This window comes from Manis javanica, chromosome 5, assembly GCF_040802235.1.
Source record: "Manis javanica isolate MJ-LG chromosome 5, MJ_LKY, whole genome shotgun sequence".
In the NCBI taxonomy this organism is placed as follows: domain Eukaryota; kingdom Metazoa; phylum Chordata; class Mammalia; order Pholidota; family Manidae; genus Manis; species Manis javanica.
In genome coordinates this window covers 927,191-1,048,952 of record NC_133160.1, presented here as the reverse complement: position 1 = coordinate 1,048,952, position 121,762 = coordinate 927,191, and the positions used below count along the sequence as shown (strand labels likewise).

Genomic DNA, 121,762 nt, shown 5'->3' with positions numbered 1-121,762 from the left:
TGCAAAGGACCACACCTGGTATTCAGGAGTTCACCCAAGAACAGCGGGACGTGGGTGCCCTCAAGTACCGGCCAATGAATTATATTTTTAACAGCTTTCCTGAGATGTATGCCATATACCACAGGTTCTCCCCTTAAAGTGTCCTGTCGGATGTTGCTATTGTGTCACACGGCAGCACAGCCAATTTTAGAACGTTCCATCACCCTGAAAGAGGGTCCCCAGAGTTATTAGCACTCCCCAGCCCCCCACCCTCAGGCAACCCCTCATCTCCTTTCTGTCTCCATGGGTCTGCCTGTTCTGGGCATTTCATATAAATTGTATCATGCAATATATGGTCTTTGAAAGAAATATTTTTGCAGGCTCAAAATAATTATTGTACCCGCCTCTCAACCCTTTTCCCATCTCAGCCCGCAGGATGCCCAGGAACCAGGACATTCATATTCGGGATGCTATTCATTTCTCCTGCAGGGCCTTTTCTTTGAACAAATATAAGATCATATTATGCATGCGATTTCATAATTTGCCTTTCTTTTTCCCCCCTTAATGTGTTCCCCATAGGGAAAAGATGGAGTACTCAGCAAAAGATAACAGGAGAGCTCATCAATCATTAAGAAAAAATTCACTTAGAACACTTCTTTTTACGCACCAAACACAAAAATTAGTTACAGATGTCTGAAATACCTAAACTTAAAAAGCAAAGTTATAGAAGCACTAAATATATAGAATCACATCAATAAAAATCTTAGACGATTCTAAGCACGGCACTAACACAGACCGTGATGTGCACAGATTCACTGGGGTCTCGTTACAAAGCAGGTTGTAATTCAGCAGGGTGGGGTGGGCCCTGGAATCCTGCCTTTGAGGAGCCCAGCTGACATGTGCGCTGCCAGGCAGAGGATCCCACTCGGAAGAGCAATATCACAGAAGATGATGCCATTTATGGTGTTTAAAAGAGAAAATAAAATCAAGATTATATTCAATTTGGCATTTCACTTATTGGAAATGAAGACCATTGGCAGCTACAATGTTTTTGTTTCTTAGTTGAGGTGAATTTCTTGCAGAGAGCCCTCTGCTATTTAGACGTGAAGGAAAGGGGAGTCTGGCTTTCCTGGGCTTATGTTCTAAACAAAATGCTTTTCCAAGCTCGCAGCACAGCTCCAGGTGGCCCTTATCCCCCCCTCAGAGGCCTTCAGCTGAGGACCCTCGCTGAGGATTCAAGCCAGTCCAAGCGAGCAGGTAAGCAGTGAGAAGGCCCCCGCTGTGCCAATCTGCTCAGAAGCTGGGCTCCTCGGCAGGATGCCCCGTCGCCAGGGCTGGGGGCCCTCAGGGAGGGCCATCTGTGCTCCTGGCTTCCTGCTGGGCCTCTCTGCCCCCTTCCCTCCGCCCATCCTGCTCCAGCAGACTCCGAGCTCCTGCCTCACAGCCCCCACCTGTCTGATCTCCTCGCGGTCCTGGACCCAGATAAGGGCAGATGGTGGGGAAGCAGGTGTGGCTGCAGTGGCCGGGGCCAGCGGTTAGGAAGCCCCGAGATGTGCACCTTGCATTCGCTGCGAGTTGTGTCCTTCGCCCTCCAGAGGGAACAAATATTGGGAGAATCTGATGAACCTGTGTCATAGATGTGATTTCAGTTAGCTGCTTTGGGGAATTTGATTAAATACTCTGTAACTGATACCTAAATATTTGGAGATTTTAACTTTGTTAAATATTTAATTTGGTATGTGTCTGGTTTGCGGTAACACACACACACACACACACACACACACACACACACACACACACACACACACACACACACACACACACACACACACACACACACACACACACACACACACACACACACACACACACACACACACGAAAACCAGCCAAACGATAGTTCTGGCCACACACACACACACACACACACACACACACACACACACACACACACACACACACACACACACACGAAAACCAGCCAAACGATAGTTCTGGCCAACTTCTTTGAGCTTCCAGGTAAATTAAAGTGCGCGTGCGCGTGAGCTCGTAGACGGGTGGGCAGGCTCTGCAGTGAACGCTCACCAAGTGGCGACGGGAGGAAGCCGGCAGGTGGCAGGGCCAGCGCGGAAGGAAATCCCGAGGGGAGGCCGGCAGCTTGGCCCTCACTGGATCTGGGGCCAAGGCCAGAGCTCGACAGCCTCATCTGCTGCGTCCTGCACCCACTTTGGCTTCTTAAACCAAAGGGAAGTGTTCAATTATTACTGTGTAATGACAGGTGTGCATGAGGACCTTTTCTGAAATTAAAGAACCAGCCTCCACAGAGCAAAGGATTTGTCCTATCCTAGGAGAATAAAGATGACTCTGTGGACCCTACTGGAAGGTGAATTTTCCTTTTTCCTCCTGCCATGTGGGTGCCAGTGTATACGTGCTGGCACGGGGTAGGACTCGCGTCTGGTAGCTGCCAGCCAACACCCCGCTTGTGTCTGGATTGCTGGGATGTCGCATGCCAGCACACTCCCTGCCTGGGTGTCATGCTAATGGCCGCACAGCCACTGCTGCCACACTCAGATGGCTCCCTGGGGTGTCCCCTGGAGGCTACCTGCCCTTCACGCTGGCACCCAGCCTGCTGTCCATCTGAGCCTTACCCAGCAGGCACTGGTGGGGGCCTCCAGCTGGTGGCCTTGGGTCCGGCCTCTCCCCCTCCACGGAGCTGCCACTATGGGCAGGGCCTCAGGGTCCCTGCATTGACTGAAGGGCATGTAGGTAGTTCCTGGTTTGGGCAGTTATGAGTAAGTCACCATGTTTGATTACAGATTTTTGTGTGAGCACAAGCCTTTATTTGTTCAGGGCCATTTCTCAACCTTTTTAAAAAAGTTTTCCCCAAGAAGCCTCTTTAGACTTCCTTTCCTTAACTGGCCTCCTCCACTACAAGGTCTTAGTGCCACAGATATGCAGCGTGCCTGCCCCTTAGGGGTGTTAGGTCCCCATTGGTAATGCGCACTGTGGGGTAAATGTCCCCAGGGGCCTGCTGGGCTGTGTGGGATGTACCTGGAGAAGGCCGAGGGGACTGACCCCGGCCCTCAGGGGCACCTCCTCTCCCACTGCAGCCTGGCTACATCAGTGCTGCAACAGGCGGCTTTCTGATGTGCAGCACATCACACACACTGGTGGGATCTGCCATGGCTGCACCCCTCTTCTTTTACTAGCAGACCCTGACTGACACCTTGTGTGACACAGCCTGGCCAGTAAAGAGTAATGTTTTAAAAGGAGACACGAATGTGGAGACATAAGCCCTGAGCAACGTGAAAACATGACTTGACATGCCCTGCCAAGCGGTCTCCTCCACGGGCAGCCTCCTAGAACAGCAAAGGGATAACGTGATGCCCTGGCAAGGGAGCCTTCTTGCAACCATGAGAGCAAGAATTACAAGTTGAGGACAGCAGAGCAGAGGACCCTCAGTGACACGGCCAGCCACATGGGGGCTGCTGGCCCCAGGCTTCTGTGAAGCATGCCTACCCAGAACAGTTCATGCCTGATCACTGCACTTTACAGTCTGCACAGGGAAACGCATTTCCTTGGTGACGCACTGGAAAAGGGGGCCAGGAACACCCTCAACAGTACCTGCTTCTGGAGGCACCACTTGGCAGCCTGGAATCTTGGAGCACCTACATTCACCCTATGTTCTCCACGGCGGCACCTCACAGAGCTACAGGGGGGTTGGCTTCTCTCAGGAGACATAAGCCCTCTGAGTAACATGAAAATGTGACTCACGCGTTTGATGGACACTTGGTGCTTTGGGATGTGTCCAGGATAGAGCGAGTGAAAAATACACGAGTGGTATAGAATCCTGATTTGGTAAAAGAACAGAAGAGAGAGCAGAGTAAGGGGAAATGTTTGAAGCTGCAGTTACCGCCGGGTGTCCTCATGGGGACCACACGGGACAGCCATTCACAGCCTGAGGCCAGCAGCTTCTAGTGCCCAGGTGGCTGACTAGGCGCACACATGGGCGCTGCCTGTCTCCAGTCCTTCCCAGGCCCCAGCACAGTCCCCACAGCTGGCCCCACCCTGGGCACTGCCTCTCCACCTGTGCCCACACTGGTGTGGGGCAGAGGCACCCATGCCTTGGAGCATTCTGGGCAAAGGCTCCGTCTGTCTTCCCTCATAGCTGCCTCTGCGAAGAGACACTGAGGGGAGGAAGTCCCCACGGAGCAGTCGCAGCTGGGCACTGGGCTCTCTTGTCCAGGGACCTCTCCAAGGGGCAAGCTGGCTGCTGGCCGGCCATTCAAGTTGGACGGCTCCCTAGTCAGGTTTCTGGAGAGCCAGTCCCAGCACAGTGCACCCTGTATTGTGGTGACATTGGCTAAATGGGGCCAGGGACTGGAGCCCCCAAGGCAGGCACTGGAGGGAAGGTGGAGCCGGGAGGTGACAGGGGCATGAGGGTGATGGGTGATGGGATTGATGCAAGGGACATAGGGGACTGGGGTGGGACATGGATGAGACGGACAACTCTGGTGCCCTGGGAGGGTTTGGAGGAGCACAGAAGGCCAGGCTCTGGGGTGGATGCAGAGGAGGCCCGGTGAACCCGAAGACTGGGTGTTAGCACAGTGGTCCCCTCCTTTAGGGTGCTGTTCTGACCACAGCTGTGGGCAGGAACCCTGTGCTCTGGAGCCGCCCTGCCAGTGCACCCAGGCACCTGTCCTGCAGAATCCAGACTTCTCTATTTGGCTGACTTGCTAGGCGCCTATCTGCACTCGCAGTGGAGCCCCCCAGCTTTCTATGGCCCAGCTGGGAACCGGGCTCACATCGTAGAGGGCGGCTGTGGGGGCACATGTGGTTGCGAAGCTCAATTCTGGCACCTGGGTCAGGAGATCCAGGCCAAATTGAGCAGCCAGCAACTACTGCCCCCGGTGCCTGCATCCACACTACCAGCCCCACTCCTGCAGCTCCCTAGCCAGCCCACTCACACCGGATGCTCCTCTAAGCCCCAAGGCAGCAGCGGGGACCGAGGTGGAAGCTGGGGAGGCCTCTTGCCGCTTGTGCTGCCCGCCCTGCTCGGGACTCGCACTGCCTGCCTGCCCCACGGCACCTGTCACCTTCTAAGCCCGCAATCTCCATCACTTTCTGTGGCAGCCTCAGGCTTCGGCTTCTCATGATCCCAGGTCCCCAGGTGCAGCCGTAGGTGAGGGCCCCCGACTCAAGGGTGGGGGCTAGATGCACCAGCAGTGAGCTTGGGGAGGGGCACTGGGCCAAAGGGCACCCTTGCCCATGCCATGTCACCTGGCTGAGGGTGTGGATGCCAGATGTGGGTGACCCACTTCAACTTCCCAACAGGAAAGAGGCAAGTGATGACTCAGCAGAGAGAAAACCTTCTGTAGTTGTTTATTCTACTTCAAGTAACAAAATCTATGAAGTTCCATGTGTTAATGTACAGTGATATAATACTTTGCAATATAAAATACAATTTACAGAAATTTCTATCAAGTAAACCTAAAGAAACACACTTGATTTTTACATTTGTGTATTTAAATTAGAAAAATTTGTTTTACATGTAAAAAAACCCTCACATCGTATTAGACTTTGGAACTTGACACCACGAATGTAATGTAACCCGCTGACGCCTGGTTTGTAATCCCAATCACCCCACCCAGATCGCTAAACTCTCAAGGTTTTCCGAACTTGAATGTTTGTGCTAGAAAGTGAACAACATGTAGTGATGCGCCATGGAATAAGACTCCAAAGAACAAATGAAATTCTCTAATTTTATACTTGCAAAAGTAAATTTATGAAAATATAAAAAAATTATCAAAGTGTATTTGTACAATTAAATAAATTAGCCAGGCTCTATTTCACACTTCAGAAGTACTTGGAAAAACACATGACTGAGCAGTTACTGTGTTTCACAGTGTAAGCTTTCTAGTCTGTAGTTCTTGAACTTCTAGTATCACTATTCCCCATCTCAGACTTTATACAAATATTGTTCCATTTTCAATGACAAACTCTAAAATACATCACCCCACAAATGGAAATCTGGGGCTGCTGCACTTTTCGTGGGATGCGGTGATGACTGATAAAGTCACGGTTCCTGGTTGCTTGACTTGCAGATGCTGCCCCCCTTTAGGTACACCTGCTGGGTTTATTTTCTCCATCTCTGTAGGATGGTAAAATATAAACATTTTTCAATGAATTGTTATTTAAAATGCAACGGTTTATACTCAGATGTTGTCTTTAATCGTCTTTGGAAAAAAACGTATTGAGGTGACATATAAAAACTGAGCAAAACTAAGAAATATTTCCTGGTTGAAATTTGCAATTCAAATGTATGACAAAAGAACGCATTGTGAGCTTCGGTTTCTGGGTGAATACTGCCCGTGGCCCTCGCGGGGAGCCCGCTGAGCCTGTGGGAACGGCTCTCGGGAGCGGGAACACAGATGAGATGTCCGTAGAATTATGGCTCTAAGGTCCACTGAGATTCCCTTAAAACTTGCTACGGTCAAGTTACTGGAAAAGATAAACTTTATAATCTGAAAAAGCAATATGCTTTTGTAGACATTTTCCCATTTCAGTAATTTCAAATGGAAATGCTGAGTTCTTAGTTTTTCTTTAAAAAAGTATCAGAGTTGTAGAGATGTGAAATTCTGTAAGAAACCGTTATACACAAAATTACAGTAACGTTTGAGGCCCCGCGCATTCCACTGGGCATCTGCGTCCGGCCAGCGCGGGCTCCCCGGTGCGCATGCCTGACCTGGTTCCGCAGCGCCGTCTGGGCCGCTAGGTCTGGGCGGCGGGGTCCGCCCGCGGGGCCTCGGCCTTCGGGTCTCGGGCGCTCTCCCTGCTCCTGCTGCGGTCCCTGCGGTCCCTGCGCTCGCGGGCCTTGTCGCGGTCCCGGTCTCGGCTCCGAGACCGCTCCCGCCGTCGCTCCCGGTTCCGGCTGCGCTCCCGGCTCCGGCCCCACTCCGCGCCGCGCTCGGGCTCCCGGCCCCGCTCCCTATCCGCGGTGCGCTCCCGTCCCCGCTCCCACTCGCGTCCGGCGTCCCGCTCCCGGTGCCGGCCGCGCTCCCAGTCCCGCTCCCGGCTCCACTGCCGGCCGCGTTCCCGCTCCCGCCGCCGGTCCTCCAGCGCCCGGCCCTGCCGGTTCTCCGGCGGCGCGGCCTCGGGCTCGTCCAGCGGCTTGTCCTTGGGCCCGGCCTCGAAGCGCTCGCGCGGCCTGCCCTCGAAGGTCTGGCCCCTGTGCTCGTGGCCTCTGCCCTCGCGGAAGTCGGCCTCGGGGCCCTGCGCGGGCGCGCCGGCCTCGTCCCAGCGGTCCTGCCTGTGCTGCGGCGGGTGGCTGGGCAGCTCAAGCAGGGGACGGGGCCCGGGCTTCAGCACCGGGGTGGCCTGGCCCTGGAAGTGGAACCGGGGTGGGGCCGGCTCACTTTTCTCAGGGAAAGGCGCAGACCCCCGGGGTCCACCAAACTGCAGGGGGGCAGGCGCCCTTTGGTTTGCAAATCTCGGTGGAGAATTTACCCTTTGCTCTTCGAACTGCTGAGGCTGGATTCCCCTGGGTCCTTGCATGAAACCAGGTGCTTGGCCTCTGGGCCCTTCAAACTGACCAGGATGGGGACCCCGGGCAGTTTCAAACTGACCGGGATGCGGCCCCCTTGGGCCCCCAAAATGGCCAGGGGGTGGGCCTCTCTGACCTCCAAACTGGGAGGGAGGAGGGCCTCCCCGGGGTCCTTTAAACTGAGACAGCAGAGGCCTCCTTTGGCCTCCAAACTGGAAAGGTGCAGTGCCTCTATTTCCCATGAACTGGGCTTGTTCTGGTCCTTCAAACTGGGCGGCCGAGCCAGCCAGCTCGCTATACGGAGCATCCTGGGACTCTCTCTTCTCCCCATGCGGGTCCTTGCGCTCTTCAAACTGGGGCAGGGTTGCTGCCCTGGGCCCAGAAAGGTGAGAGGGGGAGGGCCCCCTGCTGTCCCCATAGGGAGTTGGCCCATGTGGCCCTGAGAATAGGGAAGGGATGGGCCCCTTCTGTGCCCCAAATCTGGCCGGTGGAGGCCCGCGTGGCCCGTCGTTATTGGAAACGATATTCTCTTCTGAAAATGAGGGGACTGGCCCCCTTGGTCCTGGGAAACTGGGGCCATGAGGCCCGGACAACCCAAAAGTGCGCGGTGCAGGCTCGCGCTGGCCTTGACATGGGGGTGGAGGGCCCCCTCCTTTCTGTCCAGGCAGGGGGAGCACGGCGGCCCCCTCACAAGGCCTACACTGTGGCTCTCTGTCTCCCTCGGTTTCAATGGCTGGATGGTCACTATTTTCAGCAAACTGGGCATTTCGTGGGTCCTCATACTGGGAGGAGCTGAGAGACTTTTCCTGAGGTGTGAAGACTGGACTCGAGAGAGGACCTCTTCCTCCAGCATTAAAATTCTGCCCCTCCTTCTGCAGAGGGAAATCTGGCTGGAAGGAGGTGCTGGGGGGCGTGGGCAGCAGGACTTTACGGGCAGGCCTGCAGGCGCTGTCCCTGCTGGCCAAGGGGGCGGTGCTGTCCGGGAGCTGCTGGCCATCCTGTGAGTGCTCACACCGAGGGCCATCCTGTTGGGCCGGCAGGGGGGCCTCCTCCCCAGCCGCCCACAGCCGAGGAGCTGACTCCTCCTCCTTGGCCGGCGCAGGTGCCTCTCTGGTTGGCGGGGCGCTGCGCGGGCTGCTGCCAGGGGGCTGGGGGCCCGCCTCACTCTCACTCTCTGCAGCCAGACGCCGGGCCTGCCGCGGGTCGCGGCTCTGGCGTAGGTCAGGGCTTGGGCCGGCCCCCTGGCTAGCGGTGGGGAGCACGGCGGGCTGGCTGGCTCCCGGCTGCTCCTGCAGGAACAGCTCAGCCTTAGGCCCTGATGACTTTGGCGGGGGTGACATGAGGGCGTCTGACACAGAGAAGTGGGCCATGGAGGCCCCAGCAGCGGCTCGCTGTTGCCGCAAGGCTGCTTCCTGCTCCTCCACTTGTCTCCTCTGCTCCTCGATCTGTTTGTTGAGCTCCTCTATCATTTTCTGCTGCTCCGCCAGTGAGGTGGGGGTTACGGCAGCGGCATACTCGGGCCTCTCCGCGGAGCTGCCTCGGACATCTGCACACATTCTGTTGGGCAGGTCATCAACCGTCACCTTGGCTTCCTCTAAGATGGTCTCGTCCTCGGGGTCATAGGCCACCTCCTCCCGCTCAGCTGACTCTGAGGCCTGTTCTGAGTCGCGGTCCTTCCCTCCCTCGCCGAGCTGAGTGTCAAAGGCTCGCTCAGGACCATACTCCTCCTCGGGGTCATACGGCCTGTCATCCTCCTCGTCCTCCAAGGCTCTGTCCTTTGCAAACTGGCCAAACTGCTGGACGATCGGGTCCAGTAACGGCGCTGCAGGCAGTGCGTTGTCAGCCTCAGGGTCTCGGGCGGCTGGGGCAACTCCCACAGGCTCTTTGGTGGGGGGATCAAACGACTTCTTCTTCCCAAAGAGAGTCTGCAGGATGTGCTCCAGGGGCGAAGCTGTTTTTGAACTGGAGGAAGTGATGGAGGAAGCGGCTGCAGTAACTGTGGCTGACGTGGTTGATGCTGTGACGGTGTTCGTGGCTCCTGGTTTGAGGGATGACAGTATTTTTAACACTGATGAAGCAGCTGGTGCCACTGGAGGCTCTGGAAGAGGGGGCGGTGGTGGTGGAGACCCGGGGGGTGTGGCACCCACAGCTGTGTCCCCGGCACAGGGCTGGTATTTGGGGGGCTTCCTCTCGGGCTGTGGGGCTGTGGGCATTTTGGGGTGTGCCAAGACATCTGCCTCTTCTTGGGTCTGCAGGCGGGCCCGCTTCTCCTCCACCTTGTCTAGCTCTCCAGCATTTGAGGGGCGCTTTATTTTCTGACAGATGACTAGCCCAAGGATTATGTTTGGACGTGGTGATTCAAGACCTGAAAAACAAAATCGTTGTGCAAATTTCAGAATTGATTCAGCCTTTGTCCTTCAGAGGCAAACCTTATTAAGAATGGTAGTGGATAATTTAATAGGCGTAAGGAGAGATTCTGTAGCAAAATAAAACAGGTGTTTGAAGAGCTTGCAAAGACTGAACATATCGCACCCGACTGGACTGTTAACAGAGAGCAATGAACTGCTGAGTCACAAACCACAGAACCAGACTCTCGATTCATGAGGGAATTCATACCAGTTGTCAGAATTTGTGTTACAGATTTAAAATTGTAAAATGCCAAAGCAATAGTGGGTAGAGGTGGAGCAGGGCCACTGCAAATACCCAACACAGGCTACCTGCAGGGACCAAAGCACGTGGCACTAGGATGTTTTTACACAAAATCTCAGCCAGGCTCTTTCATCTGGCTCTTGCTACACACATCAGGAAGGTAACACTCCTTTCTGTCTTTAACTTATGAATTGCAGCACAAAAATTAAGCCAAATACACTAATATTAAAGGTGGATTAGGGACCATTGTGCAGTCAATTATAAATGATCAATACACACACGCCATGAGGTAAGCTCATTAGTTGCTGGTATCAAAATTACAATGAATATAAAAAAATCATGCTGACTGAAATGGCTAAAATAAATGTTCTTTTAGGTTGAGAAAGAAATCCAGTGAGTATTAACTTATCACAAGCTACAATGCTCGAGTCTTTGTCAATATAAGACGCGGTGCTGATGTAAAGCACTGGGGCATTCAGAAAACTGGTAGTGAGAACAGATCACATGGGAAACACAGTGGGACTGCAGGGCACAGCACAGTTCTTAGATGATTCCTTTAAAAACTGTTATTTCAAACATTCTTAGACTGCAGTACATTATTTCAGGAACACTAATATGTCACTAATGATCTCCCACTCCCTCCCTCACCAAAGGGGGAACAAAACAACCCGTCACCAAACAGTAGTTGAGGGAGAAACAATATACAAAGACAGAGAGCTGGTTTCAATAGAAGGTATTTAAATTAATCAAACTGTGTGAATTCACCTTATAGATAATTCAACATTATTGTGGTATATGAAGATATACATGCCATATACTGTTTTTAAGTTACAGAGAAAAGCAAGCCAGGACTGTTTTCCCCATTCTTGCTCTGGTTTTAAAAACGATCACAAATCACTCCAGTTTTTGGACACCGTTATGTAGCTGTAGGATGTCTGCTCATCCTCCTGAACTCTTAGCAGACATGGGTGGACAGCCTGAGCACGAGGGCAGCAGAACCCCATTTCCCACCCGAGGACAATGACAAGGACGCGTGCCAAAGGTAGCCAGAGACCCAGCACTGTGGATCGCTGAGTCCGCTACCCGCCCTCCAATGGCATCCGAAGGCCTCTGGCTTCACAGGCTTAAGACACTCCCGCTCAGGACACCCAGGACTTCACTACCACCTTCACTGAGAACAGCTTCCAGGACGTCCTGTCCCTGCCCTTCTGACCAGTTGTGCACCAGGGAAGGAAGAGCTGGGCGAGAGAGGGAACGGACAGAAGGCCGGCCAGGCAGCACAAAGGATCACGCCCAAGTATCCAACTGGGCATATGTGAAGGGTCTTCTATCAGGACAACTTTCTAATTAATATGAATTAAGGATATTTTAGTTTGAAATAATACTTCTCTCACTGTAACAACTGAATATAGCTTATTCAAATCCAGTTTCTGGGTATCATCTGTTAAAGCGACTACCACAGCCTCTCTGGCCCCAGTGTCAGTTGAGAATGGTCACAAAGCTTGCAGAACAGGCTGTGGGAGCGGCACCGGTCAAGCACAGAGCCGTGAGCTGGAACTCTATGGGGCAGTCTGCAAGCCTCTCTCCCTACAGAACCCGGTGACCTGGGCAGAAGTGGGTAGGTGTGCTAGGCCACGTGGGGAGCAGCTGTGAGCAAGGGCCAGAGAGCCTTGGTGTGGGCAAGCCCCCCCCACAGCCCGGCTCCTAAGGCCTGTTCTCAGAGCAGAAGGGCTGTGTGCTTCAAGGTGAACGGCTGGTTCTAAAGGGCGGACATTAGGGCTGGTGGCGAGAATCGAGTCCCAGTGTGTGATGGGGGGATTCCAGTCCTTGTGAAGCAAAGCACTCCAACTACAACTGTCAACGGCCTAATATGCTTCCTAAGAAAATGACTGATACAGCCCGGCCTTGGCAAAACTCTTCAGATTTGAACCTTTGTTGTCTTATCCACCAGAGGTAAGCAGCCAGTACTTCTAAATGCTTTCAATTCTCGCTGACTCGCTCTGCACACATCCTTAAGTGATGTAATAAGGCTCCAGAGCTGGAGACATTCGTTTTGAATTTCCCCACAATTTCAACTTTAAACTGGGCTGTCTCAACACACGTATCCCTACTTAGGAGTAGTCAGATCTTATCTGGCTCATATGTTCATGCTGTGGGTGCGTTGATGTCTGAAATCGAGCACCTTGGGAGTAAGCTACATTCATGGAAGAAACAATTCACTGATCTGTCTTGGGCCTCAGAAGCCTGTTTTACTGAGATGAGGCATGTCCCCAGATTCAGTCAGGCGCTACACTGCCATGCAGCAGGTATCTGGCAAGGCGATACTGGATGTGGTGATCAGAAGGCCACCTGGGTGTGGGCAGGTGGTGGAGGGCTGGCCCTCCTTCAGCGTGTCCACTCCCGGCCCAGGCCCTCTGCTGGCCCGCCCACTGTCAAGTGTTACCCCAAGGAGCGGGTACCTCAAGGTGCAGAAGCGATGAGCACAGAGCTGCTGTGCAGAGACCGAGGGCTCCAGCCCAGGACACAGGGTGCTGCCCCGAGTCTGCAAGATTCCCCTCCCCAGTTAGAAGCAGAGGCCCTTGCCTGCCTGCCTCCCTTCTAAGGGCATGTGAGGGTACGGCCCACGTAGATGGAGAGCAGCGACTCGGCGGGTGGATACTGGAACACCGCTGCAGCTAAGGGTGCCAGCCTCCATTTCCAGACAGGGAGTGTGGGCCAGATGCAGAGCGCTGTGTCATTACTGCCCACTCCCCAGCACCCTGCTGCCCAGTATGGCATCCTCAGGATTTCCTGTGTGGATCAAACAGGCCTGTCTAGCTGCATGCCAGCACCCCGTGAGTTTTCACAGTAGAAGGTGCTAGCCTCAGTCTCTCTCAGTGGTGAGAACCAGACTGCCCGTACAGAAAGCAAGTGGATACCCAGGGACAAGAGAACATCTTAACAGTCATGTGCCAACAGACCTCCTGAGCCAAGACTGAACCCGAGATCTACCTCCAGGGGCATGCACAGCAGGGTGGAAGGAAGGTGAGGTGGTCCTCCGGGCCTCCCCATGCACCTGAGGCCACAAGTCTGTGTGTGTGACAGAGATTAGTTTAATAAACTATCAAAAAGTTGACTTCTTAACCCCTGAACTATCCAAATAATGCTTTCACCCCTAAATCTACCTGGTGTGCTCCACTATGCATTATTGAAAATGAAAACCCTTTTATGGTCTGAATCCATCACAACAGAATTTTTATATTTGCTCCCCAAAAACTATGGGAGCCAACAGGCAAATGGCTGTCTGTGTGACTTGGAGAAAGAGATGTGGCAAATAAAGGGGAAAAATGCACACCGCCCCCATCCCACCGCATGCACACGTGCACACCTCTTCCTCTTTCCAATCCTGGGCCCCCAAGACCTGTGCGAGCCCCCAGGCTCAGTGCGAGCTTCCTGTAGGGGAGAGCGCTGTCTTCATCCAGGCACCCAGGGTGGCGCCGGCCTGTGTGCCCTCCCTCTGCTGGGTGGCACTGCCGGAGGTGTGTCACGATGGCTAATGAAAGCGAAGGTGGACACCACAGTTCACCGCAGGGAACCTGTGACAGGGGCCAAGAGCTACCAAATGGTTCAATTCAAGCAAACAGTGGCCAGTTTCCATGAAATATTTTTATTGATTTCAAAGGAAAAAGAGTGGTACATTCCATTCAGTAGTGTATTTGACGGTGGTTACAATGTCTGTGCACAGCTAGTGACACACACATGCGCGCACACACACACACACACACACACACTCAAAGACGGGGCACTGCCCTGACAAGTGTTTCGACTCAGAGGACTGTTCAGCTAATTCAGAAGGCTGTTAAAAGTGAATACAGAAAAAGACGCTGTGGATTTAGGAAACTGGCTCCCCTGTCACAACTCCTAAGGCACCTGCCCTCCATGTGGGGCATGCCTACATCTTAGAAACATGCTTTGCTGATGCACTTGGGAGTGCCAGGGAAGCCCTGCTCAGGGCCAGTCCTGTTGGGCTCATACAGGGGACTGCACAGGTCGAGTGTCCGGTCTTCCTTTCTCAAGCAAGGTCCCAAGCCATGCAGATGCCAGGGAAGCCCTGTCAGTTTAGTGGGCATCGAGCTAATACCCAAAGTGGTAGACAGTCAGTGGGTCAGAGCAACAGGCTTTCCAGCTGTCTTGTGAAATCATGCTGCCAGGTTGTTCAAACACATCACTGCATGACAGAACAGGCAACCTGGCATGTCTGTGGGCAAGGCTTAAGCAAAGGCACAAAGGCCCCTGGGGACACTGAGCTGCCGCATGGGAGGCCGGGGCGGTGCAAGCACAGGGGACATAGCCCGGCACTGGCAAGGGCGGCCCAGGTGGGCTTCCCCAGGCGAGCATCAGGAACTGGGGAGAACCCCATGCTGCCAGAACCTCCCGAGCTCAGGCTGGAGGGGCATCCACAGTTCCCCGCAGCACCTGCCCAACGCAGACCACCTGTGGGACTGTGCCTTAGGCGAGCGACCACGAAGTGCATGGGCTGCTGCCAGGGAGAAGGGGACAAAGGCTCCCTGGTTCAGGGCTGCAGTGGGAGGCAAGGCGCTTGGTCAGTCTGTGGGTGGTGCTGGCCACGCAGCTGCTCTGCTCAGGGGCAGCCACTGCCCTCCCGTGGGGCCTGCGCCTTTGAGGGTGCCATGCAGACAGCCTCGTGAGGATGGGAACAGCATCCCCATGAGCAGCCTTCCAAATACGTGCACACACGAGATGTGTGTACACACACATGCCCCACAAAGTCAGGACACAAGCATTTGTATCCAGAAAGTGCCAAGTCATATTATAAGTATGAGAAGGTCAGGTAGATAACCTGGCCTGGGGTCAAGGCTGTGTGGCTGATGTCAAGGGTAAAAAAATATTGCAATAGATATTCATGTCAACAAGATAATAGACTAAATTAAATAGGCTTTCATTTAGAAGCAGCCCTTAAATTAAAACAAATCTTTAAATGCTTGTGACAAAATTTCATCACTTACTATGCCTCCATAAGCCTCCCTACTGTTAACAACGCGTCCGTCCTTTACTGCAGGTCAAAGTCTGTGGCTCCTGGGGCATCCCCTTCAGAAGTGTCAGCCTCAGAACGCAGGTGGACAAGTGATGTCTGCTCGCCATCACTGAGTGCGTCCGGGCAGCCGGCACCCATCATGCTGGCAGTCGAGCTGAGAGCCCCCGCAGGCCCGCCCTCCTTGTCCCCACGTCACTCTGGAAGTGCTTAGGGTGGCCCTCCCTCCTCTCTCTCTGCCAGCCGACCCTGGCTCCCACCATGGGTCCTATGGGGGGTTTCCTCTGGTGGCCTCCTGACTGCTCCTGTCCACAGTAGGGAACTGACCCCTGCCTGAGGGCTGAGTCTAACTCCATCCACTGCTGCTCACAGCAGCCCCTCATGAGGCCCTGCACCTGGCAGATACTGTGGGGTTCGCTCAACATATCCGACAACCCTGCTCATTGGACCGGATGTGACCAAAAGGTCTCAGGGCCCATGCGCCGCTGAGTTGCAGGAAGTCACAACACGAAGGAGAGGGCAGAGTGCTCTCTTTACAGGGGCAGGCTTGGCATTCCCAGACTCATACCCCTGCCCACGCGCTGTCCCTGAGAGCGGCGTGCCTGCCTTACCCTACTTATACCAGCCCTGCACAGCAGCTGTGCACTGGGCACTGACTGGGTCCTCATGGGGTCTGAGGTCAGCTTCATCTTCACTTCAGGAGCACGGGGCGCTTCCCTTCGCGTCGTCTGGGGAACCCAGTCAGCACTCCCCAGAGTTGCTCACCCAGAGCCCCCCACAGGGCTCTTCCTGCCGCCTGTCAGATGGCCTTTCCCCCCAGGAGTACAAGATGACACCCTCAAGCACTTAGGCCTTCAAGATGCATCCACCATTAAGAATACTGAATGTATCATGCCAGTAAACGTTTAACCCTTGATCACTGACACCAATCCATACCCTTGTGGGCAGAACCCTAGAAGGCCTACCTGAGCCTGAGCACTGCACCACTGGGGCCTGAGGCCTGTGGCAGTGGTAGCCAGCGGCACTGCCGCGGGGCCAGGCACTGGGGCAGCTGTGCGGGTGTGGCTGGGGCAGGAGCACTTGCCAAGGACTGGTGGCAGGGGTCACGGGCACAGAGGTACCAGGGTCTAGGCAGCACCAGAGACAGCTCAGAGTGCCCAGTCACCATACAAAGATAGTAAAGCACTGTGTGCTGGACACGCCATCCTGTAGGAATTACCGGCCCTTTGGGGATTCCGTGCCAGGGAGACACTTCAATTTAGGTATTTTTTGCCAGTGGCACAGCCTGAGTCACATCAGCTTCTCACGGTTAAGGAAGGGCTAGACCTTGCAGACCCCGCCCCTGTCAATCACTGCAACCCAACAAGTCTAAACCTGGTTAATGGGGCAAGTAATCCTCAGGGGGCAGCACTTTCTACGAAATGAGCTAACACCAAGCAGCCTTCTTGTATCCCCTGGAAATTAAGCCGCAGAGAAGGAAAGAAGCCGTGCTGGCACTGTTCCCCTTGGAGCTGCATGTCATGAAGTGAGCTCAGTGGCCTGGACAGGCCAGCATCAGGGGCTGCCCCTCAGGCTAACCTGGCCACTCCACAGACCCAAGGCCACGTATGTTGGTCGGATCCTGCGGGGTCTTCCCCTTTTCCTAAAGCCTTTCTAAGCCAATTAATGCTATAATAAGGGTACCTGCAGTGCCCCCTCCAAAGTCCCAGAGGTCAAGCCCCACAGCTAGAGCTGCTTCGCCCACACCCCAACTCCCGCTCCTGGGGGGTCACGGGCTGGGTGGGCAGTGGATGCACCTCCTTGTGACAACCTCAGCAGGACTTGGTGTTGGTGGGAGGGGCTGTGTGGGGTGAGAGGTGCCTGATCATCACCTACAAAGTTGGTGCTTACCTGGTCCCTCGAAGGGCAGGAGTCTGGAGGGAATGGGGTCCTTTCCACTCAGCGGGATCAAATATAGGTCCTTGACGTGCCTGCTATTATTGGCAACGACGCCGAAGCGGCCACGGCTGCTAAAATAGGAGTAGAGAGAGATATAGGCCACCTCCTCCTCCTCCGTCGCGGGGTGGAAGCGGATCAGACACAGCTCCTGTGGCACAAACAAAGCAGAGGGGAAGGCGTGACCTGTGGCTGCGGAGCAGACCCCGCTTCCGTTCCACAGCGAAACCTCAAGGGCAGTCGCAAAGGAGAAGTGAGCAACTTCCTGACTGGCTGCCGGAGTCCTGTTGTCCCACAGGTGGAAGTAAGAGGCAGCGAGGAGCACAGGCCAGCGTCAGGCTGCCATTTCGCCCTGGAGTCGGCAGGACACCCTCGTTACTGCCGCACGCAGGCCAGGTCCTCCCGGGGCTCTCACACCGAGGCGGCACAGGCCCAGGGTGCCCTCACTAAGCAGGTGGTGTCTGCAATCACCATCAACTGGCCATACGATCTCTGAGATGCCTGCAGCTCTAGGATGGGACCGTCTAAACCCTTCTGCAAACCTGACAAACTGCAGCCCTTTCCCATGAGCACTGCACATGGGCCACTCAGCTGCATGAAATCTCAGCCCTTCACAGATCCCAAGCCTGCCCAGCGCCCAGGTCACCTCCCAGGCACCATCTCTGCAGCTGGGGTCACAGAAACAAGGGGGCAAAGTGCCTAATGCTGAGCCACATAAATAACGACTCAATCAGATGGTGGATGAAACCACTATTCATTTCTCAAACACACTCTCACATAGTTATCCAGCTACAGACTTAAATGTTCCACATTCTTTTGGAAACACACAATCGACTACAGGCTGACATTTCAGGTATTAATCCATCAAGACGAGGAGGGAAAAGCGCTTCTTCCATGGGCGCTGAGATTAGACTGTGAGCAGGTACCTTAGACACAGAAGATTTGAGTTTGCCAACGTAATCCCAAACTGTCCTCGGCGCAATCCGTCCACCAATGTGAATCGTGTCGGGCAGGTCCTAAACAAAATGCACTTTGAGTAAATAACCAGAAGCATTCAGATATGATGCAGCGATTTCAAAGCAGCAAGCTCCCTGAGATCCAAGAAGTCACAACTACTCCCAAGCAAACCATCACAGGAATGGCTGCTCAATGCCCTAGCATGTGCCTGAGTTACTACCCCAGCAGCTCTGCCACACTGGACCCACATAACATGCACGTGTGCTCGTGGCTCAGATGCCACCCACACTGGCTGACTCATGCCCCCTGGCTAAAGGCTAGGGCTGTTCTCAGTAGTTCCAGAAAGCGAGAGCTATCAAGTCACTCTAGACCAAGGCAGGCCACATGCCTGGCCATGTGTATGGCAGGTGCCCACACACACTGGGTCAACACCTCACCCAGTGGAGGGGGAAAACGCGCTTCTGCTTTCTCACGTGAATCAGGAGGCCCAGTGCCCAGGCTGCTGTACTGGCCGGTTTAGGGCAGCAAGCTCTACCAGCCACCGAGTGCCCGTGAACCCAGACGCTCAGCAAGGACTACGCATCAGACTCAGGGACGGGACCAGAGCTCCCAGGAAGCCCGCGTGTGCACACTCACACACACACTTGATTCTGACCTCACTGAGATAATCAAAGCATCCAGAGACGGGATATGCCTTAGTGACAAATTTGGCTACACTCTGCATGTTAATAAATCCTTTCCAAATGGTGTTGAGTCGAGACAGAAAGAGGGTTGTATCTCCTTCTGGAGAGGATCGTGACTCTGAGACGCTGTAAAACAAAACCACAGAAAACAAGTAAATCTCTCTGAACGAGGAATTTCCAAAGTATGAAGATTTTATACATTTACAAAACAAAAGTAAATTCCTGCCAGTTTTGGGAGCTCTCTCTCTCAAGTTAACTACTTTAGTCATAATGATACCCTTAGATATTCTGGTTAAAAAAGAATGAACCTAAATAGGCAACAAAACCGGATGGCTGTAAATTTAAATTTCAGTTTTTAAGATCTGTACTTCCAAAATAATAATTAGGCATCCTAAAACCGGGCCTTTAAAAATGCCCTATGAGACACTGAAGCTGTGTTTCACTGCTGGGTAGATTACCGAGCTGAACTGCTGAATCACTCATTCCTACGCCATGCATTAATCTAATGGCAGAGAACGTGTGTGGTTTGTTCCGACTGTAAGTGGGGACCGCACCTGATGCTTGGAGATGGCGGCACTGACAGGAGGTATCTAGGCTCAGGGGACAAGGATGGCTTAGCTAGTATGGACTTGGGTGTGGTCACAGAAGTGGCAGCAGGCTTCACGACGTCTTGCCGGGGTTCTGCTTGCTGGGAGTCGTCCAGGCGGGCTGCAGCAGGGGCCACAACTGTGCATGACCCACTTGATGCGGTCCGTGGGTCTCGGCCAGACACCGTGACTGTGGTGAGCAACCCGCCCCCACAGGAGGCCGGGCAAGAGGGGCCTTCCAGGGGGGAGGGCTCAGGGTGGCCATCTCCTGGAGGCACGGGGAAAAACTTTCTTTCCAAGTGTGCGTGAGAAGCACTTTCCAAGTCTGGCTCGGAGGCATTTTCGGGCAGTGTTTCTAGTATGACTTCGTCAGCTGAGCTAAGAACTGGCTCAGAGGCAGACGCATCGTACTTGGGTTTTGACTCTTCCTTCTTAGCGTAAGCTGACAACTTTTGTTTTTTTGGAGCTGCCTCATCTTCTGATGAAGGAACCTGACCTGAAGAGCAAGAAGGCCACCGTGAGAAATCGGTGCGTTCACAGCACGGCTCGCCCTGCAGGCCATTTCTTAAAAGAATTAAAGAAAGCAATGCTACCAAGGTAGGGGCCAACTTCAAAACCTTCAGAAAGCCACTCCAGCCTTCTCATCTTTAAGCTGGGTCACACACAGCTACCATTACAAGGGCCGGTGCCTTTACACAGAAGCGAGCCTCACCCCCCAAGTTTGGCTCACCTGTACAAATTTTACAGTTTAGGTCGAAAAGATGCGCCCGGTGCTGACTCGTCGTGTCCTTCAACATACTGCTGAAGACGTCGAGGAGGGGCGCTGTGCTCTCCGGGACAGCTCGCGCCGACTCCTGCTGCTCCTGGGGGCAAGAGACACAGGCCGCATCAGTCCTCTTCCAGCCCATCCACAGAAGAGCAGCGCAAGCGATCAGCGCCCCTGGGGGCAGGGAAGGGCCTTGGGGCGCCCGCACTAGACGACCTGCACGTGCACTTGTCCTGAGCTCAGTGTGCCGCCAGCAGCTCAGGCCCCTGAGAACGATGGGAGGGGCCTGCCCCCAGCCTTCGTGGCCCTGGAGGCCCCAGTGCTTACGTCTGAGTCGGACACTGGTGGGGAGTCTTCCAAGTCGGGAATGGCTTCCTGTTTCACGGCCGTCTTCCTGTTCTCGCTGTGCAGTTTAGTCCTGACCTCCATCACCTGCCATGAGACAGACCCGTGGCCGAGGAGCACCAGCTGGCGCCACGTCCGCCCCTCGGCTCGGGGAAGGGCTGAGCACCTAGGGCCCTGGGAGCCCGCCCTACACTCACTGGCTTGGCTGGCCTCTCCCTCCATGTGGACAGCTCACGGGACACGAGTTCTTCTGGCTTCATTCTCACCAGCTTTGCCAAAGAGATTTCTTCCCGCAGAACACGATGGAAGAGCCCCTATAAACAAACACATTTGAATGTCTGTTTCCAAGATGCTACAGAGGACACAGAAAACAAGGTGGTACAAGAAGCCCCTGCCCAGAGGCTGGGGGGTGTGGGATTAAGGCCTGAGCACTGGACCAGGCAGCAGGGCCCGAATCTCACCAGAGGGCAACAGCCAGGCCACCCCAGGGTAGAGCAAAGGGGCCCAGAAGACAACTGCAGAGGTTGAAGGGCAAACCTCAAGGCCCAAGCTGCACTGATGCTGCTAAAAAGATCTCAGAGGAAAAAAACCCATTCAAAAAGGCACAATGCTAGGAGTGAAGGAAGGGGTCAACACGTGAGGTGGGGTGTCAGAGCACTTGACTGCTTCTAAACACAGGGGGAGCTCGAGGCCAGAGGATGGGAGAGCAGCGGCAGGCCAGCACCTTCGCTCCTGTGGGGTTCTGCGGCAACAGCAGTGTCCGCCCACGGCTGCAGAGGACTGAATGCCCCGTGCCCCCAGTGGGAACAGCACAGTGTCATTGGGAGCATGGTGTGTTCACCACTGGCTATTCCCTAAAGAAACCCCAACTCAGCTGATGGGCAATAAGGCAGAACAGGGTTTCTGGGGCCCAAATACGAGGATAAGAAGTACTCTAGTCAATGAAATGGGGGCAATGTGACTTCACAGCCTTGTTTGGGTTAGGCGGTTAAACTCTCTGTCAGTAGCATGTGGCCTGGGGCAAGTGTCAAAGGGACAGACACCTGTCCAGCATTTGCTGAAAGGATGCAAGCATTCAAGATGCAGGTCCGGCGTGTCACTACAAGGCAGCAAGCCTCCTTCCACACCAGGCACACACCTGATTCTTGGGGTCTTTGAGGTTGAACATGATGCTGCGGTATTTACTCTTGTAGCGATTGTCCGTCACTTGGAACAAGTTAAACATCTCCTTCTCAATATGGAGCGCAACTTTCCCCACCTCATTTTCTGTCATGATCAAGTCATCACTGTCACTGACCCTGGAAGGAGTAAGAGCTGTGTGAACCAGGCAGCCACACATCTTTTAAGACCCTAGGCACTTGTAAAACGACCACTGTAACAGCTAAGACTAAAGTACATGACCCACCTTTTCCACAAAATCTCCTTTAAGGAGCGCCTTATATTTTGCCGGATTTGTGAATTTGGCTGTGATGGGGTGGGGCCCGATGCTCCCAAATGCCCTGAGGCTGGAGAGGCCAAGGGGCCAGAGGCTGCTGCTGGCTTCCGGATGGCCCCCACAGAGGCAGTGGAGCCCAGTGACCTCTTGGGGGCAGACGTGGCAGTGACAGGCGCTAGCCCTGCCCGCTTGGCAGTGGAAACACTACCCGAGGGGGTGGCTGAGAGCCATGGCCTCCTGGGTATGGTGCCCTTGAAGCCTGAGGGTGACATTTTGATGGCCGGTTTCACTGCAGGTACATTTGAGAAAGGAGGAGATTTCTTTGGGACGAGATTTCTGGGCAAAGGGTGTTTGCTGCCTAAGGAGCCTGGAGGAGCCGCTTTCTTCGGTGCAGCCACCGCCACCTTCTCCTCGGCACGTCTGTCCTCCTTCAGGGCTGCAAAGAAGACAGGATGCTTAGCAGGCCAGGTCCCTTGAAAAGCACACTTACCTACATGCTGGACAAAGCTCAGCAGGCATGACTGTGCGATATAGAATTAGAGAAAAGGGCTTTAAAAGTCATTATTACACTCAGAAAAAAGAGTGCAGATAAGGGCTGTCCGCAGTTATTTGCTAGTGGCCGTCCCACAGATAAATGCTTTATTGTATTAGACCTCTTATTTCAGCCAACAGACTCTAGTTATGACACTGATCTAAATTTTACATTATCAGAAAAAGGCAGATTTACAAGAGCATGCTAAAAATTCAAGTACAGTTGTTTTATAAGTATGAATTTAAAAAATCTTTTCAGAATGCCTCAAATTCTCTGTAAACATATTCAACTGCGCCTCTAACCTGGTACCCTTGGGGCTTTGGAAGGACTAGTGACAGTCCACTCTCGGGGCGCTGGGGTGGGGCACCCACAGATGATCACTATTCTTTTGGACAATAAAATATGCTGACAGAAATCTTCAACATGGCAACATTGATCATTTTCATACACAGTGTTAGATGACAAGCATATATATGCTATTCCATAAATGTTCTCACAGCCCCTCTAGTTGTGTTCGATTCTTGGTAAGATGATAAATTAGCACTTTATCCAATGATTTTGGTCAAAGCTAAAAATAATGGCCTCAATTTGCACAAAAATCTTTGTATGATGTCAGTGTTTTTAAGGAAGAACACTAAAGGACGGATACCCGGACTCCTGTATCCCAGGGTCAGAGTGAAGGTCTCAGGTAAGCAAGGAAGATGGTGCCAGGGACGTAAGGCCGCCAGAGCCCCTGCTCGACCGCACTGAACGGCAGCAATTCAGAGCAGCAAAATCCTGAATAGACGGGCCCGGCGAGTGAGCCGGGATACCATGTGGGTATTGCCTAGAGCAAGTGGTCAAGCCACGCAAGGGACCAATGTAGAAACCACCTCTCCAGGTGCCTGCTTTTCTCAAGACAGCCAGGCAGCAGTGAGCCTCAAAAACTCTTCAATCTTCCCATCTTACACTTTTACAAAGGGATTAAAAATCAACCAATCAGCCACCAATGCTTTAACCATCCCCGTGAGCTGCAGTCTAGAGGAAAAGGCGAGACCCTACCCACCAGTAAGGCCCGGCTCCACAAACAGCCCTCCTGTGGTGCTCACAGCCCCCGGACCCCAGCATAGCCGCCTGCCCGACCATCTGGGCACAGGGCCAGAACCAATCCCCTTCCTGCAGTTCAGCAACTGGACATCACCAACTACTCTGTCCAGTTCAGAAACAAGTGCTAACAGCCCAAGGACTTTGAGCCTTTTCTGCTTTTTAAGTGAAATGACCTAACTCAACAAAATCTGGAGCAGCCCTGCACGAATTCAGACTTAGCAGTGTGCTGCAAGTGCTTCATTACTGAGCATCCATTCCGACTTTAAATCCAGTGTGCTCGTTCCACAGAGCCTCCAGCCTCCAGCCCTGCCCACGGTGGCCCAGCCAGAGTCCCTGTGCTCGCCGGCTCCCCAAGCAGGCCCAAGCGGCTGCGTTTCCCAAGGCCACTGCACAATGTGAGTGGTCAGCTTGCAGGTCAAAACCCACACCACCCCATCAACAGCCACACCTCCAAAGGCTCATTCCCTGGGGGCCAGGTTTCTGAACACTACAGGGTAATGACCACGTCTAACAGTCAAGAACAGAAATGTCATAGAGACAAAGCTAAGAGGCACATTTCTACACGTTATTTCACTGGATCCAATTTATATATGGAGTCACCATACCTCAGTACTTAGACATTTATTTTTACCGACTCAGATTTGGCTAATGAGGGCTGAAGCATCTAACCTGTGGGGCTGCTAGAGTTTAGGTTAAATAAAATGGACAGAGGCCCCCTTTCTTGGGCACAGAGGACAGGCAAGGGAAGGGGGGGAAAGAGGTCTGGAGTATGGCAAGAATTCTCAACATGGCACTGATGACAAGGCCTAAGGCTCCTGGCCCTAGGCAGGAGGTGGTGGGCTGTTACGGAGGGAGAAACCAGCCAGGACCTGAAATCAAGATCTGGAGCCATCCATCCATAAGATACCTAATTTTAAAAGACAGGAAATGTGTGATGGGGCCTGACTACAGGTTCATGTTGACTTTAAGAATGTCGGATCCAGGTCCCCACATCAGCACCGAAGACCATCATGCCCGACCAGTGCTCCCACTTGTCCAGGGAAAACCCAAGGTATTATTTTTAGGACATGCCCCATACATGTGATTAAGACGGTCTATTCTCCAAGAGTAGTAACAATAAATGAATGTAATCTATCAAATAGGCGGGTGTTGGCTTTACTTAATCACTATGCTATAAAATTAGTTGCTTTTTTTAAAAAAGTCAACTTCCGTTGTTCCTTACCTGTGCCTCAGAGTATATAAACAGGTATAATTAGGTGAATAAACTACCGGTAAGATGCTCTGAAACTGGAAACAAGTTGGCTATGCCTATTTTCCCCTTTGAAAGGAAGTGTTTAAAACATGCAAAAAATTCTACCCAGCAACTGCTTACAGATGTTGGCACCTTTGACCCCACCGTCAGATGGACCCGACAGCTGCTGTGGGTGCCAGGGCTGGTGCTGTTGGTGAGAAACACCTTTTTGATTACAGCTAAAATCAAACTTGCAAATTCCTTATCCAAATGCACTGTTGTGTATAAATTTACAGAAGGGCAAGGAATAACTGTAGCCACCCAGAAAAAACCTACTCTGGAAAACAGAAGCATCCTCCCCCCTCCCCCACCTCAAGGGTGGCTGCAGGGGACAGCAGATCCTCCCAGGGCCCTGAGGGCTGCCAAATTCCTGGAGGCCGTCACAGCACTGCCCCTGGGGAGGGTGCCCTAGGTCACACAACACCTCCACTACCTTCCCCATGCTGGGAGCCTGCTTGTGGGCCTCAAGCTCCAGGCTGGGTGGGTGCTGGACTCAGGGAGCTAGCTGAAGCCTTAGTAACTCTAAGAGGGAAAGCTGCCCATTGCTTCAGATGAAGTTTTCTGTGGAGTCCAGCCAGATCTGTGCAATGACAGTGAGGTGTCTGGGGTGAAGCCTTGGTGAACTGGGCAGGACAGCGTGCAGAGACTGGTAGCTCACTCTAATTGGCTACTTTCCCAGTAAGCCTGAAAAATGGGGCTTTGTCACACTGCAGGGTGGCACTGACGTTACAGCACCATTGGCCACTAGGGGGCACTGGCAAGCCTCAGCAGAGGCCAGGAAGATGCAGGTCTCCACCAGAGCAGCATGTGGGCATGTGGTTGCTTGCCTCTGGGCAAAAGCTGTGCACCTGCCCATACGGAGGCACAGCAGGGCAGGGAGTAAACATGGGACCCACACCTCGCCAGCACAGCCTGATACCCAGTCCAGTGTCAGCCCTCGCAGGCCAGCTCCTCACAGGTACCAGGGGGCTGAAGCGCCCTCAGCGCAACTGCAAATCGCTTTCTTTTGTCCTGCCCAAGCCACGTACCTAACCCCCCCCAGAGGTGGGGCTTTCAGTCACACTGATGTCTGGGGTGGGCCCACTGTTGAAGGATCACTGACTGTGCAGACTGAGAAATCAAATGAGAAGTGAGCTTCCAGGGCACTGGCGAGTCCCAAGCCACTGCCCCAGGGATGCACTGCAGGCAGGTGGGTCCCCACTGACCCAGGAACCGGGCCCCAAGTTCGTTCTGCAGCAAAGCCATGTCAGCTCCTGCTGTGAGGGCTCTACCAGCTGAGCCGTGGGCTCAGGCCACAAGGGAGCAGCATGGCATTGATTCTTCACTGACATTGGTTGTATTTCCTGCTCAGCATGACATGTGTAAAATGAAGTTTCCCTGGATTTCAACTTTTGTTTCTTGACATCTTTCCTAGTGTGAAAAACCAACGGTAGCAAAAGAAAACCACCGAACGCTTGGGAGCTTCTGTGTACTTGATTAAACCCTCTGAAGTGAATTAACTCCAGACGTACAAGGTACTGATTTGCTTTTACCAGCAAACTAACGCTCAAAGAACACTCGGGAAGGTACGAGCTACGTCCCCAGAGGTGCTCTTCATACAGGCTCCCAGCTGCGCCCTCCTGGCTGGGCCACGCTAAGCTCTTCCAGTGGGCGCTGCACCTGAGCTACTCCAGACACACCTGTGGAAAACCAACCGTGCCTGGAGGCTGGCTAACTGCTGTTCTGTTTCCCATGGCAGAAAATTAACTCAAAACCTGACTCACGCTGGGGTGGTAACAGAGAAATGGAGTGGTCAGATTTATCACACAGCCCGAACCACGAGAATGAACCACGGTCAGACTTCATCTACTCAAAGGGAACCCCAAGTCTGGCCCCACTGGGGCCTCACTGATGCTCCTTTCCCAAGAGGGCCCCCCAACCCAGCTAACAGGCATGAGTCACTTGAACGAGTCGACACTTAGCCAACATCGTTTGTGCCCCAGATGTTACTGCATGTGAGGAGCTGGGGAGTATGTTGAATCCGTCTACCCCTCTCTGCAAGCCGCAGGCCGGCGCTGAGTAGGCCACAGGCAGGCTTTCCAGGGGTGCCTTTATACGCTCTTCTCCTGAGCTCCTCCAGGCTTGTGGCAATCAGTCGCCCCAACCTTCATTTAAGTGAAAGCAGCCAAGTTTCTTATCTTCCAATTTCACGTCTTTAATTTTTAGGAGCTAAGAATGTAACTATGTGCACGGTGATGTGTAACAGGACACCAACAGAAGGCATTCTACAGCTTCACACACACCCCTGAACTTGGGCACCAGGGGAGCTACAGCTCCGACCGCAGGGCCCCCCGCAGGACTCAGAGCAGCGGACTCTGGCTATCAGAGTAGATGCGTGGCTCCAGAGGGTCGTGACGCGGGGCCGGCCCTGCCGGGACACCCAGCAGCCTCCTCCTCCAGGGGCGCCCAAGACTGAGACCCAGGGGCGGGTAGGTGCCATGGGCTTCATCTCGGTGTTAAAGTTTATGCACACGTGAAACCTTTCCCTGACCCAATTTTAACTGTATTTTTTAAGCTTATAAAAAGTAAAATTTTTACTTTTTATAACCCAAAAACACCCAAAGGATGTTACTGAAATCCAAGAAAATTTCAGCTATATGGATAATATTAGAAACAGCTGTCAAGCTAAGTCCTTTTATCAGTACAAGTTCTGGATTTTCCTCTTAACAGGGGAGGAAATTGGCTCAGATGTAGTCTCATTTGTCCCCAACCACATTTTATGGCCACCGGCAATTCTGGAAGAGACAGATACGAAGTGGCTCACACAACTGGTAAAGCACATGAGCCTCCCTCCCCGTGCCAACCCCCTGCCACGGCTTTCAACTTGTGCCACCTGTTCTTGGGTTCTAGTTCCCTGTATGTCTGCATTACGGGAGACTTGTTTCACCTCTTAGAATTTGTGAGATGTGCTTCTGGAGCCCATGCCACTAGTTATCCTTCCGAAAACCCGTGTTCTCCTTCATTTCACCACAGGATGTGGACGATTTGTGGTATGGACCCGAGTTATGGGGGAAATGCCTATGTGTGGGTGAGATGCTTAACAAGCCATCCAGACTTGGGTGTAGAGGCTGTTAGGTTTCCCATTTTCTCAAAGCTAGATAAAATCGTATAAAAACCTCATTTTCCAGACAAAATTTGTTCAAATCCCCAATGCTTTAAGTCACCTAATGAACCATTTAGGAAGTCCAAGATACGAAGACTTGTGCCTATGAATATGACTATCAGAATTCTACCAGGGACATTTTAGAAAAAAATTTCAGCCCTCTTCACACCTTGACAATAAGAAGGTGAACCAGCAGTGGAAGTGGAACACACAAGAATAAAGCTATAAAAACACAAAGAAATATTATTTTGGGGAGATGTAAATAAAATGGCAATTGTTGCCTTAAGATAAAGAAACTGTACAGAAATCCTCAAAAACAGTTTAAAAATTAACCAGAGGAACAAGTGCGTGTTGATCACATCAGCCTGAGAACACCAAGGGCCTGCTGGGTACCTCACAGGGAGGAGCAGGAGCCAGCTTCCGTGCACAGCAAGGTGTCCCCCATGTTCAGAAGCCACCCTGGCATCCACAACCCAAGTCAGCCCTCCAGGACCAGCTGAGCATTGGTTCTCTAAACGACGGGCACCGTGGGCCAGGCTGGGTTTACCCAGGCTCCACATGACCCAGACTGGCATGGAAAATGCCTCCTAAGGACTTCCCACTGTCAGCTGCCCTGGAATCTCACCACCCCACCTGAAAACACTCTCGGCAGGCAGCCTGGGAGGCAGGATGTGTGGGGTCCTCGTGGGAACGCAGGATTCTGCCGCTTTTGTGTGCTGTCCCTGCTCCCACCACTGCGAAGGGATTGTGTGGCAGAGGCAGAAAGAGCTGCTACTCACCAAGGTGACGTCAGGCATTTTACCGACGACCTTTTTTATTCTCCTCCCAATCATCTTTTGGGAAGATGACATTTTTGGGATAGCAAAAAATGATCAGAAGCAACTAGCTCAAAACCACGTCCCTTAGGCAAGCTATAAAAATTTTGGATACCTGTTAATTTTAACTGAGATGTAGTGTGTTGGGATGCGTGGTCACCACCCATCAGCACCACGCTTCTACCAGGAGCTGGGGTGGAGGAGGGCAAGGTGGAAAGGGGACCCGACCTGTGAGAAGAGAAACCTCCCCGCCTCTCTGCACGGGGCCTCTCCCCACAAACCCAGAGCGAGGAGGGAGGCCTATCCTCTCCCCACCTTCCCGCCAATTCCCCTGTCCCTGCTGTGTACCCTCCGGCTCCCCCCTGGGTCTCACGGCAGTTCTGCAGTTCTGGCCAAGAGCCCGAGCAGTGTAGTTAACTGCAGCAACCACCCAGGCTCATGTCCCCAGCCTGTCCCCACTCCCTACTATCCTACGTGCCCACGGCCAACACAGAGCTTCCAGTGCACTTTTTCCAAAGCAACTGCCCCTTCCCCACTCACACACGGGAGATGCTTCTTTTTAGGCATGTTCATAGCTTCTGTAAAAGTGCTGCCCTGTAGAGGCGCCATCATGATGAAAATCTGAGACAAGCTGTTATATGGAATTCTTAGCCCCAACCACCTAAGGTGTATTGAGACTCATTTAATATAGCAACTGGGTAACTGCATTTAATGACTCCCTCCTAATCTCACCCTGCCCCTCCCTCTATGCCTTTGCGATTTACTTTCCACTCCATGTCTTGGGTCTCTGGCTGTTTACACTCTCATAATAAGCAATCGGTGACACGTGTTCTAGGCACTCTAGGCCCAGCACTCACCTACACGAGTACCCCCTCTGGCGAGTGGATAAAAGGCCGGCTGAAAGGAGAATGCAGCACCCCTCTGCCACCTGGGCAGTTATGGTCATTTAACCTTGCGGTGCTTTTAAAAAAGGCATAAATGCTGTATAAAAAATAAGGTACTGTATAAAAAGTATAAAAGCATTAAATACTGACTAAAAATTAACTTTAGAAGAATGTGTCCCATTGATCAATTTAAATTTCCAAAATCTACTTCTGGAAAGTAGGCTGAGAAACATGAACAAATAGGAAAGATTCAAGTCACATGATCCCATCTGGAAATTCAGATCTATTTGAAATATTTTGCTTTCATTCATCTGCATATGGGGCAGGGATGACCAAACTGCCCAAACGTTCAGAGAAAGGTTGGGAAGCCAGTCCCTCCGGGCCTGGTAAGGGCGCCGATCAGAGCAAGCACATCACACACACTTACCTTGGAGCACAGGAAGCGGTGGTTAAGTGGCCTTCAAGACTGGAGTGTGTGCTTGTGTGGTGTGTAGTATGTGAATTTGGTATGAAAAAATTCCTGTGTGGTCAAAAATAACTTCTGAAAATCACACCTAAATTAAATGATCAGATGAACAGTAAATATGCAGGAACAGATTCCCGCAACACACGAGAAGCAAGGTCAGGAGCCGAAAGCCGAACGGTGGAAACTCCTGAAGCTAACGGGCTATCACCAAGCCTCGCGGGCGTGTGGACAGTGATGGCCTCCACTCCTCAGGCAGCCCTACTCACCCAGACTGTTGAAAGAACACAGATACTTACCACAGCCTGGCAATGAAAACAGAGGTTAAGAGACATCAACTGTCAGAGCAAACATTCAGCAATGAGGATTGTACAGCTTTCTGGAAAACACTGAAAGAAGTCCCAACAAACTAAGGGTGAGGACTCGGGCTTGGCAGGCATGTCCGGCCTCGGGCCTTGGCTTCCATCTCTGGAGGTGCAGCGTAAGCAGGGCTACAGCTCCCAGCTCTGGACAGGCCCAAGTGGACGGCCATGCAGAAAGCCCAGATGGGTCCAGAGCCCCAGGTGATACATACATTTATACAACAGTGGCGGCCAGGGGGCAGCTGTCCTTTCTGGCTTTACTGCATTGTAATTGTGGTCACTAGCCCAGGACGGTGTGCTCTCACAGGCCGCTTCCTTGGTGAGGGCCTCATTTCGGCAGGCGGCCACCACCACCTTCTTCACGGGGTTCTCCTTCTTGTCTGGAGCTGGTCTCTTGTGCACAGAGGAGATTCTAATGCCTGCCTGGACAATCAGTAAGACCCCAATCATTAAGCAGGTCAGAAACTAACCTTCATTCACCTCACTTCGCAATGAAGGTCACAATACACTCCACTGCTGGGCTCACTTGGAGCCCCTGGGCTCAGGTGCCACCTCTGCTCAGCAGGTCTGGCTATGCTGCACACCCAGCAGACCCTCAGCCTTTGCAGGTGCCGCCCACGGGGACAGTAAGTGAGCAGTCGGAGGTCCCTGACAGAACAGCCTGTCATCCCTGAGGCTGCCAGGAGCGCAGAACAGCCCCATGAGCCAGCACTGAAACAAGGCAAGAGCCGTGTGGAAGGGCTGCAGTGTGAGAATGTGCGGGTAGCCACTGCAGGATGAGGGGGTGGTGCCTGCAGAAGGCAGGACACAACCACAAATCCGCACATCCCTGCAGCCAGGCTCATCCCATGTTCCTGCGGCGCAGAGCAGCCCCTGCTTCTGTGGCAGTTCTGATTCAAAGTCACCAGCCTTAGTGATGAAGCCATCTGAAGGGTAAGCAGGCATTTCTGTACCAAGGAAACTCACAGGAGAGCACAAATAATGCTGTGCTTGTCACAGGTGTAATAGAGGCCATGTCAACCTGAGCTAAAACTGCAGGAAGGGTCTGAGTGTAAAACAAGTGCCTGTGATTTCCAAACACCCTGGAGTCCTGCCACATCACACACAGAAACATCCAAATGTGAGCTTATTTGTACCCGACACCACCAGCCCCACACACCGTTCGCCACACCTGCGGATCAATCCCACAGACTGCTTGCATTCGTCTGCATTTTGATTCATCAGCTCCAATAGTGGTCTCACTTGACTTACCTGAACGCTACATTTTGGAAGAATGAGCTTTTCTGGCTTCATCTTGGTCTTTTCCTTAGGTTTTGGTTTTTGTTCTTTACCTGAACTTAGAAATTTCATAGTAGCTGCAGCATGTTTTAGAATACAGTCATTGCTGCAGTAAACTGAGTCAGGCTGAGCCACATTAGTGCACCCAGGACCAATACATCTGGAGGCACCAGGAGCTTCTACAACCTGCAGAATAAAATATGTGACTTCAAACAACATAGTTACCAATTTTAGCAGTTACTATACTTTGTAAAAATCTCTATAGGTCATGTTTTAATTGAGACTGATAAAATCAATTAAAAGGGTATCTGTTTATTCAAAGCACACGAATCTATTTCCCCTGTTCAGATTCTTAACTGCCCTTCATGCTACCCATGGTGGGCAGAACTCTAAAGGGATGCTAGGACTCTGCCCCTGGTACACAGGCTCTGCGCACCTGACACAGTGGGATCTCGTGCCCACGAGTTGGCTGTTACAGGGCAAACAGGCAGATGTCATTCAGGTCCCAGTCTGGGGTGATTCTGAGTTAATTAAACGGGTCTGGCTTAATAAGAAAACCCTTAGAAGAGGGAGGGCTGTCCTTTCTGGACAGAGAAGACACACTGCCCATTCTGAAGAGCCAGCTGCCTCGTGGGAGGCCCTGCTAGCCTCTGATGGATGGTAAGGCTGACAGGTAAAGTCCGGGACACCTGATTAAATGTGAATCTCAGATGAACATGCACCACCTTAGTCTAAGTATGCCACAAAAACTGCACAGGACAGACTTACATATAAGCTGTGGGACCTTCTGGAGTGGGTTTTTCCCCAACCAACCCTCTAATGAGACTCCAGACCTCACCAACACACGGGATACAGTCCTAAAAGACCCTGACAGGGCTCCGCTAAGCCAGGCCCAGTTCCTGACCCACACAAACTGGTTTCATAAACCATGTTTTAATTGAGGTCATAAGTGCTGCTCTAAGCTGCGAAGTATGTGGTGAAGAGTCGTGCAGCAATAGGAATCCGGCACAATACAAGAGCTAAACCTGGCTGCTGCTGTTTGTAATTACTCAAGTATGTTTTGACCCCTCAAATGTACCTGAACAAAATCTCACATTTAAAATTAAGTATCGCTTTTCCTCCACAGAATTGAAGTTAAACTCAGAATAAAATTTAAGCTTTTGTAGGCTCAAGTGCATTGACAATAAAGACACAAAGGTGATTTTTCCCATTATTTTACATTTCTGATAGTACTTCTTAGTGACTAAACACGGTTGTTTAGCAGGCTAGCCCCCGCTGAGGCTGCCTACCACCTACCACCCTCAGCGTCTCCTGGTGAGGTGGGTGCCAGAGCACTGACTCAGGGTGGTGTCAGGTGACACAGGTGGACATTTACTTCAATTAAAAAATAATTTTGTTAATATATGCACATCCAGCTCAAGATTCCATTACTAAGAACACTTATGACTAACTTTACAAAGCAAGTCTGGGTAGGAAAATGTTACATGAGTGATAATGATCTAGGAGGTCCCCAAAGGTCCTGCAGGAGCATGGAGGGCTCTCCTGGCAAAGTGTGGGACTGTTCCCGCCAGAGCTCAGTCCATACCAGCCCCAGCCTGGCTGCAGGAGAACCTAACTTCCTCCAAAGACAGACACACTCTTGTCGCCAGAAGTCCGAGGCCCCTCAACCCCATCCCATCACCAGCCTCAGGTGGGTACTTACCGGCTGGAATATCTTGAGCTTTTTCTTGCCGCTCGGGTTTGCTGCTTTCTCAATTCTGCCCTTTATTCCTTGGTCCTCACTAGATCTTTGCTCTATCGTCCCTATACTGGTGAAGTCTGTGCCATCGGCGTCCGCGGGCCTAGCCCTCGGGTCGCGCTGGCCTGTGGTGTCCGCGTCAGTCTCGTCCTGCCCTTGCAGAATGGTGCAGTTCGGGCAGATATAATCCTCCCCGTTTCTCTCCAAGAGCCTCCCCCGAGCCTCAGAAATGCCCACGCAATCACCATGAAACCATTCTTCACAGCGGTCACAGCAAATCATGAACCTGGAATTGTAAGACAGTGGTTTTAGGAAATGAAAAACAAGACACACACTCAGCATTACATGTACTAGTAAGCCAAGCCAGGTCCAGCATTCCATTAGGAAAAGAATGCAGACATACAGAAAAGCAGGGAGAACGATACATAAGGTGCTCTCACACGCCCTTCTCTCAGCTTTGTGAGCGTGCAGCCACACTTGTTCACCATTTCTCAAGTGGAGCGTGTCCAGATTGAGCTACAGGATTCCCACCCCCCACCCCCCGCCACCAACTCAGCACCTCTCCACACAGCAGCAGCGAGCCTGGGAGCCATCTAGCAAGCCCAGCAGGGTGCCCCAGGACCACCCAGAACCCAACCACAGCCGGAGGGCTGAGCTACCCCAGTGTCCCAACTGCCACCCTTTTTCTTTTTGACCATGACTTGTTCATCTTTCAACTGAACAAGTTTGTCAGCCCAGCTCTGGAACTCTTAACAGAACGGCGAACCTGCCGCTCTCAGTCACTGGGACTTCTCCGAAAGCAGGGAGCCAACGTTCACCTCTCCTGCGCCCTACCTGTTGTTGTGAGGCTGACGACATATGCAGTACAGGGCGTTGGGGTCGTACACTTCACACTCGGGCTTGTGTCTGCCCGAGTCTCCAGGCTCCAGTCCTTTGGGTCCCTGAGCCACTGGCCCTTCCAGCTTGCTGTCTCCATCATCGCTCGTGGCCTGGGACCCAGCTTCCTGGCCAGCCTCAGGCTCCTGCCTGCCAGGCGGTGGGCCCTCTGCAGCACTGCCCGCCTCCACATCCGCAGCCTCCGTGGGGTCCTGCTCCCGGCGTGCTCTCCTCAGGCGGCTCTGGAGGCCTTTCGGGGGCCTGCTGGCTGCTTCCTGCTCCCGCTTCCTGCGCAGGCGATTCTGGAGTTCCTTCAATGTCAACCCATCGCTATCGCTGTCCGAGGTGCCATCCTCGTCCCCTCCTCTGGCCTCTGTGGAGGGAGCTGGCCGCCCCTCACCGCGCGGGGAGCCGGCCTTGGAGCCACTCTTCGCCTCAGAGGCGCTCTCCACACTCCCTTCAGAGGCGCTCTCCACATCCGTCGCAGGACCAGACGCCAGCTCACTGGGGTCCTCAAGGGAGACAGGGGCACTCTTCCGTCCTCGGCGGCGGACTGTTGTGAGAAATTCCTCCACTCTCTCCGTGCGCTTCGGCTGCCTCCCACTGCGCCGCAAGGACAGGCTCTGGGGCTGTGGCTGTGGTTCCAGGGAGTCTGACTCAGTGTCCCCAGCGCCCTCTCGCTTGGCAATGGTGGTTCTTCGAAAACCCCACGTTTTCCTGAACTCTTTACTGGTGGGCTTGATGGCCTTGGGCACTTCCTCATTGCTTGGGTCACCTTTCTCATCCATCCTGACGGTGAAATGCAACCAAAGCACAGCCAGTGTTAGCGAGGGCACATTCGTGGCAAATGACCAGTAACCATGGAGCTAGAAGAGAACCACCTTTAATCACACACAAGAGGGAGCAGCACCCATGGACGGAAGCTCGGACACTATCAAAGACAACGACTTTCACCTACGAAGAGCGAAGGCATCCACTAAAACTAAAGTGTGGTGAGTGAGACGATTCCAGGTGGTTCTTGAAAATCTTAATACTTAAGTATCTAAGACTTAGTAGAAAAATGCAGCAAACAAATCGAATCCATAATTTCATCATTTACCTGCTCCGGACAAGGCTTTTACAAAGCAGCAGTAGGGAAAACAGCAGACACATAACGGTGCCCGTGGTGCAAGGATAGGGCCAGAGTGCCATGGGCCATGTCGCCCAGCGGTGGCTGCAGGTGTCCGGCACTCCCACGTGGAGACGTGGGCTTCTCACATAGGCCACGGTCAGAAGCTGTGCCAGGTCTGGGCCTAGTATGCAGGAGGACTGGCTGCCCCAACCTGGGTTCTGTGGCTCTGAATGTCCTTTAAATAGTCCTGCCACCCTGCGGGGGACCCTGTGGAGAGGGTACTGTCCTGGACCTTGCACCCAGTCCTGTTTTGGGCCTCGTGCAGACAAGGATCACCCAGCTGAGCCCTGCTCAAGCTCCTGAGCCACAACTCCAGACACAAAGTGAGCGCTGCTGGAGTCTGTTGAGTTTTGGGGCTCAGCTGTTATGCAGCCACAGATAATTGGGACACTTTGCAAATATTGACCAAGGCCATAGCTTTATTGTGTATTTCTTTTCTCTGTTCTTTCTCACTTTCTACTATTAAAAGACCATATTTATGAAAACCTTACTCTTGTTTAAAATGATAAAACCTGAAAGAGACAGAATATACCTTGAGAATTTTCCCCCAGCTGTTCAGGCTTCAATCACATGTAAATGGCTAATGACGACTCAGATATTATGCCATGTTCCATCCCAGGGAAGAACTGGTATAGAATGAAAACCTTCAAAACATAAAATACACAGAATTCAAATATCATACACAACCCAATTATCTTTTTGCTCCCACTGAGTGCTGTCATTACCCATTTCCTGTCCAGCCCATAGGCCTGCCACCCCATTGCCTGGCCTGATGCTTGCAGGCCACTCAGGTATGGCGGTGACACAAGCACATGCACCACCAGGGTCTACAACACTTTCCTGGGCTCCTGAGGTTTTCTGCAGGGAGAACTGCTGCACAGGTAACAGTTCTCATCAAAGAGGAAATTATACAGTATCAATGTGGAGGCACTAACAAAATAATGAACCGAATTATAAAGGAATGCTCTGAATTAAATAACTGAAACATCATTTCAACATTCATCTAAAAACCATGGGCTAAAATTCAGACTATTTCAAATGCAAATGTTACATTTTATCAGTTTCTGTACATTTAATGCCACTTTAGAAACAAAAAAAAATTTTCAGACCTATTTAGTTAAAATGTTGTTACTGACATTTAACACTACTGATACTTTACCTGCCCCAACACCAAAGCATGGACACCTTTTCCAGATGTCCTAAACAGAAGAAACCTGGTGGATGCAAGTGGCGGTCCAAGTAATCGCCTGGTCTCAAAACACTGCTACCGTCAGTAGCTGTTCAATGATAACGCAGATTATCTCAAGACTGCTCTCACAGAGTAAGCTCCTAAAAGAAAGTAAGAAAACAGTTTAACCATAGATCTTAAGTAACTGCTAAATAATCTACTGAGTGGGTATTATGTGACAAAGATATTCAGGGAACGTGCCCCCCAAAAAACAGCACAAAACTGGGTCCCCTTCCTTAAGGACTTGTAAAGAAGGGCAGACACTTGACAAGGCTCTGAAAGAGGGGCCCTGCCAGGCTGCAGAGGCCACATCCCTGCATAAACACTGAGGAGGCAGGGAGGCTGTGGTAAGATGTGGAGGCCTCAGGGGATGATGGCTTCAACAGCAGCAATTGGGGTATCGGCTATTTCCAATTAACCATCCCAGTTTTGAGATAGGCCCAGCTCAATAAAACCCAACACAGAGAAACATGAGAAGGCCGAACAACAAAATTATATGTGAATGAACTTATTTAAAAGTTCCTGGTACTATAGCTGTGCCATCATTTTAAAAACCTAAAAAGACCATAGAAGACGAATGTTTGCCCTAACCGCATGCACATCAGCAGAGAAGCTCCAAGAGCCACACCCAGTTTACACCTCAAACCAGCCTCTGCTCCCCGATAAGCCTCCCCTGGACCTTGTCACTACCTCCCTGCCAGCCCCTGCCCTGCTTTGCCCTGCCCCTCACCTCTCCCAGCCTCACTCCAACTGCCTTTTGGTCACTGTGGTCTTCTCAGTGACCACAGAACAAAGGCCTACATTCCGCCGCACCGCCTTTTAAAGAGATAGGCCATTTCACTCTGATTAGCCGAATCCGTCATCATGGACAACAAGTCTTTCTAAGGTGGAAATCAATCTCCAAATGAAGTTTCAATGGTTCAGAGTGACTTTCCAGAAACTGAAAATAAAGTTTTATATTTCACAACACCGAGAATTTATAAAAGCCAAGAAATCAAGATGTTCTCAGGAATGAAAAGAAAACTTTAATTTGTTAATCTGAAAAATAAACATGTTTCTAGATCTGAGTTCTCAGTAATCAGAAAAAGAAAATCTAATTGTTTCTGTGAGGTGGAATGAGATTAAGTACATATTCAGAATAGATCATATCATCTAGATAATTTGGTTCATTTATCCTGACTTCATATTTGCAAAATTGCTTTTCATAATTTCAACAAATTCTAATATAAAATTTCAATTTGTGAAACAAAATCATATATATCAAGACAAAAGAAAAAACATCCACAAAAAAAGAAGAAAAATTGTGTTTAGGTCCTAATGCAACTTAGATTTAGTGTGTAATTTTCCATATGACAGCACTTTACATGAGGACTATGGTCAGAAACTGCAATGATATCATCCTAATTTTTCCCCAGAAAGGAAACAGAAGGTGGCATCTCTGGAACAAGAAAGCAAAAGATCCATAGGTGAACAACGAATGTGCTGAAATAATCTGTTATCTTTCTACATTTCTAAGTGCAAATTTGTTCTCAGCTGAGAGCCGCTCCATTTCCTCCCAAGGGAAGTAGGAGTAATGCTATGAAATTCCAAGGTTAAAAAAATATGTATGTATATATACACAATAATACATTAAATGCGTCAACATTTCTCAACTGCTGTTAATGGAGTCTGGGAGGTGACCAACACAGGACCAACTGGGGGCCAAGAGATCCCAGAGCAGGACACACAGCCCCCCTCCAAGGTTCTTGAAAGGCAGCAGCTCTCCAACCTGGTCTCAGGCTCCCTTTATGCTCCTAAAAAAATCAAGGACCCCAAAGAGCTTGTGTTTATGTGGAATATACTGGTATTTCCAAAATTTAAACTAAGAAAGATTTTCAGATACTTGTGGATGTTATCTGGTACCATGCCAAACCTTGCCAAAGTGGTAAATATAAAAACTGGTTGCAACAAGGAACCAGAAACCTGACCAATGGCTTTGCCTACATCCTACACCCACTGGCTGGTCTTACACTCTGAATGTATCTCTGACCTGTGCATGTGCTGGTCAGGTAGACACATTTCTTTAGGCCACGCTGAAGACACACATTTGTCAACACTCAACTCCTCCAATGTCTTTAGTTATTGGGAAGCCATCAAGCTCACAATGACAGACACAATCTTTTCAAATTTCTAGTTTTTACTTGAACATTCAAAATTTATCATTACCAATAAATACTGTCAGTTGCTTTCCTTGAGATTCACAAGCACCTTTAAGAAAATGCCTGCCAAACACTGAGTCTGAAAAGCCAACCTATCAGTCCTTTCAAGAAGAACAGCGCCCTTGAAGAGGTGGCTGGTGTGGCTCCTGGCTAAGGCCATGGGGGCTCTCTCCCTGGGGATGGCACCATTTCAGGGTGCATGAGCGCTTTGTGCACACTTGCCATTTCAACTCGGGATGCTGAGAAGGTGCATTCTGGGGGGCTGAGCTCTAATAAGAGAGTCTTCACTGCATCACCAGGGCCAGGCTGCAGGGTCACTATTGGTGGTGGACAGCACACCACACAGTGTGATGCCTGTTCACCACTCATGCAAAGGCTGACTCAGCGGAGGAGGCTCTCCGGGCCAACTACCACTGTGCAAAGAGTTCTGACCTCTTAGCCCCCAAAAGAGTTTGAGGGCCCCCAAGGACCATAAAAGACAAATGAGAACTTCAGGTCGTTTCTACCTATTTAAGCCCACACTGGAGATGAGCAATAACCCCTGTATGCCTCAGTGTCAGAGGAGACTAAACACTTCCTTGAGCAAAACTGTTCTCAACCAACTGCTAATTTCCCTGCAGATGCTCCAACTCTTCATCAGTGTTAAGCTGCCAAAAGTGAACTTGTCAAAAACGCCAAAACGCCTTTCCAAAATGTTCTATGTTAAATAAGTTTAAAAAAAAACACCATGAATGTTAGCAATGTCTCCTCTGCCAGCACTGTGACGGGTGGCTTGACCACTACACGACACTCGGCTTTAGAGACCTAGAGACCCACTTCTCTAAGGATTTTAATCATGACAATCACAATGCCCTTCCTATTCTCAGGGCAGGGCAATGCTGAGAAGACAGGCAGGCTCCACACAGCAGTGCCCACCTGCTGGTCCTGGGGCACAAGGGCCTCCCTGCAAGCCTCACAGCCCCCAAAAGAATATCCAAACTAACAGTTTTAATTCTGAAGTAGAAATTATATCCAAGGCTACAGCACAGCCTCATTATTTTGGACTCTGCTAACTCAGAATTTTGAATTCTGATAGGTTAGGCCGATGTTTCAGGTATTGTATTTTGTGTTAAGGATCATCATCTCACAACTAATCCCTTGCTGTGGATGAGGAATAATGAGAAGATGCTAGTGGAAAGTTCTTTAACCACTAAAAAGGAGAGAAAAAAAGAAAGGGGGGAGAGGGAAGGAAAGGTTTCTCAGTGAAAGACTCTTTCACCACTGTTTTTACTGAGAACATGCCAGAAATGCCAAATGACTCGGTATATTCCCAAAGCAGACACTCCAGCTGAGGGCAGGTAGGCAGGTAGCTCCCAGGGCTTGCCCACTGAACATCAGAACAAGAGGTTTGGCATACAACTAAACTAGAAAATTTGCTATTCGATCATCTCCGTAGAACCTCACTAAGTTGTAAAAATTACCTTTAAGTCTTCTAAATCATTGATTCAGAGGTCTCCCACTTACCAAATAAAAGTTATTGTAATGAAGTGAAGGTACCCAAAGAGTTTCTCAAGAGGTTAAGTAGAGAAATTTAGAAACAAACCTGTTGAAAGGTCCTTATGTATTTTTGCTTTACGGATATGCAGAGATATTAAGCACCTGTTGGCTGGGCTCCGGTGTAAAGCCAGGCCTCCAGCTCCCTCCTTATGGGTGTGCAAATGGCATTCTGATTTCTCCCTATCCAAAACCACAAGCAAAGCACTGGCTTGTGTCCTCTGTCCGCAACTCTAAATGAGTACCAGGAACCTGCACAGCCACACTGAATGTATCAAGGTGAAGGTGAAGGAAGAGAGGCCTTCCCTGCTCTCTACTGTAGGGGCGGCCACGCTCTCCTCAACTACAGCTGTAGAGGGGCGCCTTTAAACTGTGCACATTTGTGTTCCCCCAGAATTCAGTGTCCAAGGGGATGGAGCTAGGTGGAGCCTCTGGGAGGTAGCTTAGGGCATGAGGTCAGAGCCATTGCAAATGTGATCAGGGCTCTTAAAAAGAGGCCCCCAAGAGCTCCCTTGCCCCGTGAATGGGCCTCCCCAGGACGGGCCATGATAGCACCTTGACCCCAGGCCTCCAGGGCTGTAAGAAGCATACATCTGTTTGGAGGAGCCCCCAAATCTGTGGTCTTTTGTTACTGCAGCCCAAGCCACCTCCCTTCTTTTCTTGTCTCTCAGTGGACAAAAAGATGGTTTCAAACACTGCACAAGGGACCATCTGAACGCTACATCCTGGGGATTGGTGCTCTGAAGACAAGGCCACTGCCTGGGTCTTAGCAATTCTTTTAACTATACAGGTTCTTGTCCTCATTAAGAAATCCATCACATGGGACAAGTATGGCTATGGCTCTATGCCCAAGGACAACAGTGGGATGGGCTCCAGAAGGGGAGCCTCCCCGCCGTTCCATGACAGAGGAAGAGAACAGTATGGACAAGTGCACTTGTGTGTCCTCAGAGGGGCCAGGTGCTTTGAGTCACTTCCCAGGACAGTACTTCAGAGGTCGCTGCCCCTCAGAGCCTCCGGGTCCTGTAGCTGTTGGTCAGGAATCCTGATCTTCCAGGGAGCCTCTGCCCAGCTGGCTACCCTGCTGCCTTTATATCCACATGGGTCTGTTTGGGTTCTGGTGTATCTGTGTGGGCCACTCAACCTGGCACCTCCAGGGGCACTGCTGCAAGATCCCTGAGCCCTACACCATCCACAGCCCCCACGCTACTCTCAACCTGCTTCACTCTGGCAAGAGTTGTTAGCACCCAGTGAGAGGCGGTACAGGGAAAGCCTACACCCTACCTCAAAACGCCACTTGTGCACAGAATGGCCTGCCTACCTCAGGTGCCTGAGTCAGAAGGCTGACACCCTGTAGCCTAAAGGAGCCCTGGGGCAGCACCCTTGCAGGTGCTCCACCCCCTGTGGGCCTCATTTCTGGCAGTCCATTTTGAGCGGGAGGTGTGCAGTGAACCATCTTCACCTGCAAGGACAAACCACCTTATACCATGCTTGTCCCAAAAGGCAAGTATTTGGTTAAGCCCATTAAAAGGTTCAAAGCTATTGCATATATTCCTAAAGTAACCCATTTTCCCAGGTGTTAAAGTTTAGAGTCAACTGTTTTTGAAAATTCTCATTTCTCAACAAAGGAGCATCTCTAATCACCAGCTAGAGCAAGGTTCTCAGTGGGGTCCTCAGGTGTGCTCAGGAGGTCCCCAAGGGCAGGTTAACTGCACCGAGGTGTCTTTCCCATGGGCCACTCTCTTGCAAGTCCTGGCTGTTTCAAAGCCGGATGCCAGGGATAGTGAAACAGCATCTGCAGAAGCAGAAGTGAGAACCCAGCTGTTGTCAGCTAAGCCAGATGGTAAAGAGATTTGCAAAAATGTAAAACAATGCCAACCTTTCTCATTACGTGTTTTTGCAGTGGAAGATGGTTTCCATAAGGTGTTTTCATGGTAACTGGCAAGGGCTTATTACTATTTAAAAATGAGTAAGTAAATTTAAATGTTTCGTTTTAAATGCCAAACAACAGATATAATATGAATAAACAAAAGTTCTTCAGGGTCTTCATAACTGCAGTGTGGAGGACAGTCAGTTTGAGAACTGTTGACCTGGCACAGGCGTCACGGCAGGGGAACCCCTTAAAGGGCTGCTCTCCTGGGACACCACCCGGGACGCACCCCCAAGCCAGGGCTCCAGCACGGCCCCTCCTCCATCCCAGACCCACGTGCTTACTGGGAAGCGCTGACTTCCAGTTCCAAATTTGCAGCCCTCATATTGACTGCCACCTGCGTTCAAAGAGAACATGCTTGGAGAAGAAACAAAGGCCTTTCCTCACAAGCATCTGCTTCCTGATAAGGAACCTGGGAACTCAAAAAAGACCTAACTGTGTGCTTTAGCCAGAAATCTCCTTCCCCGAGACTGGCACCAGCCAATGCCCCATTTGTTTTGGGGATAGTGAGAAAGGTCTGAGCTTAAATAAAGGAGTTACAAAATAAATGACAGGACTTTGCATAGCTGAATTTGACAGACAAGCCTGAGTACAATATAGGCTCACACTGCTACATGGGGAGGGAGGAGCACAGAGATGTCACTGCTGAATACATGCTGTGAAAGGGAAAATACTTTATGATCTAACAAACCCAGAGTCCACAGCTTGCATTCACCTAGCTCTGTATCCCCTCAGGGCCCAGTGGCATCTCAGGGGGACGACTCCTCTTTGAGTGGGCTCAGCACTCCCGATCCTGACCAAGGCAGCCAGCAGTGCCCTCCCCAGTGACATCCCCAACCCCCATTACAAGTGGGTTAAGTCCTCTGATAAGGAGGCTGGGGGTTGGGAGGCTCAGGGGCAATACCACTTAAGATTGCAGGCTCTGTGTCAGGCGTCCCTGCCTCTACTCCAGGGGCAAACCTAAGAGCTGGGCATGTTGAGGAAGTGCATCTCCCTCTGGGCTGTACTTTTCCTGCATGGGAAATGGGGACAACTGTGACTTCACAGTTTCCTAAAAGGACATATATCTGAAATTACAGTGTCATGGGCTGGGCAGTGCTGGCACACAGCAAGCGTGCAGTAAGCAGCAGATACCATCTATTAAAGTGACAACGTGCCCGTGAATAGGGAAGGAGGCCCTCTTAGAATCTATTTTACGAATATTTACCTGGAGTCCCTTCTGTGCTCAGTAGGGGGACAGTGCAGGCAACATTCCTGTTCCCATGGACCAGTGGGCATGTTTCCCTCTGACCTGGCAGAGGTAACTGGGTATGGGCAGGTGCATTTATGAAGGTGCTCCCAGGAACACATTTTCACAAAGGGACACAAACCAATGCCCATCTCCAGGACACTGGTGTGAAAAAAAAAAAATCAATGAACACCCACAAGGGAATCTTTAAGGCTGCAATTAAAGGGTGATGAACCCCATGGCCACTGCCATGGAAAGGGCTCCAGTCATGTAAGGGACAGGCAGTTACAAGCCAGCCTTGCACAGTGAGAGTATTTTCCACAAACAGCCCACCACACCCACCCAAGGGAACAACTGTAATGTAGGCTTCTGATTTCTGCTTTCTTCTTCGTATTTTTAATACTGTCTTAATTTCCTATATATGCATGTATCATTATAACTCAAAACACAGTAAAGCTATCATCTATTGGGGGGAAAAAACTCATTTACCTTCTTATAAAGGTGTACTAAGGGCCATCTACACATCTGCATGAGTATATGAAGAACAGAAGCACAGCATCTATGTCTGAAACGCAAAGAGAAACACCTCCGCAAACTATAAGATAATCACCACTACAGATTATGTTTTATGATCACAAGAATTATTAAAATACGTACACAACTACCTATTAAACTTCACATAACAACTTATCCTCAAAACTACTGCTCAAAAAATATAATGAAGCCTAAGCAAGAGAGACTGCTCCCAGTAAGTGTGGGTACTCACACCATGTGAGCTCCATTCAGACTGCTTCTGAACCTCTTTCCTGATGAGTATGTTTCCATTAGTTGCTAATCACAGACCTTTTATGATGAAATTAACACACATCATTGCTACTGGTCATAAGGGTACTATCAGACATACACTGTAAGGGACCCTACTACTTACAAAGGAAGAAATGCAAAAGGGAGTCTCAGTTTACAGAAACCTTTCTTACTGGATTTCCTGAGGCCACCAGGCATATGAGAAATAAGGCTTCTATCGGACAGTGCCACACTGCAGGGACCCAAGGACAACAGTGAGCTGGCCCATAAATATATCCAATCTTTGCTCTCCAAGAGCCAAATGGAAATCACTTGGTATCATCAGATTAAAAGGTGTATTAGAAAAGGTAAAATGCATCACTTTAATGGAAAGAAAACACTCAGGACCTGGAAACCTGGCAAACACACACTAAAAAGGAACCAGCCCCTGGGCTTCTCCGAATGGTCCCTAGTTAACAGAGGCACCCTATGATTCTAAAAAGACTTACAGTGTCAACAGCAGGACCCACATACTCCATCCACCGCCAGAAGAAAAACGGGCGCCAATGTCCCCACTCCAACTCCTCCCCTTCCCACATGAAAAAGCAAACTCCATCCAGCTCAAGACCGACCTGCAGCATGTGACCATGTGACCCCTGAGCCCCAGTGACCATTTCTTCAACAAACCGTTGTGATGCTCATACATACACACCCTGAGCATCACTGTGTGGAGGACAGCAACTGGTAGCCATGGGTACTGACAATAAGGAGCAGGGGAGCAGCCAATCACACTACCTTGGATTTGTGCTCTTCTCATCAGAAGAAAACTCACTCTTCTTGAAGTAGCCTGGATTTAATCGAACATTAATCATAAGCAAATTAAAGATACACATTATTTCTAAACTCATTTTTAAAATAAGTCTCCAAGAACACAGGCAAGTAGGGAACAGAGAGTGTCTCAAAGTGCTTTAGGCAAAAGTCTCACAACAGTGCGGGGGCTTTCCAGGTGCCACTTCTGAGATGTCTCCACTGTTTAAAATGGGCAGAGCAGACAAGTCAGAGCCACATAAACATATCAACCCCAAGTGCCCTAGGAGTTCTAAGCTCCAAGTGCATGGCTGGCAACCTGGATTTCACAGAAGGAACCGGGATGTCCCAACAACTAACACGAGGACTGGGAAGGCCACCTTTCTGGTCTGAGACAACCAGGTTGTTTTAACACATAGGTTGCAATACATATTTGCCAAATAAATTAAGGAATCGTTCTAAAGATCATGAAATTTATCTTTAAAATGCATGGCTTATGCACCCTTCTTGCGAGCAGAGCTTATGTGGATTTGGGGGAAATCACAGAACATTTGTGGGTGGGGGTGCCTACAGCTCAGTTAGAAGCCGGCTCGAAAATCTTGGGCAAGTTCCTTCCCTGTACTTCAGTTTCCTGCGGTTGGAATGCAAACAAAAGCGCCCTCCTTCACTGAGGTAGCGCTGGAGGCCTGCTCCGAGCGGGGCCACGTGGAGCAGTGCCCGCTGTGAGCTGTTAGTGGTGCTGAACAGAGGCTCAGCTTCCCCGGTACAAAGTTACGTGACTATACGGAAAAGATCTTAAAATCTGTTTCTCCTGCAAGATGTTCCCGTACATTAGGCTCAAATCTCATTCTCCCAGTGTGCAAATGATGTGGATACTGGAACCTACGGCCAGGGCACGAATTAGTGTCTCCAACTTAACTCACGTGCTTAATTAACTCCCGTGCTCATTTCTAAGCCCCACCCAATTCTAACTCATTTACTGAGGTGCTAGATTCAGCAGAAAACCTGACCCCAACCTTTTGGGTCTCACAACCTAGCTGGGGAGCAAGACACGGGAACAGAGGGAAGAGAGAGCAAACGAGGATCTGAGCGTCAGGTGAGGAAGGACCAGAAGGCACGGCTCCCGCGGAAGGCCAAAGCCGCCCCCTTCTACTTGCAGGATGACCGGAGCGTGGAATGGGACAGAAATACAGCCAGTGTACATCAAATTGACAAGTCCGCAATAAAAACTGAAAATCAGTATTTTAGGCTAGATACATACTTTACGAAAGTGAAACCGATTTTCTGAAAGCCTCTGCTTCCTACTTCCCCAAATATCACACAACTGTCCCTAAAGCTGTCCTTCACAACAGCAGCCGCCTGGAAGTCTGTCCAACCAGTTACAGGTAAGCGCCTACCATGAACTTCCAATCCCTCCAGGGTCTAGAGGAACTAACCGGGTTAAAAACCGGCCCCAGCCAGTCAGTCAGTCACCTGACGAGGAATTTCGGCCGCCAGCCGGCCGGCCGGGAACTTCCGGGAAAAGCGCTTCCCCGCCCCTCGCCCCGCAGGGCTGGGCCCGCCCGCCGCCAGCCGCCAGCCGCCAGCCACCGCGGCGTCCGCCACCGCCCCTCGGGAGCCCTCAGACCGGCCGCCCGGACGCCAGCGCCCCCGGGCTGCTCCGGGGCGACCCGGGCCGCGCCGCGCGGCGGAGGGGCCGCCGGCCAGAAGCCCCCGCCCCTCCCCCGTCGTCCCCGCGGCCGCCATCTTCTCCGCCCGGCGGAGCGCGACTCGCGCTGACCTCGCGGCTCCTGGCTGCCAGGCTAGGGCGCTGCCGCCACCGCCTCACCCCCGAGCGCTGCTCGCGACGCCGTCTCCCGCATGGCGGCCCGGACGCCACTTACCGCGGGCCGAGGCCTCTGGGCTCTTGCAGCCATTTCCTCCGAGCGCCGCGAAGCGTGCAGGGCGGGCAGGCGGGGTCGGCGCCACCACCGAGACGCGGGGCTAGAGAGGCTGCCCACGCTCGGACCAGCGCCCCCGCACGGCTGGCGGAGGGAGGAGGCCGAGTCTCGCCCCGGCTGAGCGCATGCGCCCCTGGGAACGGGCCGCTCGGGGAGCGCGCTGCGGCAGGAGGGCCAGGACGAGCACCAAGAACCGGGCGCGGCGCTACGTATCTCGTGGACTCGAGCCCGCGCCGCCGGTCCGGGGAGCGCCCCAAGCCAGCGCGTCCGCACAACCGCTCGGGCACATCTGTCCACAGGGGCTACAGGGAAAGGTGAGACAACTCCTGTCCATAAAGGGAAAGGGGGTCTGGCAGACGCCCACCGCCCACCTGGATTTTCTTCGCTCCAACTCTAACCTAGATACTCCGCCAAGCGGACTTCACAGGAAAAACACTTGCCTCCCTGGCGCACCGTGGACGTTAGACGCTTGCCCTGAGCGCAGTAACGCCTTGGCTGAGGGCCCTTGCCTCCAGAGAGCGCTGCTCCAACGTTCCTTAGAAGCAGGGACCTCTTGGCCCGTTTTGACCCTCGACAGAAACGGAAAGGTACCCTGCGTGCAGCAGAACTGCACCTGTGACCCCACAGAAGCATCCCTAATAAACCAGGGGCCTCACGTGCCCCCCGTGGGGGCAGCGTGTGTTTTAACGAACATCTCCAAAGCTTGCAAGGCCTGCCGGTTTCTGAGAGAGAGAGAGAGAGACTCAGTTTTCCTCCAGGGAATACAAGGAAGCTTGTTTCTGCCGGTGCGACTCCACCAGGGCAACCTCGAATCTCTCAGGGATGGGCCCCACACACGTCCACCGTAATTGTGTCTTAAGGTTTGCCCCCAGACAGGTGTGCTGGAGTTTATAGACGAGACTGTTAACCGGGCCTGAACCTGAACAGCTGTGTCATCCTGGGCAAGTTGTCACGTGGGACTTGCGCTCTGGGGTGAGGGGGACAAAGGGCTGCCTCCCTAACCAGTAGCTGGAATGGGGAACCCAACCTGCCTCTTCAACTGAGGATCTTTACATGACACAAAGCCAGCAGCAATGTCTTCTTAAAGGTGATATTTTCACTCTCAGGCACCAAGGACCAGGCTAGTGGTGGAAGGGGGGAATGACGCACAAGGAAGCTCAGAGTGAAAGACAAGCGCACAGAAGGGAAACACGGAGCGACAGTTTCGGCCACCCTCGGGTGCCTCTTCAGCAGCAGCAAGAAAGGGGACAATTCAGGGCTCCCTGGACTGGCCTCCCCTTCCAACCCCAACCGCAGGAGCTGGCTCTGGCTGGCTGGGCCTCTGCTGAGGGGCACCCACCGTCCTCGGGCAGCCAGGCCCTCCCCCATCAGACATCTTCAAGTAATTCCGATCTGCTGTCGCTCCTTGTGGAGGCGCTCCTCCCTGGCGAAAAAGCAGCTCAACAGGCTTCCAGGCCCAGTAGGCAGCATGTGGCCCATTAGGCTGGAGGGCTACAAGCTACTCCCAAGGCTCCCAGCCTTGCAGGCATCCATGAGGCTACAGGAGGGAAGGTCCAGAGGCCCGGGCCCCCTCATTCACAACTTGCAGTCTCATTTTGCCTCTCACACTGTTCTGGGCCCCGGGGTGCCTGGCAGCCAGGGGCTGTGCTCTTAACCATTTGTGAATGAAAGGTTATTTCAAAATACAGTACCCTGCTTCCCTGGGGATCAAATGTACAGTCCTAGGAACAAATACATTTAGTATTGTTTTTTATTAGTAACAAAAGCTTCAACCACTGTGTTTTATTGTGGGTTTGTTTGTTTTTGAGAAACTGATGAAATTCCCATCACCTTTACATTATATAAAGCCAGGGAACTTTAACAGTTAACTTTAGGTAAGTCACTTGCATGGTCCCATCATCTCATCATTGCTAAAAGGTTTCACAATCAAACTGGCTATTACCTCCCCCCAAAGCAAAACACTACAGCACTGGGCTTTGGCTACCCTTTAAGGGACACAGCAGGTGACCCTTCTAACCAGACCTCAGTTTGCCCCCCAGTGGGGCAGATCCTACATTTGTGCATCACCATTGGAAAAGGCAACTTCACAGCCCCTATGTGGTTAGAATGTGGGAGGGAAGTGTTCTCAGGTGGCCAACCGTCTCATAAGCAGAGTACTTCAGTGGTGCGGAGGGTGGTGGGTAAAGCAAGAACTGGTCGGATGGCACAGGAAACAAAAGCAAAAAAAAAAGTTAGGACTAGGAGTTGAACTTTGCATCCAACCCTTCAGACCTGTAGACAGCTGGCTGAAAATCGTGATAGAACTACATGGTCAAAGTCGAGAAGGAGAATTCTACCAACCTTCTGTCTTTTAGGCAAAAGAATAAACAAACATGAAAGTACAGGAAAGGGAAATAAAGTGAAAGGAGAACCCCCATTAACGCTCTGCCAAATAATTTCCACACGGTGTATAGCCGCTGTCAGTCCTCTCAACAGCGCCAGCAACTGCCGCTGCAATCAACTGAATTGAAAGCGCTGGCTCTTTGGCCACTTCAGCCTCTGGAAGTGACTCAAGACAAGTGGCTCTGGGCTGAGGACAGCATCTGAAGCAAGGTGGGAAGACCTGAGCAGAAGATGCCAGTCTGAATGTGCTCTTAGCTTTACCCTCCTCAGAGGTGCCTGGCCAGGAAAAGTCACCGCCGTGTTTTCACCTCCCCAGCTGCAATGAAGTCCTAGCTTTGTTACCGAAACAAGAGTAAACACATTCAGTAGAACAATGCTGTGACCCCTCAGAATAGACCCTGTTGCTCTGAGACATCTAGTCATAATAGTCAACCTCAGAAGAAACTCATACTTTAATAAGGCATACGAACTATTTCATTTCTGGCTGGTTTCACTTCCCAACAGTCTCTAAAGGAATATACCAAGTCAGAAAGCCAGAAAAATCAATGCAATTTACAGATTTTCAGAGTAAAGCAGTTGTGCCCAAACAGGCCTTAGAGGCTTACGATAGCACAAAGTATGTAACAGAGAAAAAGGGAAAAAAACAAACCCACAGATCTTCACTAAATTCCCGAATCCTCAGGGGAGCTTAACAGAAAGCTGTAGGGGCCCCCAAGGTAAGAGACGGCATCAAAAGGAGACCCTTGGCTGGGTAGAGGCCTCAGGGTAAGGACGTGGCTACAACTGTACAGGTGACAATTTAAGAGTTTGGTTTTTTTCCAAAATGAAAATACTTAAAAAGCAAAAGAGACAATTTAAAGTCAGGTCTAACAGTGGCTTTCTGGGTTTGTCCACAATAGAAATACTGCATACACAGAATCCCACTCCTACTGGGCTCACCAATGGTGAGGGTGGGAAAGAGTGTATCTGCATGAATACCAACAAGAATAGTGGGGGTGGAGTAATTAGGACTCCAAAAGGACACCCCAAGCTTTTATTCTGAACAAAATCAATACTCATAAATCATCCTTCCAAACCAGAATATTTTCGAGTTCCAGAATATTTTCGAGTTCCAAAATGAACCAACTGCTTCTAAGATTTAGGAATCCAAGGAGAAATGAAATCTCCCTATCTGTCCACAGAAGGTGGGAGACCAAGAATGTTTGCCTTTTATGGTAATTCAGAGAAATGAAAAATCTCTGTAGTCAGAGCCACAAAGTTCCTTTGGCTTCAATGGAAAGTGAGCATTTAAAAAGTAAACTGAAGATTTTAGTGAACAAAGCAAAAAACAAAGAAAAAACATGGATACCAGCTGAAAAGATATCTTGTCTCCAGTCGGTGCTGTGCCTTCCTCCCAGCCAGACATCTGATCCTAAGAGCTGGGCTCACGCCAAAACCCCCTCAAAGTGGACAAGATGTAGCCATGCACTTGTGTGTGTCTGTATCTACATATAAACTTTTATTTAATTTTTTTTAAAAAGGTCAAACCCTAAGCAATATGTGTATATAAAATCCTTGAGCAGCCAGGTCTGAAGGGCGGAGTCAGACTCAGCATGAAATGTGTATGATGGTGTCTTGGGCAAACTAACCACCATCAGCACACTGGCTGTGCCGTCCTGCGGGTCTGCAGTGGCAAGACTGTGGCCCCCGCGCCATCCCATGTGTTTCAGGTGGCACTGCACTGGACACAGTGTGTGTTACAAGCTCAGCAAGAAAAGTATTACTCTTGCTTTTACGCATCCAAAGAAACTGAGGACATACCCAGTGCTTTCGGATTTAGTGGTGTAATGTAGGAAGGGAAATAACAATCAGACGAGGAGGGACAGGGTGGGCCACATCAGACAATCCCTATTGAACCTGCTTTGCTGGGTCAGTTCAGCTAAGACTGTGACATCTGAATATCTGTAGCAGAACTAAGTAGTGATAAAATTCTCCCTTCCTCCTTTCAACATCTTCATGAAGAAATCTGAAAGGATTGTGAAAAGCTAATGCTGTGGGAATTGACTGGTGTTTACTGCCTACTTGTAATAATTCTGAGCATCAACAACCAATCAGTTTATTTATCCTGAAAAATCAGGTTTCTTTTGACAAATCATTTTGAAAGCAGAGGCTCCAGTGTATATGGGTTTGATTTTTTGCTTTCGGGTTGTAAGAGTATGACGAAAACATCCATGGAAATATGGTTCTGTAAAATGTGGCTGATATCCTGGTTGTTAAAATCTAGGATTGGAGTAAAGAAAACAGTGTATTTTATTCTCAAAATACCTTACCCTTTTAAAAAGTTCTTTAATGCTTTTTTAAGATCAGCAAATCTTTAAAATATCTCTCTCTAAAGAACGCTGATCTGTCAAAATGAAACTTTCCGCCTAGGCTTGCAGAACAGTGGTCACTCTGGTCACCTCTTCCCTCTCAAGAGCCACAGCCAGTTAATGATCCCACGGGCCTGAAATAGTGGTCAACCTGGTCACCACCCCCAGATGGTGATCAGTGGCACTGCACCCTCCTCTGTCCCTGAGCCCATCCTCCTTCATGCTCCCCCATACCCCTGGAGCCCTTTCTGCTCACTGCTGTCTTCAGGGCTCTGGCCAGGCTGGCCTCTATCTTCACTCCATACACTCTCCATAGGGGACCTCATGCACACGTGTCTGTGCGTGCTTTTACCTCTATCCATATCCTGGTCCACCCACTCACCTGCTCCCCTAAAATCTCCACTTGATGCATCAAATGTACCTCAAAACCTAATGAACGCAAAAGGAGCTCATAAATTTCTGAGCCACCACCTCACCAACCCAGGCCCCCCTTCGGTGTCTTCATTCAGTGATGGCCCCACTTCAATAAACCCAAATGCACAAGCCAGAAGCCTGGAGATTCTCGACCCACCAGCCTCCCTCTCAAGCACCCAGGAACACCGTTGCTTTTGTACTGAAGGCATGAGTCCACCTGCTCACCTCTCCACACCTGCTACATGGCCCAAATCACTCCTCAAGATGTTAAACACACCAGCTGTCTTCACCTTACCCCATTCACACCTCAGTTCACTGCAATATAATGGTTTCCATTCCCACCATGTCACACACAGAACTTGCTCTGTCACCAATAACTGTCACGTGAACAGTTTTGGGGGAATGTCATACTGGACTGCCCTGCTGCATTCGACACTAATCACATTAGAAACTCCTAGAAACACACATCGTTTCAGTAGAGTCTACTAAACCCGCGATCATCAAAACTGTCCCCCTGGCAGGCACCTCCTTTCAGGTATGACGGCTCCCCGTGCCCCTCCTGATCCTGGACTCGACGCGCTCCTCTTCTCTGTGACCTTCTCTGAGTATGTTTATCAGCTCCCACTTGTGTCCCAACAAAAGCTTCCCCTCCAGCCCTCACCTTTCCCTTAAGCTTCAGGTGTGTGCCATGGGGGCCTCAAACTCAAGGCCCACACCGAGCCATCCTCCCCTCCCCTCCTCCCGTCTCACTCTTCATGATGGCTGTTACCCTCCTGGTGCCACCACCAGGAACCTCATCAAGCAGGCTACACATCTGAGCACCGTTCCGACTCCTCACCCAGGTCCACAAACTGCCAGCCACTAAGGACTGCTGATTTTCCCTCCTGAGAATGCTTCCCTTCATCGTCTCTGCTGAAACTGCTTCCAGTTAAGGTCATCACTCGTTCCTTTGTGTTCCCAACAAGTACCTATGCAACTCCCACGTGTACTAGATGCTTTGGCTCTTGTGCAGCTCAGGTTTGCGGTAAATCTTGACTTACCATCAAGCATCAGTGACACAGAACAGCGTGCCAAATGCCACACATGGATTGTCTGTGACACTGGGTGAGTACGAACTAGGGGCACTACACAGGCTTTGTTTATAGAAGCCTACTCGTGAGAGCCCAGAGCCAGGAGCCTGGTGAGTCTAGAGAAAAACCACCAGGTGGGGGGCGGTGTGGAGAGGGAAGGGGTGGGAGTTGGGAGGCGTTCAACTGTGCTCAGTGTGCTCAGGCAACTGGGAAGCCACTGAGGGTGCGAAGAGAACAGGGACGAGGAGAGATCACCCTGCCTTCTGTGCGGGTTTCACTAAGGAGCCTGCAGGACCCCTGAGGAGCAGAGAGGATGGCCGCCAGGTTCTGGGGAAGAGGCTGGGCACCAGAGAGCAGCCAGTCTCAGAATTACAGAGGCGGAATCTGCAGGACTCGGAGAGGGCGGCGGCATTAACCTGTGACCCAGAGAGAAGGCACAGCTGAAGCCTCTTCGGACTGGAATATTCTATCTCCTCAGGACACTAGCATTCAAGCTCTTCTTGGCTTGTGTACCCTTGAAAATAATTTAAAAATCTGTACACCCTCACACACTATGAAACTGACATCTAGAATTGCTTATACGATTAAGTATTTACAAAGGCTGTAATCAAGAACAACAATTACATTCAAGTTTTAAATATATTTGTGTCAAAACATGCCGATTTAGCTTGTTCGACTAACAGAAAATGTCCACAACCAGTCGTCATTGTCAAACCTATTTGCCGAATCGGACGTACTTTCTGCGAGAAGTCCCACACCACTTTCACTTTATTCCGTTCACTTTAGAGCGATCACACGATACCATCTAATCCCGAGTTCAGGAGGACAGCACATGCAATGCCCCTCAATTTTCTTCCCGAAGCTCTTAAGTCTTTGCAGCCACGGGAAAACGAGACCTGCTCCGACGGAGTCTGCACTCCGCTCGAACAGACCCACAACAGCAAGCAAATAAACGCGCAAATACGTATTTGTGCGCCTCGGGTCCACCAGGTCCCGGCCAAGGGACCTCGAGGACTCGGTCGCACAGGCCTGCAGCTTCTGCCCAAGGTGAGCGCGGCCTAGGGCACGGCGGGTCCCGGGCGGGAGACCCCGGCCGCAGAGACCCGCAGGCCCGGCCCCGGCAGCGGAGGCTACCCGAGGAAGGCCCGATTCCGGTGGCCCATCGGGGTGCGAGCGAGTGCGGCTCACCGACACGCCGGGAAGCCCCGGGGCCCGTCTCAACAGAAAGGACGGGCGCTCCGTCGGGACGCGCGCTGGGGGCTCCGCCGGCCTGGACGGGGGCAGGCGCCTGGGCGGGAGGGAGCCCGCCTGGGGCCGCCCAGGGCCCCGGCACCTGTCCTCCACCCCCGCCCCATGCCCGCCGGGCTCACACACATGACGAAAAGGAACGTGAGACCGTCGCCTCCGACTCAGTCTAGACGTCGCTGTCCGGGCACGAAGTTCCTTACAACGACGCCTTGACGGCGGCCATCATTCCCAGAGACGGCCGACGCCTTTTGACTCTCGCGCCAACCCGTAGTGCGAGGGAACAGCGCGAGGGCACCTTTGCGCAAGGACGGAAGGTGGAATCCCGCGCTTCCGGACGGCCGCCGCGCCCGCCCCCTCGCGGAAACACCTGATTGGCTGCCAACTCGCGCCCTCCTCATCTCGCGGGAAGTGCTGAGGGGGCGGCCGCCGGTGCGTCTGCCCTCCGGTTCCCCGCCCCCGCCTCCGTCTCAGCCCCGGCCTCCGCCTCCGCCTCCCCGTCCACGGCTTCTCGCCACCCCTCCCGGGCCGGCCTCCGAACGGCTGCGCAGACCTCGCAGCGCGGGAGGCGGGATCCTCACGGTAAGATGGCCGCGGCGGGCCCGGGCCGCCGGGCCCAGCGTCTCCGCGGGAGCGCGGCGGGGCGGGGCGGAGGCCGGGCGCTGGAGGGGCCGGGAGAAGAGAGGTGGGGAGGGGTCCGGGAGGGACGGCGGTGGGGGGCGCCCGCCGGGCCGGACCCGCGCTGGGGGTACGGGGCCCAAGGTCTGAGCAGGTGTCAGAATCGGGGCGAGTTCTTGCGCAGGCCGCGCCCCGTGGATCTGTGCACGTCGAACCGCCCTGCTCCTCGGCGCCCGTGTAGGCTCCTGCCTCCTCGGTGCCTGGGCGGTGTACCTGGGTGTTTATGCTCCAAGGGAGGGACGTTCCAAGCGAAGACTCCAGCGCTCAGAAGCGGCCACCAGCTAGAACAGTGGGTAGTTACCAGAAGTGTTGCGCTGTGTCTCTGTGAAGAGACGAGTTAATAATAGAACCGCTTAGGGAAAAAACTGAGCTGGTGAGGCCGTAAATTGCTGCTTGGAAAGCAGGCATTCCTGGTCTTCAAAATCGGGTTGTTTAGTTAGGTCTGTTGGCTATTTAACTGCCCAAAACACAACGGGTAGTTCCCCAGAGTTGTTGCCAAGGAGTGGTTCTGGTAAGATTGCCAGTTACCCAGTGGAACTAAGAGAAGGCTGCCTTATTTGTCCTAGGTTACATGAGCTGTCTGGGAATAAGAATTTGATGTGAGCGGGTTGTGCAGTTGGTATGATGGGTGTTGTATGAGGGCCAACATCTCTTGCTTTTGTCTCACGTGCAAGTTTTCTTCTGCTGGACCCCCCTTCTGCTGCTCTCTCAGTTCCCATACTCCTTCTCAGCAATCTTTCCCCAACTCTTGGCTTTTGAGGCCATTTTTTTTGGCAGATGTTTCCCTAATTAATATATCCAGCTCTGAGCTCGGGACCTGTAATCCAGGTGCCTTCTGGACTTCGCCAACTGCAGTTCTGGTAGTCAGCCCAGACTTGCCCTGCTCCTCAAACCTGTTCGTCTCCCGGGCTTTCCTGCTCAGTTGTGGCCTCCTCCTCTTAAGATCTCACGCTTGACGCCTCCAGTCGGACCACAGTCTCCTTATTCTTTCACTCCTCCACATGCAGTCGCAAAGCAGCGCCACTGGCTCCAGCCCCCAGAATCTCGGTCTGCTGTGCCCATCCAGCCCTCTGCCACACCTCTCCTGTTTGGGTGGCTCCTTGTGGGTCTCCTCAGCTCTCACTGCCCCACATTTGCCATCTTTTAATTTATTTATTGAAGAAATTTAGCAAATGCTTTGATAGAGTAGTATCCTTGAAGTATTTTATAAAGTGTGTGGAGCAGTATCCAGAATATATAGTTATGAATGTCAGTTATGAAGACTAAAATGAAGTGGACAGTGGTGGGCCCACACCCTTCTCCCAAGTGCACTGGTCGGGTCAGGACTGGCTCCTCCAGCCCATGGTATCCACATGAGGCTCACATTTTATGCTCTCCCGTAAAACAGCAATGACAACAAAACAATTTGCCACCACGTCTGTATTTATTGCTGAAGCACACATATTACGTAGCTTGTCTTGTTTATTTACAAACTTGCCTGTCCACACTTGGGCCTTGCTGCAGCTTGCTTTATTCAGCCGGATGGCTTCTAGGCGTCATCCTTGTGGCTGTGCTCACATGTTTACGGCTGTACGAAATATTTGTGTGTGAGTACACGGTCGCAGCCCCTTGTCAGCATTCTTTAAATTCATATAGTTCTGAAAACCAAAAGTTTTTGTATTTAACCTATTTGATGGCAAAACCTGACCTGGTAAAGGCTTTTAGCAGCCTCTATTCCGCTCATACACAGCACCGAAGAAATCGTATTGGCCTATGGGGTGCTGCCCCGGCCCAGTGAAGATGCCATATAATATATGGTAAACTGTGCGATATGTCTTTGAACAATCTGTAAAATTCTGAATTGTGAAACATGCCTGCCTGAGGGTTTTGGGTCTGGGATTGTTCTGTGCATCACTGTCTGTGCTGCTGTTGAAGGACATTTGGGGAGGTGGCTTCCATATCGTTGTCACTTTGAATAGTGTTTCTGTGAACAGCCTTTTCTGGGCTTGGTGTGTGGTCATGAGTGTTTGAGGCTCTCAGTCTTGTGGGAGTGGAGTTGCTGTATGTGCTCAGCTCCACAGTAGTGCCGCATTCTGACAGTCATGTGAAGGAGTCCAGGACAGCCCTGGGTCTTTGCTAACACTTGGTATTGTCAGACTCTTTCGTTTTTGTCAGTCTGGTGGGTGTAGGTTGCACACAGAATTGTGTGCGTCTTTTGAGCACATGCATCATAGCGTGTCGTTTTTAGCTCATACCTTTTGTGGCTGCCCTGTGGTCTTAGGGCACCCTGTCTCACCTTCTTCCTCAGACTGTAAGGCCCTACCCATATGAGCCCAGCCAAATCTGTGACTGCTCAGTTCTAAGACCCTTGACTCTTTTTTGCACTCATCCTCCCTACCTTCTGAACACCCAGCCTTCTTTCTAGTCCCTAAACCCGTGTTTGGGTCTCAGGCCCTTTGCACTTCCTGTGTTCCAGATTTAAATTATCTTCCCACTCTCCTTTTTACTTCTTACCACATTGCTATGTTTATTTCTGAAATGATCACAATTGTCATCAAATTCCTCACCAATTCTTAACATTTTTTTTGTTATAGAATAAATCAGAATGAGTTATACAGAAAAACCCGATGAAATCACAAAAGATGAGTGGATGGAAAAGCTCAATAACTTACATGTCCAGCGAGCAGACATGAATCGCCTCATCATGAACTACTTGGTCACAGGTAATGAGTGGCTTGCCACCAGGACGTGGGCCTCCCCTTTTGCACACACTGTCAGAACCTTACCACCAAAGTACCATGGCAAAGTTATAAAAATGCTGCTAACTTAAAAATTTGTGAGTTGTCATGTTAAAGGTTTCTGGAGATGAGATCATAATTCCAGGTCTCTGAGACCTAAGTCAAAAACCTGTTTCTTGGCCTTTGGCATTTTTAGTTAATCAAGATAGTTAAGAATGTTCTGAAGTACATGTGAAGTCCAGTTGATCTCTTGTGGCCAGTCTGGTAAGTTATCCTGGGCAGTTTGTAGAAGGTGTGTCCCAGTCGAAAGAGGAAAGGGAGAGGGCAGAAGCATCCAGAAGGAAGCAGTAGTGGTCTGTAGCTAACACGTGACGTCAGAAAGGAAAAGGGTGATTTTGTGCATGATAAGAAAACCCAGATGCTTTCAAAAGGTATAAGTTTCCTCATTAGTTCCTAGCCCTGCCCCCTCCCCACCAAATTAGTCTCTGTTAAGATTTTTTTCAAGCTGATGAGGAAATGTCTACCCATAGCTGTGTGTGCACAGCTGTGTGTGGAAAGAAAGGCACATGCTGCTGTCATATCGGAGAGAATTACAGACTCACTAAGGGTGGAGTGGCCAGGTCCCTCCAGACTGTGAGGAGTGTCTGCTGTGCCTTGTCTCACCTGGACCAGAGCTGCAGTGTCTCTGGGTCTGGGTCTGGAATCACAGCCTTCTTCAGGGTGTGCCCACCACCACGGTGGCTTGGTAGCATTCGGTATCACCTCTGTTGGTAGGTTAGAGTTTGGATGGTGCGGGTAGAGTGAAGCACGCTTTCTCAATTTCCGTGTTGCAAGGACATAACTGGTAAATCACAAAGATATTAATTCCAACTCCTAAGAAAATGTGGTTCAGATCAGAGGTCGTTTACTCAAGACAGTTGTGCTCTCCAGAGATAAGAAGCCTTTGTGTTAAGGTCTCGATGCCTTTCTGAGCAGTGAAGATGGTTTTCATTTTCAGAGGGCTTTAAGGAAGCAGCAGAGAAGTTTCGAATGGAATCTGGGATCGAACCTAGTGTGGATCTAGAAACACTTGACGAGCGAATCAAAATCCGTGAGATGATTCTGAAGGGCCAGATTCAGGAGGCTATTGCCTTGATCAACAGCCTCCACCCAGAGCTCCTGGACACAAACCGGTATCTGTACTTCCACCTGCAAGTGAGTTTGGGTTGGGAGGCATCTACTTTGTGGATACTCCATTTCTTAAGGTTACGTGTGGTGATTCAGAAGTAATGGATAATTTGCATTAGTAGAATATTGTTTTATTCTATGTGGGGAAGGGGTTTGAGTTAGCTGTTGTATTAAGTGTTCCAGAAGCTATTTCTTGCTTTAAAAGTGCATGCTAGATTGAGTCCCCTATACAGAATTTTATTGTTGTTAACAACCATTTGATCAATAAATATGAGAGATGCCCTCTCAAAAAAAAAAAAAATGTGCATGCTAGAAAATTGTCCTTTGAGATGTCCTTTTGAGTAGAAACAAGTGCCATACTGCTGGGTGTTGCTTGCTGGGGGTGTGGTGTGTAAGTCTGTCTGCTTTTGCTGACGACCAGCAACAACACCTGATCGAGCTGATCCGCCAGCGAGAGACAGAGGCGGCGCTGGAGTTCGCCCAGACCCAGCTGGCAGAGCAGGGCGAGGAGAGCCGGGAGTGCCTGACGGAGATGGAGCGCACCCTGGCCCTCCTGGCCTTCGACAACCCCGAGGAGTCGCCCTTTGGAGACCTCCTTAATATGATGCAGAGGCAGAAGGTAAAGATCAGTGGCGGGAAGGTCTTCCTGTTTTTCCCTCAGTAGATGTTCAGGGTGGGATTGCAAAGGCATGTGGCGAACTGCGTGCGGAGAGTTTGTGGTGCAGGAGGGAGCCCTGAGACTGCTGGGCGTGGGCGCTGTGGCGGGACAGCGGTTCCTCTCGGTTTTTAGTGCTTCCCTGCGTGACGCTGGGACATCAGTGTTGTGACATGACTGCATGCCAGTCAAGCTTCTTGCCAGTTTTCACGTTTGTCTTAAATTTCTTCCTGTTCATTTGGGGGCTCATTAGAAGTAGGTGTCCTAAGTATTTTTTACTTAAGATCCCATATCTGCTTGTTCAACTCTTCCTCTCCTCACCATTCTGTCTGCATTCAGCCACTTCCCCAGACGCAGCTCCCTGACTCCTTGTGCCCCCCGAGGGCGGGAAGGAGTGCCATCCTCCAGGGCCCCCATGGTGTCCTCAAGGCTGTAGCAGTGGGACTGTGTCAGCCCCTGCCTGGTTTTCCTCTTTCCCAGCCCCTTTGACCTGCCATCCAGGCCAGATTTGTGGCATTTGCTGAGCAGACCTCAAGCTCCTTCTAGGCAAGGAGAAGTTTACCGTCCTTTTCAGGGTCACGGGCTTTAGGTCATTTAGATAAATCACAAGATTTTCGTGCCGACGTGGCTTCCCAGAAGCATAAAGTACGCACTACAGTAGAGTCTCCGGGCTGGTGCTCTGCAGGTGTGGTGGCTTTTGTCAGACGTGTTTATTTTCCAGGTGTGGAGTGAAGTTAACCAAGCTGTCCTGGACTATGAAAATCGTGAGTCAACACCCAAGCTGGCAAAATTGCTGAAACTGCTCCTTTGGGCTCAGAATGAGCTGGACCAGAAGAAAGTAAAATACCCCAAAATGACAGACCTCAGCAAAGGTGTGATCGAGGAGCCCAAGTAGTCTGTGTGGTGGACCCGTGCCTTACCGGCACTGGACTTGCCGGAGTGTCCGTCCCTGACTGAAGGAATTTACTGCAGTAGACGCCCCCCGTACTCTTTTCTGACCTGGCATCTCTTTAAAGGGAAAATGGCCTTTTGGAGCGCTGGGAAACGCGCAGTGAGAGGCGCTGTGTCTGAGGGTGTGGCCGTGCCGGGGTGTGGGCTACGGAGGAGTGGGCGGCTAGCGTGTGTGGTTCGTGGTTCGGGAAGCTGGCTCCACAGAGGCCGCCACGCAGTCCACACGGCAGCTCCGAAGCCAACCTCAGCGTGGGCTCTTTTCCTTACCACCCCTGCCCCCGGTTTTGTTTTTTCATAGAAAAGACTATATAAATTTGTAAATCCTAATTCAAAGATTTCTTTTGTGTGAGGGTATTGAGTTGATTTGTTTTCCCTTTTGGTCTGGGTTGTGTGGCTTTGGGGAGATGTGTATGTGTGTGATGGGTGGGCTGTGTGTTTTTTAATTTTTTAAATATATATTTTGGTGCTGTATGTGGTGAGACACCTTCCTAGTGGACCGATGAACCATCTCTTCTAGGCAGTTTTGTTGAAAATAAAGGTTTCTCGATGATTTCAAGAATGACCAAAATGGCCTCTAAAAAGTTTTAATCATCTCAGATCTTTTGTTTGGGGCTGACTTCCCCGTGGTGAGGGCAGCTATGGGGCATCTAGCAGGTGCAGCAGGAGAGGTGGGTTATGTGCTTGGGAGCAGCCTGGGGGCAGGCACAGCTGGGCTGGACGTAGTTGCGTCATAGGCCGCATCTGCTCACCATTTCCGGGGGCGCCCGTTCTGTGTGGGTCCTGACCCTGTGCGCTCGCCAGTGTTCCTGCCCAGTGGGGAGCTCACAGGTGGTGGTCAGTGGCCTTGGGAAGATGTGAGTGCCTGGGAGCAGGGTGGCAGATGCTGTGCCTGGTGCTGCTGGGAGCTGGTGTGACAGTCAGCTTGGTGGGTCCCCACGGGGCTCCTGCCCCTGGGGCGGGTCCTGTGCGGTGACAGTGCCCACAGAGCCTCTTTTGCTGCTGTGGCTCCTGCGTGCGCTCTGGCGGGAGTCCGTGCTGCTGGAGTGGCGGGGACTTGGTTCTCCTTCGCTGAGCTCCAGGACTGGGAGAAATGCCATGAGCAGCTGAATTTGGGGGAGTGTATTTGCCCTGACAAGCAAGCTGAGGCAGCTTTGTGAGTATTCGGGTGGGTCGGGGGTCCGCCTTTGATTGCAAGGACCACCCTCGTCACATTCCTGCACACCTGGAGTATTTATCATTAACTGTCTAGTGCCAGCAATTGTCTCCCCTGAATATTCACATTGTGCTATGACTTGGAGTCTTGTGAGGTCGTCGTCTGGTGGGTAGGCGCTCTGGGCAGGGTTTATTGCCCTAGATGGTTCGTGTGATTCAATCAGAGGCAACGGTGAAAGTGTTGCATTCCCACTGTACACTGACCTCCTTGGTTTGGCAAGAATGAGGGTGTCCCCCACCCCTAGAAGGGAGGTGTTTCTGCTCTGACGGTCTCCATAATTATCTTCAGATCTGATCTTATCATTTCCTCAGAGGTTTAACACTACAAGTAAGTTGGAAGGAAAAGGGATTAAATTCTCAGGTAATTAACAGCTAAATATAGTAAAAGCTGGAAGAGAAATACTGGGAGAGAGGTAGAGATGAAACTGTATGTTTTGAAAAGCATCTCATAATTCAGTGTATTCCTAATCCTTTCATTCGCGTTGCATAACTCATCTATAATGAATCTGACACGTCCTTCAAACCGAGCTGTGTAGTCACGTGTGTCCTGTGTGCAGTTCTCCATAAACTGCTGGGGCCTGAAGGGGGTCTGTCCAGGCGTGAAAGGTCAGACTGCCTTTTGCCCTGCCGTCCAGTTGGCGAGCAGCTCCTGAGCCAATGCTGCAGACCCACAGGAGCTCGCGCTCACACGGGACTCCTGTCGCTCATCGTCACGCACCAGGCTTGCTTTCCTGGGATCCCTTAGTGGACTGGAAATCCCCAACTTTTCCTGTTTGCTGCCTTTCTGCAGTGTTTCTTCAGCAATGAACTAAATTAAGGCATCTTGACGTAATGAACGCCAAGTGTAATTTGATGCTTCTACTTTGTTTCATTTGGTTCTCACCGTTGTGTTTATTAAAATGTAATGTTTTGGAGGTAGTTCTTTTTTTTTAATGCTTTCTTATGGAAAGTGCCTTGAAATAAATAAAATTTGAGAATATTCTGGTAGTCCATGTTCCTGACATCATGAAGCCCTGTGAACAATAACACCTAGTTTGGAATATGTTTGAAGCATAGGATGATTACAAAGCAAATGAGAACTACTACATTTTACCATTTGAATTAAGGTTTCCAGGTTCTAGAAATGGCAGGTATTTTGGGGACTGGTATTTGAGCTGAAAGCTTCCCTGGCCCGTTGACTGAAGACCCTGTTTGCGGAGCCTTGAAGATGGAGGTGGTTCATAATGTCTTTACCTTCGTGTTGCTGTGCTGTTAGTCTGGGGGGGGGCTGGGGCAGGACCAGGGGTTTTAGAACTGGGCGCATTTCACACTGAAGACTGACATGCTGGGGGCGACAGAGCAGGGCTCTCCTGGGCTGTTCCCGGGGTCTGAGCAGCACCGTTGGGGTGAGGCTGTGTCCTCACCAGCCCGGGTGACCTGCAGCGTTTGACACCTTTTATCTGACGTTCTTGAGTCATTCTTTGCAAGTACTTTTTTGTTTCAGAGCAATGACGTGCTTTTCCAAATCCCGAGGAAGTCGCCCAGTCAGCGTGGGTCTGCTGCCTCCCATGTGAACCCACAGCTGCTGCGGGGCCTGCACACCTTGGAGTCTGCAGCCCCGTCGTTCCCTAGGGGCCAAAGTGCGGCCCCAGCGGCCCATGAAAAATGTGGAATAGGTCACTTGTGCTGCCTGTTCTAGTTTCATAGCAGAAGTTCCCACATTCTCAGGGTGGCCATTCAAAAGCTCTCTTTTCTTGCATAAGGATATTCTAATAATTAAATGCCGACCCTTCTATCGGAAGTTGGTCAGTTAGAACGGGAAGGGTGGGGAGAGGCAGTCGTTCCGTGTGCCTTAGGCTTTGTGTCTGTTCTGTCCCAACGTTCATGTGCATCTGTGTGCAGGTGTGTTGAGGGTGACATCTGTCCTGTCCTCTAGAGTGTGGCACTTTCTTTTCATTTTTGTGAAGGAAATACAACTGTCTGGGTTGCCCCAGCCTGGTTTTGAGGTGGGTCAGAATGTCCCAGGGAGTTTCTTTCATGCGTAACTACTTCCAAACACCCACAGAAGCAGCCTGCATGGCGAGCCTGGGGCTCTTGTCTTGGTGGCTCCTGTGCTCCAGGGCCATTGCTGCTTCATGTGTGACAGGAGGCCGTAGGACAGAGCGACAGTGTCCTGGTGCCTTCCAGTGAAGTGCAGAAGTGAGGACTACAGGTGCTGGCATGGTGACATGGGGGAGTGCAGATTCCAGGAATTTGCAGGGCTGTCGGGGGCAGAAAACAGGAGGAAGCCACTCCCGCCACTGCTGCCACCTGCAGTGATGTCTTGTGCAGTGACACCTCATGCCGGCCTCACACCCCCACTGCCCTCCTTGACGAGTGGGTGGCCCACTGGGTCCTGGTGAGGCACCCAAGTGGAGCAGTGGGGCACGGCTCCTTGGAATACTGCGGTTGCGCTCCCGATGGGCAAGCTATTTGGCAGGGGCCACGGTCCTGGCATGTGGGACCTGCCTGCTTGGGTGTCGTGCCTTAATTCGCAGTTGCAGTCGAGGCAGTGCTGTCTTCCTCGCTGTGATCTGACTCACACAGACGGAGAACATGGGTCAAAGGGACCTTGGGCGTGACTGGCCACGAGGACTTGTCTGTGAGTGGAGCGTCCCGTGCTGTTGGCCTTTGCAGGTTCCCCAGGCCCTGGCCCGGCCGCAGCCCAGGCTCAGCCTGGCACTGAGGCCCTTGGTGTGGGGAGGAGGCAGTCTGAAAGACTGGGTGTAATAGCCCTGCCTCTGCAGGGTGTGTGTTGGGGGATGGGAGGGGTGGGGAGATTAAATAGCAGGTGGGGCCGAGACTCACCAGCAGTGTTCACAGGTCTGCCAGCTGGAAGGCCAGGTCAGGGTCCAGTATGGCTGCCCCACAGGACAAAGTCCACCAAACTCCTGTGTACCCAGCTCTCACAGAGGGTCAGCCCGAGGAGTAGTCCTGAAGACAAGGGCCTTTGTGCTCTGCACTTTCCTGGAAGGCTGCCGGTCATGTGGGCTTGCAGCCCTCTGGTGGGCCCCCCGCTTTAGGAGGCCCGACGGCATTAGGAGCCCGGGAGGATGCCCCTGCCCACTGTGCCGCGTGCCCGCGGACTTGATTCAGAAGCACCGTGTTGGGTGGAGTGGGCACTGTAATCCGGAGCTGAGTGGCTGCCTTTGGTGGGGCCTGGACTCTAGGGACTCTGCTCACAGCAGGGTTGCCTGCCCCCCCTCTGTGGTGTCTTACAGTCACATGATGTTCCCAGCATCTTCTGGAAGTAAAGTAAGCTGAACCCAGTGAGGGTCTGGGAGGGAGGTGGTGGGCAGCCAGTGGGCAGTACAGAGGGCTGTTGCACGCTGATCCAGGTGAGGGGCGGGTGCCAGCCTGCCTGGGCAGTCTTTGGCCTCAGCATTCCGGTTGTGTCCTTAGTGTGGCACAGAAGTGTTGTAAGACTCACAAACACTTTGACGAGGAGGGACTGTTCCAGAACAAAGAGTCAGTCCCACATGTGGAACTGGTTGTGCTGAATCCTAATGCGGGGGGCCCACCAGAGGGCCGCACACCCACACGACCAGCAGCCTTCCAGAAAAAGAATCCATTTGTCGTCATCAAGTTTGTCTTTCTGGTTTCCAGAAAAATCGTGTACAGTGCTTCTCTTCTCCCATTGAACGTAGGAGCTCAGGCCGAAAGGTGGACACCTCCCGCTGTTCGCGCACATCGTGTGCAGGGCTGAGATCGCCAGTGACAGCAGATGGACGTGAAACCCGTGTGTGTCACTTCTGGGCTCCTCGTCTTCAAGGGGAGGTAATTGGATTTTGGGGGCTGCACATGGAGCAGAGGAGACAGTGACTAGGGAGACACCAGGCCTGGGTCTGGTGGGTCTGCACTTCGCAAAAGCAGCCAGGTGTGCTGGCTGGGCCTAGGCTTTGGGCTCGGCTGCAGTAGGGGTGGCTCTGGAGGCTGAGCAAGGAGAGGCTACAACGTAAGCAGCAAGGCGTGAATTACCTTTGGAAACCTCTGTGCTGGGGGTAAAGTGATGTCAGGCAGGCAGGCAGGCAGGCTGCAAATGAGAAGATGGTACCAACATCCAGTGAGCATGGCTGTGACACCACTGTCACCACCAGCAGCTCTCCATCTCTTGAGAACCAGCTGTTAAACCGTCTACTGTCATTCTCTACACTGCCCCCCAGTCATTTTCCACCTTGTTCCTCAAGGACAGTGTGTTAGTTGGGTATGGGTAGCTCATGGAATCGACTAGAAGTCTGGGGAGCATATGTCCACCCTGGCGACTGCCAGCACCAAGTGTTTGTAGCCTGCCTTCAAAATGTAACATTTTGTCTAGCAGGCCTGGCTGGTAACCGGGCCTTCTGCCTTTGAGGGGGCCTGCTGAGCTCAGGACCTCAGGAGGTTGTCCGATCTCAGCCTTGAGCCCTCTCAAGTCACACCACACCTGTGCCTGTCGGCCCTTCTCACAACCTGTGCATTCAGCACCTCTTGGCCCCCCTGTGTCCCCCTGGCCGAGTGCCCCCGCCTCAGGCCTGGAGTAACATACTGACCTGGTCCTCTCTGCCTCTGTGCTGGCTGCCCCCAGCTGTCCGCGGTGCAGCCAGGGGCTCCTGTGGCGACTGGCGGCTCCCAGCCTCAGAGCCCTGCCCGGTCTCCCCCAGGCCTCCAAAGCCTCTGGGGCCTGTACCCCGCCCCCCGTCAGTCCTTGACTGTGCGTTCAGGCTGTGCCCCTGAGCTGCTGGCCCACTCCTGCCCAGGCTGCACCGCTGGCTCCTTCACTGGCTTCCTTCTCATGCCTTCTCAGGGACACTTCCCAGCCCGCCTCTTTACAGAAATGTCCCCCCCTCCGCCCCTTCTTTGTGCTTTGCTACCACCCGGAACATCAGCTCCAGGGGGAAAGGCACTTGGGTAGTCAAAGGACAAATGGCCGCTACAGTGTGATTCTGTTAGTCACATAAAATTATTGTCAGAGCCTCAGCAGTGGGTGAGCATGAACTGCAGAGCGGGCGGCTGGTGGTGCAGGTAGCAGTGACTCGGTTCCCAACCGTTCTTGACTGAGGACTAGGGCTCCTTGGGAAATAAACCCCTCCCCCCCCCCCATTGAACATCAGGTTGGACAGAAGAATAGCAATTCGTTCAGCAAGTGTGTGCGGAGCTAGGCCAGCAAAACCCTGGGCGGAAACTGTAAAGGCCCTGAGGTGGGCTTGTTTGTTCTCCGCACAGAGAGAAGGCTGGGGGTAGAGACGCAGGGCCCCTGCTGTAGGGAAATCAGGCTTCCAGAGGTCCCCCGTGGTGCGATGCAGCCCAGCGAGGGTGTATGAGGCGGCGGCAGCGGGGAGAGGCCGAGTGCAGCCAGAAACCCAGTGCTTGCCACCGTACCCCAGCCCACGCCTTTCCGTGCTGGCCATGTTCTCCCCTGGGCGTGAGACCTGCAGCAGCCGGCTTCCCAAGTCTACACATGGAGCCCCGGGGAGTGAGGGTCCAGCGCTGACCTGACCCGCGGTCCACGCTCAGAGCACGTGAGGAGCCTGGCTTCTCCAGCGAGCACCTGCTCCGGGGGCCCTGATGGCACTGAGCCCCTGGTCGCAGAGCTGAAGCCCACCACCAAGGCCTATTTTAAAAATTGGTTAGTCTTGAGTCTTACCGTCCCTGCACTGTCCCTAACTTTCACTTGATAACGTGGTGGGTAAAATTGTAGTATTTCCAGAATATTTCTCCGGGCTTTAGTACATCTGCATATCAATAGGCGATCAGAGGTGAAAAGAAGTGTGGCTTTAGTGCATTTGCATCGTCCTCAGGGGTGGAGAGAAGTCCATCTCCATATCAATGGGCAATTACCTGGGCCAGGAGGGCTTACCAGAACCTGAGAGGCGAGGGCAGGGCCGGTTTCGCTGCTGCCTGGGTAGGAGAGGGACGGCCTGGTACTGCAGTTTGTGAGCAGTAAACGGATTTTAAACTTTATTCTCCCTTTGCCTGATTTCGGTTTTTAGAGGTATTTTGCCCCGGGATTTCCTCTCCCCGGACTTACAGCCCTGTGAAGTGGGGACGACCCTGATCCCCAGGTTTTCGGGCAGCTTGCAGGCCCCCCGGCTCAGCAGCTGTTCGAGGCCTCCAGGGCTCCACCCAGCCTGCTCCCCCGCGCAGGGAAGCCCCTCGCCTTCCCCGGAGCCCGGGTCTGGAGCGCGGGAGACCCGGCCCCCCTGACGGACGTCCGCGGGGCGGGGACCAGGCGTCGTGCCCCGCCCGCTGCGGTGGCCGTCTGGGGGCGACGCGTCCTGGGAGCGCCAGACGGAAGCGCCGCTGGGACTGACACGTGGACTCGGGCGGTGCTGCCCGCGTGGGTCGGCCCGCTTGGAGCCGGGGTCCTGACACTGCGCCCGCGGCCGTCTGCGCCCGATGCAGCAGCCCACGAACGAGGGTCGCCGGGATGCGGCCCAGGACGCCCAGTGGTCCAGGTGGGGCGGGCGTGCAGCGTGTTAGCCGCTGGGGAAGGGGGCGTCCGGCACGGAGACTCAGACGGCCTGGGGGCTGGGGGCGCGCCCGCCTGGGCAGTCCCCATCCGCAGGGAGGAAGGAGCCTGGCGGGGACCCCGCTCCCTTCCACCCAGTCCCGGGGCCAGGGTGGGTGGGCCCCCCCCCCGACCCCTCCCCGCCGAGCCCTCTCCAGGCCAGTGGGGGTTCTGGGAGGCCTGCCTGGGGCGGGGGCGAGGTCCTGCATGGCGAGGAAGGGTTCTCCTCATCACAGCCCAGCCCCTGGAACCGACCTGACCCTGCCTGGAAGACCACACACGTTTGTAGTCATAGTCGCAGCCGCTTGGGCGACCATGCACCCTGTGGGCCATGAGCCGTGCAGGGTCACCTGACGGGGGCCAGGAGGGGGGCACAGGCTGGAGCCTTCAGGCAGATGGCTGCCACCACATGCCTGCCATGTGATGGGGCAAGGTCCCCAGGGGGGTCGGCGGTGGGGGCAGAGGGCCCAGGAACTCCTCCCACCTGTCCGCACTGTTCCTGCTGTCCACTGTCACATGCAGGGGGCCCCTCGTGAGTGTGTCACACAGCAAGGAGGAACATCCCGGAGCCCCCAGGCCACCCTCACCGGTTCTGTGGGCCGCGGCCCCTCAGCAAAGCGGCTGGGCCCTGGGCCCGAGGACCCCCTCAGTTCCAGGGCAGTCCACCTGGGCTCCGAATCTCTGGGGAGCTTGCTTTCCAGGGCCTGCCCTGCGGCCTGCACAGTGGTAGCACTTGCTTGCAGCTGCCTCCAACACAAGGTTTCAGGAAGGCCCTAAGGACAGCCCCTCAATGCTGGGGCCAGGATGCAGCAAAGCAGGACGGAAGGTGGGGAGAGATAGTATAGAGGGGCCCTCAGAGGCCAGCAGGCTCTTAAGGGGCCGGACCCGGGGGGCAGGCAGAGAAGGGCTGCCCCAAAGCCCAGACCTTGACACTGGCCCAGTCTGCCTGCCTGGTGCCCATTAGAGCAGCAGGGCTACACGCTGGGGGTGCCCGGATCTGGGAGTGCCCTGGGGCTTGCCTCTCTCTCACTTCCTCCCCACCCCTCCGGTTACTGAACCGAAGCCTGGCACTGAGCCTTACCCAGGTGGCAGGCCAGGCTTCACGGCCAGCTGGGCAGAAGGCTGTGTGTGGCCCAGGGCTGAGAATGTTCTGCAAACTTCCCTGTTTGGTTGTGTTTCAATGGCTCTGGCTGGCTCTGATGGATGGCCATGTGCCTGCTGCCAGTGGCCCAGGAGGGAGGACCATCCCTCACACATCCCAGGCACCATGGGGGTGGCCCCAGGCCTGGGCCCTCATGTCCTCTCCTGTGTGTTGCCCTCCTGGCTTGAGGCACTGGCACGTTTCCCTTTTGTGAGTGGAGGGGCCGCGTGACCATGTGCTTGCTCAACCGTGGATGCTTTTCATGCACAGGGGCTGTTGGCAGGAAGCAGAAGGCTCTAGAAGGTTCTAGCCAGTGTTCTGATGCTCTGGGGACATGTACCTGAGGCTCAGGGTCCGTCGCTGTGGGCAGGATGTTGCTTTCCCAGCCTTTCATGCCATAGCCTCAGTGTCCCTAACTGGCCCTCCTAAAGGGCTGAGGATTCTGGGTCTGGTGTCCTACTCAGCTCCAGGCAGCTGGCCACGTCTGGGACGCCCCTCCAGCCAGACTTCCTTGTTCTGTGTCCCCAGCAGCTGTGGAGGATGCCCCTTTGCCCACCTAGTGGGCACTGCCCTCCAGCTCAGGATGAGGCTGCTGGGGCCCCCAGGGCCTGTGGACGAAGCAGACCATGCCCCCCGCAGCTCCCGGGGAGCACCCATGCCGGCACCTCATGCCCAGAACAGATGGTTTACCTGGAAACTGATGGGCTTTTCTTGACCTCTAGTGGCTGTAAGGAGGCCAGGGGGCACCGTGGTGTTCTCAGTGCCCGACCTGTCTTCCACCCTCCAACTGGGCTTCCCTCCCAGAAAGCAAAGGAGCCAGGCCCCCTGGTGGCAGGAGAGGTGTGCCTGCGGGAGGGGCAGGTGTGCTGGAAGTGAGGTCCTGTCTGGACGCAGCTGACCCTTCTCTGCTTTGCCCACATAAAGGAATAAAGCCCCCTTAGAAATCACCTCTTGAGTGTGGCTGTTCGTGGGAAGGTAAAAGCCTTTCGTCCACGCCCCTGCTGCCCCCCTTGTGCACTCAGGAGTGGGAACAAAACTGCACACATGTGCTTGCAGAGGGCTCACGTGCAGGGGTGCAGGACGCTGTGGGCCGTGGGGCGCTCAGGGCAGAGTGGGGCAGGCATGCCCACGAGGCACTCTGCTGGGCTGGACCATGGCCCTGCTCTTCCCTGTAAGCCCAGTGGGAGTGTTTGCTCAGAGGGCAACGTCCCCAGTGGGCTACAGCCATGGGATAGAAACTGGGGGTAGGGGTGGCCTGGTGCGTGGTTCTCGTAGGCAAGCTAGGCCATGTCCCATGGGTGAGAGGTTGGCGCCCTGGAGGAGACAGGTGCTTGAGCAGCAGCCTCAACCCTGGGGTTCCTTGTCGCGGAGTCCATGCGCACTGAGCACACACCCTGGGGGCTTGTCAACCTTGAAGAGGCCTGCCCCACGCCTCACAGTCTTTGGCCCTGTGGTGGAAACTGGCACTTGGGGCCCCCAGGCCCAGAGGGGGCATGGGTGAGCCGCCCTCTGGGGTTCTACCCCTCCATGGAGGCCTGTCTTCCCCCGACTGTGCGGGGACTCCTGTCTTGGCTTCTAAGTGATGCCTGTCACATTTTAAGGACCACGAAGTGGGGTGGGCAAGGTCACAGGGTCCCTCCCCAGCAGTCACCAGGCATAGGAAGTCCCAGCAATACAGCAGAAAGCAGCAGAGGGGTGACCGGAACCCCACCCATGGCACCCCTCTGAGCACCCAGAGACCCTGCCTGAAACCCATGGTCCAGGGCAGCCCCCCCCCCCCACTGTGCACACAGGGAGCAAGCTTCCTCCAGGCCAAGGCCCTCAGTGCCCAAGGCCACGCACTTCATCAGGAGCTAGCTAGCACTTGGAAACTGGGATTCCCAAACTTCAAAGGTAGATCTGTTTGGGAACCATAGTCTGGGCTGTTTGGAACTTAGACTTATTTACCCCATACCCACGAGTGATGGCCTTGAACCTTGAGTCACCTGTCTCTAACTGGTGGGCTTCCAGGACCCTGCAGCCTCTTTGGGGGCTGCAACCAGGGAGGTGTGGCCCCGTACCCACAGTGAGATTCCTTGGCAGGCCTGAGACAGAGGAGGGTGGAAAAGTACACTGTGGTTTGCCAAGGGGGAGGGTGCATGCGGAGATGCCGGCCAGGGGAGGCCGACGCTGTTGCCGTGCCTTCCTCCAACCCAGCCACAAGGGCTCCTTGTTGGGACACCAGGAACTTGCAAGTCACTCTGCTGTTTGCTGACCCATGAAGGAGGCAGGTGTCAAGGGCAGGAGCCCCTCTTCATAGCAGAAAGTGAGGCTCCAGTAGGCCAGGTGACTTGTCCCTCGTGTCCCACAGGCAGGCATGAACTCGCCGCAACCTCTGTAGTTGCCTGGTGTGACAGTAGGCCAGGAGTGGCGGGTACGAAACTGTGCTCCCCTGCAAAGTCCCTGGGCCAGCCGCCCCTTCTCGCCCAGCAGTTTTCTAGCCGCAGTGGCTAGGGTCCATCCTGGGAGGAGAGCGCTGGGTGGTGAGGGCAGCCCCACCTGCTGCCGGCTGGCGGCTGGCGCTTCTCCATCCAGACAGCACCGCCCCAGGTTGGGGCCTGCCCTTGAGAAAGCACACATCCTGCCACGCCCATTTATCAGGCTCCAGGCAGGTGTGATGCCCGCTGGCTCCCAGCCTGCTGGCAATGCCTTCAGTCATGAAGCTGCCCTCAGGGCCTTGGCGCTCTCTTATCCTCTGGAGGCATCCAGACGGGCTTCAGCCCTCCCAGAAGCTGTCCTGGGCTCTCCCTGGACTGCGCCCCCCGCCCCCCAAAACAAGATGCACTGCCCTGAGCCTCCGCACATCCTCCGGCAGCACCCCCGCCCGGCCCTGACAGCAGCCTGGGCAGCCCCCCACCAGGTCCAGACAGAGGTCCAGACTGGGGGTTGGAGAGCAGGGTGCGACTCCGAGGTCCGGCCTCTGTCATTCTTCCCTCTCTGATCTGGAAACTGCTCTGAGGGTCCTACCGGCCTCATCCTCCTAGAAACTACCCCGTCCTGTCTCTGGGTCCTCCCATTTTCCTGGGTGACTTTGATACCCACCTGGGCTCCGTCTGGCCTTTCACCCTTGACCTGCTCTTCCCAGCGGCCGCCCCCGGGCTTTGCAGTGCTAATGCCTCAGCCAGCCTGGCCAGGTTGGAGCCCCCAGACTTGGAGCCTTTGCAAGCCTGCGCCTCCTCCCTGCACGCTCACACGCCCAGGGAGCACACCGGCTGGGAGCAGCTCTAAGGGCAGGCGGGGCCCCTAAGCCCCACTTCCAGGCACTTCCACTCCCCTGCCCACGCCCCTACTCCCGGGAGGCCCCGCCCACACTGTGAAGCCACCGTTACCCCTCCCGCAGGCCATGCTGCACCCCGCCATCCCCAGGGACCTCCACCCTGCGGACCTCCAACCACATGAACGGTGCTGGAGCCCCCAATCCCTCTTTCATATTTTAATAATAAACTTTGCCTTGTGGAGCAATCGGGGTCACAGACCCACTGCGAGGGCAGCCTGGAGCTCCTGGTGCCCATCTCTGCAGCCCGCCCCTTACCTTAACATCATGCATTTGTTTATCCATGAACCGTATCAGCACGGCTCTCAGGTCAGCCCTTGGCATCCCCAATGCCCAGGACTCCATCCAGGACCCCACTTGCACAGAGCCCTCGAGTCCCCTGGGCGCCTTCTGGCTGTGGCAGTTTCTGACTTCTGAATTTGGTGACCACCCCTCGAGGTGTGCTGGCATCTGCCTGGTGACCTTCCCAGGAGCCAGGGCTGCCGCACCCCCACCTGCATTCCTCCGTGGGACCACTGCCCCCACAGCACTGTGTTCCCTCGGTTCTGCCTGCCATCCAGCACCATCGGCCCAGCATCATCTACTGGGCACACCCAGCTTTCCTGGGCCCACTGCCAGGGCCACTGCCATGCTCCCACCGCGGGGGGGGGGTGCTGCTCTGGCTGTGGGACCCTCCCTCTCTGCCTCAGCTGCGGTCCTCTTGCCCAGCCTGCTGCCCTCTCAGAGGGCTACAAGGTGTCAGCGCCTGTCTGGCTGCCTCCCTGGACCCTTTGTTCCCAGGGAAGCCAAATGCTGGTGCTCTGGCCACAGTCCCGAGAGCAGCTTCCCACCTCCCGGGGTTTATTTAACCTGCCCTGCGGCCAGCCGTCTGGGCCATCCTAGCCTCTGCTGTTGTGAGTGGCATTGTGTGTTTCTGGTATCTGCCTGTGACCCCCTGGCAGTCGACAGGCTGCAGTTAGACCTTGGAGAGGAGGCTTAGCTGCCTCCTTCCAAGGCAAATGGAGGATGCCACCCCCTCCCAGGCTTGACCCACCCCCCTCCCTGCAGGCCCGAGTGCCAGGCGTGGATGGGGACGCTGCTGCTGGGCACGGGTCTGCTGTACTGCGCGCGTGCCAGCATGCCCGTCTGCACCGCCTCCATGAGCCAGGACTTTGGCTGGAACAAGAAGGAGGCCGGCATCGTGCTCAGCAGCTTCTTCTGGGGCTACTGCCTGACTCAGGTTGTGGGCGGACACCTGGGGGACCGGTAACCACCCCATCCCCAGACAGGGCCCAGGCTGCTCTCGGTGGGGGGTGGGCCGGGCAGCTGTGCCGGGAGGGGGTTGCTGGGAATGAACGTGGGCAGGGCACCTGGCCAAGAGCACGTGGGCTGGAGAGCGAGGTCCCCACAGGAGGTGACCAGGGTCGGCATCCAACCGAGGCAGCTCTGGGGGCCTCTGAGGACAGATGGACGGCTGGACTCCGCGCTCTCCCACCTTGGGCCTCCTCTCCAGAGGGCTGCTCTGAGTGAGGCACGGTGCCGGCCACCACCCATCCCTCTGTGGCCGGGCCTCCCGGCCAGCCCAGCAGCCAGGTGCAGGAGCCCCCGTCACCGTCCTCCATTCCCCTCCAGGATTGGGGGCGAGAAGGTCATCCTGCTGTCAGCCTCCGCCTGGGGTCTTATCACTGCCGCCACCCCTCTGCTCGCCCGCCTTGGCAGTGCCCACCTGGTGGTCATGACCTCCTCTCGCGTCCTCACGGGCTTGCTCCAAGGTAGGGCCTCGGGCAGCCTCCCTCACGCAGCCAGCATGTGACTCTGTGGCCCCTGGAGTGGTGGGGCAGGGGGCTTGTGAACGCATGGGTGTTCCCGTGTGTGCACGTCTATCTGTGGCTGTGTCCCTGTGTGTATGTGTGCAGACGGGTCTGTGTGCTTCTGCATGTGGTGTGCCCTAACTGCCTTAAGTCGGGGCACACATGTCGACCCCTCCATGCTGTTGCTGATCTGCTCCGGCCCTGCCGCCGGTGGGTAGCGGCTGGCGTCCCGGGCAGCTGGGCTCCCGGCAGGGCTGTGTGGGGACGGCCCGTTGGCAGCTGCTGATCGCCGCGCTCCTCTGTGCCAGCCTGTTTGTGCTGATGCCTTGGTGCCCGGGGCGCTTCCTGCTTTCAAGAAACACTTTAAAGTCTGGCACGTCCTAAACGTCAGAGTCCTGTTCTGCCAAAAGCTGCCCCAGGGACCTGGGAGGCAGCCGGCTGGCCACGTGATAACAGTCAGTGCCACTGGGCCACATGGTGGGGTCCTGCCGTTTCTGCATGTTGCTGGACAGAGGCGACACCCTTCACTGGCACTAGGCCGAGGGGACACTAGATTCCCATGATCTCTGGCTCCCATGCTTTGGGGGCATTAGACTTCTGGAGAGAGCCCCCCACAGATGCCTGTGGTGCACAGCCAGCCTGGAGCTCCCGTACCGCCAGTGTGGTGTCTCTCAGCGTCTCACCTGGACGTGATCCCAAGTGGGTGGGTCTGGGCCCCTTCCTCAGCACATACCCCCAGCTTCTCTGGAAGGGATCTCTGGTACCACCTCCAGAACCCGGGGCCTCCCCAGCCCCCAGATCTCCTAGAATTGGCCCCTGTCAATTCTTGACCAGCTCCACTGGTCAGCGGTCCTGGTGGCCTGACTCCTGCAATCCTACAGATTCACCGCAGGTGCCCCGTCCCACAGATGAGGGTCCCAGGGCTGGGCTGACAGATGCCTCACGGGGCTTCCTGGGCAAAAGGCCGGCGCCCTCAGTGCCCAGCCGGGTGGCCCTCGGCTCTGGCTGTTTCGGGAAGCAAAGGACTTCATGTGGCCCACTGTGGGGACAGGCAGGGGCTCGGGGCAGCTGTCAGCCTGGGTGATTGGCACTTGTTGTGGGCAGGGGCTCTGGACCCTGATGGGAAGGCAGGGACCAAGTCCTGTTCAGTCCCCAGCCCCTCAGCTTCCCCTGGGTACTTTGGGGAAATGCAGGGTGACAGGCAAGCATGGCAGTCCTCAGGGCAGGTTTCTCAAACCTGGATTTTGAAATGATTATAGCCTCAGAGGAAATTGCAAGAACCATACAGGGAGGTCCCAGCTGCTCCCCATGGTGACATCCCACCAGCTAAAGGGCAGCATCACACCCAGACCCAGCCTCACTGGTTGTACACACACTGTGTCTGAAGTGTGTGTGCTAGAGTGAGCAGTCTGTGTGTGTGAGTATGTGCGTGAATGTGCTAGTGTGAGCAGTCTATGTGTGTGAGCATGCACGTGCCTGCCGGTGCCAGGCCTCTGGAGCTGCTGGGTAGGGGTGGTGGACCACGGCCAGCGTGGACCCAGAAGCCCTTCCCACAGCCATCCTGTCTGCAGGAGCTTGACGTCTCTCCCCCCACTGTGTCAGCCAAGAAGGGCCAACAGCCCCGCTGGTCCCTTGGTGGTCAGGTGGGCAAGAAGGACACCCCAAGCTTCAGCAGTCATCTCTGGTCAGGGGTCTTCCCTGCTGCTGTTGTCCCCACCGCCCTCTCTGGCCCCACATGGCCTGGCAGCTGGGACCAGCTGGCAGCCTCTGCTTTCTCTGCCTGCTGCAGGGGTTTACTTCCCTGCTCTGACCAGCCTGCTGTCACAGAAGGTGCGGACGAGCGAGCGAGCCTTTGTCTACAGCACCGTGGGGGCCGGCTCCCAGTTTGGGTAAGTCCTGGCAGGGGGGCTGGGGAGGCAGACGGTGTGCCCCTGTGGGCCTGGGTGGGGAGAGGCCACATGGGCATCTGTGGCTCAGGGGATGCAGGTGCGCAGAGGTGCTGGTGCACACGAGGCCCTGCCACCGGGGCGGGTGCAGGCCACTCCCTTGCTCCCTTTCACATCTGGAGCAGGGTGGGCACCTGCCCGACAGAGAGGCAGCCTGGGCTTGGCCTGGAGGGAGTCTGGTCCAGACACAGAAACCCAGTGCCCCACTCCCAACACCATCCCCTGGAGCACCAGGCCCTCAGGGTGGGCCTCACTGGGGACGGAGGAGAGCATCAGTGTCCTAATGGGGCTTCACGACCCCCAGGCTCAGGACCCCCACTTAACTGCTGCTGAGCCTAGGCAAGAATTCAGAGGGTGGGGGTCCCTGGGGTGGGCCGGGAGCAGCCAGATGAAAGCCTGGTGTGCCAGGAAGTGTAAATTCGGATAAGCAGTATGGGACATACACAAAGACAGATCCGGGGTTTGTGTGAAGTCCCATTCACCTGGATGTCCTGGGTGCACACGTGAGGCAGGGGGCACAGGGGAGAGCTGCGTCCACCCCACAGGTGGGCAGATGGAGGCTTGGTGAGGAAGGCAAGCCCCCGCAGGCCTGCTGCCCAGCTCTTTCCCCTCTTTGTCCTCCTTTATCTGTGTCCTGGCCCATCCTCAGCAGACGGGAGGGCAGCAGGGGAGCAGGCGCTGACCAGCCAGGTGTGGGGAGCGGCCCCTGGGCTTCCGGGATGGCACGGTGTGTGCGAGGTGCTGGGTTGGGCCGCTGTTGTTTCACATGCGAAATCTTTTTGAAGTTTCACGCTCTTTGACATGTGAAGCTAAGAGCCACCTGCATTTCATTCCAGCGCGTTCCCATCACCATTTTCTTCTTGTGCCTTTTTGAGTTTTAAAGGCTTCACACCACAGCCGCAGGCAGCATGAAAGCCTAGAGCAAGGAGTGAAAGCCACGCAGGGCTCCTGTGCCATGTGCAGTTGCAGGGTTGTGCCCCTGTCCACCTGGCCCCATGGCGTCTGGATGTCTCTCCTGAAAGCTTGCAGCCTTAACAAACTGTGCCCAGACTGGGTTCTAGGCTGCTCTGCAGCTGGCCAGTCGCGCAGGGTTCTTGGACGGGGTTCTTGGAGGCGGCTCCCGGCCCCACTGAAGCCGAGGGTCATGACCGCGCTGCTGTCTGTCCTTCCAGGACACTGTTGACAGGGGCCGCGGGCTCCCTGCTCCTGGACTGGTATGGCTGGCCAAGTGTCTTCTACTTCTCTGGTGGGCTCACCCTGCTGTGGGCATGTTACGTGTACAGGTACCTGCTGAGTGAAAAAGGTAACCGTGGCCAGATGGGCCAGGGCCGCGAATGCAGCTGCCTGGGTATCAGCAGGGGCCTGGTGCCTCTTAACCCTCCTGCAGCCGCTGAATGTCTGCAGAGCAGCGCCGGCTCAGCGGGACCCGAGGGCTGCGGCTTTGCCCGTGTGGGAAAGAACCCTCTAGACCAGAGCCTCAGAAAGAAGCACCCACCCTGAGTTCCCAGGCCTGGCCGCAACCAAGTCCAACCCTGAGAGTTCCGCTGGGGCAGGGGGCATGCTGGTCTGTTGCCAGCGGGCGCCGTCTGGTCTGGCTCTGAGTGGTGCTCACAGGGTCCCACTTTGCCCCCCTCAGATCTCATCCTGGCCTTGGGCGTTTTGGTGCAAGGCCTGCCGGTGTCCAGACACACCAAAGTTCCCTGGAGACAGCTTTTCCAGAAGGCTTCTGTCTGGTGAGCCAGGCTGCCTTGGGGTGGCAGGGTGGGGTGGGCTGTGGGGTGGGGATCAGGGCCCTTGGACCTCAAGCGTCCCTGGCACCGGCTGCCTACAGGGTGGGTGCAGCCTGGGCTTCTCACTGCCTGCAGGCTGTCAGCTCTGGGCTCCCGAGTCCCACGCCCCCAAGCCCAGGTTCCCGGGGGCCTCTCCTCTTTAGCCTCTGCCCCCCACCCTGGAGTCTGGGCAGGGGCCCAGGTGCAGGATACTGAGCCCAGCCACGGCCCACAGGGCAGCCATAGCCTCCCAGCTGTCCTCAGCCTGCTCCTTCTTCATCCTCCTGTCCTGGCTGCCCACCTTCTTTAAGGAGACTTTCCCCAGCTCCAAGGTAGGTGGGCCTGGCAGCTCATGTGGGCCAGGGAGCCATGCGGGGCTGGGCGGCAGTGGGGGCGCTGGGGAGCCTCACAGAGGCAGCACCCAGTGCACGGATGGGCCCCTGGCTCTGCCCGGCCTCTGGCAGTCCTGACCGTGCAGGCTTGTGGCTCCGAGGTGGCCTCGCCTCTGGTTTGGGGCACGTTGCCAAGGCACAGCCGCATGCTCCCCACGGCCGCTGGCCTCCCACCCCGGCAGGGCCCCCACCCTAGGGCCTGGCAGACCAGTCTGCGGGTTGTCATTCCTCAGGAGGGGCCGAGCAGGGGCTGTGATGTGGACCGAAAGTCACCTGCCAGTCAGCTGGTGTGCCCCCCCCGGCCATCTGGCCACCCTCCTGCTTTTGGTGACCAGGACCCTGCTGCCTCACAGGCTCCTGGGGTGGGGGTTGCAAACCTCCAGCTCGGCTGTCGCATTTGGCGGAGCCGTGAGGGGGACTCGGCAGCCTGCAGGGGGGCACCTGCTAGTGGGCCCAGCACTGGCCAGGGTGGGGGGGTGGGTTAGTCTTGGGGAGGGCCCCACAGGATGCCCAGGTGTGGGCGGGGAAAGCCTTCCTGAGTGGTGCTGGCCCTGCGCCCCTGCCCTGGCTGCCTCTGAGGTCCCTCCCCACCTCCCTGCAGGGCTGGGTCTTCAACGTGGTGCCCTGGCTGGTGGCCATTCCCGCCAGCATGTTCAGCGGGTTTCTCTCCGATTGGCTCATCAATCAGGGTGAGCATGGGGAGCAGGGCTTGGCCAGGAGCCACACCTGGGCTTAACCTCTCTTCTGGGGGGCAGGCAGGCACTCCTTCTGGGGTGCAGCTGCATCCTTGGGGAGAGGCCATGTTCCCAGAGGGCCAGCTGTGAGTGGAGCCCTGTTGGCCTGACAGCCGACTCAGCCTCAGTGTCCCTGTTGGGGGTTTGGAGGACCCAAGCCCAGCTGTGGCTGCAGAGCAGCTCTTTGGAGGAGAAGAGTATCCAGCAGGGCCAGAGGTCATAGGTCCGTGGTGGGCTGTGTGTCAGTGCAAGCCCAGGCCCCAGTGTGCACGCACTCTCACTGACACACATTCCCCACGTTCTGCACACATATGCTCACACTTGAATGCTAGTCCTTCCTGGTTACAGAAGTCCCACACACCCACCCTACCCATAAGAAAGCTCCCAGAGGCCCTCCTCCTGTGGTCTGCCAGCCTCGGCCTCGGACCCCTCTACGTGCATATGCACGCACGTGTGCACACAGCTCACCCATGGCACTGGACACCCCATTTTGAGCTGGGGGCCAGCCCTCCTCTCCCCAGCAGAGAGGGTGGGACCTAAGGTGCTATCGGGTCAGTGCAATGGGCCGACATCTGTGGGTCTCCGTCTGTTCAGGTTATAGGACCATCACCGTGCGGAAGTTCATGCAGGTAGGGAGGCTGTGGAGCCGCGTTCTCTGGATGCCCTTGTTTTGTTCCTGGGACCTGAGGGTTGTGTTCCTAAGTCACCAGACCCAGAAGGTGGCCAGAGGGTGCCTGGGTCGGTGCTGAGGAGGTTTGTCCGACCCGAAGCCCTTCTCTGAGCTGTGTGTGCGGGCTGTCTGTGCCTTGAGCCTGGCACCCACTTCTGGGTCTCACCCTTTAGCTCCTGCAGTGGGGCCGGCTCACCAGGGAGCCTTGACCCATGTGTCCCCGGGGGGCTCCGGCCTGGGAGGGGTCCTCCACAATGACCCTTGCTCAGCGCACCGCAGGTGGCTCCAGGGAGGGCCCCTGTTGCTGGCACAGCCCCTCCACCAGCCATCAATCCCGCAGGTCATGGGCCTTGGCCTGTCCAGCATTTTTGCCCTGTGTTTGGGTCACACTTCAAGCTTTTGTAAGTCTGTGGTCTTTGCATCAGCCTCCATCGGCCTCCAGACCTTCAACCACAGGTAAGGGCTGCACACTCGGTCCATGGGAGCTGCCCCAGCACCACGTGCCCTGCGGCCTGCCTGGCTCAGGGCCACGGGGAGTGGGCCTGTGGCAGGTCCCCACGGGTGAGCAGCAGAGGTCAAGGGCTGTCTGGGTTCCAAGCCAGCGTGCACCTGGGCCATTTGGAAAAACAAACACTGTGCCTGGAGGGGCTGGGAGAGCTGCACCCTCCACATGACCTCTTTCGTACCAAACATGGGTGGAGGAGGGGGCTTGTCCATCTTTCCTCTTGGCCTGTGGGCCTCCGATGAGCCCAGCAGCAGGTGTTTAACTGGGAAATCTTCACAGGAAGCTGTTTTGGGAATTGGCAATTTTATGTCATTTTTGAAATTCGTGGGCAGTGATGAGCATGCACTGGCGTTGCCCTTTTTGTCCTGAGCATGGGCTGTGTCCCCCCTGAGATGGTGGCTGAGACTGTGGTGTGGCGGTTGGGCGCAGCCAGGCTGGGTCCTGAGCCCCCTGGGTGGTCTCCAGGCTCTGGGAGCTCAGAGGACCGGCAGCTGGCTTAGTGGGGTGACAGCCCCCACGGGGTGCCTCACAGCCTCCTCCTCTTTCCCGCAGTGGCATTTCTGTCAACATCCAGGACCTGGCCCCCTCCTGCGCTGGTTTTCTGTTTGGTGAGGACCTGCTTGAATAGGAACAGCTGCCCCCAGCCTGGGTGTTGCTCACCCCAGGGCCCCCAGGGTCTGCCCTAGGCCGCGGGGCCACGGGTAGCCACAGGCGGCCTCTCTGACCTGTCCTTGCCCGCTCTGTCTTGTTCACAGGCGTGGCCAACACAGCCGGGGCCTTGGCAGGTGAGAGGTGGGCTGGGGTCTCCCGCCTGAGGGGTTCAAGCCCTGAGGCCCGAGGGTGTCTCCTGTTCTCCCCCGTCCTGTGCCCTTCCCCACCTCTGGCCACTCCAGCCCCACAGGTTGGGCATGGCGCCCTCCAGGGGGGCTCCCACAGTGCCAGACCAGTGTGTTGGGGGGCACAGACCCCAGAGCGGACCCGGGGCAAGAACAGCGTGAGGCCTTCTGTGGTCACTTCTCTGGCAGCACGTAGCCCTGACCCGACCCACACACGTGTCAGGTTCCTGTGGCCCGGGGTCCCCATGAGGCCAGCACTCAGGTGGCAGTGACAGGCTCGTTCCCTTGGGGAGGACATGGGGGATGCATGGGCGACTTCCTGGGTGGCCCTCAACATCGCTGTCCCTCCGAGGCGGAAGCCGGCTTCCTGGGCGTGGCAGCTCAGCCCCCTGGGTTCGCGTCTGCCCCGTCCCTGCACTACCCTTGGGCCTGCGCGGAGCCCTCAGCCTGCCTGCCCCCTCTCTGGTGCAGGTGTCGTGGGTGTGTGCCTGGGTGGCTACCTCACTGAGACCGCAGGCTCCTGGACGCCCGTGTTCAACCTGGTGGCTGTCGTCAGCAGCCTGGGGCTGGGTGCCTTCCTGGTGTTCGGAGAAGCCCAGCGGGTGGACCTGAGCCCCGCCCGCCAGGACCTCTAGCTACCCAGCCACCCCTGGACACCTGAGTGTCCTCCAGGACCCAAGAGTCCCCTGGGGATCTGACCGTCCCCCAGGGACTCGGCCATCCCCCGGGTGCCATCAGCCTCGGGGCCCCGGGTCAGTTTAAGAGCCTCCCACCCCTGACTGGGGTGTGTGAGTGCGGAGCTGGGCAACCTGGCTGGGCCTCAGCTTCCCCTGCTGGGTGAGCAGGGTTGGTACTTTCAGTAGCAGCAGCTTCATCACCGACACAGTCGGCCCGTCGCCCCCCTGCAGGAGGGCCTGCCTGTCACTGCAGGGCCGTTCACTGCAGGGCCGGTTGCTGGACTTGAGTCTGACCCCCAAAACCTGCTTCGCTTTGTTTCTCTGTGCTTGAGGCTCGATCGTGACCTTCAGTGGGGCTGTCTGTGCACCAGATGAAGGCCGTTGGGGGGCCGTGTGCTTCTGCTACTCTAGGCAGCCAGGCTGAGACCCCAGTCAAGGGGTGGGTAGCAGGCTGGATGCCCATGCCCACTTCTGGGGACCCCTGCCCCCAGTACCCCCAGCCTGTGTGGGATTGCCCAGCCCTAGCTATGCATTCTGTGTCCTGGCACCTGGTGACCCACCTGTGAGGGGAGCCTGGGCACCCCCTCCTGCCCAAGAAGCTTCCTGGAACCAGGCCAGCTGTGCCGTCTCTCACCCTCCCCTTTATGACGGAGAAACAGGTCGCCTCATGAAGTAATAGTAGATTTTGCGAGATGTCGATGTAGAGAAAAGACACTAAACACGCAGAAAATCACACCAAAGATGTATTTCATAGATGACTATTAAACTATTTAAAAGGAAGACTTACTTTAATAACACCTTGTTTTAAAAGAATAAACACCTGTTGACATCTTATTGAACTCATTCCTGAGGAAGCCAGCAGTGTTGTAGCCAGGGCAAGGGGGCTCCAGAGCAGACCCGGTTCCGGGCAGGGAGGCCCAGGTGCCCCGAGGGCCGAGGCCGGTGTCGCAGCCGCGCCGAAGCACTGCTCACTGGTCTGCGGGTGAGACCTCTGCTCTCCAGAGCTCCTGCTGTGCGGGACCCCTGAACATTTGCAAGGACAATGCAGGATTTTCCCTTTAAGCACCCATTTTCCCCTCCAGTCGTCCCGCTTTCGATCAGAAAGAATCTGAAGGGAACACCCTGGATTACAAAAGGGGTGTGGCCTTGGCGGACCCGCCTGATGGTCTGCAGAGGCCCTGGAACATTGGTTCCCCAAAAAAGGCACTCACCTGCACGCCCTGGAGGTCCTCCCAGGAACCGCCAGACGCTTGGCAGGTGCTGGCCCGGAGGGCACCTGTGCACCACTGCGACCTCATCAGCACACAGTCCGCCGCGGTAGCCACTGTCAGTGTGCGGCTCGGGGCACTGGCACCTCACTGCCGGGCGGCCATCCCCGGCATCTCCCATCCTCCCAAACAGCTCTGTCCGCTCCCCTCCCCCTGGCGCCCCCACTTACCGTCTGTCCTGTGAGTTTGACCACTCGACGTGCCCCAAGTCTGTGGCATCACAGTGTATGTTGTGTGGTGCTCAGCACTCGGCGTCATGTCCTCGAGGGCCAGCTGTGTCATGTCACGTGGCACCATGCTCCTCCCTCCTCAGGCTGCGTGCTGTTCTGCCTTAAAAATTCATATGCGTACAACGCATCCATCTGAGGGCAGACGTTTGGGTCATTCCTGCCTCGCGGTTGCTGTGAACATGCAGGTGACACCACCTTTGTTTCTGACCCACAGTAAACTCAGGGAATGTGAGGTAGGGGACAGCCCTTCATGGGCACATTGCCCAGGGTGGGTGCCTAGCGCCCCCAGGGGATGTGGGGCCCAGGAGGGATGGCGGGCTCTACTCAGAAGGGGGACCTAAGTCAGGTGTGCAAACCACGCCCCAGGGCCCCTGGGCTCCATGCCTGGTCATCCCTTGTCACCTCCTCCCAGAAGGCAGGCGGGAGAGGGAGAAGGGAGACTGGCGTGTGGATCTAGGGACGCCCCCTGGCACGCCTCACGTGGGTCTTGCCTCCTCCCAGCACTGCCCTGCCCGCCGGGAAGGTCACCCTGGAGCTGGCTGCCGTCTCCCTAACCCTTTTCAAGGCAGAGAGCTGCAAGGAGTCTGGGGGAAATACTAGCCAGCAGAGAGGGTGCTGGTGGCAAAGGGGGGTGCCCTGCAGGCAGGGTGTTCCCACGCCAGGGATCTGGCTCAACCTATCTGGTGTGGCCAGGCTCGGGCACATCCCCGCCCGGGGGCAGCCCTGCTGGGAGCCCAGGTCAGGCAGGAGGCAGTGGGGGGCAGAAGCAGCACGGCTGAGAGTGGAGCAGGCATCCGGCTCAACCTGCCGCTTCACCCAACACCAAACCGCTGCGCCGTCACTCCTGAGAGGGGAGCTCTGGCCACCTGGGGCCGCACACGGGCCTGCTCAGCCCGACCAGGGGGCCCCCCACGGGGGGCCAGGCCACTGCCGCCCCTCAGCCGGCCGACAGAGGGCGCCGTCCACCAGGCTGTGCCCACGTGAGCCCCCGGAGCAGCTGTCAGGTCCTCCGCAGCTGCGGGTCAGGCGCCCATCAGTGATGTTTGTGCCCCGGCCTCTGACAAAGGGAACAGGTGCAGGGACGGTCTGGGCCCTGGGGAGCGCACAGCGACATTTGGAAGGAGGGCGTGAGGCTCTCCCGCAGGACCAGAGGGGCTGGGCCTGGGGTGCCTCTCACACCCATGGATTTTCTTCTTTGCCTCTAAGGGGGCAGAGAAGGCTGCAGCCGGGACCTTGCAGGTGGGCTCCATCACAGCGGCTGTGGAGAGGAGCTGGCCTCACCCTCTTCCCCTCCCTGGCGTGGCTGACCGTGGCTCGACAGGGGTGCTGGGAGTAGTGGGGCTGCAGCAGGAGCTCAGACATCACGAAGAGGGTGGCCCTGCTCAGAGCCACGCCCAGGAGCTACTTCCAGCTGGCCTCCACCAGCGTCCCTCCAGCACTGTCCAGGCCACCCTGGCAGCCTGTGCACAGACCCCGAGAGCCCCATGGGGCTCCCCGGTGCCCTCCCCATCTCCTGCCCACACGTGGGATCGCTCCTTTTTCTGTCATTTCTTTAATGGTCACTTAATATTCATAACTAGCATGTTAACACCCCTCCACCCTCCAAGCCCTATTTCTGTCTTTCCCCAGGACTGCAGGGCCCTGGGGTTCCCCACCTGCCCCTCAGGGACTCCTGGACATCTCTACCCCTGGGTGGGTCATCCCTGAAGCTGGTGGGATGTGCAGGGCACTCCGGGCAGGAATGCCCTTGGGCACCTTCCAGGATCACCAGCCACATTCTGTATGACCGTCTGCAGGGGAGCCAGTCTGTCCCTCTGCTGGGTCTCGAGGAAGGGGAGGTGGGCTGCATGTTGGAAATACACTTTTGACAGGATTTACTTTATTATGTTTAATTGAAAAGCGCTGAAGTCACATGAATATTCAGTGCCCTGACTACGGGCATGGGAGCTGATGTCTGGTTCAGGGATGTGCCCCAGCAGGGGGCCTGTCAAAGGGGGAGCGAGGTGGGGAAGCTATTAATTGAAATAGCTTCATTAATTAGTAATTAACAGCAGGGAAATGGTGCCACACGTCGTATTTCACTGGATGCCCTTCATGTGTTATAGGGCCTTTAATTAAAGGACGTGCATTTTAATTAAAGGCAAGCTTGGCCCTTTGGCCTTTGGAATACTGGCGCAGTTCACAGGGGAGTGGGCTGCCAGGGCACAACGGGCTGGCCGCATCCTCCAGCCCCTCGTGGGGCAGGGGGTCCTGACTCCTCCTCCTTGGCACCTAGCTGACGGCTTCCCTGGTGCAGAGGCACTGGTCTCATGGTTTCACAGGCCAGCCCAGCCCAGCTTCTGCCCTGACCCGGCACCACGATGCCCCAACAGCCCTACTGGCCCTGGGTCCCCTGAGCAGGGGCTAGAAGGCAGACAGGAGACCCTACAGGGCTGGTGCTGCCACCCGCCCAGCACTCCACTGGGCTTCATGCCCCTGCAGCAGGTAGGCGAGAGATGATGCCCGGCAGTGGGGGACACTTGCCTGTTGCTAACACCCTGCAGGTGGTCTTCTCTCCATTCCACCTTCAGGGTGAAGGGCCTGGGGACACTCAAAAAGTGACCAAAGCCCAGTAGGTGGACCCCCGAGCCCGTGGACTACTGGCAGCCGTGTGCCCCCTTGCAGAGACCTCAGGGTCCCCTCCCTGCCACCCCCTCCTCCTATGCCACAAAGCAGCAGCTTTGGGTCATGCGTCCCCTCCAGCTCACTCCTGTCTCTGCCTCTCCCCTGGGGACCCTGTGCCCTCCGCCCCAGCCATCTACTGAGATGACACTGGAGTTGCAGAGAGGACAAAACCTGCTGTCTGCCAGCCTCACTGGGCCTGACCCGAGGCCCCGCGGCCTCCCTGCCTCCAGCCAGGCCCTGAGGTTGCTGGGATGTGCCCGTCTCTGCCCTTCCCCCTGCATCTTCCCGCCTCGAGACCTTAGCCTGAACTCTGTCTCTGCCTGGACACATGCTCGTGCTCACAGGGTGCTGGTGTTTGGGGAACCCCTGGAACCAGAGCTCCTGGCCCCATGTGCCCTGGCCCCTCCCCAGAAACACCCAGCATCAGGAGGAACCGGGACCCTGTGCCCCACACTGGGAACGGAAATCCTGGGGACCCTGCAGCTTTGTGCCATCTTGGGGAAGGCAGGCTCACGGGAGGGAGACCCACCCTGGCCTGAGTAGCACATCGGATGTCAAAATCTGGCCTCCAAATTCTGTCTGCCCTCAAATCTGGGCAAGCTCTGACTATTCCAAGGCCACGTCACAGCTTCCAGACCAGGTTAGAAAAGGCCTCCACCGGGCTCTCCTGCACGCCGGCTCCCGGGACCCCCCCACTGGGGGAAGCACAGTCGAGCCTCGAGGGAGAAACGGGGGGCCTGGGACACACAGGAGAGGGGAGGCCCCTGGCCAGCTGCAGGCGACCCCTCACAACAGCGCGGCCCAGGGGGGCCCACCCCAAACGCCCACCCCACAGAGACCCACGGGGAGAACGCAGTGACGCGGGCCAGGTAATCACACAGGCTTCAGGGGAGGGGGACGCCCACCCAGGTGGGCACGGGAGCAGGGGTGTTTAAGCTGGGCTTGGGATGGGCTGGTGAGAGGAGAGGGTTTTTCACTTGGGGGAACTGCAGGAGGGCTCCTCGGTGGTAGGGGCACTTGGCACAGAGTGCAAGGTGGTGGGGACGCCTGCACCCTGGCCTAAGCACCCAGCTCCTGGTAGTGGCCGCCTTTGGAGGGTCCCCACCCCTCGGGGACTGTCCAGTCCTTGCTCATACAAAATCGGACTGACTTGACTGACGACGACTGCCTGCTGCAAGGGCAGCACCTGCCTTTGCCCAGGTGGGCAGCAGGCCTGCGGGCTGCTTAGGATAGGGCCGGGGGGCCTCCGTGCAAGGACAGAGCACCAGAGATGCCACTAAAAATGCCAGGGACGTGCAGCATGAAATACAGCCTGTCCGTTAAATAATTGAATGTGTTAGTGTAACTGCCTTCCTGCAAATATGCAAGTGACTCCCTTTCTCCCCGCTCCCCTCGGCCAGCAGCAGGCTGGAGCGCGGTGTCTCCCGCTCGCTGTGGAGAGGAGGTGGGGGCTGAGGGTGGGGGCGCAGGAGCTGCCTGAGGACTGTGCCGCCCCCACCCAACACCTGCCACACCCAGCAGGGGCAGTCTGTATTCTGGGGCCTGCTTCTCCCTGACTTGCGTCTCTGTGCCTGCCAGTTGCACTTTCTTATCAACAGAATTAGGCGTGTCCACATGGACCAGGCCAGCGCCATCAGGATGGGCCTGGTGGTGGCCTGTCAGTGTCCCAGAGCTGCCAGAACAAAGCGCTGCTTAAGCCAAATGGGCTCCAACAACAGAAATAGATCCTCTCGGCTCGGGGGCGGGGCATCCGAGGCCCAGGCGTGGGCAGGGCTGGCCCTGGGCTCCCTCCTGGGCGTGTGGCCCGCGCCTCCTCCCTGTGTCCTCACGTGGCCACCCCTCTGTGTCTGTCTGTGACCTGACCTCCTCTTCTAAGGACCCTCCTTGGGTTCGGTTAGGGGCCGCCCTCTTCACCTTTGCATTTTACCTTGATCGCCTCTGGCAAGACCCCATGTTCAAATACAGTCACATTCTGAGGTCCTGGGGGTTGGAACTCAAACATATGAATTTTGGAGGGGGACATGATTCTGCCCATAATAGTGTGACTCCCCTGTTTCCACCTGCTCTGAATCAAGGGCCACAGGAGCCAGGTGGCACTGACCAGGAGACTGACGGACTCATGCAGCCCACTTAGGGACGGGGTGGGGGCTGCTGGCAGCCGGCAGGTGAGTCACTCCCCCAGGGTGGAGCCCTTAGGGTCACTCTGCATCTGATGACTTGTCAGCCCCGTGAAGACAGGTGGTGGTGGGGGGAACCCAAAGGCCCTGTCCCACCCTCAGCTGGGACAGCCCTTAGGGTCTTCACAGTTCCAGGGCCGCTGTGGGTCTTGGGAGCCTCTATTGTGGCTGCAGTACACCCCAGCTTGTCTCCTGCACCATCCCGCCCCCCATATGGTGGTGCCACGACACCCCAGGACTTCCTGCAGCAGATCTCCCTCTGAGGCAAGGCCTGCATCCCAGGCTGGGGGCTCCCGCGGCCTCTCCTCCTCGGGAGAGGCCGTTTCTCTGTCTGAGACTCCCCCTATGCTGCAGAGGAAGTGCCACAGCAGTTCAGAGGCCACAGTGTCTGGACCAAGGCTCACAGTGCCCCAGCGAGCAGCGTTCAGTGAGTGGCCCCGTGGCTGAGCCCAGCTCACCAGAGGAGGCCAGCAGACCTGCACCCCAGGTGGGCACGGCAGCCCACTGGAGGATGCATGGCATTGTCCTACCCCGGAAGGGCACACCAGACCACGGCGCCCGCTGGGCAGCTGGAGCCAGACAGGCCAGAGCAGGTGCCGGCCAGGCCGTGGGGAAAGTCAGCACCCGCACGGCTGGGGGGACCATCTGGCAGTTCCTCCGAAGGTGCCCGTGAAATGGCCGTGTGGCCCAGCAAGTCCACTCCCAGGTGCACACTGAGGGCAGAGCAAGGCACGTCCAGATGGACTTACACACGAGGTCCCGGCAGTGTGACTCACAGCGGTCAGAGGAGGCGGGAGCGGCGCCATGTCTGTGGACAGACGAGCAGCCACTCAAAACGTGGCCTACCCAACGATCGAACATCACCCAGTCACGAAAAGGACTGAAGCCCCGATTCACACCACAACACGGATGCCCTTGGAAACACCAGGTGGAGTGAGAGCCGCCACGGAGGGCCATAGGTCAGGGGGTGCCGCGGGCAGGACCCAGCAGCACAGGCAGAGCCAGAGCCGTGGGCAGTAGCAGGGGCTGGGGGCGCTGGGCAGCACGCTGACTCCTGCCTGGTATGGCCTCCGTTTGGGAGATGGAAATGCTCTGGAGTCAGAGACTGGTGGTGGTCAGGTGACACTGGATGTGCTAAGTGCCCTGGACTATTCACTTCACTGTGGCTAGTTTTATGTCATGTGCGTTTCGCCACCATTAATGTCGGGGACACAGGTTGTGTTCAGGAACCTGAGCCAGGAGGTGTGTTGACAGCCTTTCTTTCCCGCTTGGCACCCAGGCATGTGGCCTGGCACAAGTGCCTCTCCTCAGGTCAGGAGTGGCCCAGGCTGTTGGGGGGTCATGGAGCCTGTCCGGCATCTGAGAGCAGCTGAGACTCCTTGGAAGGTGGGGAGAGAGGACCCAGCCCCAGCAAGGGAGGTGCCGGGCCACCACTGTGGTCCCCAGGCCCCTGCCTGGTTGGCACACCTCTGCAGAGGCAGAGGCCGCAGGCCAGGGCAGTTGGTGGATGTGCTCGTGGCTCGTGGGCAGCGTGGGTGTGGGCACTGCACCCCTGCACTCCTGGACCCAGCGCTTGCTTCACCTCTTTGCATGGTCTGAGGACACGCCCTCCACGGGTGCTCACCAGTGTGGGAATCGGTGCCCCGGGAGGCTGCTAACATTCGGTACTGTGCTTGAGCTGTTGTGTGGTGGGGTCCCTTGAGCCTCTGCCTGGAGACTGAGTCCCTGACGGAGCTGTGTGGTCCTGGTCCAGGGTTTGCCAGGGTCCCTCATGGGCACCTCCCTCCATGATTCTCGCCTGGCATGGTGACTGGTATTAGAGGACATCATAGGTCCAAAAGCCTTTCCTAAGGGTCATTTGGGAAGTTTGGGGCTGAGACGTCCCCTCCCCAGTCCCCTCAGCACAGGGACAGGGACAGGAAGACCCAGCCCTCCACGTCTCCCACTGTTGCTCCATTCCGCAGGGATGACCCTGGGGAACTCCTCTGTGCCCGGCGTCCCCTGTCCCTGCAGCTGACCTGGCGTGAGGAGTCCGGGCAAGTCCCTGGCAGTGCCAGCCCTCCCCGACGGGACCTGTCCTGCCTGGGCGTGGCCCGCCTCTTCCTGTCCTTGTCCTGTGGGGACAAGCTTGGCAGGCCCCCAGAGCGCCCGCGTGTGCCAGCTCGCCGGGCTCCGGAGCTGCAGACCCCCCCCCACTGATGGGCCCAGAGCAGCCCCCATCCCGACGCCAGCTGAGCCCCATTGTCGCTCCGTGTGGCGGCACCATCTCCTGCGCCCCATGCCCGCGTTGCCTCCTCCCTGGTGGTTCTCACTGGGGTCGACTCTTCTACATGGAAAGTGGACAGCAAGGCCTGCTCCTCGGTTCCTGTCAGATCCTGGTCTCCCATGGGGTCTGTGTCCACCTTGTCCAGTTGTCCTGGGCAGGTCTGAAGACAAGCTGTTGGCAAGTGGAGTCTTTTCTTCTATCAGGCCTTAGCTGAGCCCCATAGCACCGTGCAGGCCCCTGGCAGAGATGAGCCAAAAATCTGGGGCAAGAACAGCATTCTTTGGGCCAAAACAGCTGGGCCGAAGTCCCTGAGCCCCCTGATTCCTCACTGCGGCCGCCTGTGCCCGGCCCCAGTTTGATACCCCAGCCCATCCTTCCTCTCCCGTCCATGGAGCCAAGGCCATGTGGCTTTGCCTGTAGAGGGGCTTCCTGCCCTGCTGCCCCCATGCAAACCCCTCACCTGTCTTCAGTGTTTGGCCACATTGAGTCAAGCCTGGGCAGCAACAGCCTCGGGGCTGTTTCAGTCTCAGGGACCGTCTGCTGTTTGGAGTGGTGGGGCTTGGGATGCGGGCAGCCCGCCCGTGTGGGGACCTCCTCGGAGGCAGCCGGGCCCTGCTCTGGTTGCCTAATTAGCAGCCTCCCCACCCTGCCTACCGCTCTGGCGCTGTCCTGGGCCCATGGGTTCCCGTCACAGAGCCATCTCCAGAATCAGCCCTAATTGGCTGCTTCTTGGCCTGCAGCTGCCCTCCTCATGGGCAGAGGGCTGCTCTTATCCATGGTCAGTGTGGAGACAGGCAGGGGGCTGGCCCAGCCCCTGGCCAGATCTCGGCACAGGCCACTCTGCAGACTCAGTGAGAGCATTCAGTCTATCTGCGAGGAATGAAGAGCAGGGGCTTCTGGGGAAGGTGTGGTCCCAGTGCGGGCCAGCTGGGCAGGCTCCTGGCTGGAGCCCCGGGGGTGCTTTTCCTCCCCGAGGCCTCACTGTCCCCGCGGCCCCTCTGGGGGACTCGCCGCCTGTCCACATACTTACATCTCTGTCCCGGGCAGCAATGGCTCAGTCTGGCGCTCACCGGCAAGATTAAAGGGGTTTGAAAAATGAATGTTTTTCCAAGTTTTAGCTGACATTCAATTTTAATGACTTTTTAAACAAAGTAACTATTAATGTGTGCTGTTTTACGGTCTCCTGGTGTCTGACAGGTGTTTTTGCCGGTGTGGGAAGCAGATGCTAACAGCCTCTCCCTAACAGCTCATAATACAAGCCCTTGGCGTTTCCCTTTGTATGCCTCACTGCCAATGGCCAATTTGTTCTTCAGAAGTGGCCACGTTGGCCTGTCAATCAGCTCTTGCCGTAGGCGATTTTTGGTGATTAGAAGCCCCTTAGAGAGCGAGAACTCCAAATTAGTTTTAAATAAAAAATAAGAATATTCATGCTATCGAACATCTAAAGGTAAGAGAAACAAGAGAAGCTTGGGTCCTGGTGTTGCTGGAGGAGGGGTCCGTGGGGTGCAGGCCCACAGTGGGAGGGGGTGCAGGTGACCCGGGGTCAGCCCGAGGACTCGGTGCCTTTGCTGGGACATGAAAGCTGATCTCGAGGGGTGGGGAGAGGAGCCAGTCTCCTTGAGGGGAACAAACATCCCCTCTGAAGGGGCTGATGAAGGACAGCATCTCGGGCGGATGGTGGCATGGGCATGCCTGGGCATAAGGCTGGCCGGGCTCCCCTCTTCCTGCCTCCCCTGACTCTTCCACTGGGCCCGTCTGAGCGGGTTCAGCCCCCGCTGCCACCTCTGTGGGTAAGTCGTATGTTGCCCATGCCCTCTGGGTGCTGTGGTGGTGACCGAGTGAGCCCTGTCCAGGGTCCTTGCTGGGAGCCGTGGCCCAGACCCTGTGCCAGGTACTCACTTGAAGAGTCGACGACTGAGTGCTGCCCAGCTCAGGAAACAGGCCTGGGTCCCTTGTGGGACAGGGACATGGAGCTGGCCTGGGCCAGGGGAAGGCAGTGTGGCTTCCTTGAGGACGTGGCATCTGGCTGGGATCCGGTGGCAAGCTGGAAAAGCGATGGCAAAGACACCTGGGGCTCGGAGAATAGGCGAGCAGAAGCCCAGGGGTGCTGAGGGCTGCAGGTCCATCCCAGAGGTTTGGGGTCTGCAGGCTGCCTCTGCACGGAAGCCTCTGGAATCCACTGACCCCTACTCAACTGGCTGCCCAGAAAGTGCCAATGCAAGGGTTTGGACAGATCCAGGGTGCAGAGGTGCCCTGGCCAACCTGCTGCAGGGCTGAGTGGGAGCCGCCTCCATTGTCTCCCAGCCAGAGCCTGTGCAGTGGGTGCAGGTGGGTGGCCAGGGGAGCGGGTGGGCCGAGTCAGGGCAGGGTGCCCAGATGGCTGGGGGCAGTGACTGCATGGAGCAAGGGGACGGCAGAGCGCCCTGGGCATCAAGAGGTGGGGCCAGGCCAAAAGAGGAGGCCGTGGGGCCAGTGAGAGCCAGTGGACCCGTCCAGGGCCAGGGGCAGCGGCCTGGGCACAGGGGCCCTGCTGTCTGACCTCCAGCCTCTCTGGGGACAGGATGTGTGACCTTCAGCAGCCCAAACCATCTCTCCAGATGTGCACACTTTGCAGGTGGTGCCCCCCACTCTGAACCTGTGCTTCCTCACCCGGACCTCAGGGTCCTCAGCTGGGCAGGTAGGGATCCCGTGTGAGGCTTAGGCGAGGCCATGTGGGAAGGTCTCCAGTAGGCATGTGGAGGGGCTCAGGGAAGCCACCTGGTCCTCGGCCTGCAAGCTGCCCGCAAAGCCTTCGTCTGCAGCAGTGACCCACCTCCGGAGGCAGAGACCAGCCTCCCCCTGCAGGTCCTGCCTGGCCTGCGCTCGGCGGGGCGCCTGGCTCCGCCCTCCCGATCTCAGTGCCCCCCGACCCAGGTCAGCCTCCTCTCATCCCTGAGGGCTCTACCGCTGCCTCAGGGCCTCCGCACCCGCTGTTCCCCTGCCTGGACCGCCTCCCCCCTTCTCCCAAGCTCTTCCTAATGTCACCTCCTCCAAGAAGGCTTCCATTACCTCAGGCTAACTTACCTGGTTCCCGTCTGTGCCTGTTCTTGACTGTAGATTCTGCCAGGGCCACGGAGAGCTGTTCTTGCTCATGAATGTGTCCTCAGCAGACGCCATGACGGGAACACAGGGGACCTCACTCATTGACGATCTTTGATAAGCAATCAGGGCGAAGGTCCTTATGATCAATCCCAGCAGCATCTCATCTTGGTCTTTACGAATTTACCATCCTGACCTTCTTTAATGTGGTGCCTCATCACCTCTGTTGTGTTCCAAAACTTTTTATCACCCAGAAAAGACACCATCCCCATTGGTCCCCACGCCCCTGAGTTCTGGCAACCACCGATCTCCTTCCTACCTGAATTCACCTGTTCTGGACGCTTCATGCAGGTGGGCTCACACACGGTGACCCCTTCTGGCTGCTTCTCTCCCCGAGCATCACGTCTTCCCAGTTCATTCGTGTCGTAGTGAGTCGGTGCTCCGCCCCTTTTCGTGGCTGAGTTATATTCCGTTGTCTAGGGGGACCACATTTTGTGTGTCCATCCAGCAGTGGATGGGCAGTTGGGTCGATTCCATTTTCTGGCTGCTCTCCGTGTCAAGCAGCACTGAAGGGTGCCCTGTGGACCCTTGCGTGCGAGGACTGGCCTGAGGGTCTGTTTGTGGTTGCCACGGCCTTTTGAGGTCACACAGTCCCCTGTGGCCTTGGGCTGCTCACAGTTTAGAGGTGGTGGTGTGGCGTTCACCTGCCAGAACTGAGCAGATCCTAACTTCTCAGCCCCGAGGGCGGGAAGAGCACCTCCCGCCAGGCCAGTGCCTGGTCACTCCCAGTGTCCAGCCGCGGGCCTCTGCCGGGTGGCTGCGTGTCCACGCACACCACGGCAGCCCAAGTCCCCAGCCAAACCCTGGCCACGCTATTAAATATTTTAGCAAATAAAAATTCTTAAATGTGTGGCCAGATGCCCACATTGACGAAGTGCTTAAGGCGTTTGATGAAAAGCCCGGGCTTGGCAAGTGGGGTGGAAAACAGGCCCCAAGGCAGGTATGTGACATTAAAAGCATCCTGGGCTCCTTTGTGCCCGGCTCTAGTGCACAGAGGCGTGAAGGCCAGCGTCCATCTGTCGCCGCCACGCGTCCTGACACTCAGCAAAGCCGGATGGATCTCAGAGCGGCAGCCACACTGCAGCCAGCGCCCAGTGGGACGCTTGACACAAAGGCCCCGCCATCAATATTCATGGCTGGGCTGCTGGTGGCCTCGGAGCGGTGCAGGCAGGATGGCGGCAGGCACAGGCAGGCGCCCCTCTGTGGCTCTGGCTCTCCACTTTGGTCGACCGAGGTAACTGCTTCCTGGCCATTGCTGCCTCCCGAGTCTGTGGAAGCTTCCAAGAGACAGACGTGGACCCTCAGAGGCAGAGGGAAAGATCAACCAAGCCCCTCGTGAAGGCAGACCTCCCCCCACCCTGGGGGGAAGAGAGGGAGAGAGGAGGCCCAGGGGATGGGAGGCCGAGGGGCATGGCAGGCCCACGGGGGTGGGGGGAGGTGGGGGGAACACAGCCTGAGGACAACCGGCCAGAACGCCTTTCAAACCTAACAGGAAGCCTGAGCTCAGTTGTTCCTTAGGAATCCAAAGGGTTGATTTCCAGCATCGTCCGAGGGCTACTGTGGTGTCCAGAAGGACGGCGGTGGTGTCCACGCCGTGGCACAGGAACGATGCCTGCTCTGTGAGCTGCCTGACCGTCCAGTCTCTTTTCACCGCTGATTTGCTGATTTGACCCTGAGTGTAGCAAAGGCGGTGGTGAGCGCAGGCTGTGGGTCCTCGCATTGGCACGCCCCACTAAGCTCACGATCCCCGCAGGCGTCAAGGTCTGGAGGGTCCCCGCTGCAGAGGACGGCCCTGCGTGCAGGGCACGGATTCCTGCAGGCCCTGGTCTGGACTCCTGGCCCTGGCTTCCCCACCCGGTCTTCAGATGCTCAGGGGAGGTGCCTGCATCTGAAAAACACGGCTGCCTGTCTCCCCCATGAAGGCAGCAAGGACACCCCGGGGCCTGGCAACCAAGTGAGGGTGGGGAGAAAATGTGTCTCATCCTCCAAACAGCACCACTTCTAGGAAGATTGCACAGGGGTTCTGGGGTCCCAAGCCTTCACACGCTGTCCAGGGACCCTGAGCGGATCCTGTGTGAGAGGGCGGTATACCCGCTAGGCGTCAGTGGTCCCAGGCATGCGCATCCCCCACCTAGCAGAGTCTCTACACCCACTTCACGGGCCAGGACGCCGAGGCCCGGGGTGGTCCTTGGCTTGTCCCGGCCCTCTGCTGCCCTGTCATGGATGCCCCAGCCTCTGCATCACAGGCCCGCCTCCACACTGGGAGAGATGGCTGTGTGGTTGCAGAGAGCCTGAGGGCGCACTTCCAGTCCTGGGACCTGAGCACACTGCAGCTCCCCGAGAGGAGCCCGAGAGGAGCTGGGTTCCGATGCCCCACATCCCCTCCAGCATGCTCCAGCTTGGCCTCTCCCTCATTTCACAACAGTGGAAACTTAACAAAAGTGCCACAGAGGAGATTTTATTATTGTGGTTTTTATATAGGACCCAGAATGGCCCCTTCAATACAAAGTCATTACTGTGGTTAAACTCATTCTGGTAATTGGCACGGGCATTTATTGTTGCCTGTAAAAGATAATTTCAGGGGACCGATAGAGCCAGTGCATCCGTGAGTCCCCGGCCGGAGTTCCGGCCCCCGCGGGACAGTCATGTCTGACTGCAGGGCCCACAGGCACCGTTTCCCCAAAGAAAGGTGGTCCAGACCCTGCAGCGTGCGTGGGAATGTTTTTATGTGCAGGAGGGTGATTTTCTTTCATCCTCTCCAGTGAACTATCCTGGTGTGGCGGCCTTAAAAATCCACCCCCATCCTCTGAAGCCTCCCCCAAAGAAGGTGTGATCCCCTCTGTTTGAGTGGGAGTCAGACCTAGTGACATGCTTCTAATGAAGGTGGAGGGGTGGTCGGTGATTTCCAAGACCAGGTGACAAGGCATGGCTCTCCCTGGGGACAGCCGCCACGTGGTGAGGCCTCACTGAGGCCCTGTGGAGGGGCGCGTGGTGAGCCCGCGTGGAATGACAGTCCCCCACCCCCAGCCAGCCTCCGCCTCCGGAGAACCAGGGCCAGAACTGTCCAGTGGAGCCCCTCCTGAGTTCCTGATCCTAGAAGCTGGAGGTAACAGCGTCCGTGGCTGTTGAGGGTGCTGAGTTTCCGGCTGCCTTGCTGTGCAGCGACAGACCCCCTGCAGGGGAACTGCGGGCGCACTGCCAGGCGAGGAGCCGGGAGCAGAAGCTCCTTTTGTCCCTCTGGGAGAAGGACGTCACCAGGAAGGCGTGAACACGTCCCGAGGGGAAACAGGGATCAGCATGAGAGGCGTGGGGCACTGTGATGCTCGGCGCTGTCCATGGCCGGAACGCTGCTGTCGGCTCCGTGGCGGCTCTGCGGTGCCGGAACCAGGGCCAAACCAGCAGACACTTTCCCTCCCCGTCAGGAGGCGGAAGTCTGAGGGCCAGGTGCCCGCCCCGTTCCGTGGGGAGCCTCGGGGATATGGCTGCATTGACCCCACTGCTGGCGGCCGCGGATCTGTGATCACCTCTCTCCTCTCCGTCTTCCCCCGCCTTCCCCTCCCTGTGGGCCTGTCCCCAAAGCCCCTCTGCCTCCTCTCGTAGGGGTGCTCAGGATGGCCTCCAGGACCCACCCCAACTTAATCTCAGCACCCCAACTTAATCATGCATTTTTCCATGGATAGCATCTCAGGATCAGGATGTGACACACCCTCTGGGGCTCCTGCTTCGCCCGTGACTCCATGACTGCTGCCTTCTAGTTTCAGTTAGAGGTATTCACGTGCTGGGAAGACCAGTGAGTTGAGAAGCCCCTGTCGGGAGTCCTGCCTGCCGGGCCCCCAGGGGCTGAGCCATCTCTCCAGAGAGAGCCTGAATCTGTAAATTTCCCTGCCTCCGAAGCAGGGATCGTAGCTGTATAAACTCAGCTTCTTGCTACCTTTTTACTTGGTAGGCCTTGGAAACTGTCCACAAGGAGGACGTCCATTCCTGGTGGTGGCCATGCACGTTCCACCCCGCGGGCATCCAGGTTGCACTTAATATAAAAGATGTAAAGTGCAGGGAAGCAGGTCAAGGCTTCAGATCAGTGCCGATCACAGAATGAGGGCAGCAGCCGCCCATCTGGGTGTCCAGCCCACAGGCCTCGCCCATGACGTCTGCTGGTCTCCATTTAATGAGTGGTTCTGGATTAAAATGGGAGCCGACAACAGACACAGATCTGTATTAAATCTCTGCAAAATGAAAATTGCAAAGACTTACTTACGGAGGGTTGTTAGGAGGAAGTGTAATCACTGGTTCATCTGGCTGCCCCCTCGCCGCCTGGCAGACCCCGAGCTGCTGTGCAGGGTTATGAATGCCTCTGCCTCCTCGTGTGTGAAGGTGGCTTCCCGCTGACGTCCGTGGCCTGGGCACTTGGTGCCTCTGGAAGCAGTGCGCTCAGAGGCGTCTGGGGTGGCGCCCAGGGCACCCAGATCCCGGGGGCCGTACACCGGGGACAGCAGTGACCTATCCCCACGACAGCCTTTAAACTCACTTTACTTATTAAAGACTTTCCCGTATTTTTCTCTATCAAAAAATACAACAGAACAAAAAGTTTGAGGCAAGATTCCAGTAGGAACTCCTTGGCCGCTGGGACGCGTCTCCTGGGGGCCCCGGGGCATCTCACCAGCTCCCACCGGGCTGCATGGGGGTCAAGTCTGGGCCCTTTCTCGCTGTGAGACCCTCAGACGGCTCTCCAGGTTCCCACCAGCCGACACGCAGCTTAGCAGAAGCCCCAGTGCCAAGCTTGTGGGGAGGTGATACCAGGGGGGTCCCTTGCCACCTGCTGCCCCCTGGGCCCCTCGCTGGCTGGCATGTTGTCTAATCAAGGCTCAAAGGCGCACCCTGCCCGCCACACCCAGGCCCTTCACGAGAGCAGACCTTGGTCCCCGGCTGAACCCTCCTTCTGCGGCTCCTTGCCCAAACTCTCACCGTCACAGAGAACCCCAGTGGCAGCCAGGGCGCCACACTGCAGTTTTGACCCAGGGGACATGCTTTCAGAAAGGGACAGTCAGGCCGACTCAGAGGGCAGGTGGCCTGGTAACACCTTGGACTCGTTGCCTCGTGACGGTCTGCCCGGGCCCGCTTCATCCCCAAAGGTCTCTTTCACCTCTCAGAGGCCCACACAGCATTCCTTCTGCAAGCATCAAGCTGGCCCCGAACTGTCCAAACCACGTTAGCGTCCATGGGGGCAGCAGAATGACAGTGACTGGTGGGCAGAGCCCTGTGAGGACAGGCACCTGCCAGGGTTCATGGAAACATCTCAGCTCTCCCGAAACCTTACACGCTACTGAGATTATTGCCCCACTTGACAGATTGTAAGACTGTGGCACCACGAGGGGGCTCCAGTGGACCCCAAATGCTCTGTGCTGAGCGGGAGGCCAAGCAACTGCACCCTAGGAGTCCACATAGAAGGTGCTTTGGAGACAGCAGGGCCGGAGAGCAGGTCGGTGGCCTCAGGGCTAGGCAAGCCCGAGTGGGCTTTCTGGGGGTGGCAGGGTCGCCCGCAGCTGGCTTGGCTGTGCCATGCGCTTGCTGGTATCCATGGCTCTGCACCAGGTGCAGGTGTGTTTCTGTCTGTACCACACCTCAACGTGCCTGACTAAACAGAGCTGTGGGCGATGGTGGTTCTAAGCAGAGGGCTGTGAGGGCCGTACAACAGAGCGGAAGTGCCTAATGCTGCTGAATCATACGCTACTGAAGGGTTAAAACAGTAAGTTTTATTTTACGTTTTCCCACAATAAACAGAAAGGAAACAGCCACCCTGCAAGAGGCTCCTGCGTCCCCCCCGCCCACACGGCTCCTCAGGAGGCCCTGGGCGCAGCTGTGATCCCCACAAACTGCCACGGAGGCTGTTGTCCCTGACTGATGACCTGCCTGGCCGGCAGAGCAGCTGTCCTGGAGGCGGATCTGCAGGCCTGGAGCAGGCAAAGCCGTGTGCGGGGTCCTTACGGCAGTGCCTGCGGGTCCGTCATCACTGCCAGTGGAGGAAACGGGGCACAGACCCCTAGACCCCCTGGCCTGCTTCCCTCTGTGCCCAGGGGGCTCTCTGCCGTCCTGGCCCAGGGTGCCTTCCTGGAGGGCCGCGGGCCTGGTCTGTTCATGTGCTCTTACTCCGGAAACATTCTTTGTCCACGCCTGTGGTTGAAAGCGGCTGAAAGCCGAGCATTCCCTTTCAAACGACACGCTTAGCGGGTCCGCGGCTGTAATGAGGCCGCTTAATGAAGTCAGTGCCCTTGAAAGCTCATCCGTGACTCCCACGGCTCAGCACAGGTGCTTTTGTGTTAATTAACCAGCACAGCCCTCCGGTCCCGGAGACAGGTTTGGGGGAGGCACGGCTCCTCAAAATTCCTTTTTAAACCGGCCTTACTGAGCAGGAAATTAGAGCAGGATCTCTCAGCGATGCCTGGTCAGGAGCCGTCCTCGTCTCTCCCGCCTGTTAGAGCCTCTGGCTGCCCACCCTCTCCCACCAGCTCCCACCTTTTGGGGACATGCGTCCTGCCGGGAGGAGCTCTTGTCTGCTGCTCCTAGAATCAGGACAGGCTCTGGGGCCATGGGGGGAGCGCGGGGCTGGGGCTGGCCAGGCTGGAGGAGGCATCTGGAGAGCACCCCTGCCCCCCTCTAGCTCAGTGGCACTCTGCACAGAGCTCCTGACTGTGGCCCCACTCCCTGTAGCTCTCACAGGGGGTGGGGTGGGGGACGTGCCCAAGACCAGTGGAAACCACCTCTCAGGTGCTGCCTGTGGTCCACACAAGTGCCCACCTTCTGGAGTAGCCAGGCAGGCAGCAGTGCGCCCCCCACCCTATGCTGACTCTCGGTCCTCCAGGCACCGTCTGGCCTCGAAACGCAGTGGGGGGAGCTCCCGGAGAGGCCGAGGACCCCTGCAGGAGGGTTGGGAGCAGAGAGGAGGCTCCGCTGGTGTTTCTGTTTTTACTGTTGCCCTCTGTTGTTCGCAGAGAGGGTTCAAGGTGACCCTGGGTGGCTGACCCAGCCATTTGCCCAGGACTTTCCAGGGTTTAGTGGAAGTCTGTGTCCCAGGAAACCTCCCAGTCTCAGCAATGAGGCACAGTGGTCACCCTGCAAGGCCCAGTAAAACACACAGGGCAGACTGGGGTCAGAAACGGAAGGGGTTTCAAATACGTCCTAGAGTGAGGTGGGGGTGGGGAGGAAAGGGCCGTCAGGGGAGCTTCTGGTGGTGTCCAACTGGCCAAGGATCCAGGGACCCACGGAATAAAGCCGCGCAGCAGGACACACACGTGCGCCCCGGCCTAGTCTTCCCGATGTCCACCCTGCTGCAGGTGGGCAGAAGGTGGTGGGTCAGCTGCTCTCCGGACTCATCTCCCCTTTCCAAACCAGCCAGGCCTTCCTGGAGCAGATGCAACCAGCACAGAGACCCCAAAATACATGTGGAAGAGTTTAAGGAGCTAGTGCGAGAATCAGGGGAGCAGGGCCACCCGGAAGGACGGGAGAGCTGCAGATGCCATGGGAGAGCGAGGGAGACAGACAGACGGACGAACAGCCGGGGGCAGCCAGGAGTGTGCTGGGGGGGTGGCGGAGGGTCTGTTCCCCAGGCACAGCCCTTGGACTTTGGGGCACGGCTTTTCATCCCGTCTGGTGCCCCAAAGTCGCTTGGTGGGGGAAGCTGACGGAAAGCTCTGGCGGGTCTACTCTTTCTGAACGTCCCTGTTGACCCCTCGGCCCAGGGGACAGATTCGAGGTGGGTGAAGAGCGCTTACCTCACGTCCTGCCAGTAGGTAAAAGGCTCTAATTTATTTTGGAAACCTAGATTCCTGAATACAAAGTAAACAGCTACTTGCCCGTGGGTTGAAATGAAGGTGCCACCCTCACAGAGGGCTCAGCCAGCTGAGAGCTGGGCAGGAACTGGCTGGCAGTGGGGCTGGTCCTCTAACGTGCTCGGAGGATGCAGGACCATAAGACCCAGAGAGGCTTGTTCAGACCGTTTTGCCCATCACAGTCTGGTCGCCATCGACACAGACGGGCGGAACTCCAGCTGCTTCCGTGTGGGTGTGTCTGCTCCTGAGCCCTGAGTTGGTCTCCTACCAGTCTGCGTTCAGTGGACAGCGTCCCCCTGACCCACACAGAAGCCTCCAGGACCTGGAGGGGATCATGACCAAGGGGACCTGGCTCTTGCCTACACCAGGACAACCAGCCGGGCCTCTGCTTGGCTCAGATCCCTGGTGGAACCCCCTGGGCTCGTGCTGCCCCTGTGTTCTCTGGGGTCATAAAAGAAGGCCCAGCCCCGGGCCTGAGACCTAGAGACAGCTGTCCCGGGGATTTTCTGACTTCATTTCCCCCTGTGGTCAAAAAGTAGGGGCTGCTGAGTGCTCTGGGTGCCCAGAGCTGGCCAGGCTGGGAGAGAGGACGGCAGCAAAATGCATCCTGGCAGATGCCAGTGGCCACTGGGGAGGGTCTCAGGCCCTGTTTGTGTCTTGGACTTGTGGCCAGTTCCCAGCCTGGCAGTGGCCTCATAGCACAGCACGAGCCACCCACATGGACTGGGGACCCTGGGCTCCAGTCAGGCTGCATCAGGGCCCCGGAGAGCTGCTGACCGTGGGATCATTGCTTCAGACAAACAGAAGCCTGGAGAAGGCTCAGCCACCCTAATGCGAAGGCGAGTTGCTCCTGTGAGGCCCGCACATTCAGGTGCTGCTCGTGCCCCGGGTGGCACCAGCTACGGTCATGATGGCCCCAGGAGGGCTGGAGTGTCCTGGGGGATGGACGCCATTGGCCAAGCCTGTGCTCAGCTCTGAGTTGCATTCCAATGGCTGTGCCTCGAATGGAACCGTGAAGCAGCTTCCCTTTGCATCCAGCCCTTCAACCCCTGAGTGACCCCCCAGAGCCGACCACAGAAGGGCAGAAAGGTGGTCCATCTGGAGACCCCCTTCCACGTGCACATCTCACAAGTGCCACCACCTGAGTTAACTCCCTGAACGATCCTGGCTGTCTTCCCACTCAGGGAGCCTCACTCAAAACGGCTTTTACATGTTCACATGAACATGTGTGTGTCAGGCTCTTCAGGCTGGGAAAAACCAGAGTAAATCACTTTCTGAAACAGAAAATGCTGGCGTTCAAGGTAACTTTGTAATTATTTGAGCCTTTCTGCGTTTATGGCAACATGGGCTCTGCTCCTTTGGGGTCAAATGGCAAATGTGTCCTGACTCTCTAATTTGATGGAACTGACTTCTGTGGGAGTGCAGAGCCTAGCATAGGCTTATGACTCAAAGATGTGATTGTCGGAGAAATGGTTTAATACACTGTAAATCCTTCTGTTTCCATCCCTTCACATGGGATGCCAAAAGCGATTAGAGGCAAAGACACGTCCCGCGCACGTCTGTGTGGTGAGATCACTGTAACACACTCTGCCGGCTCGGCTGGCGCTCAGGGGCCTCTGTGCAGGGGTTCCCGCCGGAATTCCATCAGGTGGCCGCAAGGTGACACAGGGCTGGCTGTGCAGGTGGGAATGGTGGTCTGTGTGTGTCCCCATCCTTTCAGGAAAGCAGTATTTGTCCTTTATGAGAATGTGCTTCTTTTAATGTCCCTAACCTGCAAGGGAAACTGACATGCAAATGTCTGCCCCAGATGCCCGTCAGCTTACAGTAAGGCAGACAGGGCACCCGCGGGCTCCAGCCGCTGGTGCACGAGTGAAGACAAGATCCCGTCCTTGGAATGGAATCAACCCAATACGAGACCCTGTGCACAAGGGTCTGTGGGTGAACCTGGGTGGCCGGGCAGCCGTCCCTGCCCCACGTCCCTGGGAACACAGCCAGGTTTGGGGGTAGTTCTGCCCTCAGCTGCTGCATGCCAATACCACTCTGGAAAACCAGGGAGGCTGCTTTAGGTGAACACATTTCTAACGAGGGGAAAGCAAGGAATTTTGGGGCACCATCACAACCAAAATGCATGGGGACCAAGTAGATGGAAAAATACCAAATAGCGTGGTTCTGTGCAGGCAAAAGGGCAGGTTGAGGGGCAGTTCTAGTTACACTGACCCCTGGGCATCGAAACACCCAAAGGCCAGAGAGAAATACGTCTGCTGCTGCTTGTTTTAAAGAAAGGAAGGTTGTTTCTGTCCCATCACCAGCTTAGCTGTAGGACCCCCCACTTTCGTTTTCTGACCCAAGCAACCTCTATTTCCACTTGGCAAGCTAGGGGTGGAATGTCGCTGCCTATGGACGTGCCAGGCAGTGAACAAAGTTGGGGGCAGAACCTTGGTGGGCAACCTGCCTCCCCTGACCCTGGCAAGGGACCCCTAGGGAGACCCCGGGCTCGGAGAGGCCTGCCCCAAGCTCCCAAAAACCTGGCTTCCTGGGCTCACACCTGAGCCAGATAAGTCTTGGTCTCTGAGTCGCTCAAGCAGTAGCCAGCATGGCTGAGCCCTCTCTTGTGTGGCTAGTAGAGGAAGAAGGCAGCGCTGGCCCAGATGAGCCCTCCACTGCAGAGTCGGGGGCCCCGGGTCGTCGCCCTGCTGGGTCCCAGGCACGGGTACACAGCCGGCCAGTGTGATGCTGGGTGGCACATGGAAGGACCTCCTCTCGGGAGAAAACTGACCATGGCTCTTCTTGCCACCTGCCCCAGCCTCAGCTGGACTTGGTGCACCAGGATTGAGAGGCACAGGACAGTCATTTCCTTATTGGTCTAGCTTTGGAATTTATTCCTTGAGTCAGTGGACATTTCCTGCTTATTATTAAAGTGAAGGTGACACTTCACATGCTTTGCATTTTTACAATTCACGAAACACATATGGCCACTCAACACTTGAAACAGGGCTGGTCTGAACAGAGGGGGCTCCAAGGGCAAGACACAGGGGGTTTTGAAGACTCAGTACAAAAGAATGTAAAGTATCTCCCTAATAATTTTAAAATATTGTATATTGAAATGATAATATTTTGCATTTGTTGGGATAAGTAAAAATAATCATTAAAATTGATTTCATCTGCTTCTATTCATTCTTTTTATGTGGCCACTAGAAAATGTAACATTTCCCATGTGGCCTGTGTTCTGTCTGCACGGGACAGTGCTGGATTAAAGGGACACTTGCTTGCCCCTTATCACAGCAGATGCATCTTCCTTATCTGAGATGGACCTAAAACCCAGCATTTTCTAGAGGCTGCTTCAAATCTGAATTATGTGCAAAGCTCTTTTCCTATTTAATTCCTTCTCCGGTGCTAGAGGAATGCTAGCTCTGGGTGGTTAGATGCGTGGCGATGCGTCCTTTTGAGCTCAGCCACAGAAATCCTGGGCACCCCTGCAGGAGTTCAGACCCCAGGATAAAACCACCAGATCCCCCACCAGACGTGTCTAGACAGTAGCGGGCTTGCAAACGGGCAGTGACAATGGTTGGCTGTACGCTGGGCACACGGGCTAAGGACAGACTGCTGCTTGCTTGGCCTTAGAATGGTGACTTTGCGGTGCCGACCTGTAAGCGGCCAAATGACACCTATTTTGACAGAACTCGATGCTTTTGCTAGTGGCCCCAGTTGAGAGGCCTGCCTGATTTCACTTTGAATTCCACTCGACTCCAGTGAGAAAGCAATGCCGACACGGGAGAACAGGAGATAAACAGCCTTGCAATTTAGAAAATTGTTTAAATTTAATTTACCTTTTATTTAAGCCAAGTCATTAGAAGAATTTGCTCTCAGTGAAATGGTTCTCTTAAAAAATTGTTCTTCACCCAAGAGTCGGGCAGAGAGATTTCTGTCTTGTGATTCCACGTATTCGCCGAGTGGCTGCTTACAGATCGGCGGGCTGCCTCTCAGAGACCTCCTAGACTCTGACTTAGAAACGTGGCCCAGACTGATGAAATCATCTGAAAGTTGAAATTATGCGTTCAGTCACAAATGAACACTATTTAACTTGATATTACAATGGAATCATATTATTAAAAAAATAAGTTGAAATAAAATACTTTATTCTGAATATAAATGATATACTAAACATGTCTGGTTTTTAATACATAATAACAGAATAAGTGACTGTTTCTGATTATGTAAGTATAAAGTTGATTTAGGAAATGACCCGAGATGTAAATGACATCGGACAGTTGTCCTATTCTCAGCCACCAAAAGGGATTTGAAACAGTTCCCATACTCGGCTTTTCAAATGTTCAAAATTGATACAGTAGTCTGTTAGGGGGGGAAAAAGACAATGAAGAAATAAATATGGAAATTAGAAAAAACCAGTATTAAGCATATGTCTTTATGAGTAAGACTTAATCACACAGTTCATTTTGCAAATACAAAAGGGCCTTTGAAATGTATTAATTAAAGTTAAATGCTATAGACAGGCAGCTTTCAAGGCAGCGGCCGGTCTCCACTAACAAAGCATTAACGACAGCCGAGGAAATTGGGTTAATAAAGCTGGATATTGTAGAAGAGCCACCGGGTGCCACCAGCTCAGACAGCTCCATCCCCAGGGCCATGGGCAGCACCTGGGCGGGGGCGGGGGCAGAATTCTGAGCTGTGCAGGGACATAAAAGAGTCAGAGCCCATCCCGGTTCCCACGGGTCAAGGCGCAGCCCCCTGCAGTGTACTCACCCGTGGCCCAGCCTCCACCCACGGAATTGTGCGGGAGCTGGCGAGGGGGGGAAGGGGCTCTGCGGGGCACCAGAGCTGGACTGGGCCCTTCTCTGACACCCCAGCTTCGAGTGGGGCTGCGGGTTGTGAGGACCCCTCCTCCACGCAGCTGCCTGTGAGCAGAGGGTGCGCTGTCGACTCCACCCAGCTCCACGCGGGCGGCCTGGGTGGGGGCCCTCCCGCGAGACAGCGTGGCTGGGGAGTCCAGACGCTGTTTAGAGCAAATCCCGCAGGCTTGGAGGCAGCCGCTGTCGGCCTGCGCTCACCTCCAGAGGTTCGCACCTCCAGGCAGGCAAAACAAACTCGGGCTTGGGAAAGCCAAAGGCCACTGGTCCCGGGGCTTCTGCCGTCCCCAGTCCGGCTCCCTCCCCGGCTGGGTCGGGGCACATCCACCAGCTTGGATGAGGGGCGGGGGGGGGGGGGCGGCGGAGCCAGAAGAGGTAGACATGCCAGGCGCTGCGCCCCTGGGGCACACGCTCCCCCGAGAGCGCGGCCCTGCCGGTTTCGCCAGAGCAGCAGACGGGGGTGAAGGACGCGCCCCAGCAGGAGTGCCACGACCCGCCGGGCCCAGCAACGCCCTTCCCCGGGCCCTGCCCGCTGGGGCGGCGCCAGTCGCTGCTCTCTTTGGGGCCCTGGTTTTCTTTCTGAGACTGAGCACCGGTGCTCAGATAAGTAGGGCTGGTCACCCCCGTCCCGTCCCCAGTCTCGACGGCCGCGGGTGCTGGGCGGGGACCCAGCGGGCGCTGTAGGCCGCAGGTGTGGATCCCATACCCGGCTCTCCGGCTCAGTTCTGCGCCCACACAGGCTTTGTGCTTCCTGCACCTTGCACTGTTCTGCGCGCGGGCTGGACGCGAGGGGGGCGGCCTCCCCCGCGCGGGCGGGGTCCTGCTGGGGCAGGTGAGAGTCCTGGGGCATGCACAATGGAGGGCGCTGCGGAAGGAGGGGCGGCCTGGGGCCTCACGGCTTCCCGTTACAGTGTTTGCAAAGCGCCGAGGGCGTCCCGGGGAAGGCGGCGCCCTTGTCCGGGCAGGGCAGAGCGGCGCCCGCAGGGAAAGGGCACACGGCAGCCTGGCCGAAGGGCGTCAAGGGCGCGGGGGCCACGGGCGCCGCCAGGCCCTGGCCCTGGTTGAGGCAGGCCACCAGGCGCCGCATCTCGTCCAGGGCCTGCGCCTGCATGAGGATGTAGTTCCTGGCGAGCAGCAGCGTGGCGATCTTGGAGAGCTTGCGCACCGACGGGCCGTGCGCGTAGGGGATGACGGCGCGCAGCCCGTCCAGCGCGTCGTTCAGGTCGTGCATGCGCCGCCGCTCGCGCGCGTTGATGCTCAGCCGCAGCGAGCGCTGCTCCCGGGGCCGCCGCCGCGCGTCCGCCGCGCCCCCGGGCCCGCGCCGCCGCCGCCGCCGCCGCTCGAAGGCGTCGTCCTCGTCGCCGCTCTGCTCGCCGCTGCTCTCGGCCGCCGCCGGGGCGCGGGGCGCGGGCGCCGCGGGGAGGTCGCCGCCCGGGCCCGGCGCGCCGTAGCCGCGGACCGCCTCGGATCCCCGGGCCACCCCGTAGGCGAGGCCCGCGGCCGCCGCGTAGCTGTGTCTCAGCGCCAGGAACGTGTCCCCCGACAGCGGCTTGAGCTCGGCCATGGCCGCGCCGCCGGCGCCCAAGGGCTGGCCGAGCGGGCGGGCGCTCCAGCGGTGCCGCTCCGGGCTCGCGCGTGCGTCCGGCGGTGTGTGGGCCCCGCGCCTCCGCGCCGGGCCGGTCTGGCCGCCTGGGCCCCGCCTCCGGGTCGTGGGCTCCTCCCTCCGCCCCTCCCCCCTCGCCCTACGCCCGTTTGCAGGTGCGGAGGCGCCCGCGAAGACTTCGCGTCTAACCAGTCAGGGGGGACCGGTGGCCCCCTCTTCCCGGACCCCGGCTGCACCAGCAGCGCAGACCGGCGCCGGGATGGGGGAGCCGCGGGGATGCAGGGAGCCGGACGTCTGCACGGAGATGGTGGAGACGGCGGGACCCGGAGCGCCGTACCTGCTTGCCAGCGTCCCTCTACTCACCCGCTGCCACCACGGAACGCTCGCGTGCCCCCTGGGCGCTCGCTTCAGGCCGCCTCTTCCTCGGTACCCCGCAGGAACCGCCCTGGCGCGGCGCAGGGATCTGGCATGGAGGGCACAGCCCAGCCGCAGCCCCGGGTCCTGAGCGCCCTGCGTCGCGGCGGGACTGCGAGGCGTCTGCAGGGACGCCCCCAGCAGCCCTTTCTGGGCCTCCAGACCCACAAGTTTTCCAGGAGGAGTACGTCCTAGGTGTATCTGCGAACCCGGAATTTGTGATTTGGGGTAGGGACTGGAATTTGAGGACAAAATCTCTCGTTTAGGGTAAACCCGGTGTTTCAAAAAATTATCTGTATTTCAGGTGAAAGACTTTTCCCGGGCTTTCCTGCAGTAGAGCCCCCCACCCCTCCCTTGGCGGTGAGGGTGACTGCGCTCTGCTGGAGGGAAGCTGTGGGGCTGCTGGTCACCCTGGGAGCTGGTGCGACTGGGCTGGGCTGGGTCATATGTCCTGGCCTGAGTCTAGGCCAAGACATCCCTCCAGGGATACTGGGGTGGTGCTCCCAGGTGGGTGTCAGACCAGAGGTGTTGTCCAAGCACCTTTGGGTGCAGCCTGATGCATGAGGCCAATTCTGCAGCCTGGAATGGGGGACTGGTGTGAGCACGACCTTCCTCAGGGTGAAAGGTCCACCAGGCAGGGAGTGGCCATCCAGGAAAGTCCCAGTAGCTGGGGAATGGGGCTGGGGACTGATGCCCGCCTGTTGTAGGTTTGCAAGGGGCGGAGTAAGGACGGAGTTTCTCGCAGGAAGTTCAAATGGGGAGGGCAGGAAGCCGCACCAGCCTGGCCCCTTCCTTGGACCCCGGCTGTTTCAGGAACACGCAGAGGAAATGGGTGACATGCCAGGGTGCCACCAGGCAGCTACTAACTTTTGTCCGAGTTCCTCAGCCGAAACCCCATGCCGTGAGCATACTGTGCTTTGCACAGCTTTTCCTGGAGTTGCCAGAGGCGCCGTCGCTTTGTGGATCTTGCCCCACCAGATGCCGCCTTTCCAGGCCTTCCAAGAGTGGGTGAAGGCCAGGACCCCAAGCTTTCTCCCAGGTGGGAAGCTGCCTGGAGGCCCTGGAGTTGGTGAGGGATGTTGCGCCTCACTTAGTAGGGGACAGGTGTCACCCGGGCCTGCAGTGCAAGGCCTCCCAGAGTCACTAACATCTCTGCTGCCCAGGTCCCACCAGGGAGAGGAGTGCTGCCCGAGTGCTGGGGAGGGGGGCAGGTGCCCTGCACTTCAGGGGTGTGAATGGCTAGGAGCCAGGTGCTCTCTGGAAGGTTCTGGAAATCCAGCAATGGCTGGGGTCCTGGCTCTCCAGGGCCTCCATGCTGGGTGCCATTGTTCAGGGATAAGACACAAACACACCGGCAAACAGTCACGGGAAGCATCAGCCCCTCCTTGCTCCGGGCCCTACAGAGAAGTGCATGGAGAGGCCCGCAGGCTGGTGCGTCTGCGTGTCATGCAGTGGGGGCACCAGTGCATCCTGGCTTGGAGTGAAGGGGGCATGAGAAGGGTCTGGGCGAGGTCCCTGTCCGAGAGGGTGCCCTGGACTGCTCCGGGGCTGAGGAAGAGCAGCGGCCACCGGATGTGCTCCAGGAAGAGTTTTCAGGAGGACCATGTGGCCCTGAGGGTCAGGGCACTTGGGGACACTTCCCTGGGGTGTCTCTCCGAGCCTGGCAGAGCTGTTGGGGTGAAGGGGACGCCGAGGGGTATGGACGACCTCCACAACACTGGAGGCAGCATGAGGGGCTAATGGGGTGGGTGCTGGATAACCTGGGATGTGGGACTGGTGGGGCACTTGGGAGCACTGGGGAGGGTGTGCTGTGGATACATTGAGTATAGGGGCATTTGACCTACCTGGGGGCGTCTGGCAGGCACTTGTGAGGTCATGGAAACGCCAGGTGGGGTCAGTGGAGTAATGATTGGAGTCACTGCACAGGTGAGTTTGGCTTTCAGAGCGTGGCCTGGAGCAGAGTCCCAGCAGTGGCCTCAGGTCAACCCCACTCGGGGAGATTACATTAAAGCCAGCCTTCGCATCCCCCTGGGGTTCTGATGGCCATCTGGGGTTGGGCCTGGCCACTGGGATGTCCAAACTCGGGGCCAGGGAGCAAGGGTTCTGGGTAATTGCTGAATGGCCGGGTAACCCAGGACCTTCAACAGCTCAGAGAAGGGCTGGAGGAGGCAGGTCTGCACTTGGAGTCCAGGACCTCGAAACGCCTGGAGTGGAAGGCCCTCCCCAGGGTGATGCCCCGCGTAGGAAAACCACCCACGGTCCTGGCAAAGGGCCGGGACAGCATCGTTTTATTGTCAGTTGCTGCCACCTGCTGGCCACCTGCGAGGCTGCGTTCTGCCCGCAGCGCCCTAAGCGTTCTCAGTTAAAATGTACATTCCCGGCCCGCGCTGGGCTCCTAGGGCAGCTTCTCAGGTGCCTGGTGCCTGCGTGGTGGGGACTGAAGAAACCTAATGTGCTCTTCCCGGTGCACACGGGCCTCACTGGGCGCGCCGGCTGATAAACCAGATACGGACTTTGGTCTGACTGTCCCCACCACCGGCCCCTTTTCTCGCGCAGGCGGGAGCAGCGCGTGAGGGGGACCTGCGGGTGCGGTGGGCGGGGCCTGTTTGCGTGTAAAACAGGAGTCACTGCACGTGCAGCCTAATGGCTGCCCCCAGGGGCAGGCTGGCCACGGCGGGCTTACTCTAACCAGCGGTTCCCCTGCCCTCCCGGTAGCTACCCCGCCGTGCGGCGTGGTCCCTGCGCGTGGCCTGGCCTGGCCTGTGACAGTCAGATGCCATAGCCCACGTGGGCACCTGTGGACATCACCAGCTGCCCCCACTGCTGGGCTGTGGTGGCTGGGTCTCTGCACTTTTTGAGTCTAAAACCCGGTTACTGCATCCAACCTAAGTGCCACGGCTTAGCTGAGCCTCGCTTAACGGTGCTCAGAACACTTACTTAGGTGAGTCTGCACTTGGGCGAAACCATCTAACACGAAGCCTATTTTATAATGAAGTGCTGACTATCTCATGTGATGTATTGAGCGCTGCTCTGAGAGTGACAAGCAGGACGGCTGTCGGTGTGCGGGTTGTTCACCCCTGTGACTGCGGGGTTGGCTGGCCTCTGCCGTCCAGCATCATGAGGACACGAGGGTGTCATACCACGGATTCTGGCCCACGGGAAGCTCTGTGGAGTAGCTGTCGAATGTGTGTTGCTTTCAGACCATCGTAAAATCAGGGTTTGTCTGTACAGAAAACCCTAAAGACTCCACCAAAAAGCTGTTAGAGTAAGTGATTTCAGGAAAGTTACAGGATACAAAATTGATACACAAAAACTGTGTTGCATTTCTATACAATAACTACAAACTGTCAAGAAGAGAAATTAAAACAACAATCCCATATAGAATTGCATCAAAAAAATAAAATATCTAGGAATAAATTTAACCAAGGAGGTGAAAGACCTGTTCTCGGAGAACTGTAACACCGATGACGTGAATTGAAGACGACACAAATAAATGGAAAGGCATTCCATGCTCATGGGCTGGAAGAACTAGCGGCTTTGCCGTGTCCATTCCCACTACTCAACGCCAGTGGAACCCCTATCAAAATCCCTATGGCATTTTTTGCAGGAATAGAAAAGCCATCCGAAAATGTGTATGGGACCCCCAAGGACCCAGAAAAGCCAAAACAATCTTGAAAAAGAACCAAGCTGGAGGCATCGCACTTGCCCACTTCAAAGTACATCACAAAGCTGTAACAATCAGAACAGTATGGCACTGGCATAAAAACAGGCATACAGACCAGTGGTGCCAAATGCAGCTCAGAAATAACCCCACACACATTAACTTACCACAAAGGAGCCAAGGAGATGCAATGGGGAAAGGGCAGTCCGCTCGGTGGGTGGTGCTGGGAAAAGTGGGCACAACGCCAGACACTGTGTGCCCCACTCCCAAAAACTGATCCAAGTGGAATAAAGATTTGAGCATAAGACCTGAAACCATAAAACTCAGAAGAAAATAGGGGGCAAGCCCCTTGGCATTAGTCTTAGAATGATTTTTAGGGGGTTTTGGTACAAAAACAAAGGCAACAAAAAGCAAAAGTAGACAAGTGGGACTGTGCCGGATCGAAAAGCTTTGCCCAGTAGAGGCGACCGACCACCAAATGAAAAGGGAACCACAGGATAGAAGATATTTGCAAATCATATATCGGATAAAGGGTTAAGATTACAAATACATGAAAAACTCACACAACTCCAGTAGCCAAAATACACTGATTAAAACATGGGCAGAGCCCCAGCCCTGGACTCTGGGTGAGGCGGGAGTCAGCCTGCACTGCCCACTCGGGGGCTCGGGGAGGGCGGGGGGCCTGTTTGTGTCCCTCCCCCCCCCGTTAGCCGCCCTGGAGTTCCCTGAGCTGGCAAGGAAGGCTGGCAGGACGTGGGGCTGGCGGGACAGTCCTGGTGGCAGAGTCAGAGGCGCTTCCCTCTGCTGGGATGGGCCCCAGCCCCCAGGCAGGGGGACTGTGTCACGAGGGTGACAGATGGTCATGCCCCTCGTCTCCGGCACCTTCCTGTCCCCACCAGCAACGGTGAGGAGGTGGTATCCTGAGACTTCACCGAATTTCCTGCCTTTCCTTTGGCGGGGGGCAGTTACCCTGGAGCTGGGGGAGTCCAGGCTGCCCCGGGCTGAGTCACCTGGGCCCTCCCCACACTCCCAACGGGCCTCATTCCTTCCTGCTGCAAAGGCCGAAATTTGGGATCCCCCTGACACCTTTCTGTGCTCCCCGCCGCCCACACCCCGGCCAGCTCCGGTGGGGCCTGCTCCCCCATCCCCACACAGGCCTGCAGGGCCACCAAGGGGGCTGAGTCCTGCTGGGGCTGATGGGGTCCCCGGCCTTTGAGCTCTTATTTCCTTCGGACTCTGGTCCAGATGTCCTGTGAGAGAGGCCATGTGGAGGGTGCCCCTGGGTGTGTGGGGCCAGGGACGACTCCTGGGTGATAGTGGACCTTCGCAGACCCACCCAGCCCAGAGGGCTCTCCCTGTGGAACCGGCTCCAGTCAGTCCCCGACCCGCGAGATCCCCAGCACGTTCCTGGGCTCCCTCCCCTGCCATTCACATGCCCAGACAGACGAGGAGGCGTCCTCTCCAAACACTTGTCAAGCCCAGTCCCTTCCTTGGCCGTCCCACTCTCTCTGCCTCTGCTTGGAGCTGGGGACCTGGGGACGGGAGCCTGGCCCACTCTGTCCTTCGCCCATGGACTCCTCGGCCACCTGCAGGCAGAGCTTTTCCTGCCAGCCCTGCCCATGCCCAGCGCCCCTCCAGAGCCTCTAGCTCTCTTCCTACCCCTGAGCCCCCGCCCCCAGCACCCCTTGCTCCCTGCCCCTCCCCTTGGCTTAGATCGGGGGTGACTTCACAGCACTCCCTGAGGTCTCCTGAGGTCGAGGCCCCTGGGCCCCTGTTGAACACCTTATAGGTGCAGGTGAGTGGGGGTTTCTGCGTGGGCAGGGGGCCCAGGGGAGGGGTTGTGGCCAGCTGTCCATGTCATTAGTTGGGGGACAGTCTGGCTGTCCAAGGCTCCCTGACACCTTTCTGTGCTACCTGCCTCCCACTCCCACCCCCATCTCAAGGCTCCTTGCCTAGGGCTGGCGAGGCGGGTGGGGTAGAGGGGTTGGGGATGGGAGGCTGGTTGAGGGCAGTTCCCATTCTGGCCTCTGGTTGTGTGGGGCCAGGGGCGGCTCTGGGTGAGGTTTGGGGTGGCGGGGCAGAGTCTGAGGGGCCCTGGGCTGCTCTTGGTCCAGAACGCAGGCCGTGAACCCTCTGGAGTAACTGGGACCCAGCCAGGAGGGCGGCAGGTGCTGGCTTTGCAGGGCGGGCCAGAGGAGGAGGGGCGTGCCGCCTGGGTGGGGTCCCAGCCCCACTGGATGCTGCGGACCCTCCTGCCCCTCTGCAGCCCTCTGAGTTCCAGCAGGGGACAGGCGCCCGCATCAGGTGTGGGGGCGGGGGCAAGGTGCCCGGAGGGCGGCAGGTCTGGCCTCGGGAGCACCTGGGCCCGGGGGCCCTGAGAGGGCATCTACACATGAAGGACAGGCCAAGCAGAATGGTTGTCGGGGCCCAGGTCCCGGAGCAAGGCTGCTGGCAGCACACACAGGAACCCGCTGGGTAAACTGAGGCCCAGCAGGTGCTGTGCCCCAGGCAGGTGTGGAGACAGGACCCTGTGTGTGCCATGCGCCCATGCACAGCATGGTCACCCCTGCTAAGATGGCCACAGCGTGGACCCAGGTGCCCTGCTCTCCCTGGGCCCTGCTGGGTGTTGCCTGGGAAAGTCTGTAGGGATGACTGTTTCCCCCTCTCTGAACAGGGCAGCCAGGCTGAGGGTCACCTGGGCAGACAATGGAGACGGCTCCCCCATGCTGAGTGCCCCTCCCCTTGGTCCCTCGGCCTGGCCTCACCAGTCTGGACTTTGGTCTGAGCCTTGCCACTGTGTGTTGTCCCGGGGAGGCCCCGGTGCTGGGCCAGCAGGCATGGAGGCCCTGGGCTCGCACGATCTGGCTGCACAGGGAGTGCAGGGAGGCTGGGCCCTCCCGAGTGCCCACCCCAGATGGGGGCTCCCGAGGCCGACGGGACGCACGGCCCAGGGTCACAGGCCAGCCTGAGCTCCTGCTCCTGGGCTATGCTGGACAGCCCCGCTGCGTGCAGATGCCTGGCCCGGTGCCTGGCCGGCTCCTCGGCACCCCGTCTGGCCTCCGCTGGCCAGCTGCTTGGTGAGTCATGCCTGTGCGGCTCGGGCATCAGCCCCGTTGTCTGCTCTCGGCCCGAGGAGGTTGGCAGGCGTCACCTCGTCCCCCTCTGAGGATGAGGCAGAGTTCTTCCTGGTAAGAGTGTGGGTCGGTGGGAGCTGGCCTGACGCCTCACCCTGCTCCTGGCACGGCCCCGGTGGAGCTCGGCGTCAGTGTGCGGGGGCCCTGTTTCCCTCCGCCCTGGCCTCGGGTCCAGAAGGCCCCTCCCCACAGCTATTTGTCTTGCTTCTTCTGGCGCATTTTCCTCTTTCCTGCATCATTTTGGATTGAGCTTCTTAAGTGATGCTATTTTATCAATATTCCCCTGTGGTCACTCCGTGTCGGCTGGCCGTCGAGGACACGGCTGTCTGACTCTCCTCATGTGCCCCCATGTGCTGTGCCTGCGGATCCCCATGAGCACCCAGCCCTGGGTCTACTGGGGTCCCACCCTTTAATGCATCTGTAAATGATATAAGCCCCATGCTGCATTCTTAAAATTTTTTTGCTTTAAACAGTTAATTATCTTTCAACAAATAAAAGCCATGTTTTATACTTACCTACATATTTTCCCAATCCACCCAACTCTATTTCTTCTGTGCAGCCCTCACCATAGACCTCATTTCCCTTCCACCCGAGTTCAGAGTTTTCTGCCACATTGTGTCTTGAAGCCTCTGACTTTGTTTTGCCTGTAAAAATGTCCTTGGTGAATGTGTTTTTGCTGGATGGAGAGTTTCAGCCGGGCAGACCGTCCGTTTCTTCCAGCATTTCGTGTCTGCACCGCCCTGTGTGGAGGTCCGCCGAGAAGCGGCTCTGTTTCGGATCTCTGTCCCTCTACACGAATGTCTTGTTTTCTTTGCATAAGTTTTTTCCTTGTCTCTGGTTTCCAGGAATTCCATCAGGATCACACTGTCCTTTCTTTGTGTTTATTCTGCTCGGGGTTCATTGAGCTTCTTCAGTCTATGGATTTTCAACAGATTTGGGAAACTGGACCACGATTTTCTCAGGTGTAGTTCTCTCCCTCCACCACCTTCAGGACTGGCGGACGTGCTGCCAGCACCTGTTCTTTCTTTCAGTCTTTCTCTTTCTTTTTCCCTGGGCTTCCTTTGGACGTTCCTACTGCTGTGCCTCCAAATGCACTTTTTCCCTTCGCACTGTCCGATCTGCAGGTGAGCCTGTCCACGCTGTTTTCTTCTTTAGGGACCTTCTGTTACTTACTGCCCAACGTGTACGGTCTCCAACATGCCTGCGAGGAGCGCGGGGCGTGTGTGCCTCGGCTCCCGGGTGCCTGCTGCTCGCTCAGCCCCTCCACGGCTCTGGGTCTGCCTCTGTTGGGTCGCTTCCCTCCTGGCTGTGGGCCCTACTTCCCTCGCTGGCATCCTGCTGGACTTCGTCGTGGTCCCTTGGGAGCACCGGTCTATCGTGCAGGTAAACCACCTGGCATCGGACCCGTCCTTTGCAGGCTTGCCTCTCTTTACGTCTTGATGGGGCGGCCCTGGAGCCCTCTGTGTGGCAAGTTTATCTGCTGCTACCGTGACTTGCTCTGGTGCAGGATGCTGCCCTGAGCCCCTGCAGCTGCCCCGGGCCAAGCAGCCCCCGAGCAGCCCTTCTGGGCAGCACCCAGGCAGCCTGTGTGTCTGAGAAGGTGTGAATGCACGGACGGGGGACCCTTGAGACAAATGGAGAGCAGATGTGGAGCTGAGCTTTCTTCCTGTGGCTCCCATGTTGCTGCACAAATGATTTTGTACTTGGTTAAGATTAAATATTAATACATGGAAAATTTAAACAGGAGATAATCTGGGCCCCTGAACAGTTGCTTCTGGCACAACTAAAAAGCAAATGAAGAATATTTGTTTGGAGCAAGCTTGTTGGCTGGAGTCTTGGGGGCCGGGGGGGAGGCGCCCCTGCAGGGGGCAGGGGGCTGTGCGGCCCGTTTGTCCCTTGAGTGGGCTCTTGCTGTTAACCAGGCTGAGATGAGTGAGGATCGTCTCCTGCTCCTGTCAGACCCACAGACGTGGGGACAGGCCTCTGTCATGACCCACCGCCCCTCTCCATTCTGCAGGGTGGGGAAGGGGTCCGAGCAGCAGACAGTGAGTGGGGTGGGTGCAGAGATCTGTGTGCTGGGCAATGACTCAGTGGTCTCCTCTGCCCCCTGTGCTGACTCTATGCCTATCTGACTTCTCTTTGAGTTTTGACCTGAGGGTCAGGTCAGCACAGACCTTCCTCTGAGCTGGGATCCGGACATTTGCGATTGAAAGAGTCCCACATCAATTTAGTTTGAGAAGAAAAGGGACCTCTGGAGTTTTCGGTTATGTGAATGAACGATGGCTTCAGGCACAGCTGGATCTAGGTGTCCTGATGCTGGCACAAGGCCTCTCCCTGTCTCTCGGTTCTGCTCCATTCTGTGCTGACTCTCCTCTCAGGCAGGTGCCAGCCCCAGAGTGGCAGGAAAAGCATCTCGGGAAAGCAGGCAGCTGGTTCCCTTCCAGTATCTGCTCTCTTGGCCGGGAAGAGCCTCATTCCCTGCGCTCAGTGCTTGTACTCCGGTGGCTGACCCCCCACTCCCACTCCAGGGCTGGGCACCCAGCCATGAGAACCTCTCCCGCATCCCATGTGACACCCGCCTGGTCCCATCCGGTGAGCTTGCTCCTAGGCCTGCGCCCGGGCCGGTCCCTAGAGCTGCCCTCAGTCTAGGTTGATCGTCTGCCCATGGGTCCCCGCCTCCCTCTGTTGGACCCTGCAGAACCCCTCCAGCCCGTCCGGAAGGCAGCCCCGCTGGAGGGTGGCGAGTCACTGAGCTGCGCTAGGAAGGCTTCCTGGATGGGGCTGGGCCGGAACGTGTCCCCCTTGTGCGGAGGGCTGTCGTCTTACTGGGGACTGGCCCACACTGGTGCTGGTAGCTGCCAGCCCTCTCTTCCCCGTCACTGACCTTTCCACCCTTCCCTGCTCTCCGGGAGCCATAGCTGGACGATTCTCCCCTATTTCCTGGCCTGACCTGGTGAAGCTGGCAATGCTGGCCTTCAGCTAGGCTGGCACAGGGGCTCCGCCCAGCCTTGGAACTCAGGGGAAAGCAGGCTACTCCCCCCCCCCCCACCGCCCTCGCTGCTGTCGCTTACCTTGTCTGGAGGGATGGGCTCAGCTCAGTGCTGTTCCCTGTGGTCCAGTCTGCCAGCACTTGGGACTTTTCCTCACAACAGCCCCTTCCTGCACCCCTCCTAGCGAGGGGGCCAGAGCCCACCAGACAAACGCTTATGCCAACCCCAGTTCTTTTGAATTAGGAGGGGAGGGTGGCAGTGATGGAGCCAAGAGGGCCATGTGTGCCCAACGCAGGACAACTGCTGAGCAGCCACTGTCCTGGGCAGCCACTCAGCAGACAAGGCCAGTGCCCTGCCAAGCTGTCTCAGCTGGCGACTGCCCACCACCTCCATGCCCCAAGGCCGGAGCAGCTCATGCACGGCACCACCTGGTGGGCACGCAGCACAGTTACAGCCCACTGTGCCTGGAGTTTCCAAATTAGCCCGACTGAGCAACTTTTAAAAATGCGTGGCAGATCAGATTTCATACTTTCCTCATGAGGAGAGACTCCAGAATGAGGAGAAAATTAGTGCAGCATAAAGATGCTAATCAGCATGAAATGCTGCCACACTCCACACACGCGACCTCACACACAGCATCTCCCACAAGAGATATGGCTTTGGACTGTCAACGTGCGTCTGCTGGTTCCCGGGGGGCCGGGGCCTGCGGCTGTGGTGTCCCCTCGCTGCTGGAGCACCGGCCGGTGCCAGCCACGGTGCTGTCAGCCAGCAGGGCCCCTCTGGGGTCAATGGGAAGCAAACCCCCATTTCCGTGGAGCTAGTTCAGCAAATAGATGGTTGTTAATGGGTGCCTTCCTTGGGGTGTCCGTGTGCTACATCACCCACGTGAGATGTTTGACTTGGTGCACCCAGTACCAGGCCCCCTTGCTATCGCCCAGTGGATGTTCAATTAAACACATGATTGCAAAGTTCTAGTTTCTTCTGCGCCCCTCCCCCTTGCTGTTCTCCAAGGGGCACTATAAGCCGAGACCCTCTGGGCATCATGGCCTCTGTGAGCCTCTTTGTGGCCCTGTCGCTTCAGAACAAGGAGCGTGTTCCACCTTTCTGCCCCTGGCAAACCCTCCCTGTGCCCTTCCTGGCCAGGGCATGGTCCTCACCCTGTGGTTTCTCTCGCCCGGCGATGGGCATATGGCTCTGATGGTGGTCATATCAGGTACCACCTGTCACACTAGGCAGGTGCCCCAGGGCTGGGAGCTGGGGGCCGAGCTGCAGGGGGTGAAGGATCTTGCCCAGAGGGGCACATAAACTGGCATGGTGAGCTGACGTCCTGGCGGGTTGCAACTCTGTCCCCTTTGCTTTTGGGGGTCCCCCCTTAACTCCCAGCAGTGCCTCTGCTCCCAGAGGAGCCTTTGGTAGTGTGGGGTGCTGTGATTTCTTAAGTCAGGTTATGGATGGGAAGGCCAGGTGGGGCGTGGGGGTGGCAATTATCCCATTTTCACCACCCCACAGCTTTCTTTCCCATTGAGAACCTGAGCATAGTGCAAAGTGACCTTGGAAAAAATTCTATTTTTTAGATGAGTAAAGATCCCGAGTAACCAGTTGAAATGTTTTGACTGTGAAAGTACTCAGTACCGGGGACACGTGGGGTTCCTGGGAGCCCGGCTTTCGTGCCGACAAATTGGATCTCCCCACAGCACCGGGAGTCCCACCGGGCCCACTGGCCCCGAGGCAGGGCTGCAAGCATTCCCGCTCTGCAGGCTCACAGGCCAGGGAAGCAGGTCCCAGTCCTCTCTGGAGATCACACCACTCCAGCCCTTCAAAGTGGGGCAGGGCATCTAATCTCAAGGCCCAGGGTGGGAGCCGCTTGTCCCCAGTGCTCCTTGTCTGTGGAGAGGGCCTGTCGCAGCAGCACGCGCCTCCCCCACCCCCAAGGCTGTCACTCCCCAGCCTCAAGAGCCCGCGCATCTTCACACCGTGGGTGCCGGGCCTTGTCTCCTGCTCTCTGTGCTTGCCACGTGATTGCAGAACTCTCACAGCAGCGCTCTGTGGCTCTGCCGGGAATGTTCCGGAGCCCAGGTGGGCTGTGGCACACAGAAGCGGCTCCTGGGCCAGTGTAAGGGGACACATAGCACTGGTGCAATCTGTCCGTGCAGGGACACGTCAACCAGGACCACCAGAGGGGCCGAGCAGAGGGGTGTCCAGGGGCCTCTTGATGAGGCTTGTGAACTGGGGGCCTGGGCAGCAGCAGGTCACTGTGTCCTGGAGGAAGCATGAGGAGGGCTGTTCCTTCCCAGGGAGGACCCCCCGCACCCACCTCCCCCAGCTTCTGCTGGGCAGGCCTCAGCTCTTGGCAGCATCACCCCATCTGTGCCCCCATCCTCACACAACCTCCCTGTGAGTGTGTCTGTGTCCCACTGGTCCTGTTGGGTCAGGGCCCGCTGGGCTCCACGAGACCTCATTGTAGCTCACTCCATCTGCTGGGACCCTATTTCCAAATCAGGTCACCTTCTGAGGTCCTGGGAGTTAGGACTTCAACCAGTGCACAGTTCAGCTTATAATGGGGAGGCCTGGGCTGTGATGGGCATGGGGGTACCCCGCTGCTCTGACTGCCCCCTCCCCTCCCAGGTGGCTTCTCTGCCATCCCTCCTGCCGTCATTCAGCACCCTCTGTCCCCCTAAACCAACGGCACCAGCTCCTTGCTGGTCGTTGGGGCTCAGGTGGCTGACAGTGGCAGGTGGCACCTGAGGTTTTACGATTGGTTGCCTCAGAATAAGTGGGGACCACTACAGACACAGGGGGACAGGACAACAGCTCCCCGAGTCTCTGAGCCTTTGGCCTCTTGTTCTGCAGCTCAGCCCCCACACGTCTCCCGTCCCCTGGGCTGCATGCATTTAAACTCCACCCCAAACCCTCCTCTGGGCACAGTGCCCCAAGGGCAGCGTCTGAGACCTTTTCCTGGGGCTGCCAGCCTGGAGGCAGGGCTGAGGCCCCTGCCTCCCTCAGAGATCTCCCTGCAGCCTCCCTCAGAGATCTCCCTGCAGCCTCCCTCAGAGATCTCCCTGCAGCCTCCCTCAGAGATCTCCCTGCAAGTCTGCTGGGGCTGTGCCAACCTCCCTCCTGTTTAGGTTATTGACTAACCATCTTCTCTTCGTTGTTGTCCCTCGGGGAGCTGGCACAGCGGCTCAATGAGGAAAGATAAGTATCTCCTGGTGTGGCCCC

At 55.8% G+C, this 121,762-nt stretch overlaps 4 protein-coding genes across 15 annotated transcripts; 2 read left to right on the top strand and 2 right to left on the bottom strand.

The window, feature by feature from the left end:
- Positions 1–5,345: 5,345 nt before the first annotated feature.
- On the bottom strand, positions 5,346–54,921 carry DIDO1 (death inducer-obliterator 1). 4 transcript variants are annotated; one of them, XM_037006461.2, is made up of 17 exons: positions 54,782–54,921; positions 36,709–36,878; positions 36,082–36,193; positions 34,337–35,167; positions 33,467–33,788; positions 31,738–31,950; positions 30,699–30,909; positions 21,882–22,347; positions 21,615–21,774; positions 20,674–20,790; positions 20,459–20,563; positions 20,096–20,228; positions 19,333–19,861; positions 18,751–18,904; positions 18,065–18,154; positions 17,094–17,289; positions 5,346–9,887 (listed from the first exon to the last, which is right to left on the bottom strand). In XM_037006461.2, exons 4-17 carry the CDS (start codon positions 35,164–35,166, stop codon positions 6,751–6,753), a joined length of 6,663 nt encoding a protein of 2,220 aa, XP_036862356.2. In that variant the 5' UTR covers position 35,167; positions 36,082–36,193; positions 36,709–36,878; positions 54,782–54,921; the 3' UTR covers positions 5,346–6,750. The 4 variants fall into 4 exon arrangements, with proteins under 4 accessions (XP_036862356.2, XP_036862357.2, XP_036862355.2 ...); XM_037006462.2 differs by lacking the exon at positions 54,782–54,921 and adding an exon at positions 47,137–47,250 and having other exon boundaries at positions 34,337–35,244; XM_037006460.2 differs by lacking the exon at positions 54,782–54,921 and adding an exon at positions 47,137–47,250.
- Positions 54,922–55,076: 155 nt separating this feature from the next.
- Positions 55,077–61,388, top strand: GID8 (GID complex subunit 8 homolog). Its single transcript, XM_037006464.2, has 5 exons — positions 55,077–55,234; positions 57,904–58,032; positions 59,045–59,241; positions 59,636–59,833; positions 60,591–61,388. Exons 2-5 carry the CDS (start codon positions 57,915–57,917, stop codon positions 60,762–60,764), a joined length of 687 nt encoding a protein of 228 aa, XP_036862359.1. The 5' UTR covers positions 55,077–55,234; positions 57,904–57,914; the 3' UTR covers positions 60,765–61,388.
- Positions 61,389–64,906: 3,518 nt separating this feature from the next.
- SLC17A9 (solute carrier family 17 member 9) lies at positions 64,907–83,149 on the top strand. Of its 9 annotated transcripts, XM_037006465.2 has the most exons (14): positions 64,907–65,305; positions 65,698–65,827; positions 74,039–74,236; positions 74,603–74,742; positions 76,571–76,670; positions 77,900–78,010; positions 78,364–78,460; positions 78,661–78,828; positions 79,490–79,577; positions 80,217–80,251; positions 80,633–80,748; positions 81,350–81,405; positions 81,553–81,582; positions 81,691–82,241. In XM_037006465.2, exons 2-14 carry the CDS (start codon positions 65,775–65,777, stop codon positions 81,903–81,905), a joined length of 1,407 nt encoding a protein of 468 aa, XP_036862360.2. In that variant the 5' UTR covers positions 64,907–65,305; positions 65,698–65,774; the 3' UTR covers positions 81,906–82,241. The 9 variants fall into 9 exon arrangements, with proteins under 9 accessions (XP_036862360.2, XP_017519259.3, XP_017519265.2 ...); XM_017663770.3 differs by lacking the exons at positions 64,907–65,305; positions 65,698–65,827 and adding an exon at positions 68,206–68,484; XM_017663776.3 differs by lacking the exons at positions 64,907–65,305; positions 65,698–65,827 and adding an exon at positions 68,220–68,484 and having other exon boundaries at positions 77,900–78,030; positions 78,732–78,828; positions 82,105–83,149.
- A 24,469-nt stretch (positions 83,150–107,618) lies between these two features.
- Positions 107,619–108,374, bottom strand: BHLHE23 (basic helix-loop-helix family member e23). The gene has a single exon (XM_037007275.2). The coding sequence runs from the start codon at positions 108,303–108,305 to the stop codon at positions 107,634–107,636; it is 672 nt and encodes a 223-aa protein (XP_036863170.1). The 5' UTR covers positions 108,306–108,374; the 3' UTR covers positions 107,619–107,633.
- Positions 108,375–121,762: the final 13,388 nt, after the last annotated feature.

Coding starts and splice junctions, on each gene's coding strand:
- DIDO1 (XM_037006461.2), bottom strand. CDS start 35,166: ATGGATGAGAAAGGTGACCCAAGCAATGAGGAAGTGCCCAAGGCCATC. Junction 20,564..20,673: donor GGGAGAGGCCAGCCAAGCCA/GTGAGTGTAGGG, acceptor GTCTCATGGCAG/GTGATGGAGGTCAGGACTAA. Junction 18,905..19,332: donor CCGCCATCTCCAAGCATCAG/GTGCGGTCCCCA, acceptor TTTGTTTTACAG/CGTCTCAGAGTCACGATCCT.
- GID8 (XM_037006464.2), top strand. CDS start 57,915: ATGAGTTATACAGAAAAACCCGATGAAATCACAAAAGATGAGTGGATG. Junction 58,033..59,044: donor CATGAACTACTTGGTCACAG/GTAATGAGTGGC, acceptor TTTCATTTTCAG/AGGGCTTTAAGGAAGCAGCA. Junction 59,834..60,590: donor ATATGATGCAGAGGCAGAAG/GTAAAGATCAGT, acceptor TTTATTTTCCAG/GTGTGGAGTGAAGTTAACCA.
- SLC17A9 (XM_073236360.1), top strand. CDS start 74,322: ATGAACGTGGGCAGGGCACCTGGCCAAGAGCACGTGGGCTGGAGAGCG. Junction 74,743..76,570: donor CCTCACGGGCTTGCTCCAAG/GTAGGGCCTCGG, acceptor TGCCTGCTGCAG/GGGTTTACTTCCCTGCTCTG. Junction 81,406..81,552: donor CTGCGCTGGTTTTCTGTTTG/GTGAGGACCTGC, acceptor TCTTGTTCACAG/GCGTGGCCAACACAGCCGGG.
- BHLHE23 (XM_037007275.2), bottom strand. CDS start 108,305: ATGGCCGAGCTCAAGCCGCTGTCGGGGGACACGTTCCTGGCGCTGAGA.